Genomic DNA, 143,768 nt, shown 5'->3' on the forward strand with positions numbered 1-143,768 from the left:
GCACATGAAAGCCCTGTTGGAAACCTCTCTTTGTCTTTACTTCCTCCAACTCCCAGGTATGTCCTCCCTCCACCTCCCCTCACCACCCCTGCCACAGCTCTCTCTGCCCACATGTCCTGTCCCTCGGCTTTCATAAAACCACCATTTTGCACCAAAGACACCTCAAGAATTCTTTCTCAGCCGTGGCTCTGGACCCTAGCCTGCCACACCGTATCAGAATGACCCCTTGTTTACGATGCGATACTGGGAAGGGGGCGCACTGCCCGAGGAATAATTCCCCGCTCCTCCCTGGGAAACAGTAGGGCCGCAAACAGGAGTATTTTGCAAAAGATGGGATGAAGCTACAAGGATCGGGAGAAGTCCAGCTACGTCTGCATGTGTCCAGCCTGAGCTGGGATCTTAGGTCCGTGTCCAGGCTGTAACTGTGGAAGTAAGAAAGAGCAACCACAGGCGTGGCAGACATAGATGTGACAGACCTACCCGCGGACTGGAATCCAGGGGGACAGAGAAGATGAACGGGCTCAGTTGGGGAATGACCCTTGGCCTTTCCAAAGAAGGAAAAAGACCAGAAATTAGCCAAGAAAGGAATCGCGAGAGCACATTTCTGGAGGGTGAGTTGGCCAGAGGGTTTCAGGAAGGGGAGGGAGGTGGGTGAGGTGGTATTTCCGTGTCACACGTGCACCCCAAACGCCTGGCTTCGCAGGGTCCAGGCCGCACATGGGTGCACGGCCCTGTCACCCTCATAGTGAGGTTCCCTCGGGGTCCAGGCCCCCTGGCCGGGCCCTTTCCAGCTTCTGGCCTGCAGATGGTTCTGTTGTTTTCCACCTGCCGGGAGGCACACGGAGTCATCAGCACACATGCAGGCTCCTCTGAGGGGGGGCTCCTGAAGGCAATAGCTCAGATTTGTTCTGACCTCCATGGCTCCGCCTGAGGTGCTTCTTATTCTTTTCTTTTCTTTTTCGTTTTAGATTTTATTTATTTATTTGAGAGGAAGCACGAGGAGGAGGAGGGTCAGAGGGGGGAGAAGCAGACTTCCCAGTGAGTGGGGAGCCCACGCAGGGCTGCATGGGGCTGTGGATCATGACCTGAGCCCAAGGCGACGCTGCACCCAACGAGCCCCCCAGGTGCCCCTCTCCTGGGCTTCTTCCGAGATGTGGACACTGAGGCAGAGCAGTCTGGTGTGCAGACAAGGGCCCTGGGACGGAGGAACTATCTGGTCATCTCGCGTGGGTCTGTACTGGGTGCTCCCGTAGATCCCCGGGAAGCTCCGGTCCGCGTGACTGCATCGTTGTCCGCATTCACCTGTTGCACCTCAAGTGAGAAGTCGATTGTCCATCCTCGAGGCTGTGTAGACCTGTGTCAGCGGGACCCGCGCACACACAAGAAGTTGGAGAGCCTCCGGAGTTTAAGGAACTTTCTTTTTTTTTTAAATATTTTATTTATTTGTTCATGAGACAGAGACAGACAGAGGGAGGCAGAGACACAGACAGAGAGAGAAGCAGGCTCTCTGCAGGGAGCCCGACGTGGAACTCGATCCCAGGACCCCGGGGTCACGCCTTGGGCGGGAGGTGGTGGCTGAACTGCTGAGCCCCCCAGGCATCCCTGGAACATTCTTTTAATTCTTATTATACTAAAAGGTTTTATTCATTCCTTGAATGGATATTAGATTTTATCCAAAAATGTTTCTTCATCAATTAAAACAATGAACATAATTAATATCCTTTATTTTGATAACATGGTAAATTATATGGATGGACTTCGAATGTGTCAATCTTGCATTTCTGGACTAAATCCAGCTCGAGTTTTACTTAAGATTTCTGCACCTGTGCTCCTGAGTGAGATTTCAAGATCTAGTGTCTACTAGACTGGCCCAAAAAATGAGTTGGGAAGTAATTATCCTTTTCGGTCCCTTGGGAGGTTTGGGGCAAGTTTGGCATAACTTCCACTTTGAAAGTCTGACAAAATCTACTAGTGAACCTTAAGGGACCCAGAGACTTTTGTTTGTTTGTTTATAATGTGGACTATATTAATTAAAATGCAATTTATTGAGAATTACATATCTGTTTTCCCTGTGTCAGCTTTCATATGTGCTCTATAGAAATTTTCCTACTTTATGTAAGTTCTCAAATTTATGTTCATGAAGTCGCTCACAACATTCTCTCATCTTCTATGTGGGTGTGACCTGAGAAACGCCCCAATTTTCATTCCCATCATTGTTCATTTTTTTCGATTTTTAATTTTTTAAAAATATTTTTACTTACTTATTCATGAGAGACACAGTGAGAGAGGCAGAGGGAGAAGCAGGCTCCATGCAGGGAGCCCGATGCGGGATTTGATCCGGGGACTCCAGGATTACGCCCTGGGCCAAAGGCAGGCACTAAACCATTGAGCCACCCAGGGATCCCCTCTCTTCCCAAATTCTTTTTTTTTTTCCTTCCCAAATTCTTGAGATGAATGCTTATGCTATTAATCTTCAGCCTGTGAACCTTTTAAATATGCATTTTGTAGGCCATATATTTCCATTTGAACACTGGAAAGCTGCATCCCATGAACTTGTTGACCCACAGTATTTCCATTTTCTCCAATTCAAATAATTTCTCTCGTATTCATAAGGTGTTTTTATTTGACTCATGATGTATTTAGAAGTGTGTTTCTTGACTTTTAAACATCTAAGTATTTTCCAGTTCCCATTTAGTTACTTATTTCTATCTCAACACAGAATATTGAGCGGCATCTAGTGCTATCTGTCCCAGTCACTACCTTAGATATATGCAAGTTAATTAGTCCAAATTCAAGTTTAGGAATTAGAGCCTAGACTTCATCATATTATCTATACCTAGCAAGGGTGGGTAAATGGTTAGCATCGGTTTGCAAGATTTTCTGCCTTCCTTAGATTGGATAATCTGTTCTCAAGGGCAAAAGTAGAAGAAGCTCCAGTCACTGTGCCACCAGAATGGCCCCAGGGAAGAGAAGGGAGTCGCGGAAACAGGTAACCGCAATGGTGCGTGTTTGTAAAATACCTCATCTGTTCTCTCATTTTCTTTGTAACATCCCTGTCAGCAATATGTTCGATGTACATCAAACCCTAATACATGTCATGAGACATGTCATGTCTGTCAGTCATGAGAAGGCACAGATTTGGTTAACAATAGATGAACTTTGAGCAACGGATTCAGAAAATCCCCGAGGCTCCTGTGTTTGAATATTCCTTAAGATCACTTGCTACTTTTGTGTGAAATAACCTCCACAGTGCTTCCAGCTTTTCCAGGTGATGTAAGGATTTGATGCTCTGTTTATCTGGCTTCCTTCTGCATACATCATATGTCTGCAGAAATTATTCCAAAACACCTGTCATGGTGAAAACCTTCAATACCATGACTTTTTTTTTTTTCTTTTTTTAACATTGGCTTTGGAATTCCTTCATTGTAAAGACAACGGGGGTTATTTCCAGCCCTCATCCACGGATTTTTCCAGTTCTGGGATGTACAGGAGGTTGTACTGTTGTGTTTGTTTGTTGGATCAATGTTCCAAGATATTTAATATATTCAGAAGTGAGCATCTGTCACTTCTGACAATCATGAAGAGTGTTTTTAAATACGTTCAGTAATGAGGGGCTTCTAGGTGGCTCCGTCAGTTAAGCATCTGACTCTTGTTTTCAGCTCATGTCCTGATCTCAGGGTCATGAGGTTGAGCCTCAAATGGAGCTCTGCGCTCAGTGGGGAGTCTGCTTCAGATTCTCTCTCTGTCCGTCCCCAATTTGTGCTCATACTCTCTCTCTCTAATAAATAAATAAAATCTTTAAAAAAAACCCTTCAGTAATCAATATGGCATGGGACTTACCAAATACAGGTATCAATCCAGATATGCACAAATAGACACTTGACGATTTCTACATTGTGTATCACCAATTAGAAAAGGTTTATCTCGTGGGAGGCACAGCCCAATACCTCACATCTTGACCTAGAAAAATTCCTCAGCCATCTTATCTTTAGATATTTTTTAAGTGCCTCTCAGTATTGTGGTCATAAGAGTTGTTTTCCCCTTCCACAGTGTTGCTTTTCCCCTTCCATGATGCAGGATGCCCAGAGCCTGACTACTGGCAGCCTAGTGTCTTCAGGAGCAGCCAGTAGAAGTACGAGTAGTTCAACAACTTTTTTAACAAACTGAGTAAATTTTTGTGATGGTTGAGTTCCCAGGCTCAATCTCTGGATTCTTCTGTGCCAACTTTGGAAAATGCAAATGGCACAGACTTCTCCTGGCATCACAGGAGCAATGCCTACTGACATCAGGAGACAGTCAGTCATGCAGCAATAATCCAAAATTATTTATTCAAGAAACTTCTCTTTCCAAGCACCTTCCTAAAGGAATTCTTCATGTCCTTATTCCTGAGGCTGAAAATGAGGGGGCTGAGGAAAGGAGTAATGACTGTATAAGGGACAGACATGAGGGTATCATCTCCCCCCGAAGTTTCTGGCTTCATATAGACAATAGCGGCAAACCCAAAGTGGATAATGACCACTGTGAGATGCGAGGCGCAGGTAGAGAAGGCCTTCTGCTTGCCCTTGGCTGATGGGATCCTGAATACAGTGGAGAGAATGAACACGTAAGTGATGATGATAAGCAGGAAGGTGCCCATCAAGCCTGACACTGAGATCATTGTCACAATGGATTCAGTGAGGTCGCTGTCTATACAGGCCAGCCTCACCACTGTCCGCATGTGGCAGAAGAAGTGTTTGACGAGGTTGGGGCTGCAGAAGGAGCCCCTGAATATCAGTGCAGTCTCTATCAGAGAGATGAGAAAGCCTCCCCCCCAAGCAGAGGCCACAAGCTGTCCACACACCCCATTGGTCATAAGCAGTGGATATCTGAGAGGGTTGCAGATGGCCAGAAAGCGATCATATCCCATCAAGGTGAGGATGATACAATTTGTGCCACCGAGTCCCAAGAAGAAACACATCTGCAAGCCACACCCCATGACTGAGATGCTCTTGTTTTCAGTCAGCAGATCGGCCAGCATCTTGGGGATGATGGTCAGTGTGTAGCAGGTCTCGGAGAAAGAGAGGGCACCAAGGAAGAGGTACATAGGGGTGTGGAGAGATCTGTCCACCCAAGTTAGACCCATGATAGCCAGGTTACCTGTGAGGGTGAGAAGGTAGAGGCAAAGGAAGGCCACGAAGAGGAAAGCCTGCACACGGGGGTACACGGAAAAGCCAACAAGAATGAATTCCTTCAGGACTGTCTGGTTGACCTTCATTGTTTGCATGTCTGAAATCTGGAAGAAACAACAAATAATTATTCCATTCTCTGTTATTCTTTGAAAATTACGGTGTGAATAAGACAGATGACCAGAGTTATAATTACTGACTGATTTTTCATTTGGTTTAGCAAAACACCAGCCATATGTAGGTTATGTGCTTTCCTAACTTTTAAATTCTCTTGTTACCCCCTTATTGAGCAACCGCTGATCACTGATCACTTATTGGATGACAGAAGATGCTTTCTGGCTTATTTTTTAAGAAGACTTTATTAGCTGGTAATATAATGGGGGAAAAAGGATTCTGATTAATATCCAGATAAAGAAAATTCAGGTGCATTAGCTGAGCTAGATTTGGTCAAACTCTGAATACTAGAAAAAAAAACCAACAAAACTACCAAGTAGTTCATACACAGAGTCAGGGTCTGACAAAGCAACTTCCACGTAAAATATTGTCTGTAAATATCTAATGAGTGAAGATTGATAATTGGTTTGTTAGTCATTTAGGGACCAAATTTGGACAATGGCCTATGATTGAAAGGAGCCCAAAGTCACTATCTCTTCTTGGAGAAGACTGTTAGATCCTGAAATATTAAAATAAAGTAAAGAATATGCTCCCTTCCCTCTATTATCAAGAGAGTGAAAATAGGCTACTCCAGGACACTTCAGATTAATAGTGATTAATTAGAGTAAGTCGATGGTATTGAAAAGCAGACTTTTTATGCAAACACAGTGCAGGTTGCAGGTGAAAATTTGCCCGTTTTGTCAATGCCAAGCCAGCATCTGAAAAAGATAAAATAACTAGAGATTCTGTGAATTCTTTGATAATTCTGCTTCTGATTTAATCTCAGCCTCCTCTAACTTCTACAACATGCTGCCTTTCCTTATATTTAACACATTCTCTCGGCTTTGTGCTATAGTGAGCTATGGTTATTCCTCTCCAACACATCAACATATTTAATAACTAGCATTGACGGGATCTACATTTTGGCAAATTCCTTCTAAAGATTATTGGTTTTATTCTTGACAATGAAGATGTGAAGTGCATAGGACAGCCGTGGGATGCGTACGGCAGCTGTGATTGTTTTTACTGATTTTAGAAATAAGATAACTGTGTCTATGAAGTGGCATATTTGTAGCTGGAATCCAAGTGTTTTGACTTTAATTGTATATTCTTCCCATTTATCAATGTTTCTTGCCTCAAGGAAAGAGGCCGCCGGTCATAGATTTCTGCATTTCTCACAGTGCTAATACAAAGTGTATTAAGAAAGTAATGATTCCCTATACATGCTGCATGGATAGGTTGGTTATCAAAAAAGAGTGCTGAATCTATAAAGTTTCTTCTTTACTTTGTTATTCGGCGTTGCAGAGTGTGCTGAGCATGAAGAGAAATAGACTTTCCACTCTTAATTGGATTTGGTTCAGGCTGAGATTCAGGCTTCTGTCCGCCCAGTTGAGCTGCTCGCTGACAGTCAAGAGGCACTAGGAAAATCATCTAAATTATAATTATATAATTTTATATGTACATAAATGTAAATAAAATAAATATCGTTATATAATTATAAACCTTTTTTTATGAACGGCTGCCGAAATCACCCACGGCCATATGGGCTCTCCTTAGAGATCTCCTTGATTCTTTTGTCCTCTTCTTAGACCTGGCGAGACTCGTTCTTTCTTGGCCACACGCGAAGCATGTGACTCCCCTTCCCCACCACACCTTCTCCCTTCCCGTTCTCACTCTGTCTCACTGTTTGCACACCTGCTCTGTCTGAGTGATTATCTCTCCAAAAGAAGACTTTGAGAGGCTTTTGTCGTCCTGCCTCCGGCTGTGTTAGGAGCGGCGGCGTCTGAACCATCCTGGGGCTCCCTTAGGAGGCATTTTAAGCGAGCCTCCTTCACGTCTAAATTTGGTACCCACACCCACACTGGCAGCTCGTCCTTACGCTTCCCCTGCAAACAGGCTTTGGAAGCACTCCGACCGTTTCAGACGACTTTCTCCCCTCCCAGAAATACTAGGTCCCAGATGCCCTCCTGCTTATTCCGGAGCCACCGTGAACAGTTCTTGCCTCAGGAAAGGACCTCACATGCTGAAGTTTTCTAGTTCTCTTGACTCTTCACAATAACTCTGTGGGAAGAGCAATTCGATGGGGTGCAGAACTAAAAGATGAACCAAATACCCCAAAGCGAGGTGAAGGGGAGAGTAGACTGGCAACACAAGTTGTTTTTAGTACCTGGTGTACTGCGTACAGAACTCAAGCTCGCTCTTTCTTTCTCTTTATCTATCATCTATCTATCTATCATCTATCTAGCTATCTATCTTCTATCTATTTATGTATTTATAGAATGGAAGACAGGGGTAAAGTCAGAAGGAGAGAAAAAGCCCTAAGCAGGCATCGTGCTGAGTCTAGAGCCCAAGGCTGCGGGGGGGGGGGGGGGGGGGAGATGCTTGATCTCCTGACCCTGACCTCAGGAGCTGAACCTGAAACTGATGTAGGAATGAGCCAGGGGCAGATGGGGCTAGGCAGGGAAAGAGAAGGGAAAGGCCCAGAGTCAGGCTCCCATAAATCTGTGGGCTACCCTAAATTCCAAGGACACCAAATGGCTCCAACTCAGGCTCCTACCCAGCCCATGGAAACAGAGATAAGACAGGAAAAACATGTGTATTTTTTGGGAAATTTGAGGTGTGCTGGGGCTCCTAGTGTTCAGGAGTATCTCCCTGTGGTGGTTTACCAGGCAGATCCCAGAGACTCACCAGATTCCTCGCAAAACGGGACCGCGATGCGATTGCAAATCCCATGAGAACAGCACTAGGAAATCTCACAGGATGAGGAGAAAGGGTGAGGTTATACAAGGAGTTGAATACCAAAATGGACCTAGGGAAGTTAATGGGGGGGGGGGTGGTAAGGTTAAAAGAGAGTATGAGGAGAGGTTTTGAGGAGAGAGGATTATAGAGAGGGAAGTGAAAAGTGGAAAATGGTGATGGTTAATAATGAAAGGTGATGAAGGGGGTTAAGAGTGATAAAATGAGTTGGGGTGGTTGAGGGTAGAGGAGGGATGAAGGGGTGTAAGAGAGAGGTTATTAGATTGGATAAGGGATAATGGTTTGATTAATAGAAGATAGGTAGATTGTATAGAGGTTAGGAAGAAAAAGGATTGGTATAAAGAAGTTAAAGAGGGAGAAGAAGATGAAGGGAATAGGAAGGGGAGGAGAGATAAATGCGGAGAAGGTGAAGGGAAGGAAATATTAGAAATGGTTAATATGGGGGGTTATTTTATAGAGTTGAATATGTAGAGTTTATGTTTAGGAAGGAAAGAGAAAGGAAAATCGGTTAAAATATAAGAGATGAGGACATGAGAAGGGGGACGGGCAACCCCATCTCTGGGCCTGCCCCTGACTTGCAGCTGGTGGCCCTGTGGTGTTGCAGACGCGGGAAGGACGAGACGGCCAAGGGGTCCCAGCCCGGGGAGCCTCCCGGAGGCAGCACAGCCTCCCGCCGAGGCCCCCGTGACCCGCTTGCTTCCTTGGGCTTCTAAGGGGAGGATCACAGTGTAACTATTAACCTCACTAAACCCTATGAGGGGAGCCAGCTTCATGGGGAAACCCAAGGGGACAAGCAGGATTAGGGGCAGCTGGGCAAGAGTGGCCGCTCCCCTGGGGATGGTGAACCCGGGTCACCTTGGTTTACAGGACAGAGCTGAGTGGCAGGGACACCTTCACAGTCACCTCTGTGTAGCAGGTATGGGGTAAGTGAGTCCGACCCGGGTCGCAAGCCGGGAGACAGACCAGCCTTGGCAGAGACGCCTTGGATGTCATTCTGCAAAATTGGGGAAACCTGGCCGGCTGACACTTGAGGGAAAACATCTGAAGGTTTTCTGTTCCCGGGCGTGGCCTCAGAGTCACCTGGAGGCTGCAGAGGCCTGGCCTCCAGAAGGCCCTACTCCCCTAGTTGGATCTGGACTGAAAGGGAGGTCCGATGGTCCAGGGCCCCTGTGCCCAAGCCTTCTTCACCTCGGGACAGCAGGCTGACTCTGCAGGTCTTGTGAGCCCCTCCCTCGGGGCTCCGCAAACCATCACAAGGAGCAGGTGGCCAATGACCTGCCCCCGAAGCTCCTTCCCAGGAAACACCACCTGTTAAACCCTCTTGCCCGCCTCATTCAGGGTTGCCTCACACAGAGAATCTCCCCCGTGAGAAAAAGGTGCACCTGCTGTACCCGTAGCTGAAATGCCCAGTGAACATGGCCCAAGCGAGGTACACGTGCCACTGTCTCTCCAAGACTTCCAACACATCAACAGTGACCTGGGCAGGATGCAGGGAACCCGGACCAACATATCGGAGTCTTTCAAAGTATAACCTAAATGTTTGAATCAGGTTGGAGGGATGTAACATTGATTCTTGATCAGACTTTGCTGCAGAAAGGCAAGCTGCCTTGCAGGCCGCCGAGAGCTCTGGGGACGAGCACGTGATGGCCTTGGAGGAACGACTACAGGTTGGGGAAGGGGCGTTCCCCACTGGTAACAGGCGGTCCTCCGGGTGCCCCCAGATGGGACTATGCTTGTTCCTTGGGGGTCTGGAAACAGAAACATTTCCAGGCATGTGTTCTGGAAGGATTGAGGAGAACCAGGGCCAAGGCCTTCAACTATTCTAAGGTGGCCCAGGTAATTCAGGGTCCCCTAGAGCCCCCTTCTACCTTAGAGAGACTTCAATACTGCAGACCTGTCTGACCCCACATACTCCAGAGGAGGAAATAATATTAAAGGATAAGCTTGTAACTCAATTGGCTCCTGATATTTGGAGGAAATTACAAAAGATGGCAATAGGTCCCGACAACTCCCTGGATACCTCCTCCCCCGCCCCCCCCCGAAGACGGCTTTTTCAGTAGAGATCAACAGGAGGGCCAGAGAGATGGGAAGGAGAGATCAAATGAAAGACATTTTTCTGGTGGCAGCCGTCAAAAGGCCAAGACTTGGAGCCAACCCAAAAAACTCCTGATGCCTGTTGTAAATGTGGGCAGATTGGCCACTTCGAGGGAGAATGCCCCAAAGGCCAGCACGGCGCTGTCCTCCATGCAAAGGAGACCACGGGGAGAGTGTCTGTCTTCACAGACGTAGGTCCAGGGCCAGCCCCCTTCTCAAGGGATCCAGCAGGATCCATGGGGCCCGGGGATCTATCTCTCTGCCCCCATCGCACAGAAGATCATCACTACACAGGAGCCTCGGGTTATACTGGAGATAGAGGGAAACAAAATCAATTTCCTGGGTATGGGGCCACTTGCTCTGTCCTCCCTTCCTATCCCGGTCGCCTCACTACTCCTAAGGTCACTGTCGGGGCATCTCGGGAGAAGCCCTGACCAAATACTTTTCAGAGCCCCTCTGCTGTGTCTGGGGAGAGACAAGGTCCACACATTCCCTTCTAATCATGCCTGAGAGTCCTGAGAGTCCAACTGCTTTGTTAGGAAGGGACATCTTAGCTCAAACGATGACCACGGCATTAGTGGCCCCAGGACAACCTTCCTGTCTCCCTCTAACAGAGAGGAGGGGCCACCCTCAGGTACGGCCTCTGAAAGAAAAATAGGACACGCTTAGACCACCTCCCCAGTGGTGATCCGCCTAAAGGATCCCTCCTCCTTTCCCCACCAAAAGCAATATCTTCTAAAATCTGGGACTAAAAAAAGATTAGAAAGTATCATAAATAATTTAAAGGCACAGGGACTTCTAAAGCCCTGCGACAGTCCCTGCAACTCCCCTATTTTGGGAATACAAAACCCAACGGTGAATGGAGGTTAGCTCAAGACCTCCGCCTGATGAAGGGAGCAGCCACCCCACTCCAGCCTGGGGTCCCCAACCCTTATACCCTGTGGGCACAGATACCCAGTGACACTCAGTGGTTTTCAGTCCTAGAGCTTAAGGATGCCTGTTTCTGTATCCCTGTACACCCTGACTCGTAGTATCTCTTTGCTTTCAAAGCTCCAACAGGACAAAATACAGTTAACTTGGACTGGTTTGCCCCAGGGATTTCGGGACGGTCCACATTTATCTGGTCAGGCCTTAGCAAAAGATCTTTTTGGAGTTTAATTATCCTCCCATTAAGGTTTTGCAATATATGGACATTCTTATTGGTGGTCCCACCAACCCAACCTCTCAAGAGGAAACAAGTGCTTTACTTAACGTTTTGGCCTCTCTTTTTTGTTGTTGTTGTGGTTTATTTTTTTATTTTATTTTTTTATAAATTTATTTCTTATTGGTGTTCAATTTACCAACATATAGACTAACACCCAGTGCTCATCCCATCAAGTGCCCCCCTCAGTGCCCGTCACCCAGTCACCCCCACTCCCCGCCCACCTCCCTTTCCACCACCCCTAGTTCGTTTCCCAGAGTTAGGAGTCTCTCATGTTCTGTCTCCCTTTCTGATATTTCCCACTCATTTCTTCTCCTTTCCTCTTTATTCCCTTTCACTATTTTTTATATTCCCCAAATGAATGAGACCATATAATGTTTGTCCTTCTCCGATTGACTTACTTCACTCAGCATCATGCCCTCCAGTTCCATCCATGTCGAAGCAAATGGTGGGTATTTGTCATTTCTAATGGCTGAGGAATATTCCATTGTATACATAGACCACAGCTTCTTTATCCATTCATCTGAAGGATAGAAGGTGTCAAGGAAAAAGGCCCAACTGTGCCAACCTCTGTAAAATACTTACGCCTGATATTATCAGAAGGCACTAGGGCACTAGGAGAAAAAAGGACTAAGCCTATCTCGTCTTGTCTCTCCCTTTACCTCCACACCCTGAAACAGCTAGGTGGGTTTTTGGGAATTGCAGGGTACTGTAGGTTATGGATACCTCGGTTTGGAAAAATAGCTCGCCCGTTATATCACTTAATAAAAGAGTCTCAGTCTAGTGGAACCTCTATCCTACGACGGGAGCCAGAGGCCCAACAGGCCTTTTGTAAACTTAAATGAGTGTTATTAAAAGCTCCAGCTCTACATCTTCCAGTGGGAAAAGATTTTAACTTGTAACTCACAGAAAGAAAAGGAATAGCTCTTGGAGTTGTGACCCAGACTAGGGGATCACAGCAACCGAGAGGATGCCTAAGCACGGGATTAGACGTCGTGGCAAGGAGGCGGCTGGCATGTTTACGGGCTACAGCAGCTGCTGCACATCTAATACCCGAAGCCACTAAGATAACCTTGGGGGCAGATGTAACTGTTTATGCCCCTCACAATATAACAGAACTATTGGAATCGAAAGGAGGCTTCTGGCTAACTGATAGTCGCCTCTTAAAATTGGATTGGATTCTGTATACTGATGGCAGCTCCTTTGCAAAAGAGGGACCAAGGAAGGCCGGATATGCTGTAGTTATTTCTTCTGCAGTGATTGAAAGCAAGCCCCTTTCTCCAGGCACTAGTGCTCAACTAGCTGAATGAATAGCCTCAACCCGAGCATTCGAACTAAGCAAAAGTAAGCGGGTTAATATCTATACAGACTCTAAATATGCCTTCTTGGTCTTACAGGTCCAGGCTGCAATATGGAAAGGACGACATTTCCTGATAGCACATGGGTCCCCTAGAGATTATCACAAGGAGACAGATGACCTTTTAAAGTCTGTCTTGCTGCCCCTAGAGGTAGCAGTTGTACATTTTAAGGGACATGAGAAAGGGGCCAATCAAGCAACTATGGGTGATGATTTTGCTGATATCACAGCTAAAGCTGCTGCAAAGCAACCCTTTCAAAAGGAGCCGCTACTGGACGGTCCCTTATCTGGGACAGTTCTCTTACTCCGTTTAGACCTACTTATTCTCCTGAAGAAATGGAAGGGGGAGTCTCCCATGGGCACAGTCTCCAGCCCTCAGGATGGTTACAGACCAATCTGGGGCAACTACTATCACCTGGCTCGCAAAGTTGGAAGGTCATTAAATTGTTACATCAAGGTTTTCATTTGGGTAGGGACAAAACGTATCTGTTGGTCAAGAAAATGCTGGGAAAAAAATTATCAAAAACAGTTCAACAAGTAACATCTGCCTGTGAAATTTGTCTCAAAAACAACCCCCTTGGCAGATGACTTGCACCTCTAGGGAACCAAAGGACTGGAGGCTAGCCTGGAAAGGATTGGCGGTTAGACTTTATCCATATGCCAGAGTCAAAAGTTTTCTGGTATTTGTCGGTAGGAATCAATACTTTTACCAACTGAGTAGAGGCCTACCCATACAAGACTGAAAAGGCTCAGGAAATAATAAGGGTTTGCTTCATGAGCTAATATCTAGATTTGGCTTGCCCCAAAGTCTGCAGAGTCCAGATAATGGTCCCTCCATTAAGGCCACTATCACCCAGGGGATGTTATCCAAGGGAATAGATTACCACTTACATTGTGCTTGGAGGCCTCAGTCCTCAGGAAAGGTGGAAAAAATAAATGATATCCTTAAAAAAAAAAAAACCTAAGGAAATAATCTCAAGAGACCCAGCTCTCCTGGACTTTGGCCCTTCCCATAGCATTAATTAGAATAAGAAACACTCCAAAAGTTCAAGGACTTAGTCCGTTTGAGCTGCTATGTGGACGAGCTTTCCTAACCAATGATTTTCTATTTGACCCGGAGACAGATGGCCAGATTAAACATATAACATCTTTAGCTCAACTCCAACAACAACTCCAACAACTATCCAATAAGCAGCCACGGGAAAAAGGACCTCCTATATATCAACTGGGGGATCTGGTGTTGGTTAAAACTTTACACACTAATTCCCTGTCAACGAATGAAAGATGGGAAGGACCATATCCTGTCATTCTCTCTATTCCAACTGCTGTTAAAGATTCAGGTCTTTTTTTTTTAAGTATTTTATTTATTTATTCATGAGAGACACAGAAAGAGAGGCAGAGATGCAGGTAGAGGGAAGAGAAGCAGGCTCCAGGCAAGGAGACCCATGTGGGACTCGATCCCGGGACTCTGGGATCAGGCCCTGAGCTGAACGCAGACACTCAATCACTGAGCCACCCAGGCGTCCCAAGATTCAGGTCTTAAATCCTGGATTCATCAGTCCCATATTAACAAGTGGACATCAGACCTCAATAGTCCTACAAGTGACCCTCCAGCCTATTCCTGTGAGCCCATAGAAGCCCTCCATTTACTACTCAAAAAACAAGGCAAGTAAACCTAAGAGCCATGATTTTGGAGTTACTTTTACTATGGAATAATATACATTTTAACATCCTGGGCTGTCAATATAACTGTGGGGGGAAACTTAACTCTCCAAAGCTGGTCCAACTGTTCTTTGCCTGTTAGCCCCATAGTGTGGAAAGAAGAAAATACTGTTATTTATGAACAGAAAATGGCCAACACTTCCTGTTTCACCAACTTAACAGATCAGTCCCACAAAGAAAATAAAAATTATACCGTACATCTGGCTGCCAAGACATTAATGGGTGCAGGAAAATACACCTGTGTAAAAATGCAAAAAAAAAAAAAAAAAGACCTCCCAATATTGACTATAAAAGTTCTTTTCCCAATAAGGTCACTATAAACCCCAACCCCAGGACACTGTTGGCTGCATCCAATTTTTGGATACATATGGCTCTCGGTGTCATGAATCAACCTTGTTATTGTATTGCCAACAGTTACTCCCCACAAAGTTGGCTTTTCAATAGCCTAGTAGGTGTGGGGGCCTCCCAGGCTGAAATATTATGACTCAGCAAGCGTCTTACTACTCAGCTTCAAGCTTCTTCTCTGCAATTCATGCCTTCAATATGTCTAAAACATATAGTTCAAGCCAATTGCATATGCATAGCCTGCAGTAAGCCTACTAATCAATGCAACTTTACCCTACACCTCCCATCCTCAACTAGTGACTTAAACCTACCAAGAGGATGGGCCTTATTTTGTGTTGATATGGCCTATTACGTCATTCCTAAATGATTCTTGGGATTATATACTGTAGGCATACTAGGACTATTACTTTTCCTACCTCCAGCATCCCTTTACCAATGAGGACTGCCTCATCTACCTCCCAATTGCAATGATAATGTGGTTCTCATATCGGATGGGGAAGTAGCAGCCTTAGCCCTCTCATTAGTAGGCCTCCCAGCACTAGGAAAAGTCATACATCATGAGATAAAGCAAACTGTTTGCTCAGCAGAACCTTAAATGACACGTCCCAAGCACTGGATGCTCTAAATTAAGAACTGAGTGAAATTAGGGCAGGATTTCTAGAAAGTTGGACAACCATTGATTACTTACTATGTTAACAGCACTTAGGTTGTAAAGAGTTTCCAAACATGTGCTGTTTTAATATAACTGACAGTTCTTACAAGGCCTTGCGATTAATAAATGACATCTGAGCTCAACTGGACAAAATCAGAGTCTCTCCAGGATCGTTTGATTGGCTCGGAAACTGGGGTCAAAATTTCAGAGTTGCCATCTTACTCATAGAAATAATTGCTGGATTTTGTCTTTTTCTCTGTTTTTCGGTGCCTGTGTTGCCTCATGCCTTCCAACATCTCTTGGGATCCATACCATGAACCTCTTAACCGACCCCTGAGAATACTCTGACTGCCGTCCCCTCACACTGTCCCTTCTCAGCCTGAGGCAGCCAGAGCAGTCATCATCCATTCCCTAATGGCAGTGAGGGTTACTCTTCCAGGGGGAAGAATGATGCAGGTGGGGCTAGGCAGGGAAAGAGAAGGGAAAGGCCCAGAGTCAGGCTCCCATAGATCCCAAGGACACCAAATGGCTCCAACTCAGGCTCCTACCCATCCCAAGGAAACAGAGATAAGACAGGAAAAACAGAGAAAAAAAGGAAATTAGGTTCTCTGGCTCCCCAGTGTTCAGGAGTATCTCCCTTTGGTGGTTACCAGGCGATCCTGGAGACTCACCAGACCCCAGAACGGCTGAATGCCAATCCCTTGAGACAGCACAAGGAAATCTCCAGGCCGTGGGCTCCCTGGTTAGGTTCTCAATGAAAGGGCAGCCCGAAAGCCCTCGGTGGCAGTCCTGTCGGGACCCCTCTCACTTTACTTAATACACTTCTATCACTTTACTCACTCTCCTGTGCCCGCGAGATTCAGTCTTCGACCCCATGAGCAGGAACCAAGCTCTCCTGTATCAAAACCAAGAGTCAGAGGCTTAGCCGACTGTGCCACCCAGGTGCCCCTCAGGCTCCTTCTAACATACCATTTGCAGGACAGCCTGGTTTCACATAATATGCCATGTCCTCTCCTAAACAGCCCAGAGGGCTGGTGTTCAAATCCATCACTAAATTCAGAAGCATTTGAAAAATGCAAAGGATCAGCAATACATATTCCAAGAGAGGCCGTCCCTTATATAATTCTTACCAAATTGATGTGTTGAACACCTACTTGGTGAACCATCAACAGTAGAGGAATTTCAGACCCTCCTCCTTCTTCTGACCTATTCTGAAAGTAGACGTGTGTAGGCGGGTGGGGGTGTTATGCCCCACCCTACCCTCACTCATCTCTGAAGTGATCCCTAAATCAACTTGTATTAAATTTAATTTGGGAAATGGAATCACTGATAAAAGAAATAAACACCCTTTCCAAACTCAGAGAGAAATGATCATTTGAAGAAAATGCAGGGACAATTAATTGTGAGGAAAACAGAGTCAGATCATCTTCAAGAGTTTCCTACCTTGTGTATTGTATCAGGGCCCCGGAGCCCAGTCACGGTTAGGGTTATATCCTCCCACGATGGTCTTCCCACTGTTGGAAGCGTGCTTTGCTCTTCACTCAGAAGAGACAGAGATTCCCTGAGTAAAAGTCATTGGTCTTCATCACTCCTAGTTTAGTGACCCTGGAAAGTCCGTGCACCTTCTGGGTCTAAGTTTCTCCAGCTGGGGAGTGAGGAGAGGGCCCTGAGTTTGTGCAGGCTTCAGCTCCCTGTGGCCCCAGAGCTCCCGAGGTGAGCTGTGAGGCTGGGCCACACGCGATACGGTCTGTTTCTACCATGCACAAAATCACAGAGACTACACACCTTTTCTCCTACCAGCTTAGAGATATTGTCTGATTGTCATGAGGCCCTGAGGTTCCTCAGCTCGAGAGCTTTGGCTCTGGCTAGGAGACCCCCAGGGATTCCTCTCTCCTTTCATCAGAGGGAGCAAGAGAACTTTCTCACTCAACTTAGTAATTTCTCTCATTAGTTACAGGGCCTTGTGTAACGCGTGGCAAGTACAACTCTGCTGGGGACTCTCTGGGGATTGAAGAGTTGCAGAGTTCCTATTCTGTGTGCTAATTCACAAGTTCTGTCTTGGCAGAGAGGGGAATGAGGCACATCCCTAATGCTCCCTCCCCCATTCTCACCCTCCTGGGTATTTGGGGTGTTGGAAGACCTCACCCTGAGGAGGAACCGTCTCTTCTTGCTGGTGGAGGAAAGAAGACGGAGCCAACGATAAGTGAATAGCACTGCTGTGTGCTCAGGGCGGAAACTGCCCAGGCAAGAGGGGACAAGCTGGAGCAGAGCAGTCACAGGAGTAGGACTGCTGGGAAAGATGGAAAATGAGAAGGCTGGGCCTCCAGTTCCTGGTAGAATGTGATACGTCATTGTAGTCCAGCGCTTGCAACCGTGAAATGACATAAAATTGATTACATAAATATATTTCAAAAGAATCATACGCATGTATATGTAGGTGTGTATGCATATATATGATAATGAGATTTTTAAAAATTTTTATTTATTTATTTCAGAGAGAGAGAGAGCACAAGTTGGGAGGAATGACCAAGGGAGAGGGAGGAGCAGACTCTCTGCTGAGCACGGATGTGGGTTGAATGAGAAAGTTCTCTCTCTCTCTCTCTCTTTTTTAAAAAGATTTTATGTATTTCTTCATGAGAGACACACACAGAGAGAGGGAGAGACCCAGGCAGAGGGAGAAGCAGGCTCCATGCAGGGAGCCCGAGGTGGGACTCAATTCCGGGACCCCGGGGTCACGCCCAGGGCTGAAGGCAGAAGCCTAACCGCTGAGCCCCCCAGGCATCCCAAGAAAGTTCTTTTGTCTCTCTGTTGAAAGGACAGAGGAATCCCTGAGGGTCTCCTAACCGGAGCCAAATGTTTTAAAACACTTGAAGAATATGTGCAAATGGGGAATAAGCACTTGAAAAGGTGGTCAACTTACCAGTCAACAGTAAATGTAAGTTAAAAACACAGTTTGATTCCATTATACAACTATTAGAATGTCTTTGAGAAAAGAAAATTGGCCATACTAGTGTCGGTGAAGTTTGGAAGAAGTGTCACTCGTACACTATTGTCGGGAATGTAAAAACTACAAAATAGTTTTAAATTTTGGAAAGTAGTTCACCAATTTCTTACAAATTCCTATCTCTTCAAGTTGCAGGCAAAACAGTCTATAGTCACATTTCTCAGGACTCCCATCTCAATAAGGCTAACAAGTCTCGAATGAACTCAACAATCCTAAAATGACTCTGAAAGATGAAATGGAAGAGATGGATTGACCCAGGACCTTAGTCCTTGAAGAACACCACCACCGTGGGCTCCTAGCATTTCTTTTTATGCCCCGTGTATTCTGGGTCGGGGTGCGGAGAGCCCTGTGACCTGTAATCCGAAAATGTCCACCGGCAAAGGCAGAAACAAAGCAAAAATAAGTAAATAAATAAAAGCTAAGGCTGTTCTCTCAGGCAAAGAATCAAGAAAGGGGAAGCTCAACAGGGACTTAGTGGGAGACCTATAGCCAGTGGCGGTGGCAACCCTAATCTGCCTGCACCTGCCAGCCAGGCCTCATCCCACAGCAGCATCGCCCGCAGAGCCTACGGGGTAACCTACTCACACCTCACACCAAGAAAAATCATATCCTGAGCCACAGGACAAACCACAAGAAACATTTTTTAAGTTCTTAGTTTAATTCCACTTTGCTAACATACAGTATTATATTAGCTCCAGTTGCACAATATAGTGATTCTCCTCTTCCACACGTCAGCCGATGCTCATCCCAGGTGCACACACGCCTTAATGGCCATCACCTATTTAACTGCAAGAAATTTAAAGGCCTGGAAATCATACAGAGGACGTGTGGTTCTCTAACCATAATGGAGTCAAGTTAGGAATCAAGAACAGAAAGACAATAGGAAAATCTATAAACACATGGATATTAAGCAATATCAAGCAATCCATGGTCATAAGCAATTGAGGTCTCAAAGGAAATAAAAATAATTCATAAAACTGAACCAAAATGAGATTGCGACATATCAAGATGTGTGGGATGCAGCTAAAGCATCTATTAGAGAAGAGCAGAGGTCTCTAATAATGATTTAAATTCCTATCTCAAGAAACTAGAAAAAAAAAATAACAACATTGATCTCCAAGGTGATTTATAGGCTTAATGCAATCCTTTCAAAATCCCAGAAAGGTGTTTATTTTTATTTGTCATTTATTTACTTTTTTTTTTTTTTTGGTAGAGAATGACAAACACGTTCTAATTCATGTGAAGAGGAACAGGTCCTGGAATACCCACCACACTCATGAAAAAAGAATAATCAAGTGGAAAGCACCTCGCCCACGGAGCTACATAATCAGGACGGCGTGATGCTGACGGGCTCTCTAAGCCTGACTCAACTTTGTGGTTTCTGAGAGCCTCCCAGCCTGAACCTCCCTCGCCCTGGCCTCCGCCTCCCAGCCAGGCCCTGTCCTGCCTCCCCCTGCGGTCACTCCCTTGGGGTCAGTGCCCTGGCCCGAGAGCTGCCCCGTAATTCTTCAGGCGGGGAGATAAATATATGCACACACACGTAACACCCTCCTGCATATAAGACTCCGTATTGCATATATTGATATTTTAACTGTATTTGATGGAATTTAGATGCAGCGGTAATTTGCTTGGAGCTTCCGCTTAAAAATATATCTTGCGTTTTTCTCTATGAACTTCTCTGATATATGTGTACATGCATATTTATTTATTTATCAGTTTTCGATCACCTTACCATACTTCCTGGCAAACAAAACATTTTTTTAATGTTTTTATCATATTTTATATCCAGGAGAAAACCGGATTAAATGTGAAAATTCAAATTTTAATGTAGAATTATCCCTGAACGAAAGTAGTGCTTTAAAAATTACCTTATACATCAATGAATATTTCTTTTGTGCTGAAATAAGACAGCTCAGGATCAATTTTATTCCCAAAAGAAATTTTTTTAAGAAAAGTGGTGCTACTCAATTTCTTAAATTTTTAAAAAATATTTATTTATTTTTAAAAAAATAAAAAATAAAAATAAAAATAAAAAATAAAAATAATAAATAAATAAATAAATAAATAAATAAATATATAAATAAATAAAATTCTTTTTAAGTTCTTTAATAGCTGAACGGTCTATCATAAAAGTTATTTTTAATAATTAGTTGGAGAATAATTTTATTCCACCTCATTACATGGGGCTTAAAAAGAAATCTTTTTTCTACTTTCTCAGAAACAACAATGTGCAATCTAAATTCCAACGATGTGGAATCTTTCAACGATGTGGAATCTAATTGACCTGAAAAACTATTCATTGACTATCATTAACATTCAATTTTTCAGTTTCTGAAAAGTTTATCGTAATAGGGTTTCCAGTCATCACAAAACGATTGTCAGCTATGATTATCTCTTACTTACAAACATGTTGCCTTTCTATATTCAGAAGTTTGAGGAAAATAAAAATATTCTGGATTTCAGCCACTTTGCTCAGCAGATTTTATTAAAATCCCCTCGGCCTGGAGCATGCCTTAGCCGCCTACCTATTCACCTAACTTGGAAAAGGCTGGAGTTACAGACTTCGTTCCCTGGGTGCAGGAAACTGTGATAAAATCCAGCCGAAAGCAACTGGGCACGGAGAGCCCTGCCTCATTCCTCGCACTCGGTGCAGCCGAGAACCCCGCGAATTATGGGAAAACCCACAGGAGAGGCCCTGGGAGCGCTGTGAGGGCCAGAGCGGCCAGGACTGGGGCCTGCAGCGCGGGCCAGGGCCTGGCCCGGTTCCTGGGGGCCCTGAGCTGCCCAGCCTGCCAGCTTCTGAGGTCACGAACCTGCACACCCCAACCAGACGCGCCCCTCCCTCCTAGACAAAGACACAAACAAGCAGCACATGCCCCAGCTGTTGATTTTATTGGGCTTTTCTGTGGTTTTTCTAGTCCTCTTTCCTGCTTCCATCTTTGCTATTTCCCGCTTTCTGTCCTCGGGGTTGGCGTGTTCTTTTTCTAGAGAAGTCAGGTGTGCAGGTGGGTCATTTGTTTGGGACCTTCCTTCTCCGGGGAGGTTACTTAGCAGTATCGACTTTCCTCTTACAGGTGCTTGTGACGCATCTCCTCGTTTCAGTGTGTCTACGTGGCAAGGTGATGTATATAGTTTTTGATTTCTCTTTTGGGTTCTTCCCTGACCCATTCGTTATGCAGGAGTGTGTTTTTCAGTTTGTATTTCCAAAACTAGTCAAGTCTGAGTACAAGACCTAGAACATTTCCACCATTTCGGGAAGTTCCTTCCTACTCCTATCCAATCAGAGCCACGGGGGCCAGGAGTGAAACCATTATAAGACTTTCTTGGTCTTTAAATTCATAAATGGGGGGATGCCCGGGTGCTCAGCGGTTGAGTGTCTGCCTTCGGCCCCGGGGCGTGATCCTGGGGTCCCAGGATCGAGTCCCATGTTGGGCTCCCTGCATGGAGCCTGCTTCTCCCTCTGCCTGTGTCTCTGCCTCTCTCTGTCTGTCATGAATAAATAAATAAGATCTTTAAAAAAAAATAAATTCATAAATGGAAACAAATTGTGTGAACCATGTTGCTTGTGGCTTCTTTTACTCAATCTAATGCTTCTGAGACTTTCTACGGTGTTGTATGTTTATTCTCTTTTATTTCCGGGAATTGTTTCATTGTATAAATATTCCACAACTCGTTTATGTATTCATATGCTCCTGGTCATTTGGGCTGTTTCTGCATTTTCCATAGTTACAAATTATGTAACTGAAACATATTTATACAAGTCTTCGTGTGTCCATATGCTTACTAGCTCTCTGTTCAGCTTTGTAGAAGTTGGTTTTTCTTGTAAACTTATTCTGCAATTTTACTCTGTCACCTGCTCTTTGATAAGCAAAAGTTTAATTTTTGTGATTTAATCGATCAATTTTTTATGCCTATGCATTTTTGTCTCCTGCCTACCCCAAGGTAAAGAAGATATTCTCTTGTGTATTCTTTTAGTTGTTCTGTCCTTTTAGACATTTAGGTCTGTACCTCATCTGGGATAATTTCTGTGCATGAAATGAAGTGAGGATTAAGGTTTTATTCATTTATTTTTTTTTCGTTTTGTTTTTCTTATATTGAAATGCAATCATTTCAGTACCATTGGTTGGAAAAACTTTCCTTTCCCCATCGATTTGCACAGGCAACCCTATGGAAATTGAAGGAACTATACATAGATGTGACTATTTCGGGCTGTTATATTTTTTTATTTATCTATATACCTATCTTTTTGTCAGTGGCAGTGTTTTACGTATTGTTACTTTACAGTAATTTTGAGTTGAGATGTTTAATTCACCCAAATCTCTCATGATTGTTTAGATCTTTTTGTTTCCAGATAGATAATACTTAGAATTAGTTTGCCAGTTTCTATTCAAGTCCTGTTTGAGTTTTCAACTGAGGTACATTTAATCTATAGATAACTTTGGGAAATCAAAATTACAAAACTGAATCTTTTTATCCATGACATTTTATATATCTTCATTTATTTAAATTTTCTTTAATTGTATGTAATTAATGTTTGTGGTTTTAAGTATAGAGTACTTCCTCATTTTGTCTTGAATTTAATTCTTAGTGTTGATTTTAAGTATTTTTTTAAAATTATTTATTTATTCATGAGAAACACACAGAGAGAGGCAGAGACACAGGGAGAGGGAAAAGCAGGCTCCCTGCAGGGAGCCTGACGTGGGACTCGATCCCAGGACCCCAGAATCATAACCTGAGCTGAAGGCAGACGATCAACCACTGAGCCACCCAGGTGTCCCAGCATCTATGTTTTGATGTTATTAAAATTGACATCTAAAAATATTATTTCTTGGACACCTGGCTGGCTCAGTCAGTGAAGCATCTGCCCTCAGCTCAGATCCCAGGGTCCTGGGATGGAGCCCCACTTCAGTGGAGACTCTCTGCTCAGTGGGGAGTCTGCTTCTACCTTTTGTTCCCCCTCAACTCCTTCCCCCACTCATGCTCTCTCTCAAATAAATAAATAAAATCTTAAAAAAATAGAAATGTAATTTCTTATTTTTATTTCCTTTATTCTTATAAAGGAAAACAATTGATTTGAGAAATCGTTTTGTTTTGTTTTGTTTTAAACAGCTGTCAGAGGGCTTCTGGGGGGCTCAGTGGTTGAATGGCTGCCTTCGGCTCAGGGCGTGACCCCAGGGTCCTAGGATCGAGTCCCATGTTGGGCTCCCTGCAAGGAGCCTGCTTCTCCCTCTGCCTGTGTCTCTGCCTCTCTCTGTGTCTCTCTCATGAATAAATAAATAAAATATTAAAATAAATAAATAGATACAGAGCATTCAGGGTCCTCATCTAGGGAAGAGTTCAATGTTTCACAAAGAGGTAAGATAGTGGCTTTAGTTTTAAATAGAAGCAGAGTTTTTTTTTTAAATCAACAATGGATATTGATTTTTACAAATAATTTTTGTATAAATATTGAGATGAGTAGCTTATCTTTTTCCATTTATTTGACTAATCTGGTAAATTACATTAACATTTTCAAATAGTAAATCAGTCCTGCATTCTTGAAATGAATCCTTTTTGTCATGAAATATTCTTTTTACATATTGCTGGAATACAGATTTTTCATGAAATAGGCTCAACAGCATTTTGGAGATGGTAGAAGAAAAGACCAATGAATTGGAAAATAAATCAATAGAAATACATTGATCTGAAGAAGAAAAAAATAAAATTAAAATGAATCATTTCTGTGAGATTTTCAAGATGATAACAAGTAGTCCGGCCTTTGGAATATCGGAAGGAAATGAAAAAATAAAGAGAAAGAAAATATTTGAAGAAATAATAGTTGGAAACTTTCCAGATTTGGTGGAAGGCAATAATGTACAAAGTCAAGATGTTCAACAAATCACAAGTAAGAAACACACAAAAGCACGTGGAAACACTTCATTCCCAAACCAATGAAAGCCAAAGGTAAATAGAACACGTTGAAACCACAAGAGGAATCCGACCTGTTACGTGGAGTAAAATGATGATGTCGTTAAGGGCCGCCTGGGCATCAGAAACTGGGGAGGCCAGAGACACTGCACATGGCATAAAGGAAGATGGAAACAAGCACCATGTCGAGTAAGAATTTTTTATCTAGCAGAACTATATTTCACAAATAAAGGCGAAAAGGAAGAAATTTTCAGATGGAGAAACATGAAGATAGATGCTAGCAAGCACTTAGTTTAAGAAATACTGAGGCAAGGCTGCCAGAAAACGGACCTACAGCGACTTGGACACACAGGAGACAAAGAGGAACGCCGAACACGTTGAATGTGAGGTTACATATAGAAGATCATATACACGCATGTAAGTGTTCTCTAAATTTCTCTAAAAAGGCATATACCTGGAGGTCCCTGGGTGGCTCAGCGGTTGGGAGCCTGTCTTGGGCCCAGGGTGTGACCCCAGGGTCCCGGGATCGAGTCCCACGTCGGGCTCCCTGCATGGAGCCTGCTTCTCCCTCTGCCTGTGTCTCTGCCTCTCTCCCTCTCTGTGTGTCTCTCACGAATAAATAAATAAAATATTTTTTTAAAAAGCATATACCTGTTTAAAAATTGTAACAACGTGTTAGCAGATTTAAATGAATGCAATCGTGTCATTGGAACTTCCTGATATTTTAACTGGAAATAATACAATGTTAAGTTTAACTGGAGTGGGTTAAATTAAAAATGTCTGCTATGGTCTCTAGATCAACAGATAAAACAATAGCATGAGGAAAATTACCAGAAAGGCAATGGTTGTACTAATGTGATAGTAATTTCTGTCTCTGCTCATCTTCTGACTGATGCACATCACTAAGCTCGGTGGTTAAGAGACGTGTCCCTGGACACTCCCCATACTGTGCTGCCACCTGGCTGTGTCATCTTCAGCAAGGGATTTAATTTTTCTGTGCCTTAGTCTTCTTATCTGAAAAGGGAGGGCAAATCATAAAACTCTTTAAACATCCTGAGCATTCGATTCGTCTAATGAGGTTAACAAAATGTCTAGCATTGAACGCGCATTGACAATTATCATTATCGTCTCTACTGAATCAGCAGACGGATGAAAATGTGTATTGGAGGAGTGTGGTCACACGGCTGGTGTAGCAGGGGGGGAAAATGCACGTTGGGTGAAGAGTTAGATGACATGATTAACTCTGGACTTTCTGAACATTTTCAAGTTTCAAGACAAATCTGAGTGATGGATTGAAAACCCGGATACAGCTACTGCAATATGGTGGAAAAAGGATAAAGGTAACGTTGCTTTTAAAAAGATGTGTCTGGGGCACCTGGGTGGCTCCGTCGGTTGAGCGTCTGACCCTTGATTACAGCTCAGGTCGTGGTCTCAGGGTGGTGAGATGGAGCTTGGGCTCCGCACTCAGCAAGGAGTCTACTCGAGAGTTTCCCTCTGTCCTTCCCCCCTGGGCTCACTCGCTCTCTCTCCAAAATAAATAAATAAATCTTTTTAAAAATTTGATAAAATGAAAAGATGTGTCTGAGAGAAGTGGACAGATGAGGATGTGGGAGTAAGGTAAGCCGGGGGAACGAGGGGGGTCTCAGTATAGGACCATGAGTGTGTGCGTGCTCCTTTGGACCTGGACACACCCTGGGAACGCTCCTCTCCCGCTCTTGAGACAAGAGCAGGGGCAGGTGAATTCCTGTGTTCTTACTATGCATCTTACAGGGAGATTTTAAGAGCATGGATCCAAGTTCTGAGATCCCGGATGGGTCACTGAAACTCTGGCGGGCTCGGTTTCTTCATATATATATTTGGTTTCTTCTTCTATAAAATGCAACTGTCAACCCTTTTCACCAGGTCATTTTAAGTGTTAAAAGAGACTTAACATATGAGAATGATAAATGTTATAGTTGGCACATAACGGAATTACTGTTTGAATCACTATCCTAGCGTCTCTTTGCTCACATTTCCTCTTCTGCTTTCCCCAAAAAATATTCTTGGCTAATGACAAGCACGGTTGAGGGTGCTTCCTGAAATAGCACCCGAGGGGACTGGTGACCCTCAGAGGGAGAAGCTGTTTTGACAGAAGCGGAGATGACTCACCTCCTGGGGCCTTGGGAATGTCTTGGTATCACTTGGGAACGTCACCTGTTGCTCAGAGGAGGGGCGTCTGAGACGGGTCTCAGGTGTCCTGCAGGCAGGGAGGTGGGGAGGCATCTTGCTGCGAAGCAGGGCCCTCCTCACCCTGAGCGGAGAGCCCTCTCTTGCCCAGGCACGACCCTGAGGGGCCCACCTCTTCCCTGAGCTCCAATGCTTCTTCCCTCGGCGCTCGGCCTGGCCTCACATGGGAGAGACTTGGGGGTGGGGGCAGCACAGAAGAGGCCTTGTCACGGAGCTCCGTGCTCACGGGGGCACACATCTCCCCGTGTCCGAGAAGAGTTGGCATCGTTTGGGGGAAGGAATGTTAGATTAGGACCCAGACTTTTTTTTCTCTAGTCTTGGCTGTGTCACCCGACCTACAAAATGATCCCCAACAAGGACTGCACGCCACGTTCGCACGGGCAGCGACTACGTGCCCATATCTGTATATCTGTATTCTTATGTGTGTGTAGGATGTTGGTATAAATGAAGTGTGGTGCACGTCTACTTACTTCTGTGCTGTCTCAAAAGACAGGCATTTACAACGTGCCTGAAATATTTGTGAGTACGGTCATTCATGGCCAATCTGCACGGCATAGAGTAGTTGAAAATGTGAAATGGGCATGCCTGTGTATGAGCGCTTTGTGTGTGGTAGGCAGGTATGTATGTAGAGTCGTGTGTGTCTTTGTACCTGTGCATGTACCTATATGCGTGTGAGAACGGATCCATATGTGTGTGGGTAATGCTATAAATTTCTGAGGTTTGGTTGTGGTCAAAATCAGAGCTTTCTTATTGAGTTACAACAGGCACAAGGATATGAGAATCCACCTCACCCGGCTTCCTAAAGAAGCGAGGCATCTGCTGGCGAGGTGGAAGGGAGCAGCACGTCTCCTGGGGTGCCACTCAGGATGGGACAGGCCAATACAACCATCTGGAGGGGATTCGTCTTCCTGGGCTTCTCCAGCTTTGGGGAGCTGCAGCTCCTGCTCTTTGCACTATTCCTCTCCCTGTATCTTGTCACCCTGACCAGCAATGTCTTCATTATTGTAGTCATCCGGCTGGACAGCCACCTGCACAGCCCCATGTACTTCTTCCTTTCCTTCCTGTCTTTCTCTGAGACCTGTTATACACTGGGCATCATCCCTCGGATGCTCTCCAGCCTGGTCATGGGGAGCCAGGTCATCTCCTATGAGGGCTGTGCTGCCCAGATGTTCTTCTCTGCTTCGTGGGCCTGTACCAACTGCTTCCTTCTGGCTGTCATGGGCTTTGACAGATACGTGGCCATCTGTGCCCCACTGCACTATACCAGCCACATGAATCCTACCTTCTGTGCCCAGCTGGTTGGCACCTCCTTCTTGACTGGATATCTCCTTGGGCTGGGAATGACACTGGTCATTTTCCACCTCCCATTCTGTGGCTCCCACGAGATCCAGCACTTTTTCTGTGACACGCCTCCAGTGCTGAGCCTGGCCTGCGGGGACACGGGCCCAAGTGAGCTGGGCATCCTCATCCTTAGCCTGCTGGTCCTCCTGGTATCTTTCTGCTCCATTACCATCTCCTATGCCTACATTCTGACAGCAATCCTGCGGATCCCCTCCACCAAGGGGCGGAAGAAGGCCTTCTCCACCTGCGCCTCGCACCTCACCGTGGTCATTGTGCACTATGGCTGTGCCTCCTTCATGTACTTGAGGCCCAAAGCCAGTTACTCTCTGGAGCGAGATCAGCTTATTGCTGTCACCTACACCGTGGTGACTCCCCTCCTCAACCCCATTGTTTACAGTCTAAGGAATCGGGCTGTGCAGACAGCTCTGAGAAGTGCCTTCCGAGGCAGATTGCTGGGTAGAGGATGAAGGCTCCCCCAGAGGGATAGGCTCTTTTGTGTAGGGTGGACTGAGACCAGGAACCCAGGTCAGCAGGCCTGATACTCAGGGTCTCAGATCAAAGCTGTCCCACCCCCAACCCCGTGGGAGGGCCCCGTCCTGCTGCCTGCACTTTGGAATACAGAGCGGGGCTTCCCATTCTGTCCACCATACTTAACTCACCCTGGGCTCAAGAATCTGAATTTCCACTTTCAGCCTCAGAGATGCCACCACCACAGAAGCTCCAATACAGTAAGTATTTTCCAGCTCTGCTGAACAAGATGGAAGCAGTTTGGCATGTTCAAGTTCAAAGTAGGGCTGGCTGGAGCCCTATCAGGGATACCCTAGAGATGTCTAAAATTCCTGCAATTAGACTATCCTACCTATAATGCTCTTCTAAGGTCTGAAACTAAGTGAGAATCCATTTGACGGATGAGTTTGCATGCTCCGTTAAATGAAAAGGCAGGTTGTTTTGTCTCCCTCATGGGGTGTCTTTCATCTTTTTTTATATATATTTTTCAATATTGTTGTCCTCTCTATCTCTGACTCATCGTCACTTTGTGCTCTTCGTTGTAATTGGATCTCCCAGTTTATGGATTGTATCTCAGGGAAGACACATGTTTCCCATTTTCCCTGATTATTGTCACTGCTCTATGACGGCCTCATGATCTTGGGTGTTGAGGACCACCTCACTTGGCTCACTGTCTAGCATGGAGAGCGTCCCGTGGAATCCGTGGCAGACACGCTCTCCTGTGTATCGCACTTTCCACCTGCAATATGTCATGCACAGGACAGACGTCCTTAGAGACAAGTAAAAGTGTAATGAATTTACACAGCTGCCAGGTAGGAGTTTGAATATAGGCCCTGTAACTTACAGTGTGATGCTGGGTGAGTTAGCAGTCTGTCTCAGCCTCTATCTCCTCATCTGTAAAGTGGTTATCCCTGTAGTTTTGCACCGCTTACTAAGCAGGACCATAGGTACAAAGAATTTAGCACAATACCTGGATCATAATGATCTTCCAATACATGTCAGCTGATTTTATTGATAACATGCTAAGCAAAGTGATATTGGCTTTTAGTTTAAGGAGAGGTTAATCTCAGTGGAGACTCCGAGGCTTTGTGTCTAAGGTACTTGAATTTGTTCCTAACAGATGGGTAAGTTTTGAATGAAGTAAATGGGGAGAAAGTATATTCTGAAAGGGGGAACAGAGTAACTGAAGCCTCAATGGCAAGGCAACCTAAGCCTGTTTCAGAGTGTGGTGAGTTGTCCAGAGGTACTGAAAATGTGTCCCAAACGATGCCAAGTGAGGTTGGGGGAAGACTTCTTTGCAGACAGCAGCTTCAATACCTTGGTTCAGACTTGATCCCTTTGGCAGTGGGAGAGTAAACCTCTGAGCAGAGAGCAGAGTGGCATCAGGGACCTGATTTTGGAGGGTTGATCCAGCAGCAGAGAGGAGGACAGATCTCAGCAGAGAGAAAACAGAGGCAATGGGATCAGTAAGGAATCCATTACCATCGTCCTAAAAAGAAATATCTGCAGCCCAGAACATACGTAGTGGGACTGGGAACAGAAGAGATTTTTGAAAATGCAGGATTCACATAATTCAGCAATGAGTGAGCAGCAGGGCATGATTTAAGAGAGAGAACTTATAGAGTAACTTACAGAGAATCCATATTTTTCCATGCTCTCAGGGAAGAAGCACAGCCTCTAGTTAGAGCTTCATGGAAACTAAATTTGGGAGGAAGGAAGCCAGATCCCAGAGGAAAGAACAGGTTGGAGAGAGGTAGGAAAGTTGGTCAGATGGCCACAAGGGGCTGGGTCTCAGAGAAAGGATCCTTTTCACCATTCAGGCTGGGTGTAATCTCCCCTTTGCACTGAGGCTGTCTGAGCAGATTCATTTCCAGAATCCATTCAGTCCATCTAGCATAACATTCCTTAAATGCACACTGAGACCTGGTGGGTAACGACGTTCCAAGAATTGCTAAGCAATTCTCAAAGGTCCTTCTGACTTCCAAATGTAATAACAGTCTTATGTTTGGAAGGATGTAAAAATCACACGGTGGGGGTGGGTTTCAGAGCAGGTGTTCCTGGGAGCCAACCCTACAGACCAAGCCACAAGTGATCTGGGGTGGGTACAGGCAGAAAGAGTTTACAAAATCTTTCTAGGTGATTCAAATTCCCTCCTTTGGTGGGAAGTGACCATGTGCTTGCAAGGACCAAACTATCCTTTCAGGGGTGCGTGTGCACACACACACACACACAGCAGAGGTCCCTCCAATGTGAACATGACCACATATGGTCGAACTCCTGGCCCTCTGACAGCCTATTAAGATTGGAGACTCTGGAGTTTGATTTCCTGAGGTCAAAGTCTTGCCACATTTTAGGCATGCGACCTAGAGTGAGCTTCTTGCCTTTCTGCGCCTCCATTTCTCAGTCGTAGAATGAAACGAGAGCGGCACCTGTTTTAAAGGGCTCTTTAGGTGAAGATTAATATAGAATCTCCAGAGCAGGGCACACAACATAGCCATTGAGGATTGTTCAAAGGTTCTAGACAGCAACGCTTGCAGCTGCCCTATTTGTTGCCCCATTGATGTAGTTTTAACCAAAATTCATTTAAACGGCTTCTGGGACAGCATTTGTCCTTCCCTTTGTGGGAACGATGGGGCTGAGACCAGGTGGTAATATCCATGGCCTGGTGGCGGCGACCTCGCAGGATACCAACGTTGCCACACAAGGCGGAGATAGTGACCGCAGGATTCTTGCCGGCAAATGACACCATGGACTTTTTCCAAGTCCAGACAGATTGTCAGCATTGGCCTGAACACTCTTTGGAGACAGCACCCCCTCTCCTTGTTTCTTCTTAATTCTTCATTTTTAAAAAAAAAATTAAAAAATTTTTATTTATTTATGATAGTCACACACACACACACACAGAGAGAGGCAGAGACATAGGCAGAGGGAGAAGCAGGCTCCATGTACTGGGAGCCCGACGTGGGATTCGATCCAGGGTCTCCAGGATCGCGCCCTGGGCCAAAGGCAGGCGCTAAACCACTGGGCCACCCAGGAATCCCTTCATTTTTAAAATGATTCTGACTCTTAGTCTAAAATGAGGCAGAAGTCAATCAAAACAAATATTCTTTTTATCATTAAAATGTAAGAAAAAATATGGGGACATGGAAGACAAAAGGAAGCCCTGCTCCGCCAGAACCTTGGCATTCTGAGAGTAATGACATCCTCTCTAATGGAGAAGGATGGAGAAGGGACAGATTGAGAAGAACACAGGTCTTCTTCTTCTTCTTCTTCTACAAACGAACTAAAATATTGGGGTTCTCCAGAACGTTAAATACCTTCATTTTCAAATGTAAGGATTTGTCTGCATTCCAAAACTCAAGAGAAACTCTTTGTAACTCGTCTTGGACTTTATCCTTCCTGCCATGGCTCTCGTTTGCAGTGTAATTAGCTGCCCGTGTTTAGAGGACAGTACGGTTCTCAGAAATACAGTAACATTTGATTTCATGTTGCCCTATTAAAAAGAAATACTCAAACAAATGAACTTTTTTTTAAAAGGAAATATTTTATTTCAAAATCAAAACAAAACAAAGTAATATAGATGCGTAGAACCTGACAAATAAAAAATTGAGACTTTGGTCCCTGAGTAGGGGGTTCATACAAAATAAGCCTGTGATGCTTCCTCTCCCCTAGCTCAGTGAATGCCTTATTATCCCCCAAACCTGAGACGTTTCCAAATGCTCTAACACACACACACACACACACACACACACACACAACTATCTCCCCCTCCCCATACTTGCCTGTTTTCTTCCTCCCCCAGTACTTCCCACCACACCAAGAGTTTCTATGATTCGGGAAAAACTGCTTATCAGTTGCCAAAGAACGAATTGGTGAAACCCACATAGTCATAGCCAGCGAGGTGGCTTCGGCCTCGTGGGTCCTCGTACTGCTGCATATGGGAGGCACAGAACTGCACTTGTTCTGGGGTTAGGGCCTGAAACAAAAAGGAAAGAGATAAAAATATAGGGATTAAAAATAGCTGGCTCCTTGGGGCTGGCAATAGGCCCCATACCCAGGACCCAGGGGGCAGAAAGACAGAGAAACAGCAGCCAGCCCTGTTCCTACTGCGGACCTTCTCAGGAATCTGTAATGTCTAATGAGTAAGACCAGCTCATCTTTTCAACTGAGCCCTTACCTTTGGAGTCTCATCTCATTTTGACTACACACTTTATCCCATTTCCTAAATTTGGGTTATTAAAGAGATAGCCTTAAAAACTGAGTTTTGGGTTTGGAATTGACCCTTATAATCATGAGAGAATGACTGTAATTTTCATGCTGGGACAACATAAACTGAAGTGGTGAGCAAAGCAAGTGGTAACTTGTGCAGGACAATGTCTGAGCCAAAAACAACAACAAAAAAAAAAGTGGGTGGAAGAGGGTAGTTGTTAATGGTAGACTGTCAGGCCCAAGAGAAGCATGCTTGGATTGCCATGGGAGCAGAGTGACAGTGGACGCAACCGGAATCTGACCTGCTTCATGTCCTCTTTGGTAATATAGGCCTTGCCCTCTGCCAGGGCTTGGAAAGCATTCTCTATTTCATCGCTGGACTTGATGTTCTCTGACTCCTTGTCGATCAGGAACGAGGTGTAGTCCTCCAGTGAGACATAGCCCTTCCTGTGGGAGAAATGGGCTCCCCTCCTTGAGACTGTGGGCTGTGACCTCTCTTTTGGCCCCAATGCCTCTCACCCTTGCGGCTAAGTAAATGCTGCCTCCCAAGCCCCAGCCTCCACACCCACGAGAGCCCTCCGGCTGGACTCTCCAGTCTGGGAGTCTCGATCAGCACCCCTTCCCAGGCACTTCAAGCTTTTCAAATTGAGTTGAAGACCTCTATTTCTGGTCTTCTCATCCTTGGCATTAGAAAGAATCAGTCCCCAACAGTGAAGGGATCCCTCCAAGACTGTACTCCACCCGACAAGCAAACAACCTCACCCCCACCGGTCGTCCTCCAAATCATCCAGGACCTTAGAACCTTATACACATGGCAGGATTCTTCTATCGAGGTCCTTTTTCAGAATGAGCAGAGATTCAAAGATCAAACAGAAATCAGGAATTGGGCAGATTACTAGAGCCTGTGCCAGAGTTGGAACAGTGCCATGAGCTTCTGAGCTAATCCCATGAGGGCCCAATTCACATCTGCTGGTCTATCTTCCTGTTCTCAAGATGAGTTAGTTACCTGTTTCATGGATCATTTCAATCTCTGCTCATTTCTCTAGACCCCATTCCCTACTGTGGTCTCATGTTTGGTCTTCTTCCTACCTTCCTGGATCAACAGCATCTAGGAACTTCTCAAACTTGGGCTCAGGTTCATCCTCCTCCACCATAGGCAAGTAATAATTGAGCCCCCTCAGGCAGGATCGGAAGTCTTTGTGGCTCAAGCGGCCTGTCAGATTCTCATCAAAATGTCTGAAGAACAAAAATATTTTGTCAAGTTCAATAGAGAACCAGGTTAGAACAGAGAAGAACAGTTCTTTTTGGATCAGCTGAGACTTTAACATGTCCACAGGTCATCAGAAAACTGAGTGAGGAACTTGCCTGTGTTTCTGAAAGATTTTTAACCCAGTGAATAGAGCAAAGGCAATAAAATGTTGAGCATTTTGCCAATAAATTGCCAATATATTGCCAATAAAATGAGAGCATGTATTTTCTGAAGTCCAGGCATCTCACAGACATAGTAAAAGTCATGACTTGAAGTTAATTAACACATCTAGATCTTCATTCAAGATCCTACCACACCAACAGTGAGGGGGAAAAAATCAGTTATTTGGAGATTCATTCCAAATGGGTTGGAAAACAAGGAGCTGATCAACTATGAGGTTAAACTCACTTATAGGTTGTGCTAAACTCCTTCAGAGCCTCTTCACTCACACCTATGGTGTCTCTGAAAAGAAAAACATGAATTAGCTCATGAAATCAAACAGAAAAATAGCAGAAGACACACAATGTGGAATGTAGAGGGATGTTAGTGGTTATTATGCTACTCAGGTCATCCAGTTCAGGGGTTGGCAAACGATAGCCCATGGGCCAAATGTTGTCTGCCATTGCTTTTGTACAGTTTAATGAGCTACCTCAAACGAGGAAGTGTTTCATTAAACATAAAAATTGCATGAAATTCAAGTTCCAGTGTCCATAAATAGAATTTTATTGAAACATAGACATGTTCATGAATTTGTGGGCTGTCAACAGCCTGTTCTCTCTATGACAGTGGAGTGAATAGTTACAACAGAGACCACATGACTCAGCACACCTGACACATTAATGATCACTCTTTTTATAGGAAAAGTTTGCCAATCCCTGATCTAGACAATAATGCTGCCATTATTACCGAGACCTAAAGCTATTTTGATTTAATTAATATATTTAGAAAAAAAACCAAACAAACAAGCGAGTTCTGCTCTTCTGGCTCTACACCTTGAATATTTCTTGCAGTCTAGACATTTGAGATGGACTTTTACAAAAGGGATTGCTCCTCAGAGAGATCATATAAGATGGTGAAGGGACTCTGAATACTGGGTGAGGAGTAGCTTCAAGGGGATGGCAGCACGATCTCCTGTTTCAAAATAGACTCCCATATAAAAAGAAATATTCTGTGGGACAGGAGAGAGAAAGAGAGTTTTGATTCTGGAGGTGATGATATCTCTGAAGCAGCTCTTTCATCTAATACCCCAAACTCTAGCCCCTGGGGCTAAGTTCTGACACCTGCTACTACCCACACCCTGCCCAGCCCTGGTCATGGGTCCACAGTACTTGGCTTGGATCTGCTGTTCCAGGTTGTGCTGCATCCGCATCCCCAGCTGGTGGAGTTGGTCCCACTGCTGGGCCAGCCCAATAGTGCTGTACTTGATGTCCAGGACCAGAGCCTCTTCCAAGCTGTCTCCCAGATCCTCAATTTTGGTCAGCTGGCGCTTCATGCCCTGGATCTCCTTCTGCTTCCGCTAGAAGAGACAAGAAGGAGAGGAGCAGTCACGCAGGGTACCAGCTCCAAACCAAGGGATGATAGAGGAGATTAGGAGCTGAGGAGGTTGGGTCTCTCCTAATTGCTCCTTTTAAATTATTCTCGGGACTCGTCCTGTCCTCTGGGTAAAAGGAACTGTTCAGGAAATCCGCTTCTGTATTCCTCGTTTATGTGATGGTGGGAAGGTTAGGTGATGTGACCCCTGCCATTCTGGTCATCTGTAATATATAAACCTAAGAGCTTGTAATATATATATATATATATATATATATATATATATATATATATATCTGTAGATAGATATAGATATACATGATCTTATTTATTTATTCATGAGAGACACAGAGACAGGGACAGAGACACAGGCAGAGGGAGAAGCAGACTCCCTGCGGGGAGCCCAATGTAGGACTCATTCCAGGACCCCGGGGTCACGCCCTGAGCCGAAGGCAGATGCTCAGCCACTGAGCCCCCAGGTGCCCCAAGAGCTAGTAGTTATATGCTGTGGGAAGAGGGGAGGAGCATTCCCAGCATGCCTGTGTGGCCCGCTCCCAGGGATCTGCACCATAGGTTATCTGCTCTGGGGATTGTGGCTGAACTGCTGCCAACTCCCCTGCAGCCACGCAGACGGACTTCCCCAGGATGCACCTGTTGTCCAGGCACATCCGCTGCCCATCGCCTGCATGCAGGTCATGCTTTCTCAACAGGGAAGTAATTGTCCCGAGTAGGGGAGGAGTGAATGGGTTCCGAGGAGGGGGATGGGTGGAAATACTAAATACCTTACATGGTACAATAGCTTGCGGCCCTCCAGAGATCGGTCCTACCTGACAACATCTTACTCTTTATTACTGAAGTTCTTTCATTAGGGAGGAATTGGATTTAATTAATTAAATGTTCTCGAGGTGGGACAATAGAAAATAAGGTTAAGAAACACTGTTCCAGCCCATTGCTACGCTCAGCTCTTGAGAGACCATCTGGATTTAATTATATTATCATGTCAAATGATGATAGCTTTTGCGTCTGTTTTCTTAGTGTCTTGCAGCGACTCTGTGATGCAGGGAATTAATGAACTCCATTGTAGAGACATGGAAATTAATGTGACTGAGCTACACTGATGTCCATGCTAGTGAAGCAGCAGCTAATGGCTAGAATGCGAATTGCTGGCAGGGTTGGGACTAGACTCTTACGTTCTTGACCTCAAGGCCAAGGAGTTTGCCTAAAAGTACTCTTAGGGTTGCCTTTACGTGGTCTTCCTCGCACTCTTCGTAATTCTGACACCATCCTCAGCTAAGCAAACATCACTTACTTTATTTGCTTCCAACTGGGATTCCAGAGTTCCTGTTTCTTTGAGCAAAGACCTAGTTAAGAATGAGAGGGAAATGTTTTTCATAGCATCAGAGGTCAGTATTCCACCCAGACTCACCAATTCTGACACCCTACATTTCTCTACTTGTACGTCTATTATACGGCCTCTCTGAAATGAATTTTCACACCGGATTTTCACGAGACCGAACCCTTCTGCCAATTGGTAGGTTGCTAGACAGATGAGAAGAGAAGGAAGGTCGGCCCTGGTCCTTCTGTGTCTGGGAGAAGGCTTCTACACCTTCCTCCGGGTTCTTCCTCTCAAACATACCCGCCATCTAATGAGGACATGACTCCCTCTAGTGGGCTGAAGGCAGGCTGATACGGCCTGCGCTCCTCTTTCCACCCCGCACCATCCATTTGGGCACCATCTCAACCTGATGGTGAGGGAGATGATGATGAAAGATGCCTCGGTGCTAAACCCTCCTTATTATTCGTCTTCGAGAACAATATAACAAAACAAACATAACGTAAAATACTGACCCGTCCAGAAAATAAGCCCTGGACATGGGAGTCCGGAACAGGAATCAGAAAAGAGAAAAAAAAAAAGAGAGAGAGAGAAAGCACAAGTTAACACAAATTCCTTCAATGATCTTCTTTCCTCAGATTTATGAAATATTCTAAATCTGACAGGAACGAGTTTTGCCCCTGCTCCCAGCATCCCTCCCTCCCTGAGAAGCTCTGTCTTAGGATGAGGAGCTCAGGAGTCACGTGACGTACTCAGTGCTGGGCATGCTGCCAGAGGATGGGGGACAAAACCCGGGGCAGAGGAGGATGAACTGTGCTTCCTCTGCTTTCTGCCGGATGACTTTTATTTATTTATTTATTTTTAATTTTTTTTATTTGTTTATGATAGTCACAGAGAGAGAGAGAGAGACAGAGAGACAGAGAGAGAGGCAGAGACACAGGCAGAGGGAGAAGCAGGCTCCATACACCGGGAGCCCGACATGGGATTCGATCCCGGGTCTCAAGGATCGCGCCCCGGGCCAAAGGCAGGCGCCAAACCACTGCGCCACCCAGGGATCCCTGGCAGATGACTTTTAGCTGTGACACAGGATTTCCTCTTGCTCATCACCTGGTTTCTCCTTGTTGAGTTTGTAGAAACAGTATATGTATCACAGATGGTCTAAACCACCGCTTTCACTCTCAAAACTCCGCATTCCTGACCCACCTACTGGATGGGGCCTACCGGCTTTGACAGTTGTTCTAATGTATTACAACTCTCAACATCTCTTCTTTTCCAGGTCATTTGCCCCAGAAGATGCAACAAATGCTATTTTCACGTATAAGACATTCCGCCTTTGATAAGAGCAACCAGCACGTAGTATCTCACTGACTCTCACCACAGTTGTATGTCAGGCAGCACCAGAGCTTCATAGCAGGTGCTCTCGGCAGGCTCTGCCTTTGGTCATGCCAATGAAATCCTTTGTGACCTTGAGCAACTCCGGTGGTCCACTGAACTTCCTTCCGCACTCGGAGGCAGAGCTAATCAGACCCGCTCTGTACACTTTTCAAGGTCGCTCTGGGGGTTAAGGGAGGTAGTGGGTGTGGAAGCACTTTGTAGAGTGTAGACATAAGGGACTGTATCATTTTAGACTTTAAGTACAGTCAAAATGAAAAAAAATGAGAGTGTCTAGGAGAGAGTATGGAAGTGTACACAATGGGCAGTGGCATTGTGTTCTTGTTTCTTGATTTTGCAAGGACTGATTTAGAAAGACATCAATTCCCAATGAAATGGACAGATAGGATTTGGTGATTTTGGAACAGCATAACTGCTGCAGGACCCCCTCCCGCTCCCCTCAGATATGGATTTCATCCCTGTGGCGACGCAGGGATGATGGCTTTAGAGGCAGCGCTGCGCACCTGGTCTCCAAGATCCACTGAAGGAAGGCGCTGGCATTCTGCTCAAACTCCTGGCACATCTCAAAGTTCTTGACCTGTCTCTCCTCCTCCTTTTGTAGCTCCTGCTCCCGCTCCTAAAGCCCCACATCACAGACAGTGGCGTGAACATTGAAGACCTGTCTTTGCAGTAAAATAGCTGGTTCCTAGGCTCAGCTGAACACCTGCCCTCCCCTCAAACTAAGTGTCTTCCGGAAGCATGTGCTCCGAGCTCGTGTTTCCTCCTGGCCTCCAAAGGGGAAGGAAGCTCCCTCACGCCCCGCCCCATGAGTACTTGCAGGTGTCTCTAAGACCAAGCCCAGTGGCAAATACGCTAATACTAAAGGCAAATCATCCCTCCTCTCATTTTTTTTTCTGGGTGAAAACTTCATTTAAGTGAACATAAAAGTGGCCATAAAGGGAAAAGTAGTAACAAGAGTTGCCATTTAAAATTGGCGATATTTTGGTAAAACTTTTCTTTGTTTTTTAATGTTTTCCATAGTTTCTATGATGAATATCTTTATAGACAGATGAAAATGATACACAAGCATATAAAAAAGGCACTTTGGAGTTATGTATAAAATAAGGAGTGCCTGGGGTGGGGGGCAATCTATAGGCTGTGAACATACATATGAACCTCATGAACTTTCACATCCCATGTTTGGAAACACCTCCTGGAGCCTGTGTTTGCTTCCCCGGTTCACTGCTCACACCCAGAGGCAGGAGAGTGTCTGAACCCTGGGGCGTAGGGCTACACCCACTGTGAACGTATTTTCAAAATTTCCTTAGACGGTTGCCGTTCAGGACTGCTGTCCCGGCGTCATTATTAATTGTGTCGTTTCTTTCTCAAAAGTCCCCCCCTCCCCCAACTTCTATAATAAATTAGGCAGTCACGCTCACCAGAGTGAAAGTAAGTCTCTGCCATGTGCTTTTACCTTGATGACCTCAGATAGGTGCTTCCAGAACTTCTCTAGCACCTCCATTGTTAACCAGGTGTAAGGGCTGGAAGGCACATTTAAGGCCTTAATCTGCTGGTCTAACTCCAGCAAATGGTTGAAGTCAGACTGTGCTTCAGCCAAGGAGGCCAGGAAGGCCTCGTGGTCCTTCTGCAGCTGCCGGACCTCATTCAGGGAGACACAGTGCACAGGCTCTGACAGGTCCTCCTTGGCGTTCTCACACCAGTGGTTGAAAACGGAAGCCTTGTGTGCAAATTCCATGAACAGCTCCTCAGCCTGCAGAGAAAAAAGTCACCTCCGTCTTTCCTGATAAAGCCCCTCCACAAAAGAGAAAACAGGATAAAACAACAACAAATACAAAATATGACAATAACAAAAAGAAAACCCCTAAACCCCCCCAAAAACCATACTCAAATACTTTCAGGGTCAGCTCTCCCAGACAGCAGAACTGAAACCAAACCACCGAACACATGCACTCAGTGGGCAGGCAGGTGCATGTGAGGCGCCAGCCTGGGCCCTGGCCCCGGTGCGAAATGAGTCAAGTCCTCCGTTATCTACAAATAAGGAGGCTGAAGGAGTCCCAGAGTTGTTTTAGGACCAAGAATCCAAAACAAGCAAGAGCCGTTTTCGGTGATAAGCCTGCACGATTTCTTATCTCAAAGTCTCTGCCCTGATTTTTCCTGACACGCGGCAAACATGCAACAGCAGGCGTTCAATGAATGAAGGCGTGAATCACTGACTACACGGATCATTGACGGGTTGGGCCAGTCTCTCTCATTCTCTGTTTGCTGCTTCTTTCCCTCCTCTGCTCTCCTGCAGACCAGGCCCCTCCGGTGTCTCTTTGTCTCTGAGCTCTTTTCCTGCCTTCCTCCTAAGACATGTTCAGGCCTCAACCTAGTTCCCAACCTCTAATCTGTACCCTTAGCCCTACGTTACCATCTGGAGTTATCCAGATGCTCCAAATGACTGAATTGTCTGGATTTCTGAACAAGAGAAATGGTACAGATTGTTCCAAAGAGTAAGTGAGCAAGAGTAGTTGTAGATTTAAAATGTATCATAGATTTAGGGTCAGTAGCTTGTGTTTCCCAAGAGATTTATCTGAGGCAAATGTGAAAATGAGTTTTCATCCCCAAATTTGGAGGTTAAAGAGGAGAAAACTGGCCCAAATGGAAGAGGGATTACAAAGGTATTACACCATTACATCTTACCTTGTACTCACGTCAGCAATCTCTGCTAAAATAGACTAATACAGAGAAAGCTGAACTGGCCCCTACACGGGAAAGACACAAAAGCCTGTAAAGTACTTTACATTGTTGGATCATCTGAGTATTTTACACAGATTTTACAATCAGGAACTCAAATAACAAACCTCGGACAGGGGGTGGGGGTGACTGGGCACTGAGGGGGGGCACTTGATGGGATGAGCACTGGGTGGTATGCTATATGTTGGCAAATTGAACTCCAATAAAAATAAATCAAATAACAAACTCTTGTTAGTTTGAAAATTAGGACTAATGGAATCAGAATGCCAGGTGTCTTTCTATGTTGAATGCATATATACATATATGTGTAAAGTTGCCCATAAATCGATTTAATTTTTCACTTAAGACTTATTTGTGTAAGTACCAAGCCCATCAGTAGAGTAATTAGCTAAGGGTCCAGACTGACTAATTTTTATCTGTGTGTTTGTTTCCTAGTTCCCCTAACTGCCTACCTTTACTTGCTGCCCAGTACCACATTTCTTACAGTCTAGGAATGCTCAGTAATTTCACTGAGCATCCTGACTTCCTTCTATTAGTGATATTTTTTATGATCAATATCCAATACCTTAGCAGCCACGAATAAAAAGAACATTTTCATCACTTAAGCCTATATAGAGCTTAGTGGTTTGCATTGCATTTTCAGATCCATTATCTCTCTTAGTCGTCATAACGCAGAAGCCAGTGGTAATGTGATCCTATTTCATTAATGGAGGAATCAAGGTTCAGAGATATGAAGTGACAGGTACAAGGTCTCCCAGCTAGGAAAGGTGAACACAAGATGAGAATTCAAATTCTATTTGTCAAGTGCTCCTTTTATTTGGGTTAGAGAAAAGTGTAAGGAAAGCCTTGCCTCCTGCCTGCCAGCTTAGTTTTTCCATATGCTAGGACCATTTTTGTCCTTCTATGATGTGTCTGACTTTCATCTCAAGTCAGCTGGGTAACTGACAAATTCCCTAAAAAAAAACCCTTCTTATCAGTCTAAAAACACCCTGATTACTTCTTGTTCAATAAGAATCCCTTCCTGATCTTTTTCATGCACTCACTCAAATGTCTACAGACGATCCAAACAGTAGTTCCAGTACTATTTCTGGATTCCATGACTAATATACAGATAATTGAAGCCTGATCATGACTTTTTCAAAATTGTATTTTTTATTTTATTTTTTTTACCTTCTGTAGGGGCAGCTGCTTCTCTAGCAAGTTCTGTCTGTGGGCTGCAGAGGCCTCCAGCAGCAGTTCCCAGCGCCTCAGCAGAGCATCATGGCGCTCCTCAATGGCTTTGGTCTGGCTGTGCTGAGCAGCCACCAGTTGGTCCTTTAGGTCAGTTATCTTTGACAGTCTGTCTTGCTGGAAGCTCTGCAGACTGGCATCCAGTGTGTCCTGGGAAAGACCCAAAGAGAGGCTGTGAACAGAGAAACAACGTAGATTCCCAGGGGCCATTAACACCTGGGTTCCACCAGATTTTTATTATGAACAAGGTAAGGTCTAGGAAAGAATCAGAGTGAGGACCAAGCAAAAGGAAACATAACTTAGAGATTTAAGTGAACATTTGTGGTTGGAGTTATGGCTAAGTTCTGGTAGATGCATGTTTTGGAATCAGAGCATAGGTTAGGTATAAAATTAATACTAAGGGAATATTGGAGCACAATATGATCTCCTTTTTTTGAGTCAAAACTAAATGCTTCCTACAGCTCACATCCTAAGACTCCTGTACATACCCTGTTAGATTTTGTTTTCTGATTAGAAGCAGTACACTACTAGAGATCTTGAAAGTACACACACTGACAACAGACCTCTTACAGGGGTCAGTTGCACAGTCATTTGCGTGTGTGTGGTGTCGATATCAAAATCACAAATTCTGGGTACTACACTTCCAGCTTTAACAGGGTGGCTTGTATTTAACCAGTTCTTCCTATGAGAACAACTTTAATTGCTGGATAAAAGTACAAAACATCAGCTGTTTGAAAGAGATCAGAATGCAACTCGGGAAACTATACCTCAAGGAATCAAAACTCTAGAGAGATGAAGTAGTAGTAAATTCAGAGTAATATTTTCTGGATATTACTTCCCTGGGATGTGTGGACCACACAGGCCAAGCAACTGAGGGAAAGGCAGCTGCTCAGAGCTCTTGATAATCTCATGAAACTAAAGAGACAGTTTCTGGGGAACCAGGTAGCCAGGACTTGAGCAGCTATGGAATAAGCACTGCAGAAAAGCTGGTTCAACCTTCTGCCTGTTTTCCTTCATGGCATCTACAGCTCCCTAAACTGTAAAAGACGGGAGTCCCAGAAGCCAAGCAGAAAAACAGTAACAAAGAGTCAAATATGCTAAGCAGCCTCCTCAATAGTCTTACACCGCTGAGTTGAGGACACAAAGAGGACTAGCCTCAGTGAAAGGGATTCAATTGGACCCATAAAAGGCCCTAGTAGTAAGAGCTAATTGAAAAAGGCAAGTCAAAAAAAAAATTATGTCTTGAATTATTTCAGTCCCTGGCCAAACAGTAGGGGTTGGATGAGGGATGGAAGTGTTAAATTATAACTCAATCAAAATTCATGAGTTACGCTACTTTAAATGTAAATGAACTCACTATTCCAGTAAAATGATCAAATTTGATAACTAAACAACAGTCAACTCTGTGAGATTTTAGGAGACACATCTAAAATATAAAGACACTCCACACGTCCATGTTCATTGCAACATCATTCACATTAGTCTAGATATGGAAACAACCTGAGTGTCTATCAACAAATGACCAGATGACAAAAATGTGATGTGCGTGTGTATGTGTGTGTGTAAAATGGAACATTATTCAACCATGAGATGGGAGGAAATCCTGCCATTTATGACAATTTGCATGAAATTTGAGAGCCTACATTAAATGAAGTAAGTCAGACAGAGAAGGACAAATGCTATTTGATATCACTCGCAAGTGGAATCTAGAAGAGCCAAACTTAGAGAAACAGAGGAGATGGGTGGTTGCCAAGGGCTGGAGAGTGGGGGAAATGAGGAGATATTGGTCAAAGGATAGAAACTTCCGACTAAAAGAATGGCTAGTTCTGAGAATCTAATATACGGCTAATAGAACAGTAAGTATTATATACTTGAAACTTGTTAAGAAAATAGATTTGAAATGTTCTCACCACAAAAAAGAAGTAGTAATTACGTGATGGAATGGAGGTGTCAGCTAGTGCTACAATGGTAATCATTTTGCAGCATATAAGTGTATCAAATCAGCAACAAAGAAATAAAATATAAAGACATAAATGTAAAAAAAGAAAAAAAAACAACCAAAGGATGGAAATAGATATACACTTCAAACACAAAACAAAACAAAAAGCCTAGTTCTCTAGTACATGAAAAAGAAAACTTTAAACCAAGGATTATTATTAGAAAAAAAAATTCATGATTAAAAGTATCAATTCATCAAGGTGATTTATAATTGTAAATGTCAACACAACTTTAAACCTAGCTTCAAAATATATAAAAATAACAAAGTATTTAAATAACATGATTAACAACCAGTATCTGGCAGGCAATATAAACCACTGTAAAATACACATCCTTTTCAACTGTACATAGACTATTTACCAAAATGGACCATTTGGTGGATGTAAATCAAGCTTCTAGAATAATATAGAATGTGTTTTTAAAACAAAGTGGAATTAAACTAGCTATAAATGCCAAAAAAGATAATAAGAAAATTCCCAAACATTTAGAAATTTAGCAAAATACACTATGGAATAACCAGTGGGTTAAACCAGAAATTAGAAATAACAGAAACATTTTAACTGAGTGATAATAGCAGAAGTCACATATGAAATTATGAGGTGCAGGTAAAGCTCTGCTTAGAGGGAAATTTATATCCTTACATGAAGATGCTAGAGAAGCAGAATGGCCAAATATTTGGTGATCTAAATAACCACCTCATGAAATGTTTTAAAAAGATAAGTTAACCCCAGAGAGAGTAAAATAAAATGATAAAGATATAAAAAGATATTAATGGAATATAATATAAAGATATAATAAAGAAAAATTTTTTAAAAATGAAAGTGATACATCAGAGCCTACAGATAATAACCACAGAATCGGGGAATGGCATAATCCTAATGTTCAGCTTCATGAATGTGGGCCAGGAGCTGCCCTGTTCTCACCTGCTTTGCCAGGAGGGTGAGGGAGGTGGCGAGGTCTGTACTATTGCCGTTGGTCTTCAGGCTTGCTTCCTTCTCAGCTAGAGAGCAAAGGGGATTGATTAGAGGGGAAGGTAGTTGCTCTTGAGTTGGCCTTGCTGAGGAGAAAAGAAATATTTACTCTAAGTCCTATGAGAGTGTCCTGACTCTGGGAATGGATCATTTATTGGAATATGGGAGCAGCGGGGATGGATGGATGGTTTCTCTGGACTTTGTAGCATAGCAGTGACGGGAACAGAGCTAGGGCCAAGGGAACCTCTGTGTGTTTTGAAAACCAAAGGGAAAGTGCAGATTAGACATAAATTGCGAGTGATCAAACACACTGTATTTTAGAATGTTTTGCCATGGTTCTGTCCTTCTGAATACTAAACATGAAATCACCAGTTCCTCAAAAATGTGTTTTCTGGAATTCTGGTCCTCAGTCACCCATCAGCAAGCTTTCTGGGGCAGGTGTGCACATGAGAGTGTAATTGTGTCCAGAAAAGGTAGGAGTGGGTGAGGACGGAGTATCTCTCTTCCCATGGGAAGTGAGGAAAGCCCAGAGCCTTTCTATCCATGGAATTTACCAGCATTTCTGACACCCAAGGACCCTGGCCCTCACACGTCATACCTATCCAGGCCTCCACCACGTCAGCCTTCCAGTTAAACTGCTGAAAGGCGTAATCATCTTCCAGTTGCAACTTCCAAGCATCTATTGCCCTGGACAGAGAAGGGATCTTTTCTTTCAGAGACTCTATCTTGGCAGAAATCTTCTCCTTCTGCTGACTTTTCTCCTGCGACACCAAGGTGGAGGGGAGAGGAGGGACAGATACGTGGGTGGATGTCTAGGGCTAGAAGCTGGAATTCTTTAACATGATAAAAAGGTGCCATGTCTCTCATTCCAAATACATAACTACTGTCCTCTGGGTCTAGTGCACTTACCATATTTTTCCTCCATGCCCAGGATGGTTATTTCCACTCTAGCATTTGGGACAAGCATCTACTTGTCTTTGTCCACATTATTGTGGCCTTTTTAGTTGGAGTCCCCTCTGTCCAAGGTTCTTTGTATAGCACTTAGACCAGTGAGGGTTTGTAAAAACAAGCACTTAAATAAAAAAATGATTCTCAAGTCACAAAGAAGTTTCAGTCTGGTCCTCTCCCTACAGGCATATGAAGAAACTTCTTCACATTTTTGCAACACTCTACAACCAAAGCATGTCATAAGACCTTTATAAATGCCATGTCCTGCATACAATGAGTAGGAGGGTCAAGAAAGGATTGAAGGACATCTGAGAGGTATCCCTACAAGAACTTGAAAAAAATAATTTACAAAAAGCAGCGACTGAATAGGTAATTACTTGCTCAGAGCAAAAACAAGGCAGCTTAGGCAGAAATTATTAAAATTCAGTGTGATTTAGCACTGCTTATGATTCTGTATTTGGACCAATCCCTTTTGGAAAATGAGCTTGGCCTGGAATCCCCGAGTTGCTCACCTCATTCAAGATGTCTTCTCCTTGAGCACATATACCTTGCACTCGGGTCTCATGGACAGCAAAGTCATTTTCCAACGCTTCATGCTTCTTTAGCAAGCTCTGTATGAATGAGTCAGTGAGAATCAACACATCCAAGCCTGGACAATCTATCCCATCCACATTCTGACTCCCATTGACACTACTACCCACAGGGATGATTCAGCTACGCTGCTGGAGTAGAGGCGTGTCCACCTCCTGCATAATGCCACTCAATGCTTCTCCCAAGGCTCTTTACTCACCAAAAAGGGCAATCTTACCAGAAAAGAAGGAGGCAAAGGAATATAGTGATAGTCTTTCTAACTTATTCTGTGAACTTACGCGTTTTTGGACTTTGGAACGAGAGTGTTTGGTCAAGGTAATATAAGGATTCCTCTATTTTGAAATTTATATAATTCCATCAAATGTTATGCCCAATGGAAAGATAATTACACTCAGAATTGAGCTAGGGGCACCTGGGTGGCTCAGTCGGTTAAGTGTCTGCCTCCCAGAGTTCTGGGACCGAAACCTGAGTCCTGTTCCTGCTCAGCAGGGAGTCTGCTTCTCCCTCTGTCCCTGCCCTCCTGCTCATGCTCTTTCTCTCTCTCTTGCTTTTTCTCAAATAAATAAAATCTTAAAAACAAAACAAACAAACCAAAAGAACTGACCCAAAGGCAGCTGAAGAGAACATTGAGCTGTCTTGAATCTCGCTCTCAACTTTTTCTGTGTCTACCTGCTACTGGAAGGATGGAGAATGGAGTCAAGACGAAGTCCGGGAGTTTTGTGTCTCCTCCTTTTCTGTATTCTCCTGAGTGTTGTCCAGACCAGCCAGCTCTGCCCGTCACCCCCCATCCTCAAGAAAGCCTGGGCTTTCTCTGCTGCCTTTGCCTCACCTTGTCACAAAGGCACCCCATCCACTTTTCCTTCTACATCACATACTAACCAGGCCAAAGGAAGAAAGAGGTTTTGTGTGACTACCAGACTTTTAACCACCACATTTTGAAAATAAAAGAATTTCTGATACATGGTTTCCATACATGGTTTCTTGGGCATTAAAATAAGATGGTTGTTTCTTTAAATACAAGGTGAGCTACATGATCTTGTATGACTGTGTCATATTTCATCATTTTTTAAAGATTTTGTCACAGGCAGAGGGAGAAGCAGGCTCCATGCAGGGAGTCGATCCCATGACCTGAGCCAAAGGCAGAAGCTCAACCACTGAGCCACCCAGGTGCCCTGTTATATTTTATCCTGATGCAGAAACTGTACATGGAGACTGGAACATGATCCACTATATAAAATAGAGTGACTCAGCCGTGTTTTCACATACTCATAATGCATGAAATAAAGTCTTTTCAACACTGTCACCTTCTGTTTCCAATCTCTTTTCTATGCTTCTCTTTGGACACCTCAGAAGCTCAGGTACCACACATCAAACACAAGTTTCCTTTAAGTAAAATCCAGATGTCTCTCTTTAAAATACATTCTTAACTAGCCTCCTTAATGTTGTGTTAAAAGTTGATAAGGCCAAAAGCTTAAAACGTGGTTTAAATATATCTATAATGCATCTCATAACTGCAAGAAGTTGATCAGAAACATCTTCTCTTCTTCTTACATGTTAAACGAAAGGAGACAATGAGATCATGGGAAGGAAATTGAAATTCAGCAATAGGTAAACAACTCTCTTTTCTTATATTAGCCAATCTTTATGGGCCCAGGAAACCAAAAACTCAGAAGGTCAATTTTTTCTTCATGAAAGATGACATAGAAGAGCTATGCGGATAAATATCTTGAGGTAATAGTGAGGAGTATTAGCAATAAAACTCATTAAATCTTTTCCTGGAATTTTTATGTTAGTGCAAAAACTCATTAAGACGACCCTTTGAATGTGATGGCTTAAATACACCTATTGAAAGATCAAGATTAGCAGAATGGGCTTAAAAATCTGACCCAACTGTATGTTGTCTACAAAAATCACACATCAGATGTAGTGGTGTGGGCAGGTATGAAAGTGGCACATTCACACCTGTAAAAAGATGAGCCATGCCCTGGCTCTCATCTCAGACAACAGTGAGCTCTAAACAGATTGCGGACTTAAAATTAAAATGTAACTCTCTAAACTTTTGGAAGAAGATATAAGAGAAGATCTTCATGATCTAGGGCTAGGCAAAAAGTTTTAAAATTTGACGCAAAGCACAGAAGGTCAATAGTTAAAGCAAACAAACATTCCAATCAGAAAATGGGCAAAAGAGGCAAAGAGACATTTCAATGGAGAAAAGAAATAGCAGCAAAAAATCACATAAGAAAATTAGCCATCAGGGAAATACAGATTGAAACCACAATGAGATATCCTGCACTCCTATCAGATGGCCTAAAATAAAGACGATGACAGCACTAGATCCTGGCAAGGAAGGGGAGAAAGTTGGGATCACTCAAACCCAGCTGGTGTAGAATGGTACAACCACTCTAGAAACAGCTTTGTGCTTTTACATTTTTATGTATTTATTAATTTATTTTAGAAAACAAAATATGCAGTTATCCTATGTCCCAGCAATTGGACTCCTGGACATTTATTTCTGAGAAATGAAGACTCAGGTTTACATGGAAGCTTCTGCATGAATACTGAATGCAACTTTACTCATAACAGCTTGAATGTGGAGATAAATCCAGATAGCCTTCAACATCCAAGTGATTAAATGGGTGGTACATCCATACCATGAAATACTACCCAGCATGAGTGAACTATTGCTGCACATAATCTGAATGAATCGCCGGACAACTACACTGAATGAGAAGCTGATCCCCAAAAGTGACATACTCTATGAGTTCATTTATACAATATGCTTGAAATGTCAAAAATTATTGACAAAGGATTGGTGGTTGCCCAGGAATAAGGAAGGGGGTGGAGATAGGAGGGAAGAGGGTGACAGTGATGTCCTGCATCCTGACCGCATAGGGGCCAGTGTCCTGGCAGGTATCACCTCTGAACGAACCTGGGTAAATGGTACCTGGGGCCTCCCTATAATTCTATATTCTATAGAATTCTATATTCTATAATCTATAGATTATAGATCTATTCTATATTCTATAATCCTCCTTAAGAATTCTATATTCTTACAACCACATGTGTATCCACAATTCTCAAGACAAAAGATTTCATTTATAAAAGAGAAGCCTTTGGGAGTGTTTGATATGAAAACTTAAACCACTTAAATGTGTGGCATGTGTGCTCATGTCCCAAATGACTTTTCAAAGGAAAGGGGTTGGCGGTGCGAATTTTATGCTATGCAGGTTTTAAGCTTTCTCTTGCCAGTGTGAGGCTTTCCTTATGTCATCACATAAGAGCAAATTAAACTCCACAGAGAATTCTTGGTAAATCCCTAAGTTTTAAGGCTATTAGGTACAGATCTCAAGGTCCCAAGAACATTATTTTCTTAAGATCACTCAAAAGCGGGAACCCTGGGTGGCGCAGTGGTTTAGCGCCTGCCTTTGGCCCAGGGCGCGATCCTGGAGATCCGGGATCGAATCCCACGTCGGGCTCCCAGTGTATGGAGCCTGCTTCTCCCTCTGCCTGTGTCTCTGCCTCTCTCTCTCTCTGTGTGTGTGACTATCATAAATAAATAAAAAATTAAAAAAAAAAGATCACTCAAAAGCTCTAGAACTCCATATTAACTCAAGGCCACACAGATTCATTTCTTTATTGGGAAATTCTATACCATATTTACAAATATGTCTCTAAATTGTGAAAGTAGTCTACCTGCCAGGTAGCCCTTCTAAAATTATATTTTCTAAAAAAATAAAAATAAAAAAAATAAAATTATATTTTCTAGAAACTGCAACCAATGCCCAGGCATAAGAATCTTTCCAAGTCAGTGTAACATTAGTATCTGAGGGAATTTTTAGAAAACCTCACCCTATGAGGGAAGGTCTGTCACTATGATGACAAAATCCCAGACAGATCCCAAATCATGGGATTGAACTTTGAGTCCTGCCTTCACACCTGATATATTCCAGGATTGTATCTTTGGGTCTTGATTTTTCATATTTAAAACTGACAAAAGTGTCCATATTTGCATCATCTTTTTCTCCCACCAGAGGAAAGATTCTTTTCATAGAGGAAAATGTCGACTACTTAAGAAAAGATTCAAAGCAAAGGGAAGATATTAGTCATTCGACTTGTCGCTCACCTGAGTAGTGGCCAGTGTGTCTCCAGAAGCCCCTCCAGCGACCATAGCTTCCTTTTCACTGATCCAAGCCTCCTCCTCTTCGGCATTCTGCATGAATTCCAGGTACTCTAAGGATTCCTCTAGCTGACGCCCTCTGTAACAGGGTGGTGAGCCCAGGGAGGATGAGAAGAAACCAGTACTCAGGGGAGCACAGAGAGCAGCACAGCCACCGCTGCACTGGGCCACAGAATGATCGAATCTGAGGTCCTGTGAACCAGCGGAGGCCCTGGCCCCAGACAGTCAGTTTTGTGGCATCATCTGCTCTCTGGGAATCTTTGCTGGGGGAGGGGAGCCTTGTCCAAACATGGGGGCCTAAACATCAGAGCTGGAGAAGAGCATCAGTGAAGTAGTATCTCTTTCTACTCTAAGCACCACCACTCCTCTTATCCAATGAAGGCACCACGTGATGCTAGAAGTTTCCTTGTTTTCCCCAGGAAGACATACCTATCATAGGCAGAAATTATTCTGTTTGGATATATGGCTATAAGGTTCTCATTGGCTGTATGGTATCAGGAAGAAAATATACCTCTTTGTTCTTTTACTTCTAGGAGCTGCACACAGCACTAAGCCTGGGGCGGGTGTGGGGGGGTGTCATACACAGTAAAAGAGACCCAAGGGGCAGGCCCTGGTGTGAAGGATTGGCATATGAGGCCAACAATGATAAATGACAATTGCAAGTAAGCATGGGAGCAGACGTGTGTTCAGGCCGCAGAGGAGACAACCTCCTCGCGTCCTCCTGGGGTAAGTAGGGCAAGCTGCATGGAAGATTGCCGTCTGAGCAGGGACTCTGATGATAAAGAGAGATGGGGAGAGGAGGGGAGCAGCCAATGCTAAGCCCAACACCAACAACCCAGGAAGACAGCGGGGCCTCTTATCGCCAACTCACCGCATGGCAGCCAACTCTTTGAGCTTCTCCCAGTGTTGGAAAAACTGAGCCAGCCGCTCCTGGATCTCCTCTTGCCCCACAGCAGCCTTGTCTTGCAGCCTCTGTGCCTCATCCAGCACATTCTGAAGAACACACACCCCCATGGCACATTGCCCCACAGACTCTCCTCTTTGACTCATAGCTCCCTGGCCAGGTATCCAGCCCTTCCCACACTCCACGTCATTTATAAACTTCATGGTACTTGGGGGTGTCTTGAAAATCATGGGAGAATGAAGATTCCTGCAATGAGGCCCACTACGCTAAAGGTCGCCTCATGCAACTTCAGTGCTTGCACTAGGCTGCACTCCACGATCATGGATTATTCATGGTGACACTGCTGCCGAGCCTGACCCAGAGAGGTCTTCTGCACAGATCCCTGTGCAGAGTCCTTCTACTCATGGGCAACATGAGAGGAGGGAAGAATGCCTGTGAGCTCTGTGCCTAGCTCCCGGGACCCTGCGTGCCACCTCCGCGTTGTGTACCATCACCCAACTTCCCATAGTACGGGGACTGCTGTTAGAATACAACTCCTCCTACCTGGATGGTGGGTTCGTGGGCCACCAGCTCCCCCTCGAGGCGCTTGTGCTTCTTCAGCAAGTTCTGAACCCCCTGAAGGTCCCTCCCATAGTCCTGAGAGCTCACTTTTAACAATTTTCCCCTGGGACCAAGGAAGGAAATGGAAAACATAGTTTAGACACGGGAGACTATCCTAAAGCAAGAGTGTTCTAAGAGTGGGTGTGTGGCTGGGGGTGGGGAGGTAGTAAATTCTGGAACACTTGGGTGTCAGTAACCACAAAGATAATTAGTACCCAAAGCTTTCTGCAAAACTTCTGACAATATAAATGAAAATAACATATGGGTTCCCACTATATCATGGCTGTCCCAGCCTTCCCGTTCGTTCCCTTGCCTGTCTATCTGTTCATCTTTTCTTCTTTGCTCAAAACGACACACTAATGTTTCTCTTTCAAAAAAAATGTAAAAACTGTATGCTCACAAATGAATGACCCTATGTTCGTATATGACCTTCATGGCCTTTATTACTTTTGCCTATTAATATCAATAACGAATTTGGGTAGAATGGGTATAGATAGCTGATACTGCAGGTATCATGGCAGTTGGATTAGTTCCAAGTATAAAATATTTGAACAGCACCACAAAGGACAGTAAAAGACTACAGACAGGAATATATTATCTCATTGTTTCTAGAAGTTCCTACAGTGTCTTACATGCTGCCCTATGTATGTATCAGGCTTCCCCCTAATTCATTGGTTACCAGCAAGAATCATCAGATTTGTAGAAGAGGAATGCAATGAGGCAGGTTAAATGGGAATTTGATTTACTAAGATTTTCCCAATAGTACTTTTTACAACAAAAGCAGAATTAGTAATGAAATCATGGCAGGTACTGGGTAATATTGTCTTGTGTCCAGTTCGGTGATACCTACTATACACAGGATACACAAGGCATAATGTGGACGCAACTAGAGGGTATTAAGCAAAGCAAAACATGTCAGATAGAAAAAGGCAAATACCATATGATTTCATTCATGTGTAGAATTTAAGAAACAAAACAGGTCAACATAATGGAAGAGGAAGAAAAAGATAGAAAAAGCAGGAAGCAAACCATAAGAGAACAAACTGAGGGTTTATGGAGGGAGGTGGATGTGGGGTGGGCTAGGTGGGTGATGAGGGTTAAAGAGGGCACCTGTTGTGACGAGCACTCGGTATTATCCCGAAACCAATATTACGCTGTATGTCAACTAACTAGAATCTAAATAAAAAAAAAATGACAAAGATCTCATCAGTTGAGTCAGTTGTGAAGGCCCAGCTGTCTCATTCAGATAATACACATTCTATGAACCATCTAGAACAAGTGCATGTGGCTTAATTTTGTTCCCCGAGTGTATGTGAATTGTTCCCCACTTCTCCAAGCCTGTCTCCTTGTGCCTGCATACAATGAAGTAATCTGATTAAAAAATAAATAAAACCAATGTTAACTTGAGGCTAAGGCAAACATGGTTAAGAAGTAATACCAGCTGTAAGAAGCAATTAGATATTTCACTTCAGCACCAAATAGGAAGGAACACGTTTGGCAGATGGTCTCTGCTCTTCGGTTACTTAAGCAGCCTGCGTTGGCGGTACATACTCTATCCACGACTCCTCATCATCTAAGTCCTGGAAGAACTGGAACAAGTCATAGGCCTCCTTCAGTTTCTCGTGGTGTGCCGCTGCCAAGTTCTGGACGTTCAGGAAACGCTCGTTGACATTATCCCTTTCCTCCACAATCTGGTCAACATTGAAAGTCCCGCTGGAGAGCAGGTCAGTGGCCAACTCATTCAGGTGGTTGAGTGCATCCTAAAAAGCCCAGGTGTATTCAGTGAACAGAATGGTACAGGTATGAGGTAGACCCTGGGGGCAGCCTGGGTGGCTCAGTGGTTTAGCGCCGCCTTCAGCCCAGGGCGTGATCCTGGAGACCCAGGATCGAGTCCCACGTCGGGCCCCCTGCTTTGGGCCTGCTTCTTCCTCTGCCTGTGTCTCTGCCTCTCTCTGTGTGTGTCTCTCATGAATAAATAAATAAAATCTTAAAAAAAAGTAGACTTTGGACTTTAACCACTAGTGCAGGTTCAAAGACTGGGTTTAATAGGTTATTTTTGAAGATAGTCAATTTGATAGATATGCTCTTTTAACTCGGCTCTGATAAGGGCCAGATCAGAGGGCAGTATGAGGGATGTGACTATGATGCTCAACCTGTCCGTTCGCCTTCTGGTATTCCCTCCCGTCCCCAACTGGGAAATGAGTGTGAATAAGTGTGTGTCTCCAACCAGGACTGTCTTCCTCATTGTACTGAATTTGATGCAGATTAGGGGTTAGAAGCTTTCAACAAAAGCTTCTCTATCCTACCATCCCGAGGCTGGCCACATCCAGACACACCCAGCCCCTTCTGTCTGTTTTCACGCTCACGCTGCCCTTCTAGTGATGTCGGGGGGAATGTCATCAAGTCCTAAAGCTCTGAACTTAGAAAGACTTTGACTTCTTGTCCTTTCTGCACATATCTCTGCCACCAAATAAAACTGGTAATATAAAATTCTCCAGGATGAAATTAATACCTGCCAACGTGTTTATCATTGCTCCCAAGATGCATTTCTGCTTGATATTGGAATGCAACTGAAATTCTCCACAGAATTTCCAGAGTGTATACATAATTCAACTTCACTGCACATGACATCCCCCTCTGATAGTTTTGCTCTCTATAATTATGTAAAATAAACTTCCATTTTCTTTCAAAGGCCAGATCAAATATGAGCTTTGGTAGGTAGTGAATTTATGTGCATCCATCATTAAAAGGTAGACAAGATAGCTTTAGGATCCTCTTCCTTTGAATCTGCAGCTTCATGATAATTGCTTAGCAGTGACCATTGCAGCAGCTCAGCAGCCTATGGATTTGACCTGGTTATAATGACCACTGGCTGAGAACACAGCTGGTTTGGCAAGACAGTGTTCTCAAATGGCCTCCTAAGATGAGAGAAGAGGGTCAGAAGCATTTCCATTCTGCCCAGAGCAATGAGATTCTAACACTACTTACATTTCGGGCCAGCATTTCTGTTTCCAAAAGCTGATGTTTCTTGAGCAAGTTTCCTGCTGAAGCCAAGTCCCTGGCCTGATCTTTCATGGCCAGCAGTGTCTCTGCCTGGGAATAAAGGAATATGCAGTGAAGATGCCAGATGCAAACTGTTTTTAAGGAGAACATTAGCAACCATGTCCCCCAACATTTCCCAATAAAGTTAAGGAAATTGTTCATGCATAAAGTCATTTAACGGGCAAGTATTTATTAAGTTCCCATGTCCCCACCATTCTGGGTGCGATTACCTCTGAGAGCCAGAACTTGAAGTCCTGGATGCTTGTGTTGAACCTCTGTTGGCGACTTGCCTCGTCGAGCTTCTGTCCTTTGTCAATTGTTTTCTCAAGCAAGTGGTTCCAGTGTCCCTCCAGCTCTTCCAGTTGAGTCTAACCCAAAGAAACTCGGGGATCACTATGGTCTTTAGGATCCTGAGTCCTATGACAACTTGAAAAGACACTGTAGGGGGCTGGGAGTTCATAACTAGCCAAAATCCACCAGCACTTGAATGCTGTACATTTTAAACCAGTTATGCTTAATCTGGGAAAACATCAGGAGGTGCTGGAAGAAAGTTTGAGGAAAGGGCCCTGGCTGCTTACAGAGACTCGTGCCTAAATGCCCAAACTCTTGGCAGCAGGGATAGAAAATGTCGAACAAGCAAGACGACACTTAGGATTTAGGTCTAAAGCTTTCTCAGAATCCTAGGTACTGAGTTTGACGTAAGTGATAAGGTCTGAGCATCGTGGTTTCCCACCTTCTTTGTGGATGGTCAGAGGGAAGAGGGAAACGCTGAAGGAGGAAGAGGCTTCTCCGAAGGTGCATTTAGCCCAAACCACCCTGAGCAGAATCCCTACCTTCATGGTTTCTTCATTGCCCTCACATGCATCCCGCTCAATCAGAGAGTTCCCCAAATCGAGGACTTCCTTCACCTCCTCAGCTCGGCCTTGGACCTCATTTTCAAAGGTCTGGTGCTTCAGGTATTTTCTCTGAAGGGAAAGCAGAGGCCAAATTATTCTGTAATCTAAGGAAGCAAGTTAGATAAACTGTGTTTCTAAGAGTCTATGTTCTGTTATAACTAATGGTGCCTTCTGAAAGACCCGCCCCTTCACGTTAGAGTTGGAAGTTCCTGAGGGCAGGGCAGTGGTCTCAACAGTGAGGAAGCGTTCTGTGTAGGGAGCTGACCCTTCACCCCACAATCTGGGTTTGTCAGAGTTTTCCAAAATTCCTATTTTGAACTTGCCTGAATGTTGGTGGGATCTTTGTAGGATTCATCGCAGGCTATGGGCAGCATCTCACTGATCCATTCCTCCAGGTCCTCAAGGTCATGGTAGAACTTTTTGAGGTCAGTATAGTTGCCGAGTTTTGTTCGCTCAGCAACCAGCAGTTCTTTAAGAGCATTCCATCTGGGGGAGGAGGCTGGATCACTCTCTGCCCTTGACCCTCCCACCAAGCTTTGATGCCATATCTGCAATCTTCCCATTTGCCAACCTGTCCTTTCTCCTCTCATTATTTATAAATTTTTATACTATATATAACATAGCTATATATTATTTAGTTGTATATTATAATATTACATTTTATATACATGCATATATTACATATAATAGTGCATATTATATTGATAGATCTAGTTGTTGCATAGTCTCATTATTTTCAAATATAAAATATAGTGGCTAAGTTGGTAATTTTTAAGTTATTTTCCATGCCTTTCATTCTGTTGAGCCTGGATCAGAAATGTTCGCAAGTCACAAGATAGTTTTAGGCATTTAGAAATGAAAAGAACTCAGAGTGTGACCCCCATCCTCCATGCTAGCAAAGAGATTGCTCTGCTATGTCTTCCTTAGCTCACAAAACACTTGCTCAGGCCTGACCTGTCCAGCACCCGTTGGAAACGAGCAGCAATCTCTTCCTTGGCATAGTGGTCATCAGCTACGAGCTGCTCTGTCTCATGTTCTAGCTCAGTGATCTTATTTTCCTAGATAGAGGAAAAGAAAAAAATCCAGATCCCTGGGGATTAGGCTTTCAGTGCAATTCCAGACTCCCTCTGAGAAAAGAACAGAGATACCCTTTGTGGCTTCACAAGGGGGAACAAAACCAGGGCCAAGAGGTAAATGCCATGAAAGTGGCTTTTAACTCAACAGGAAGAGAAATATTAATAATGACACTAAGATGGTTCTGAACTCCTGGGGTACTGAGCTCCTGGTAGGGACTCCTGTTGTACTGACTCCTATGGTACTGAGCTCCCTAAAGAACAGACTCCTCCCATGACCGTGACAGAGGGTGACTCCTGCACTGGGTGGGATTTTGGAATAACCAGCATATAAAGTCACTTCCAACTCTAAAAGGTTGTTAGATTGTAAAAAGCTGGGCTGCAGTAAGGCGGTCTGATGCCATTAGTGAACTTGGGTAAGACTAAGCCACGGTGTCAAGCTGCCCTGTCTTCTCAGAGCTCTCTGTAAAAAGCAAATTAAGATACTTGTGAATCATAAAACTACATACATGTATAGAATTTCTGTTATTGTTATTAATATTCATTATTGGAATTCTTATATTAGTTATTACCTGCGCAGTGATTGCCTTGTCCAAGTCATCCCGTTTCTTCAACAAGGCCTCCAGACTGTCTAAGGAACTCTCTCCCTCTGACCTCAGGGAGTTCTCACGTGCCAGCATCCAGCCCTCAGCCTGATCACATTTCCCGTGGAACAACTATGAGGAACGAAGGAAGAGGTTATATCCAGTCCAAGGGACAGAGGAAATGACTGATCCCTCTCCTATGGCACTGACATAAGGGGTCCCGTAAGGGTTGCTTATGTTCTTCAAAGAAACATTCATACCATGAATCTTACCTATACTGGACCTTTTACTCTTCCCTAAAGACACATTTTATGTTTTTATATAAGCTATATTCCATTCCCAGGGTGCATTTCCCGTATGTTGCACAAGGCAGATGCTGGCTGGTTATTTCTTTAGGACTCTCATAAACACTACCTTCAGGATGTTCATCCTTTCCCTCCCTGGCACTAATCACTCCCTCTTCTTTAGCCTCAAAACTTTCATATATTTTGTTTTATTAATAATCCCTCTGTATTAGAATGGCCTGTCTACGTGTATAATGTCACTACCTAAGAAAAAGGGTGTTATTTTACTAATCTTTGTATTTCCAGGGCTCTGCACATGGCAGGTTCTCAAAAAGAACCAATCAGCCAAACTCTCAATCAATAAATACATTATAATCACCTCATCTCATGCCAATAGTTGATCCCCACTTTGTTTGGCTCTCCTCGCAGGGATAAGAGCAAAGAACATCACAATAATGAGAGCACAATGGCAGATAGCCAAGTGCCCACAGGAGGGCAAGCGCAGTGAAAGGAGCACCTGTAGTGACTGCAAATTTGCACAGAAGGAACAGACTAAGGCCAATCCTTCTCAGTGGGGGTGAATTTTGCTTTACCTGCAACTCCAGACACTGATCCAGCATCCTCTTGCGTTGTTCCCAAGCTTTCTCCAAGTCACCTTTCTTTACCCTGATCTCTTCAAGTTTTTTTTCAATTTCAGGGCTGGCACGGTGCTCACTCCTTATAAGTTCTGCACCAAAGTCTTCTAAGGCCTGGAAGGTGGAACCCTCTGCCTCCATGTCAGCACGACGCTCCTATGTTGGAAAAAGGGAGAGATTGGTAGTACCAGTGGCATCTCAACAATGTCATAAAATGAGGGAAGTTTGGGAGGTCATGTGACTAGTGGCTGTGGATTTTGTAGCCATACCTGGTGTCGCTCCAGCAGGATCTCTGTGCCAATTAAATCATCAGCCAGCTCCTGTGATGATACAATGCCACTAATGCTACTGATCCAGTTGTCCAGGTCTCTAGAGAAATAGACGTATTGGGATTGACAAGAAAGTCTTGTAGCTCGAGACAGGGCTGTCCGTCCTTGGCTTTTCCTCTCTAGAAAATACATCTAGATTAACACCTTGCATCTGGCTTTATATGCTTCTCAGATCTTAGGTTTGTTGTTCACACTGGTTTTTGTTTGTTTGTTTATTTTAAAGATTTTTATTTACTTATTTGATGAAAAGAAAACACAAGCAGGGAAAGCGTGAGAGGGAGAAGCAGGCTCCCCACTGAGCAGGGAGCCCAAGGCAGGGCTCCATCCCAGGACGCCAGGATCATGACCTGAGCTGAAGGCAAATGCTCAACCACTGAGCCCCCCAGGCATCCTGCCCCTGGAGATTGCCCAGCCCACGCCATGGGGCCGCCCTGGGAGCTCTACCTGGCTTTCGTGAGGAACGTGTAGAACTTGCGGGCCTCGTCCAGGCTGTCCCTCCGATCCTGCGTGCCCCTGAGCAGGCCGTGCCACGACTCCATCAGGTCTGTGGCCTGGCTCTGCAGGTGGCCCGCGGCATCCGGGTGAGACTCGCAGAGCCGCTCAGCTGTGTCCACCAGCAGGGTCACCTGCAGAGGCGCGAGGGCTCTGAGGAGGGGCCGCTCCTGCAGAGGCTGCCCCCAACCCCCCGACGCTGCCCCCGCAGATGGAGGCAGGCTGCAGGCGCCCCGTCCCCACCAGGCCGCACCAGTCCCTCTGGTCGGCGGCACCAGCCCGGGTGCTCCGCCCTGACGCCTTGCCACCTTCTTCTCAAGATGGGGGGGCCGGCAGGGTGCTCAAGTGGCTGCTGACCAGGGGCAACCCAGAGGTGAACCCCGGGGCCCCGACTTTCAACACGAGGGGCTTTTCACTGTAGACATCTGCTGTGCCTTTTCCGCCCCGCGCGGTCATGCCAAGCTTGGGACTTGGCCCAGAGCACAGCTGGCGGCTTGCAGAGGCCCTTGGAGGTGGAGCAGGAGTAAGGGCGGTCAGGTTCCCGGGAAGGAGACCCCTGCGCCGGCCCGGGCTGTCCCTGCTGTGGCCCCCCCACGACGGTCCACACGCTGGGAAGCCACTAGAGGGGCACCTGGGCAGCCCGGGTCATTTCCTACAGCTTCCTTCCGTGGTCGTGGTCTCGGGTTCCCTCTGGTGTACTTGTCTGAGGGACCAGTGCAAGGGCAAGTGAGGGGAATGGGAGGAAGGGGCCTGGCGGGCACAGGAGCCCGTGGGAGGCCTAGGGCAGGCAGAGCGGCCTAGGGCTCAGGCCTGCACAGGGCCGCACAGCCCGGCGCGCACGTCTCACCTTTTCCCCCAGGGGCAGGAGGTCTCTCTCGAAGGCCTCGTGCTGCCGCTGCAGGGCCTGCACGCTGAACAGGTCGGAGCCGGGATCGGCAGCATCGAGGGCCTGCAGCTTCTTCTCCATCTGCTCCTTCATGTCGTCCGCCTCCCTGGCTCACGAGAGTAAGGGACCTGGAGTGACGGTGCGCTCCGCAGCTGGCCCAGCTGGCCCCGGGGACCGGGCCTCGGGGGAGCATTTGCTCAAGGCTCGGCCACGCCGCCCGCTGGATCCTCCGGCCCAGGGCCTGTGCGTGGCTGCTTCTCTGCCCCCAATACTCACAGCCACATGCATACCGGCGAAGCGGTTCGGTTATGGCTTGGCTGTTTGCTTGCCCATGTGTGTGCGGACACGGATGTGGAATCACACACAGACTTGGGACCAGACATAAAAAATGGCCAAAGGATCGGTGAGGGCCAACGTGGCCCGTGGCTCACCGCTCCCTACCGCAGCTCACAAAGCTGATTGTTGTCTTTGCTCCAAGCCTCGCTACCTTTCGTGAAAACTGCTGATCATGCACCGGGGTCCCCGAGCACCTAGGCTCGGGGATTAGAGCAGGTCGCCTGTGAGGACGCCGTGGGCCGAGGAAGGAACCTGCTCCAGCATCCCCTGCCCTGCTCCGATCTCCGCCTCGGCCTTGTCCCGCCAATGGCCCTGCCCCCCCTGCAGCAGGCCGACTCGGGGCTTCGACGCTTTCTAGGGCGGCACTGCCGCTCAGGGTTATCTGCTCACCTTTGAAACACCTGGACAGCATGGGCGCTGCCCAGCAGCTGGCGCTGCTCCTCCGCAAGCCTCTGCAAGGAGTCCCAGCGGGTATTCAACTCCTAAAAGACGCAGATACAACAGACGTTAGCTGAGGAGCTAACTCTGCTTGCTCGGGGCTGCCCAAGAGAGACCCCGTGAGGCCTGAGTCATGCTGTGTTGTCACGTCATCTCCTTCGGAAGCTGCACAGGTTTCCTCCATCCCCGGAGCACCTGCGCTTGGTCCTCATCCGTGCCGTTGAGAAGGAGGTGAGCGTCCATCCCAGCCTGATGTTTCAGCGTGGGCCCCCCCCTAGGGAGCCACTGGTGCTCGCTGCTACAGAGACCACAGCCCAGCCTCCAGGAGACGAGCGGGCGTGCTACCCTGGGACTCAGCCGCTATCATACCCCACATCCTGAACCCACCACACCAAACAGCCACTTAGAGCTCTACTTTCTGTTGGAGTAGCTGAGTTGTTCCTATGCACACCCCTTCCCCCTCCGACCACACATCAGCCACCAGGAAAGAGGCAGAGAACTCATCTTCCCTGGCTTAGGACAACCCAGGGAGCTAGACTGGGCATCCCACTCATGTTCACTCGATGTTTTATAGGTCTCAATCTTTTTTTTTTAAGATTTTATTTATTTTTTTTAAGATTTTATTTATTTTTAAGATTTTATTTGTCCCCATAGCCACCAGTCTGCCCAGGACCCTCTAGTAATACCGCCTCTCTTCCCACAGGCGGTTTGAGGGGCTCAGGTGAAGAGTCAGGGACAGATGACAGCATGGAAGTGGTATAGGATTGGGGGCCTTTGTCCTAAGAACAATGGGAAAATGAGGGGATGGGGATATCATGATCAGATCTGCATCTTGAAAACACAGACCCTGGCCACCAGAGGAGAAATTGGAGGAGTGTTAAGTCAGCCCTGGCCCTGGCACATGCCCCTCGTTGCTCATGGGTTTGAGCTCCTAGGTCTGCGGCCCTCATACCAACACTCTTTCTGGGTGAATTGCTGGGGATCTTTTTTTTTTTTTTAAGATTTTATTTATTTATTCATGAGAGACACAGACAGAGAGAGAGAGGCAGAGACACAGGCAGAGGGAGAAGCAGGCTCCATGCAGGGAGCCCAACGTGGGACTCGATCCCGTCCCGGGGTCATGCCCTGGGATGAAGGCGGCACCAAACCACTGAGCCCCCCGGGCTGCCCCAATCTTAATCAGGTCTAGGATGTCCCACCTCCCGTCTGTACTGACTTATGTTTTTCTCCTTTCATCAGATTTTATCAGTGCCTGTCTCTTGCAGTCTGCTCTCCTGACTAACCCCTTTCCACCCTCACAGCTTCTTACCTACATTTTCTTTGCATTCGTGTATCTGAGCATGAACTTTCTGTGTCTGCAAGTGAAGATGGGGGAAGAAGGAGGCATGTGTTTCAGTTTATAGATTTGAGGTCAATTTAAATATATACATGGCTGGACTGTTAGAACTATCACCTTTGACCTTTCCTGAAGCCAGCTTTATACCTTTGGCCTGTCCTAGCTGACCTGTGAAATATGAAGTTGAGTGTATTTAAGTGAGGTGTGGACCCTCCGCCCTTCCTGGAGCTCAGCCTGGCAGCGAGGGTCCCAGAAGGAGCTTTACTTACCTGTCGTATTTGAGCTCCTTCCGGTGTTAGAAGCTTTTCAAATAGAAGATCATCTGCCACCTTGTTGATATCCCTCAGCCGAGGCTCATTGGCCTTCAAATCCTGGGTGGGAAAATTTGTCCAAACTGATATAAATCCTCTCCTCAGGGGTTTTCATACCTGCCTGTTCATCTCTGCCCCGATTTGGCTAAATATCAATATCACTAATGTCGCTTGAGATGCACAAGAAGCTGCCCTGCTCCCCCGCCACAGAGAAAAGTCCCTTTACACCCCCTGACCCCCAGGGACTAGCAAGAACTTGGCAAGAGAGCCGCCATTTTTCTGGAGTGTGGAGCATGTCCAATGTTGGAGAGTCCTTACAAATCTCTCCTGCGTTAAATGATGCCATCAGTTTCTAGCAGCAATGTCCACAATAGCCACACTGTGGAAGGAGCCTCGGTGTCCATCGAAAGATGATGGATAGAGAAGCTGTGGTCTATGGATACAATGGAATATTCCTCAGCCATTAGAAACGACAAATACCCACCATTTGCTTCGACGTGGATGGAACTGGAGGGTATTATGCTGAGTGAAGTAAGTCAATCGGAGAAGGACAGTCATTATATGCTCTCATTCATTTGGGGAATATAAAAAATAGTGAAAGGGAATAAAGGGGAAAGGAGAAAAAAATGAGTGGGAAATATCAGAAAGGGAGACAGAACATGAAGACTCCTAACTCTGGGAAACGAACTAGGGGTGGTGGAAGGGGAGGAGGGCGGGGGGTGGGGGTGAATGGGTGACGGGCACTGAGGGGGGCACTTGATGGGATGAGCACTGGGTGTTATTCTATATGTTGGTAAATTGAACACCAATAAAAAATAAATTTATATTAAAAAAAATGATGCCGTCAGAGGGCTCTCTACCTGAACCGTGTCCTGTGCATTCCTGCCAACACAAACTCCTCTGCCTTCTAGAGAATTTCATGGACTATGTTGCAATCTGCTTGTGTTAAGGGGTGTTGTAAGAAATAGCTCTGGGTAGCTCATCACGATGCCTATGGGGATGATATTGTCCGTTACATGGTACAAAGACCTCTGTATGAGCTTCTTCATGGGAGTGTCGTTCTTGGAGTTCTTTTATAATTTTGTCCTTGCTTCCCTTTCTTTCACTTTCCTCCTTCCTTAAATATTCCATATGTGTATATATGATCCCTATCTATTTATTTATCTATCATTATCTATCCATCCATCCATCATCTATTATCCATTTATCTATCTGTCTATTGTCTATTATCCGTCTATCCATGTATCATCTTTCTATCTACCATCTATCTACTTATCTATGCATCATCTATGTGTCGCCTTGAATTCTATGTGGAAGGCATCACAAGAAAAAGAAAGCAAGGAAGAGCTTTATATTCACTGCTAGATAACACATGGAATGAATCTGTGAGAACAAAAAATGGAAGGTTTTAGGCAGGCAGAAACTTAGGAACTTTCCAGCTGTAAAATCGGGCTGTTCTTTCCACCTTCCCACTTCAGCTTCTGCCTCATAATTAGAGCTTCTGAAGAGTTCTGCAGCTCCCACCTCAACCTGGGATCCCAGAATTCAGTACCACGTGGGGCAAGTGCTGAAGAACTCAGGGAGATCAGCACTCCCGGGGGATCAGGAATTGCAGGCTGCAGAGCCAGGGCCACTAGTCTCCTCTGTATTTTCCTTCCACCTCTGAGACCCAGAGGGAGATTTGAGACGTGGAACTCTCAACAGCTCTGGGAAGGATATTTAGCAAATGCAACTAATGCGTCTGAGGAGCATTGGTTGAGGAGCCACTTAGGAGGAGATGTGGAATAAAAGGAAGCAGTGGTCACTGTCAGAAAGCCACCTGGAAAGGAAGGTGGCTTGCTCTCACCGTTTGGAACTCGTCAAACTTTTTCTGCAGCTCCCAGACATCATCGAGTTCTACCCCAGTGTTCTCCGCCTTCTTCTCTTGGATCCACTCCAGCATGTCGCCTGCCTCGTAGGCCAGCAGAAACTCATTGTAGCGTTGCAGTAAATGACGCCTGCGCTCTTCTGCTCTGTCAAGGAGGGAGCGGTACCTGTGCGCAGGAACAGAGAGTGGGAACAGTCTCCTGAAACATGGGGGAAGCACAGAAGAGTGGGAGCAGGGAGGGTGCAGGGAACAAGAAGGAGAGAGAGGGGAAATCAAAAGAAGACCAGAGGGGAGGAGGAAATAAATCTGGGGAGGAAAGAAGCATTGAGAGCGGAGAGACAAATACACTGGATTCCACTAAAAATAATACAAAATTCCAATGTTCCAATAGCGTGACTGGCATCACCCCTTCCCTGTGCTAGGTGTGAGATTTTCACACGCCTGCAGACAGCTGGATGAGAAGCAGCCTCGTACAGTAAGCAAAGTTCACACGGACGTCAGACGGCCTTCCATAACCCTCAGAGGTCCTGCCAAGTGCCCGACCTCAGGCAATTGACTTAAGGTTCTCAAACAAAATCCGAAATATTTCAAGCACCTGAAGTTTACTTTTAGCTCCTAAAATCTGTGACATTACGACGGCATCGCTAATCTTAACAGCTGCAGAGTCATGAGAAGTGTCTCTGCCAGTAGTGCCTCTACAACTTACTGGTTCTCAATGTCTTCCTGGCGCTGGGCGATGGTGCTTAGTTCTTCTTGCTGCCGCTGGGGGGGCATGGAAAACTCATCTTGAGCCAGTTTCTTGACATAAACAGCAGGCACAAAGCCTTGGTGGTCGCCAGCTTCCACTTTCCACCAGTCCTGAAGGGAGAGAGAGCCCCATTCCTTCCTCAGTTCTTGGAAAACCACAGATAAGAGGGGCTCCAACTCTCAGAACTAAGTCCATAAGCCCGGGAGCAGACTGAAGGCACAAGAAACAAACCATTGCTGCTGATGCCCGGCATGGGTATCTCCTCTTCACGCCTCTCCCAGAGCACCTAAAACTTGTGCATGGATGGCCCTGGAACTCACTTATGTGGATGTTTGGTGTTAAAGTATCACCCTGGGGTTTGGGTGGTTTGGGGTGAGCAGTTTGGGGTGTCACTGAACTAATACTCTGGAGTCAATGTCCTCAGAGCACAACAGGATGACAGGGAAAAATCTGAGCAAAGACAAAGCGGGACTGGCACACAGCTTATTTCATCATGGAACACCCATCCTCCTCAAAAATTCACTCACTCTCGGGGCAACAACATCCCAAACTCTCTTCTTTTCTTCCCAATAATTTTTGGAAATTATTAGGATGTGAAAAGTCCTTTGAGCTTTTATGAAAAGAGTCATATTTTGTCCCTTTTCTCACAGGCTCTTTCACAGATCTGTTCCTCACACATTTTTTTTAATTTTTATTTATTTATGATAGTCACAGAGAGAGAGAGAGAGAGAGAGGCAGAGACACAGGCAGAGGGAGAAGCAGGCTCCATGCACCGGGAGCCCGACGTGGGATTCGATCCCGGGTCTCCAGGATCGCGCCCTGGGCCAAAGGCAGGCGCCAAACTGCTGCGCCACCCAGGGATCCCTATTCCTCACACATTAAAGAAAACCAGTTGACATGAGACTTCTCTTTCTTCAGGTTGCTTCTCATCCAGCCCATTGTGGTTCTAGCACTAGGACCACTGGGACGGGAAAGGGACAAACAGGTGACAAGAAAGGGGTAGTTTAGTATTAGGGAACTGCCATTCATCACTTCTATGTCTTTGGGCTACCTACTTACGCTCTTTGAGTCTTCATTTTATTAAGTGTAATTGGTCTTATAACCCCAAAGGATATATATAGGATCTTACTTAATATCTTGAGGTATCTTGAGGAAAGATACTACTTAATGAATTATAGCTATTTAAGAGAGGCAGCAACAGAAAAATGTTGTTTGGCTAAAATATGGCTACCTGCAGGGCAGGGAGAGCTGACTACTGAAGAGCTGTCTTGCCGATGGGAAGCAGGTTAGAAGGGAAAGTCACCTTGTTGATGGAACTGAGCAGAGTTAAGACATCATCTTTCTTCATGGTGACTTCTCGGTTGCTGCGGGCCTGGAAGTCATATAAAGCCACCACCCTCTGTTCTCGAGCCACTCCTTCCACTGGCGCAGGCTGCTGTTGCTGAACAAAAGAGGGAGAAGATCACGTCCGTCACCTGCTGGCAACACATCGTCTACAGCCTCTACACTGTCCCTGGAGCTGGAGCCTCCCACGCAGCTACCAGCAAGAGAGAGATTGCGACATGTTTGTGGAGACGCGGCTCCACCCTGATGCTTGAAGGACGCGCAAGCCAGGAAGTACGAACACAGAATGAGCAAGTGAGCATGTAGTTTGTCAGAAACAAATTAAGCACTCTAGGCCTCCGGTTCGTAAAGCAGGTAATAAATGATTACACTCCCAACCCCTTCATCATCTTTAAATTATTGCCTCAAGAAAATGTGGACTCCTTTTTTTTTTTTTTTTTTTTGAGAGGTGGGTGACCTACAGCACAGGAAAGGCCACAGAATTATAAAAACAGACACCTGGCCTGAGATCAAAGATCTTGGATCTCTCTCTAGCAAACAGCCTGCTCTCCGAAGTATAGCCTTCTCTGACTGACACTTTCTGCAAATTTACCTCTGAGAGGATGAACAAGAATACCACACCTCTTTGTAAGCGACGGCCCACCCTGGCATCAGATTAGAGCAGAAGATGTGTGCCTCCCCTTACAGACTCAGCTGACTTACATCCCTTGAGTATCGTGTTTCCTCAGCACACACAATGCACACATCCATCTGTTCTTGCTTAGGCTTCACCATGCAGGTAGAGGGAGACACAGCACGCAGGCTCTAAACACACATGGTGACCTGGAATGCGGTGCCTATGTCTATTGTCTACTCCTAGTGTGTGAGCGCAGAGCCTCTCCTTAGAAAGATGGTATCAGGTGTCTCTCTTTTTCCTTCTGCTACCCCAGGAGGTACCCCCGTCACTCAGTGGGTCCCAGCTTTGCCACTCTCCAGGACAAGCTCTCACCACGGGCTGGGGCATCCTCACACTTGCCAGCATTTACATGACCCATTCCGAAATACACCTGATTATTCTGTGCTTTGGTGGCTTTGCTTTCATTGTTTAATGAGTAGAAAAGCCCTTCTTCTCTTCATCTGCACAGTAAACCAACTTAAAAAAAATCCAGAAAATCAAAATTAAAAAAAAAATCAGGGGCCCCTGAACCCCTGGCTCAGTTGGTTAAGCATCTGCCTTCAGCACGGGTCATGATCTCATGGTCCTGGGGTCAAGCTCCACATCAGGGTCTCTGCTCGGTGGAGAGTCTGCTCCTTCCTCTCTCTCTTCTCCTGCTCATGCTCTCTCTCTCTCTTTCTCTCTCTCTCTCTCTCAAACTAATAAATAAAAAAGAAAAAAATAACTCAGATAAAGTGGTTCACCTCAGCTATAAAGATCTTCCTACTTTCCAACATTCTTATTTTGAGAGAGGAGAACACTCCTTCCTCTGAGACTCTTTCTCATGTCCATATATCTGTCATATGCACTTACTTGCTGAACTTTCTGATCTCCTAATAGACTGCAATTTTCCTGGGGTCAGAATTATTTTTTACTCAAGCTTGCGTATGGTCGACATTTAATAAGTGTATAAAACAACCAAGAAGAAAGACAAGAAATCAGGAAGGACTATAAGAAGGAAAGGTGTATATAAAGGAGGCAGGAGAGAAACAGGGATGGGAATATAAAAGGTAGGAAGATGGAAAGCAAGAGTACATCTATGAGCACGTGATCGCATTCACCCACCGAGAACCCCTTGTGGACTGAATCTCTGTAAATGCTACAAAGAGGCTACAATTCCTGCTTATAAGGAACAGAGAAATTAGTCCTTTTCATTGTTTCCTGGGCTATTAGAAGTAAAAGACGGTAATAAAGAGAATCCCATTTAGTCTGGGGGGAGTGTGGTGCCTGGCGTGTCTATGCCTTCTCACCTGGCAGGCCACTGCCTGGTCCCGCAGGGCTTGCATGCTGTTGCCAAATGCACTCAGGTCCACCAGGAAGGCCTCATGCTTCTTTAGGAGAGCCTAGATTTGTTGATGAGAGATGATTAGAAGTGAAGACCGGAGGAGCACTAAGCATTCCTGGGGGTCATTCAGCTATTAATTTGGGTTGCCTCAATTGTCCTAATTCCTAATAAGAGACACTTTCCATCTATAATAAAGAGGTTATTTTTTATCTCTAAATTTGCAGATATCAGAAAAATAGGAGTTAAAAAAATCAACAATTTCAATATATTCAATACATTTGCTTTAAAGTAAAGTCAAAATGGCACAAATGTTAGACACACATCATAGCTAGGACAGGGTGCTGCTGCTGATGTTATTTTGTGGGATTAAACACTAGCATAGCTTTGGATGCCCACTGCAATTATTTCTAGTGCTGAAGGTTTGTTAAAAACTATACTGATTTACTACAAGACAATGAGTAAAATGAGAAGTTGACACAGAGGGTAACTATGACCTTTGAGATTCTTCTTGCTCCAGCATGTCTGTCTGATTTTAAGTCCATAAAATAATTAGTGTATTTATCTTAGAACCATGGTTGGTTTATGAAATTCCATGATTATACCGGGAAATTTAGGATTGGGCCAAGGTAAGCATGGATCCCTAGTCACACTTTTTCAGGTTTAGACAATCTTTAAGGAATCTATGAATCTCTGTGGGATCAGGAAAATGTAGTGTACCTTTCAGGATTTGTGTCAATTCTGAGGTTATCCCAACTGGTGAAGGCCAAAAGTTACACCTCCAGAAACCCCAAAATAATCTCACAGAACCTGTAGCTGTCTCATAATCTAATTTGGTACTATTTGGTGAGTACTAGACAATGTCCACCCCCATGCCCACCTTACCCTAGCTGCTTCTTCATCAGCCCCATAGTTAGTGTTGTCTACAATAGGTTCCTTCTCTTGAATCCATGCTTCTGCTTCATGCAGGTCAGCCAGGTATTGCTGGAACTGGACATTGGCTTCAAGATCATTCTGCCGTCTAGCAGCCCGAGCCTGCAGAGACTCCATATTGTCATTCAAACTCTTGATCCTAGAGGCCACTTCATCTGCAGCAAAGTGCCCTATGGAGTAGTTATAGAAAGGGTAAGGATTAGCCTCATTAACATCACTATACTTTAATCCTTTTGGTGACCTGGGAGAGAGAAAGGGAAGCATGAGGTTCTGGCTACCAGCAGTCAGTGTGGCAATTTACCTAAATTCCTGGAAGTTAGAATGACCTGAGACTGAGCATGAGTAGGTGCTCCTGGAGGATGGGTGTGCATGGGTGGTGATGAAGGGGGTGGTATAGTCTGTGATACACAGACCTGAAAACAGAGAACCTACGTGTGGGTCCTGCTCCAAAAACATGTATTCTCTAGAGCAAATAGGAAATCCAGCAGATTGTCCCAAAGGGATTTATTCCCCCAGGACCTGTTCTCCCACCTTAACTAGAGAACAGGACAGACCGCAAGATCCGATGATATTCAGACCACAGGCAGAAAATTGTGACTCCTCAGAGAAGGGAAAGAAATGAGGTGTGCCCTCAGGCGCAGGGCGGTCTCTGGGCTGTAGTGCTGGGGGGGGGGGTCAATGCCAGGTAGACCTGGCTGTCATGCTGAGCTGAGCAGCAGAGGGAGCCGGGGCGGGCAGCACAGCGAAGAAGGAGCCTGCCTCACACAGATGGAGCCTCAGAGGCTGCAGGGAGTGCCCTGGCCTGTCAGACTGATTGATGACTCCTAACACACATGTGTCACTAGACTCCTCAAAGTGAGGACAGGGGGACTGAAAAGCAAGAGGCCCAAATCCCCGAGGCTCACATAGGGCTGTGGGTAGTTAACATCAGCTCCCACCAAAGCGGACTGAATTATGCTCTGGTGGTGGACTCATCACGAAATCAGTTCCAGGTTAGAGTGTTCCCTGGAGGCTCCAAGAGGCTCAGTGATTGCCAAATCCAAAAAACAAAGGAAACCGCACCAAGTTATACTGTAATCAAATTTCTGAAAACCAATGATAAAAAGCTTAAAAGAATAACAAAGGAAAGAGACACATTACACACGGGAGCAGAGATTGGGAGAGCAGTCTTTGCATCAGAAACCCCCGAGTGTCAGAAAACAATGCAGTAGCATCTTTAAAGCCTGGAAAGAGAGAAACTGTCAACAAGAATTTATGAAGTCTTTTAGACCAACAAAAGCTTAGAGGATTTACGGCTAGCAGACAGGCACTACAAGAGCTATTGGGGAAAGCTCTTCATGTAGAAGAAAAGTTATAAGGTAAAAAATCAATGGCTTCAATGGAATAAAGAACACAAATATGTGAATAACTATAAAACGCTTTTTTTCCTCCATTCTTAATCTCAAAGCTAATTGATTGGTAGAGCAAAATTAGAAACAGTGCATGGTGGGGTTTATAACATGTAAAATTAAGATGTGTGACCTCAATATACAAAGGAGAAAATAAGAGAAATGGAAACATACTGCCTAAGGATCTCAGTCTGCACATGAAATAGTATGACATTATATAAAGTTAGAATGTGATGCTTTAAAGATGTATATTTTAAATCCTAGGTCAGTGGCTCTTAAATTTTTGCTCCCAGAATCCTTTTATAATTTTTTTTTTATTTCAAGTTTTTATTTAAATTTCAGTTAGGTAACATATATGATAAAATTGGTTTCTGGTGTAGAATTTGATAGTTCAACATAAAATTTCAAGACAAAAGAACATACAGCTATATATTCTATTAACCATTATACCAAAGGCATCATCAAACATTGTGCAGAAAATTTCATGGTGCACTTACAAAAGAATGAATATGAAAAAGGTAAATAAGGTCTTAGCATCATTATGAAGCCCACAAAACCACAATTGGAGAATCCCTACTCTACAATAAACATACATACACACATCTCCCACACACACATGCCTCACAGAACTATAGCTAATAAACAAATATGGAGATAAAATGGAATCATAAAAAACACATAATTAATCCAAAGAAAGTGGAAACTGATAGACAAAGAAAAAAATAGCAAAATGCTGGATTTAAGCTTAACCATATTGATAATTGTTTTAAATGCAAATGGTCTAAACAATCCTATTAAAGGGGAGAGATTACCAAATTGCATAACATAAAAGCAAAGCTTAGCTCTATCCTTTCTATAAGAAATCTGCTTTAAACATAAAGAAACAGAGTACAAGCCAAACTATGCAGAAACATAATGTGCAAACATGAATTGAAGGCAGCTGATGTGGCTGTAATAAAGTTGCACCAAGTAGTCTTCAGGATGTAACCAGGGATAAAGAGAGCTGTATATCATAATATTAAAGATTTAAATTAATCAAGAAGACATGAGCCTAAATATATATGCACACAATAACATAGTTTCAAAATACATAAAACAAACATTGATAGAACTGAAAGAAACAGGTGAAATCCACAATTACAACTGGAGATTTCAAGAAAAAATAAAATAAAATGAGTCATTATAGTAAAATAGCAACCATAAATAAACATTTTTAGGTTTGAATCACTCAGTTGAGATCTTAATTTTTGCTCAACAATATGAATTTTAAGCTATACTTTTGATAGCTGGATGCTGTCTGGCAACTATTTCTTTATTGGCCACAGTCTATTCTTTTTTAAAAAAAAACATTTTTTTTATTTTTATTTATTTATGATAGACACAGATAGAGAAAGAGAGACAGGCAGAGGCAGAAGCAGGCTCCATGCACCGGGAGCCCGATGTGGGACTCGATCCCGGGTCTCCAGGATCGTGCCCTGGGCCAAAGGCAGGCGCCAAACGGCTGCGCCACCCAGGGATCCTGGCCACAGTCTATTCTTGAATCAAGGGAGGAAGGATCCCAGTGCAATCTGCCTTGCTTACAGCACACCTGGAACATCATATTTAAGCAGTTTCTGAAGGTGGGAAACCAGGAGGAGGAGAGATACTGAGACTACATAAAGGAAAGAATTTAAAGAAATGGTGCTTTTAACTATCAAGACTATAAGATATTGGCAACCCAAGGCAAGTCTTCACAGACCTGGAAGTTTCATGCGGGGGGTGGGGGGGGAAGGACTTGATTTGTTTTGGGGCTTTATAATTTAAATTTAAATTCTGTAACTTCGAGACCCCTGGGTGGCTCAGTGATTGAGTGTCTGCCCTCGGCTCAGGGCATGATCCCGGGGTTCTGGGATCAAGTCCAACATTGGGCTTTCCCGCAGGGAGCCTGCTTCTCCCTGTGCCTGTGTCTCTGCCTCTGTCTCTGTGTCTCTCATGAATAAATAAATAAAATCCCCAAAAATAATAATAAATTCTGTAACTTCTACCGAAGAGCAAATTATTATCATAAAATATTTTATTTAATAATTTTGGCTTAACTGAAAAACACAAATGACTGGTTTGTGAGGCAGGGAGGTTCCTGTTATTGGAATATATAAGCAATACTGTAACATCATTGTATCGGTCAGAGGTGCCCAACTGGGGGTTTCTGCATTGGGAAGGTGAATTGGATATCTTTAAATTCCCATGAAGCCCTAAAATTGAACAAACTTCTTCCCTGATGTTTAGCATAGCGATGACTGACCAACTCAACCTGAACCATACCTACCTTCCTCTACCATTTTATTTCCCCTCTGCGTTATCATCTGGATGCGTGGCTCATGGCTGGCAATGTTATCCTGGATGACTTGGTGTCTGTTCAGAAGCTTCTTGGAGACAATCAGGTCCTTGCCTACAGAAAAAGATAATTTCAAGGGCTGTTGTTCTATTGTATGGAATAAGAAGAGGGTGTTCTACTTCTTTACAACTCATGGAGCTACACGTTTTTCCCTTTGAGGCTGTAATCACTGAGTGGGCTTCCTGAAATTTATACCACTTTGTTCGAATAACTCTGCCCAGCATTATTCTTTCCCTTGCCTCTTTGTACTAGGAAAATTCAACTCACTATTTTACAAAAGATAATAAGTCACTGTATAGATAGAAAGGCAAGTAAGTCTTCAGGTAAAATTCCAATGCCATGCAATCCATCTTCTTTCAGAATTTTACATCATGGTGTAAAAAGCAGGATCTTTTACTTGCTGATTCCTATGGGTAGCAGAAAGTTATTAAATCCGCTAGGCTAGGTTTTTTTCGCTGTGAAAATGGCATGCTATGTGTTTTGAAGTTTTCTTTGTGAAGATTAGAAATAACTTATAAATCATGCCTCCCTTGCTGCTCACACTAACAAGCACTGGCTAAATGCTGTGCATTGCTAATTTCCTCCACCCTCAAAGCCCCCCAGTTCCAGATGTCACCTTCATCCTCTCTATCTCCCATCCCTTCAAAATTCCCTTCCCTATGCTTCTGACTAAATGACTTTCCGGGAACTCTCCATCCCCATCCACCCTTCAAAGAGGTCTTTTCTCTTCTAGAAGTTTTCCCAGACAGCCTGCCACCATCATCAGCTCCTCATAGATGTCTCCAGGACACGTGCACTGAGCTTGCATTCCACTGTGTCCTGGCACTGGCAGTGATGAACTGACGGCTCCCAAAGGAAAGGAAAGTATGGACTTTCTCTGCCGTCCCTCCCTTTTTCTCCTTGTAGTAGCTGAGATTTTTGTAAATGGGAGGTGCTGACACTACAGACACAGTCACTTGGTACCTCCAGGACCAGCCATGACTGCTCAGCCAAGAGCCTTGGCAGGAGCATAAGTTAGAGCAAGGAGCAAAAAGCTGGCCACTCCAGCTTTCCCCGAGGTCTTCCATTCATGGCACTGTTCATGCCTTATTTTGGGGGGTAAAGTTTTCAGTATGAATCTAAAAAAAAATCTTCTATGGAAGACAGGAAAATTGTTCCTGAGTGTGAGAGGGAAGAGCAGGAGTAAACGCTCCAGGCCCCCACTAGCATGTCCCAGATTGTCCCAGATCTCTCCAACAGCCTGCAGCCCCTGGTCTTCTGTGGCTCAGCCCGCTCATACTCAGGGACTAACCAAGGTAGGTGGAAGCCACTGAGGGTTCAGTCTCTTGGATCCAGGCTTCCTCATCCTCTGTGTCCCTGCAGATCTGATGCAGGTGGAGAAAATCAATGAGCTTCTTTTTCCGGATGCCCATTGGCTCCTTCAGAGCTTCAAACCGGAACACCAAGGACTCTTGCCTTGCTTTTATGTCTCCAGCATCAGGATGGTCTCTTTCTTCAAAATATGCTGCCAGGTCTCTGAGGATGTCGATCTGATCCTGAGGGAGAGGCAGAGTACGGGTCAGGAGGTGCTGTCAGTCTAGTAGGAAGGGGGGGGTGGCTTCCGCATGCCACAGGTACTGTGTGACAACTTCTAATCACAACCGTGAGACAGTGGCAGGGGATGCCAAAGTCAGGACTAAGAGCTATTTATGGGAAAGTGATTCTTAAACCTCATTTCAGAAAGAATATATAGAGAGGGTGCCAAGGAAGTTAGGGAAACCACAGAGCCTTGGAGTGTTAACCATGGCCCCAAGAGAAACAGAAGGAGCCTTTCTGTCTCCTTCCCCACCCCACCCCCGCCCTTCTCCCTTACACAGGAGCTGCAGGTATAGCTAATACCGAAACTCCCCAGGCTGAAAAGTCTGTGGCATCCTGGGAACAATGCCCCAGAGATGAAATGTGGAGCTTCAAAAAGGAATCTTACTGTTTTGTTACCTTATTTCAACTTCCATCAAGCCATCCTTGGAGCAATCTAAGACTGAGTTTGTTTTGTGTTTTCTGTGTCCTGTATATTATTTGTCTTTCCCATTTAACAGAGGAGCAGACATCCTAAAAGTGTATTTTAACAAGACAGACCAGTAGGACTTTCTAGGGAACAGCTCTGTTCCCTAAAACAGAGGGATCAAGCTAGGACCCCTCCAATAAGAAAGTTAGTCGACTAGACATGAGTTCTCCAGAAAATCCCCCAGGGTCCACACTCTAACAACTCACTGGATAAATTCAAATGACAGTCTGGTGGGATGTCAGAGGAATAACCCTGACACTAGGAGCCTACCCATCCACATCCTAGTCCTCACCCTGATGCCAATTTTTTTCTGTGACCTTGTGGAAATCACTTCAATGCTAGGTCCTTCAATGTTCTGAACTAAAAACACAGTAGGATTAAAGATTATTTTCAAGCTTTGAATCATGGAGTGCCAGAACAGGAAGAGGTAATGCTGACCATTGTACAGAGGAGCATATGGAGATGTGAGAAGGTGAAAAGATGCACCAAAGATCGCATAACCAGTGAGCAATGAGCTGGACTACGAGGCCCAAGTTTCTGCAGTGGGGGTGTGATGCCATAAAGAGGAGAGCCCACGAAGTCCCACCAGCCTCGGTGGATTTAGAAAGGGGCAGTTGACCAACTACAATGCTGGAATTTTACCTCTGGCTTCTTGCTCTTTCTCTTTTGAGAGTGACTTACTACCTGTGTGCTCAGTGCATGCATAAGTTATAGCAACAGTTCTGGCCTGTTCTGGCCAAGATCCGGCAACGGACCTGATGACCGCCCACAGCGGACTCCAGGAAGCCGTGTTTCCTGAGTAGGTTTTGCACATCTGCCAGGCTTTTTCCGTAGTCCTCGGCGGTGGCCTGCTGCTCTGCCTCCCCCAGCCAGTGCTCCAGGTCTTCTGCAGTATTCTTGAATTGCAGCTCCTGGTTGGCTTCATACAGCTGGGTCCCTGGAATGAGGCATTATGTCTGAGACAGGGACCATGACTCTTCCCCCATCACATAGTCATGTACCTTCCATCAAGCTTAAGGAGAAATATAATACTTTGATAATCTATTTAGAAAAAAACCATATCCATCTCTCATGTGATTATGCAAAAAAAATCACCTTAAATTTGTAGAATTTGGTTGGTAATTGTTTTAAAATTTAGTAGCATTCGTTCTCAAAACAAAGATAAACAATCAGTTTATTCCGCAGTAAGGAGGTACAATCTTATTGTATCAGGTCCTAACCATCTTGAATATTTTTGTATGTCATGTGTTACTCTTTATTGAGACCTCCTTTTCACGGGATCCCTGGGTGGCGCAGCGGTTTGGCGCCTGCCTTTGGCCCAGGGCGCGATCCTGGAGACCCGGGATCGAATCCCACATAAGGCTCCCGGTGCATGGAGCCTGCTTCTCCCTCTGCCTGTGTCTCTGCCTCTCTCTCTCTCTCTCTCTGTGACTATCATAAATAAAAAAATAAAAAAAAGAGACGTCCTTTTCAAAGGATTCTAACCCAAACTCCGTATTTCCCAAGAGAAGTATAAAATTGGAGGACACCTGGGTGGCTCTCCAGTTGAGCACCTGCCTTCGGCCCAGGGCGTGATCCTGAGGCCCCGGGATGGAGTCCTGCATTGGGTTCCCTGCAGGGAGCCTGCTTCTCCCTCTGCCTCTCTCTCTCTCTCTCTCTCTCTCTCTCTCTCTCTCATGAATAAATAAATAAAATCTTTGTGGAAAAAAAGAAGTATAAAATTGGGATTGCTTCTGTTTGAAAGTTTGAACTGTCTTTTTATAAATGTCTTTCTCAGAACATGGCCAGCCCTTCATGATGCCTGTCCTTCATCATGAGCCATGCCTCACAATTTTCTCTTCCAGAAAATGTCTTGATTATCCACAGCATTCTCAGCTAAATTCTTTATTCTTTGACCTTACAACAATTATTTGCATTATTTCTGTGAAGCAATTACTAATTTCTCCTGATGGTGAGGAATAGTAGTAACATCTTATTGCTACTATCAGGTTGGATTTTTTTTCCCAAACCAAAAATTACATTAGGAAAGATATCTAAAAGAACCAACATGGTATATCTCTTCTATAACCAGGGCAGAGTCATGTCCATGATGGAGTCTGTGTCTAACAAGCAAAATATCGACAGGAAAACCTCATTATTTGTTAGTCACAACTGCATGAATTTTTGAAAGAGGTGAGGTTAAATGTAAGAAATTATTCAAGCAGATGTGTGGGATACTTTTTTAAAAGACCTTACAACAGAGCCTGAACACTTTCAGTTGGTGAAAAATGCAAGTCATCAAGCCCCATTTATAAGAGTAAAATATTGTAGGAACATCACATGTGGTACTGGCAACCTTTTAATGTCAACTTTAATAACCTGGGTCATAATATCTTATCTACAGAACCCAAGATGTAGAACCTAATTTAAGGACACTAGTTTCAGATGTGTAGCCAATACTGGATTCATGGCTCACGAATATTTATTCGGGAGAAAGAAAAAAATTGGCAGGAGCAAAGTGAAGAAAACAGAAGTAATTTCACTTGAGGGTACATGCATGGAGAAAACATAAAATTGTACGTATGTAATGTGTTAAATTTAGGTTGGGTTATAAAAACTTCTTGGTCGACACAAGAAGAAATGAGTGGCATCCCTTCTCATGGCAGTCACCAGACAAATTCAAAGCAATAGAGATTAAGATGGTAGGTTCCAGGATTTAGGAGGTAATTTTTTACCAAAACCTCTGCTTCTCACCTTTCTGCTCGGTAATTTCCAGCAACTCCTTCCAGAGGCCGACAACCTCACTTACACGAACCTTCACCTTGTCTGAGGCATAGTGATCAGCCTCGATCATCTCCTGGCCAGTTTTCTCTAGCGTATCAAGCAGGCGTTGATTTTCTTCCAGTTCTATTTTAAATTCTTTTTGCTTTTGAATCTGGCTCTTCAAGTTCTGTATATCCTAAATTCAAAAATAAAGGAAACTATTATCTGAAGAATCAGGAGCAGAAATTTTGAGGATAGGGGTTACCTTTCACTATAAATACAACTACATGAAGGAGAGGAAAGAAGGGAATTGTCATAGTCCAAGTACTGAGCCAGATTATGTGAGCAAATTCATGTGGCCAATCCCTCCTTCTAGCCACATGGCACACATGGCTAATCATGCATGCCTTTCTACAGAGCCTAGATATCTCCTGAAGACCATTTTAGATACAGCACCCCATGCAAATTTTAACCATCAATCAGACATTATCACCAATAACTAAACTAAGGACAGAACCCAAATGTCCATTGACTGATAGATACATATGTATATGGGTTCTGTCCATAGTTTAGTTATTGTTGATTGTATATATATATACATATTTGCAATGACATGGATGGACCTAGAGTATATCATACTAAGAGAAATAAGTCAGCCAGAGAAAGACATATACCATAAGACCTCACCCAAATGTGGAATTTAAGAAACAAAACAGATGAACAAGAGCAGTCATGAAAGATGACAATTTTTTCCCATTTCCATCCCCATGCATGAGCCATCCATCCATTCACCTCATTTGGAGAAGAACTGTTTACTCTGTATACCCTGGAACCACACCTCCTCCAGAGAACACAAGCATATTATTTCCAAGTTTCAAAAAGTGAAAGGTACAGATAAGATGTTCATAGTTCTATAAAGATATAGAAATAAAAGGATTGAGGTATGCATTTGAAATGGAATTATGTTTAGAAAAGTAAATATTGGGAATAGGTATTGGCCTAGAAATAAGGAGACTAATTCTAGCCTTGATTGTAAATGTGAAAGTTTATAAGTACATATATTTGTGTCTAATAGTTTATATTGCATGACACTTATGAGTAAAAACTATATCTTTTACACAACCCCAAGGTAGAGAAATCTATAGCTCAGAAATAAGTCAAGAATTTCCACATAAACTGAGACAGAACAGGGAGGGAATTCAAGTCCAGGATCACCTTCTCCAGAATTCATGCTTCTAATGCTTATGTTAAAATGCTTCCTAAATAACTGGACAACTTTGGGCAAGTCACTTTCCAATTCAAATCCTTTGTTTCCTCATCAATAAAAATAAGGAGTTGTTCCACTCTAACTACAAAACTGTGCAACTCTGCAGTATGCCCAACCTTGAGGTTACCTTTGGGCTCTTGGTGGCTTTTAGTAAATTTGAGTGTACATGAGGATCAAACACAATGTTTTTGTACTATAAGGGTGCAGAAGGGAGCAACAGAGGTGGCCAAGGGACAAAAAGCAGTGAAATAAGGAGCAATCCCTCCCTACCCCCATTCTGTTACAGAACATTAGAAGTTGTGCTGGAGCAAGCAAAGAAGTGAGAGCAGGAAGACACAGGAAATCCAGAAACCAGGGTCTTGGTTGGCTTTTAATGAAATATCTTGCCTTGAGGGGCTTATGGCCCTTCTCTGTAAAGGAGGCTCATCTGCTGAACTCTGGCGTCCTTTCAGCTCTAAAACTCCAGTCCCACGAAGCTAAGTCCTGATGAGTATGCCCAGGGTCTGAAAACCTTGCTTACCTTATAATCTTCATCATCTGCCAACTTTTTCTTCTTGGTGATCCAATTCTTTAGGTAATCTGAGTCCTCATACAGTTTCTGCAGAAGCCTCGAATCCTCTAGGAGTTTGCGCCGGGTGGCAGCCTTCATACGCAGGGCATCCCGTCGGGCCAAGAGCTGAAAAACCCATGATAACACCCACGGTCAGCAAAGCTAAATATGGACACATGAGATTCACTGCCCAGCTTGGTCCCCGGGGCCCCAACACTCCTCGGGCCCCAGGGCACAGACAGGCAGACACATCTGGGGCTTCTGACATACTTTATCTCGAAGAGCAGCAATGTTCTCCAAGTCATAATGGCCACCATCAATCAGCTTCTTTGCATTATTGTCTAAGATCTGAAAAACAAAAACAATAAAAACCAAAGTGGCTTTTCCTCAGTGGCCCCCGAGTAAGTAGTCACCGTTTGGCTAGTAGCTGTTTAAAGAGGAAATGTGGTAATATGGGAAGAGAACAACTTTCAGGATCAGAAATCTAGGTCCTAGTTCTGATTTCTATTACAAATTCTCTCTTAAAATGTGTATTTGATCAATTAATTAACCTCTTTTATGTCACAATATTTTTAATATCTAGATTATAGTAAATGAATTTTGATGTCACTTGAAGGTGATATTTGATCTATTCTTAATTTTTTAAGATTGTATTTATTTATTTGTTGATAGATAGATGATTGATAGATGATAGGCAGATAGATAGATGATAGATAGATAGATAGATAGATAGATAGATAGATGATAGAATATGTATGAGTAGGGAAAGGGGCAGAGGAGGAGGGAGAGGGAAAGAATCTGAAGCAGACTCCACACTAAGCGTGGAGCCCAACTTGGGGCTTGAACTCATGACCAGGAAATCATGACCTGAGCCAAAACTGAGAGTCAAAGACTTAACCAACTGAGACACCCATGTACTCTTATTCTTGAATTTTCAAGAGGAAGCATTTTGGATATGGTTATTTCCAGTGGCCAGCCCCTTTCTCTCTTTCTCCCTTTCCCTTCCTCCTCCTTCTTTCTCTTGACCTATCTGTCATACATATTTATATGTACATCTCTGGCCTCATAGGAATAAGGGTCAGAAATTTTTTCCATATTCATTCATGAGCTCCTCAAATTGTTAGAATTTACGATGGATTAAGTGATTGGGGATAGGAAAATAATCTAAAATTAATGATAGCATTTTATAAGCAATAACTTATCTTGTACCAATGAAATCTTTTACCAATGAAAATAAACAGAGCAAACATATGAATGGATAAGGGACCATATTAATCACCATAATGACTATAGATTAACATAACTTGGAATTTTATTGTCATGGTGTGGCTGCTGCCAGTGGTGGTAGTATATGTGCATGTGCGTGAATTAAAAGCCAACATCAGCCAAGGGTACAGCCAAAGACATACAGTACATTGGACCAATAAAATCCTCCCATGCTTGTCTGAGCCCTGCTTCTACATTGACCAGTTTCCAGGACATTGTAACGAAGGGTTCACAGGAAAACTGTGGTCTCAGTAGATGAGAGATGCAAAGCTGAAGATATGTAGGAAAAGAATAGATGTCGCTTAGACATCTAGATTTTACTAAAGAAAACTAAATGAAGACATTACTGGAGAGGAAAAAAACCTAAAAAATGTAAACAATACATTTCAAATTTCCAAGTAATAATTCCGTATCAGATATGGATCCAATAATATCTATTTACACTAGAAAAAAAACAAAACAATCATGCACTTTGTCAGAAAATGTAAATGGCTAAAAAAATTTTTAAAAACTTTCTAAGTATGCTTTGTAGAGTAAGAAATGTGATCACAAAAATGGGTATAATTCCTTTTCTGGGTGTTTCCTCTTTTAAGAACCCTCATGTTACGTGTGACCCTCATATTGTATGAGGTGGCCATAGAGCCAGCACCAGGGCCCACTGCTTACTATGATCTTCTCCTCCTGGGCGGTGAAGGCCTCCTCAAAGTCATCATGCTTCTGAAGAAGGGCTTCCACGCTGCCTAGGGAGTTCCCCAAGTCCTCGTTCTCCAAGAAGGCCTATAGAAGGTAGAGAGATACATCTCAGCTCTTCGTCATTGGTGAGAAACATTGCTTTTGGAACATCTGTGAGACAAAGACTTAGGATGGTGAGGAGATGGTGGAAGAGCAAGGTGGGATTAGCACGTGGTGGGATGGTGGGTAGGGACCAACCTTGAGCAGCAGGAACTTCAGACTCCTCCCCAGTCCTCCCACACAACTTCACCATCTTTGTCTCTGGTTCTTTCCATGTAGAATTGTCCTCACTAATCCAAGCACCATTCCAATCTCCCAATGCTGCCTCAAGAGGACCACTCACCTCCTCCAGGAAATTTCTGGTTAACTTGGCCTGACTTGTCACAACTTTCTATTCCTGACCCCTTAGCATTTTGATATTCATTCAGCCCTATGTTCAGTTGAAGTTAACGCCTCTCTGCTGTGTATTTAGGTATTGTTTTAGGCATCTGTTCATGAGGGAATTGTAATAGCCTCTTGTCCTTGTAGGTCACCCTCCACTTCCTAGGACAATCTCCAGCCTACAGAAGTGGTTGTGATGGTGCTGATGGTAGTAATAATGATAAATGAGGGGTGGGAGAAATGGCTTCTGGACACTTGCTGAGCCCCTCCTTTTACCTCTTGTCTGCTCATCCAGCTGTCCACTTGCTCACTGTCACGATAGAAGAGGTGCAAGAGCATGCACTGCACATACTGATGCTGTCGCTGGTTCCACAGTCCCAGCAGGGCAGCCCAGTCACTGGCAAGTGTTGTCATCTTTGGAAAGGAAGAGAAAATGTGAGTCTCTAATAAATGCAAGGGCTTTAGAAGGATGCACAAAAGGCTCTTCTCCAATGACTTCAATGTGTGAGTAACTATAGCAGGGCAAAATGAGATAAATGCATTGCAGAGGTATAACAACATACTTAATATGTATAAATGAGGAAGAAAAGATGAATTCTAATTGAAAGAAGCAGGGAGTAGAAGTGTGGGAAGTATTGTACCAAACAGAGGTTTAAAGGATGAGGTTTAAAGGAGATCAGGATTGCAGGACATACCAGGAGTGCACCATTACTCCAAGGACTTGTTAGATTAGAGGGCTCCAGAGAAAAGTGCAGTGTCTAAAAAAGGTGGATACTTGATGAAGTTGAACTTTATAGAGCACTTAAATGATTAGACTGAGAGGTTCACATTCTCTTCTGAAAGTAAATAAGAACTACCAAGGAAAGAGAAGGCCACATTCTCAAACCCATAAGAGCCTTTGTTCCTGCCCACACATCTGCCTGAGAAATTCCAATTTATTAGCACCACTGTTGTGTTAACTCCATCAAAAAGGCAGCACAGATTCTCAGAATCCCAGGATAACCGGTATGTTTGCAAGGATGTAGGTTTCCTCTGGCAGAAAATTGTTAAAAATTAAAATCCATGCTTGAGTTTTTCCATAGAGTTCTGGGTGAATTCAAAATATGGCCATCTCAACCTCATCCATCTGCCAGCACTAGAGGCTGTGTTTGAAATCTAATGAAATGCGGGATCCCTGGGTGGCGGAGCGGTTTGGCGCCTGCCTTTGGCCCAGGGCGCGATCCTGGAGACCCGGGATCGAGTCCCACGTCGGGCTCCCAGTGCATGGAGCCTGCTTCTCCCTCTGCCTGTGTCTCTGCCTCTCTCTCTCTCTCTGTGACTATCATAAATAAATAAAAAAAAATTAAAAAAAAAAGAAATCTAATGAAATGCAAAGAGCCTACAAATCCTATTTTAATGATCATCCCAAGGATTTCCTGTGACCCTGTGACTGAAACAAAATCTCTCAGGGGTCAGGGGTCGAGGCGAGTCCTTGTGATTCGGGAGATTAAGAGGATGGCAAACCTGATTGTTCAATCAGTGGGATTCTGACTATTTAAAGCTTTCCTGCTATTTAATGTAGATCTGAGAAACACAGATACAAGAAAATCAGTGTGATTTGAGGTTTCATAGAGGAGAGAGGAAAGCAAGGCATGTGCCAGGCATCTTAGGGAATCCAAAGATGAATAGGTGCAGTCCTCAAAGAATTCGCAGTTCAGAGGTGAACATAGAAAAGCGATAAAGCAGAGCATGTATGGCAAGGCAAGGTGGTATGGAGATTTCAAATTAGGAGAAGGCAAATTGATGAAATAAGGTAAGTTCAGGAAATAGGGGATCAGAGGTGAGGAAGCACACATCACATCCTGAGAATTGCAGATAACTCAGCTAAGGCAATATGTGAAAGAAGCAGTGTGAAATTTGGGTCAATATTAAGATGTTGATATGACTTCTCTTGCTATTCAGAGATGATCATATTCTGATGGGATTAAGTGGGGCTAAATATGTATCAACATTTCACACACTGTTAAACTGGATTACCTTTTCCTGAACTTCATCAGCAGCATCATGACTGGCGTCCAGCAGTTCCTGACCAGTCTCATTAGCATATTGAAATCGGTCATCGTAAGAGTCAATCTCGTGCTATGGCCACAAGGCAAAAATGTCTTAAAATGCAGCAAAAAACTCTCTGGCACTCTTGGCCCCTCCTTCTTCCTCCCACAGGGCGGAGGGCGGTGGAAGTGGGGGCTCTTGCCTACCTTGTGCTGCTGGTGCCTGTCCAGCAGGGCTTCCCCACCAGCCACATCTATGGGCAGCTCATCAGCATTGATCAGGTCTGTCTTCTCCTTCATCCAGCCTGAGAGCTCCTCATAGTCAGATAAGAACCTCTGGTACCTGCAGGGAAGGGAAGAAGGGAAGGGTATCCCAGGAGAAACCAGGTATAAGTGGACTTTGAGCCAAGACTCCGGGTTGGGTTGAGCTGAGACGTGCAATGTACTCCTCACCCTAATTCTACCCCTTCCATTCCCCTGATGTGCTTCAGGTCCTTTAGTAAAGCAGATTGTCCTTCCCTTGGGGCTGCTGACTCCTGGGATGACTATGCCATCCTGTGGTGAGGTATGTGGGCATTGCTTTGCCAACATCACAAGGTCTCATCTACCCCACAGGCACTTGAAGTGCAGCAAAGTACTCCCAAGGAGGCCACTAAATAAGACATGGCATATAAATAACAGGAAACACCTGGTAGGAAAAGAGATCTTTCAGGTTAGGAATTCAGGTTTGGAGCCTCTGTGCACCCTAGCTCACCCATAACCCTATTAATAAAACTGAAACCACTAAAACCATTACCTATTCAAATAATTAAATGCTTGCCAGTTAATTCGGAATTGTAAAAGGAAGATAAATGCTGTTTTCTGGGGTTTTAGTGACTACCTATAGATATTAACTATTGAAACGATTACCCAGCTTTTTGGCAAGCTAACCCACATTCCGGAAATAATTCTAGATTTATTTTTAAACACTTCAGCTTGGAAATTTATTTCTGTTCCTAAGCTAGGGCCAGGATTTTGATATCTCTTCAGCTGCTTTTCCAGGTGCTTGGACCACGGGCCACTTCATTTAGCATCTGACAACTACGCAGGTAGAGGAAGACCGAAGGGGTTCAGTGAGGGAAGGTGTCATGTGGGTGTCATGTCAGCCGTCAGAGGACTCCTCTTAACAAGTAAACCTTTCTCTTCTACCACCAAGTAGACTCCCTCATTATTTGATTCTTTTCATTCTTAATTTCTGCTTTTGATGTTATATCTGTAGAGATAGAGCAACAGGGAGGAGGGATTTCTCACCCGTAGGAAGCCTGCAGCTTCACATATCTGGTGGTAGCCAAGGCTCGAATGTGCTCCCAGTTGGAGATCAGATCCTCTTTCATCTGTTGAATCCCGGGTGCCTCTGGAGGATGGGAAAGCATGAGCTTGTCCGCTTTGGCGCATAACTCCTTCACCTTTGGGATGAAACAGAAACCTAGTGGGAAATCCAAGCACTCTGATTCATCCTGACAAAGTTTTGTGGGCGAGATCTCACAAAACAGTCATACGAATACTAATAATTTAATATACTTACATTGGTAATTTTTATTAATATGCTAATGTCCTATGTCAGCAATAATGATCTACTGACCACTTTTGTCTCTTGTTGAGTGCTTATTGCTCAGCACTTCACACGCATGTCCTTGTCCTTTTAAAATAATACTCAGAGGGGGAAACTGAGTGAGGAAAAATTAGAGAGGAAGACAAACCATGAGAGAGACTCCTGACTCTGGGAAGCAAAAGGTTGCAGAAGAGGAGGTGGGTGGAAGGATAGGGTAATTGGGTGACAGGCATTAAGGAGAGCATGTGATGTGATGGGCACTGGGTGTTATACCGTATGTTGGCAAATTATTTAGATTTTAAAATGTTAAAAAATAATAAAGTAAATAAAATAAAATATTCAGAGGTAGAAACTCTTCTTATGCCCCTTTTATATGAAAACTGAGAGGTAGGGTATTTTATTTACACAAGGTCGTTTAGCTCCCAAGTGTCAGAAGCAAGGTTTAGACCTCAGACTGTCCTTCACCACCCTCTCTACTATTTCCATAAATACTATTGTGGAAATCAGAGAGACACTTCTGCCCAGGAGAATTTCTGCCAAGAATTTCAGCGATGCCAGACCATTCTGAGAACAATGCCTAAGGAGGAGAGCCACTGGGGCAAAAATGTGGGTTTGGGTGACTTTCCATATGTTACCATTAGTGCTTTCATTATATTTAACTATAATCAGGTGTTGTCTGGAATTTGAAATTTCATTATCATTATGCAACAAGTTATGAAATTTTATTATTCACTATTAGGGGGAAAAGACTAAATGCAAAAATGGAGCAAGAATGAAAGAAATCAAATAATGGGATAGTTTTCAGAAACTGGCTCCAGGGACAAAGCTATAGTCAGGGAGCAGCAGGTAGAGACCTCCAGTGGGCTGATTCCACTGTATGCACTCCAGAGGAGTTAGCTGAGGTTATAGGTGATGTTGTAAGGGAAGAGCGAGGATGGGAGGGTGTCAGGAGTCGGAGCTTGCTCCAAGCTCAAGCATGCCTATGTCTAGTCATCTAGGGATAAGGACTGGAGTCTTCCAGCTTTCAGAAGAGAACCCAAGGGTGATCAGATAAGGTGCCCTAGGTGTCTCTGAGTCTATTTAGAAGGAGGAGGAAGAAAAAGAGGAGAAGGAGAAATTTCTTCCCTTATCACTGAGTCAAGGACAAAAAGAAACAGGATTCAGCTGGTTTGACAAAAGGAAAGATTCTCTGACTGCAGGTTCTGGGTAAGATTAGAAAACCATTCTTGGAGGTATCTTTTTTGTTTTTAAGTCATGAAGCACATTACAAAAACACAAGAGTATATGAAACACGTACGTATATGTAAATAAAAATAAAGGACATCCAATATCCATGTACAAGTTATGAACTACAACAAGGAAGTATATTCAGGGCCAAGGAATTTCTTCTTCATCAAACTAGTGAATTTACTGTGTCCTCTGGAGGCAGAGTGGCCACCATATGCCTCTTCCAGCCCAAGAGGCCACCTATGCTTCCAACAGTGGCTTACCTTGTCCTCCATGACTGCAAGATTCCTCTCAAGGCTCTTGTGATTATGAAGTAGGTCCTCAGAGCCAATGAGGTCTTTGCCATAGTCCTCAGAGGTGACTTGAGGCTCCTTCTCCTTGATCCACTGGATGGCTTCAGTCACATCCCTGCCAGACAACATGAGCCCCAACAAAGAAAATGGCAGGTGCACAGCAAAGACCACCCTGGTTCACTCAGCTAGCAATTACCTTGAACTCCTACTCATTAGCAAAAAGTAATGTAAAGGATTCTTGCTTTGAATGATTTGAGTTGAGTTACAGAGGCCTGGGGAATATCTGGTCATTGGAAGTAGATATACTTCCCACATCTGGGTCAGCTCTTACTGTCTTTTTTCTTCCCAACTCAACCTTCCACCCTCATCCAGTTCCTAATATACTTCCCTTGTCTCTGCAGCGTTTCCATCACTAATTCTCCGTGCCAGTTTTACTGCTTTGGGCTCTGGTCATCACACACTTGGCTACAGGGTGGGTCACAGTTGCCTCAACTGCACTCTCCATTGCTGCCTTAAGTGCAAGCACATGACTTACTTTGGTTTGAGATATTGGCCACTGATTGCTAACAGTAGTCAGAGGCTAGCACAAGTACAAACACGGTGCTGTTGCAGAGTTTCCCATGATGTGTTGGCCAAATTCACACCTTTTGAATCGCTGGAGATCTGCAGCACTGGACAGTGTTTCCTTTCGCTGCAGAGCCAAGTCATGGAGACGCTCCCAGGCAACATTCACCTCATCCTGCTTCTGCTTGATCAAGGGCAGCTCAGGGTGGTTCTCCTGTGGGAAGAACCAGTACTGGCATTAGACAAAGGTGAGAATATTCCAAAAATCATTGAATACTTCTCATTTCACACGGGTTCCTACTTTGCCAGGAATGGAGAATGACCTTGCAGCCAGGCCCTGATCTTTGCCTTAGCCCTGCGCCCTAGCTTTAACCCAACCCAATATTACCAAAATCTAGAGGCCAAACCACCAGATACTGTCTGTATCTTTTTCTCATAGCACTGAGACAGCCTATTAACATGGATTGCCCAGCCCCTGTGTTATTTTCAGAATTCCACCCTGATGCTTGCTAAGTCCCTTGAGAATCAGGAAGAAAAAGTTCCCTCTGTGAAATATGACTTTATTTTCCACAACTCGGCTACTGTGGTTCTTAACTCCTTTGGGGTCCTGACACCTTTGAGAATCTAAGAAGAGTTGTTTCCCTCTTCCCAGAATTATACACACATGCACACAGATTCAATTTCTCAGAAAATTCCATGCATCATTGCACACCATCTGAAGCACTGAGATTTGTGAATACTAGATTAAATTAATGGCATCAGCTTATTTTGACACTTGTGATTTTGAGCAGTTCCTATACTCCTTCTGTCCTTATCTCTTGGAATGTCCATTCCCATTCTGAAGCCTCTTCACACAGAATTTTCTACATTCTCCTTCCTGAATGTATAGCCCTTTCTATTTATAGCTGTGTGGGTCTCACTCTTCGAGAGCAGAGGACACGTTCTTTTTTGGATTAATCCTTCCTAGAGTTGCTTAGATAAAATGGCCATATTACTTTGCCATGAAGACCTCCTTGCAAGAGGGGAGGTCCGTTTCCTCAGGCTTTGGATCTGGGTTGGCCTATGATTGGCTTAGTATAGAATGTGGCAGAAATGATATGAGCTCCTGCCCTTCAGCCACAGAGGCCCTTCGGCTTCTGTTCTTACCTTTGGAACACCGACACATAAAAAAATATGCTCTGATGGGAAGTGAGAACCAAGGCCCCAGACATGGAAGCAAGGTGTTTTTAGACCCTCCACCCCAACTGAGCCACCAGATAATTGCAGCCACTCAAGAAAACCAGGTGTGGTCAGGAGAATTGCCTAGGTGAGCAGCTGAATCACTGAATCTGGAAGAAAGAAAATGTTTGTTTTTCTAAGTTTTGTGGTGGTGTGTTAGATAGTCCTGAATAACCAAGGAACTTCCACAATGAGACAAAGGAGGTAGAGAGAGAAAGTTTAGAGATGGCTGGAAACGTGGCCTGGGAAAAAATTGAGACACAGGCTACTTCCCCCAACCCATGCATCCTGAAGTCTGGGTTCTGTTCATACAGAAGGATTGTTCCCATCCTGGAGCTTCAGTGATGGTGAAACCAAATGGGAAACACAACGACCAATGGTTAGAGTTTCTAATTCCCTTGTATCATGTAAAAACCAGGCTGGCTCCCCAGTTTTCCTGCATATTCCACGGTTGTTTTTCTCACTCTGAATAGTTTGCTCAGACATTGAAAACTTATTTAAAAGTTTTCTTAAATGAATGAAAGTAAAACTGTCTCCCTTCTTTTTTCCCCCACTCACAATAAATCATGCATAATGACATCATATACATTATGATGGCCAATCATTATTTTATATTCTTTGCTACTTTATGCTGGTTCTTCTTCATGAGGAAAGGGTGCAGCTTAAACACAAGTGGTAGGTGTTCTGCACAAGAGTTACATCGTTGTGGGTCTAGTTCTTCTGCACACATGCATGTGCACACACATGTGTGCCCACATACACTGTCTTTCCCTCTCACACCTCTATGTCCATGGACCGGCAAGAGGTGGACCCAGATAGGAGATGACACTGCCCTGGGCATATTTTTTTAAACTTATTTATTTATTTATTTATTTATTTATTTATTTATTTATTTATTCATGAGAGACACACAGAGAGAGAGTCAGAGACACAGGCAGAGGGAGAAGCAGGCTCGCTGCAGGGAGCCTGATGCGGAACTCGATCCCGGGACCCTGGGGTCACGCCCTGAGCTGAAGGCAGGTGCTCAACCACTGAGCCACCCAAGTATCCCTCCCCTGGGCATGTGACCACAGGGACATGAATCTCTGTTTTCTCACAATGTCTCATGTCCTTCATGTCCCACCTACTGATGGCCGGGAGGTTCTGGATGCCAGAACCTTTGCCTTGCACTGACCCTTTGCTCCTCACCTCGGCACACTCGTTGGCATACTGGTTTATTCCATCCACTTTCTCCTGCCGAGCTGCCAGCTCCACTTGGAACTCCTCAAACTTCTTATGTAGAACCTCTGTACGTTCCCAGTCCTCACCCAGCTCCACTGATGTGACTATAGCCTCCTGTGGACAATAAAAGTCTGTTGAGTCTCCAGCAAACAGTTTCTGTAATTCCAATGCCCAAAACCATTGCCTACACACCCAGGAGAGCTCAGAAGGGGAGGCTGGTAGAGCTTGGGGCAGCCCTTTAGGAAAGGTCCTAAAGCAGGAACATATTTCCTGAGGGAGAACATTGTAGACCAAAGCTCCTGGAAGTGCCCTTTTTTTGTTCTAGAACATGAAAAATAAATTCATCCTGGTTCTACCCAATTCAGCACATGGAGTATCTACAAACACGTTGCGGTAAACACTTACTTGGGTGTATCTTCTGTTCTAACTATGGGATTATTCCTTAAGTGTTTAGCAAAATAGAAACCTCCATACTTACAGGTACTGAGAGGCAACCCTTAGGAAAAGAGCTGGCAACGCTCAGCTTGGACTGAGAGTAAGGGCAAATATTTAGGAGAAGGAGCTCTAAGGGTCATGGCAGGCAGGCAGGGACAGGCCTAGAGCACTTTTTCCCATGCACAATATCAATAATCTCTAGGATACCCCCAAATCTTTGCCAAAATTCCTTCCTTCAGGGAACAAAGGCCAGGAACAGATACCCTGAATGCTTTACGAATAGCCTGTATTAGAATGCTGGGGTGCCTGGGATGGGGATGGGAAGTCCTGTTCGTGGCCTGTGTGGCCCCGTACCTTGTCTCCGATCCACTCCAAGATGTCAGCACACTGCTGCAGGTACTGCTGGAGCTTCAGGGCCCGCAGCAGCAGGGCACCCCTCTCCTGAGTCAGCTCTACCAGCAGGTTCCATATTCTGTGCAGCTCTTCCAGATGGGTCTTTGGGAGAAGATGCAAAACTGCTCAGACTCCGTATCCGCTGTGGAGCAGGTACAGATGCAGAGACGCGTGCAGAGAGGGGCCTGGATAAAAACCTCATTCACTCATGCATTAATTGCTTAACAAATGTTTAAAGGAGGAAATCAGTAAGTGCTCAGGAGTAGCTATTAAACCAAGCCGCATATGATCTGCCATAAGAGAAGAAGATGCTTAGAGCTTTTAAAGGATGAAATGATTACAAACAGTAAGACAGGGTGGAATAAGGATTCACGTAATGGTGCTCGGTGTGAATTGAAGCTTGAGGAACAGATAGGATTTTAATAGGTAGATGACGGGCAGAGGGTGATCTAAGTACTGGGAAGAAATTCAGCATGAACTGTCTGCCAGAAAGAATAAGAGCTGCAATGTTGCCAGTTTATAAGGGAAATTAGTGGCACCAAAGCAATAAGAGAATTTTGAGGCTATATAATTGCAGGCTTTGATGCCAGGTGAGTCATGTATTACATGACTTGTAAAATTGAAGGTACTATCTACGTCATGTCCTCAAGAATCTTGTATTTTTCAACCACTCCACTGTTAGACCACATTTCTCTCTGAATCCTACAGTTCTGTGGTCTGATAGAGCACAGGGAGTCTGACAGTTGTGAAGATGTCTCAAACATTTCTCAACTATTTTAATTGATTAGGGGATTGGTGGCACACAAAGCTGTGAATAATACAAGAATAATTTCTATTTTATATCAATAAATAACTTGTTGAGATTTTTTCTTGTTACGTTCTCTTCAGTTAGGTTCTCTTCTGCTTAAAGTCTGTGTACTCAGACTATATTTTTCTTGACAGTAAAATGGACTAGAATTTGTACGCTAAATGTGGAAAGACTTTTTAAATATGTTACATAAATTTGGCTTGGCGGTTTCAAAAATACTTAAGCAGTAAAAACAAACAAACGGAAAAAAAATCTACTAGCACAGAATAGATCCTGAATTGACTCTATCAACAGAAACCATTATATGGTCTCATTCATTTGGGGAATATAAAAAATAGTGAAAGAGAATAAAGGGGAAAGGAGAAAAAATGAGTGGGAAATATTAGAAAGGGAGACAGAACATGGAAGACTCCTAACTCTGGGAAACGAACTGGGGGGGGTGGAAGGGGAGGTGGGCGGGGGGTGGGGGTGACTGGGTGACGGGCACTGAGGGGTGCACTTGATGGGATGAGCACTGGGTGTTATTCTATATGTTGGCAAATTGAACACTAATAAAAATAAATTTATATATTAAAAAAAACTCGGTTGGAAGAGTGTGGAAATTAAGTCAGAGGAGAGTTGATACATCAGTAATGAATTCCAAATTGGTGACAGTCCTCAGTCCTCAGTATTTAGGGGAGATTTTCTGAAGACAAGGAATTTTAGGAGTTTTTTGAAATGAATGGAAGAGTGGGTTTTGATACCTATAATATTTGTCATAGCATATGGGCGGTGAAGAGAAGGAGGCATCACAGGCAAGGGAGGGATATATCAAAGAAGATTCACTTGGCAGAGCATCCCTTGTTTGAAAAGTCTAAAGGACGAGGACTCTGAAAGCAGAAGAAATCATTAGAAATGACATTTGGGAAAGCCAATTGTCTGGGACACACATAACTGGGTTGAAGTGGACTGGATTTTGCAGTGGCCAAGGAGGAATGTGATGCTCTCCCAGGATAGCTTTTGTATCGTAGCTCTTCCCCGCTGCCTCAGGGGACATGGGGACGTCTGTCATCTTTCCTGTCCCACCCCGGTGGAAGATAAGAGGCAAGAACCCCAGTTTCAAGCCACCTACATTATACCTGGCATTGTCAATGAAAACTCTGATAACGTGATCAACCCCTGGAAATGTGTCTTACAGAGCCCTACTGTACACTTACTGTGGTTTCCTCGTAGGCAAAATGCCCCTCAACAAAGCGAGTTTCCTTGAGTTCTCTCAGTTCAGGAATGACCCTTGATTTTGCCTGCACTTCTGCTTCAAAGGATTGGTGCTTCCGGTACTTGCCCTGAAGTTTAGAAATCAGAAGTTATGGCTAACGAAGCCTAGTGTCCCTGGGCCACAAAGGGGTTCTTCTGTTCCTTTTCCTACTTTTGGGCAGAACTACTTGTTTCACAACCTAGATACAGTGATAACCCATGACCAGAGCTGGAGGAGTCATATCCTAATAGAAATGGTCACTTCAGGCCAACCCAGGCTCAAAGTCATGGGTCACAGAGAAATATTTTGCCCTGTCCCCATTGCCTTTGGGGAGTTTCCAGTAAATATCCTGTTACTTTTAAGTCTCAGTTGCCATTGGTGGGAATGAAAAGATGTCCCACATTTGTTTCCCTTCAGAAAAGAGGAAGCAAGTGCTATGAAAAACTGAAGACAATGAGGAAGTTGAGAATTACAATAATGGCTTTTTTTTTAATTGAGAGGTTTCTGCTTATCAGATAATACTCTTATTGTCCTGTATTTATTGATCCTTTAATAGATATCACTTTGTTATTAATGCAGGTGCTGTCTCTCCTACATCAATGACCCCTTTTAGGCAGGTAACCCTTTCTTCTGGTCATGACTCTGTCATATGCTGCAATACAAGGAGGAGAGGAGCTTCCACCCAAGCTCTCCTCCTGACACCTGTCATGTGGACTGAGCTAGGGCATGGAGAGCCCCTTGGAGAAACCCAGGAAAAGTTCCACCAACTCCTATTGCAAGCAGAGTGAAAGCACTGACATTTCTTCACCTCAAAACATGGAAATTGCCTGATGCATCATAAATTCTTCAACATCTCACTCATTATTATGGCCACAGCTTGACTTCAGATTAAGACTACAAGCAAAGAGAGAGTTTCTTCTGTAAAGAAGACACTGAGGCTTTAAGAAGTTAAAGACACGGGCCATTTAGAGGCAGAATTATGGTCCGTGACAGGTAATCTGAACTTTCTGTGACATTACTCCCTTACAGATAACTAAATATGCACTTACATTACAAGACTGTTTCCCTCCCTGGAGATTACTTAGAGTCTTGCCTGAAGTCATAGGAACGGAGTACCTGTATGTTACTTGGGTCTTCATAGCTTTTATCATCTGCGATCTTGAGTTTCTCCAGGATCCACTTCTCTAGGTCATCTGCATCCCGTCTGAAAACCTGGTAGTAATAGGATTCTTCAAGCTTCTGACCCCTCTCAGCAACCAGCTCCTTGAATCTCTGGTAGCGAGTCAACACCTCCTGACGCCTCTTCTGGATCTCCTCCGCTGTTTCCAGCACTTTTGGTCCGCCACTCTCCATAGCCTGAAAGTTAAAAATTTTCTATCTCTTTCTGGTTCTCAAATCTCTGGGATGTCCCTTTTATATGTCCCGAGACATTTACTCATGTTGAACTTATATTTGGATGTCTTGAAGCCTGTAAAATCCTATTGTTACAAGGGCTCTAGTGTATTTACATAATTTCAACCATACACAGCTAATCTTTAGGCTAATAATTCTTTATCATTCAGAACATTTTTCTAACTTTTCACATAAATGTGTGCCGACATTTATTAAGTTCTATAAATAGAATTAATTTGGATGAATGATGGAAGACAAGTATAAATTAACGAAATCACACATTTCAGAGGCATAAAAGAGAGATCAACTTTTGTTTTCTTTTCAAAGGCTAAAAAACTATTGACATGTAGTGATCATTCTGAATTTACTTTAATGAATAATTAAACAAGGCTTGCAATAAACTTAATAAATGACATGCACAAACATTTGGAAATGTTTGTTTTTATACATAAAATATATCTCATACATTGTGTACCCCTTTTATTGGCTTTATTCGCAAATCCTACAAATAAAAAGTTCAGATATCCTTCATCCAGTTATCACAAAATTTCAAATTATTAGCTTCTCAAATTATAATTGTCTTTTGCAATATAAAACATTATACCATTAAACAATATAACTAGGATCTGACCTATTTGGGGCAATGTCCTACAAAATTTCCATAGGGTTTACCTTCATTCATCCAGATATGGGCAGTTTCCCCTAGCTTATCTCAGCCAGATCACTGAACATCAAATTCGAATTTTAATCTTCTTCCTCCTAAAATATAATTGCTCCTTTGTGTATGGTCTTTACTATTTTGGCTACAGAATTGAATCATTCTATGGAGACCAAAATCTTCCTTGCACATTATTTTGCTCCAAGTTACCTGCTTGTTCTCTATGGGTCATTGCTAGATTTTGGGTACAGATAAATGCTAGATTTTGCATTTAGATTTTGATGCTAAATGCAAAGATTGCTAGATTTTGATACTGTATAGTCACAAGCTCAAGGTCATTGTTTAAAGTGATATATTCACCAAAAGATCATTAAAATTAAACTTCTCTACTTCTTAAAAGCCAAGAAACCATTCTTATAGATTCTGTCAATACAGGACAGGAAGTTCAAAAAGAGACAGCTTTCCTAATTATGTTAATGAAAAATTGTACTACAAAGAATTTTGTACTCACGGTTTCCTTTGGAAGGTGTTTCACTTTTCGTAAAGGTCAAGAACGTGGCAAGGTAAAATGTACCCGAAAGAGAGAGGAAGATGATAAAGAGGGAGAAAGAAAGAGAGACAATTCTCATGAAATTGTCTAGCCTTCTTCAGATAAAGATGAAAGAAACGTTATATATGTGGAAGAGTCAAAAAAAAAAAAAGAGAAAGAAAGAAAGAAAGAAAAAAAACCTTGAGCCCTGCACCTTGCCAGCTACAGTCCACATTATCTTCAGGAGACAGGTTCATCTGAGGGAGCCACTAACTTGCACAGACGCTGGGTGACTCAGCGGTTCAGAGACTGTGGCTCCATAAGTTCCTCAATAAGACTTCATAAAACATAAAAGTTAGGTTTTTAAATGAAAAATTAGAATTAGAAAGAAAAAAACCCCACAGTTATAGACATAAAATAAAGAGGCTGTGTTAAAATTCTGTTGTGTTTCTTTGATCAGTCTCAGATTCCATGTCTGAGCATGGTCATTTAGGATGGAACTCTGGATCATCCAACCTTTGGACCCTGCAGAACTAGAGGAACTCGGGGCATGCCTAGGTTCTTGTTCCAACCCATCTCTAGGAAATACAACTCAACAACTTCATCCAACCCAGCCACAGATTTTTAACAGCCTTTAAATCAACAAGATATCCTAATTCTCTCTGTAGAGCCTTTGCCAGAATTGGAAGAAAATTTTATTTCTGGCTTCACAGATTGGGCTTTTAAAAACCTGATTTATCTATACCCTTAATCATTTAAATGGAAGGAATCAAGGAAGTAAGATATATGTTTGTTTATTTGTATTTCATGAAGCAAAAATTAGGATACCTTATTTGACAAACTAATGAAATCGCAAGATATTTGAAAACGGGATAGAGTTCTAAAAATGTGGGGAAAAAAGTCATTCTATTTTAGGAATTATTTTTAATGGAGAGAAGAGGAAGCAGAAATTCTTCAAGGCATACTTCTTTTTAGCAACTACATAAATGAAACAAATAAACAAAAAGAAAATAGTAGGATGGCTTCAAACCCTCCCACAAAAGGAGACTAGCTGAGCTAGGTGTGCTACCCACGCATCATTCCAGGGTAATTCCAATTTAAATATCCTAGCTTCATATTCTACTAGAGTAGAGAGAGGTTCTACACTTCTGATTCCCCTCTTCCCTCTCCTTCAACTGACACAGCTTAAATACTCTTCTTGAAAGTCTAGTATTACTTGACCTTCCATATAGTTTCATTATATTCGAATATACTAGAGCATTACAGGCTGGAACACAAGTCTAAGAGAATGAATTATATCACATGCACCAAGGAACCTCTGATGGAGTTGGGGTGAGGAGAAGACATTTTAAAATCTTTATCTAAAAGATAAGAACCACCATCAATTATCTTAATGTACATAAAATTTATATATTGAAATGATTGATTCGCATTAATTTCTAATCTTTAGAAGATTCTGTGAAGCAAATATTACCATCCCTATTTTTATATGAGAGCAGAGGTAGTGTCTGAGAGGCATCGCATTCCCCGGCTTTTGGTTTTGTATATATGCAAACAATGAGCCATGTCCCTGTGAGTATGACCATCATGCCACCCTGATTTTCATCTATTCTAGTTAAACTTTTCTTATCCATCAATATCTCTGGTGGACCCATTCCAGAATTTTCTCACCAACGGTGCCAACCCTGTGATAACCTTGTGACCGAAGAAATAACAAGGCCAATCAGGAGGATTGGTCACCATGAAATATAAAATAAAGGTGGGTAGGAACAAAAGTTTTTAGAGCAGGTAGTGATGTGGAAGTGTGCAAGGGTCTGGGAAGAGGTTTTATGCATCATAACTCAGCGTTCTCTGAGTTTTTAGCCATAGTGGGCAGCTGGGAGAGACTCATGGTACAAGCTTCTCTGATAGCACTCTGGCTGCTACTCTGATAGCAGCTGCCCACTAGCCTCAGTCCCACTCCATCTTCTCAGTCCCTGTAGGGTGGCCAAGTCTAGTTGCTGCAGTCCCTGAGCCCTACCACTGTTGAGGCGAGGATCAGGGTACCCTTGGGATTGATGGAGAGACATAATAAGAAAATCTTAAGTCCCAATGGCTTAACTCTTAGACTCCTGACCTTCTGGCCATTTTCACAGTTTTCCAAGAATACTCATTGGTTCTGATGACATAGACTCTGATTCAAATACAGTGAGGTTTAGAGCCCTGTAGTATCTTTATTTTTTTTTATTTTAATTTTTTAAAATTGCAAGTTGCTCCGCTCTAAATGAGTGAGTGCTGAGCAGCTGCAGAGGAAGCTGGAGTGCATCCCAGACAGCTTCATTAGAGAGGAGTCTTACCTTCAGTTTTTTATGGGCGGGAGTAATTTGCAGGGTCCTTGTATGGGTTGTGGTTATCAGCTCTAGGCAGATCTGTGCTTCACATACCAGTTTAATCAGCTCTGTCCAGCTTGTCTGGGGCCTCCCCTCAGTTATCAGATCTTTTCTTGGGCATGGAAACTCCAAGAGATGCTTTACACCCCAAATTCTGGAGTATTCCCAACTTGCATCACTACCATTCATATCATGTTTACTGGATAAACAAGGATTTTCTGGAGTCCAACTTTCTCAGCTCATTTACCAACAAGAAAAATAATGTTAATTCTAATGTAAAATATTTTTTCCCCACGGGATAAAGGTCATTATTATTTTATTATTTTAACATTTTTAATTTTTGTTTCTCCAGAATTATTCTCATTTTTAAATATCTCTAATTTTTGCCTCTTAAATGGGTTAGAATATTAGATAATATAATTCAAAACCATAAACTGATCTTTTTGCAGTTAACTGTATCCACATTAATTCTTATCACTCCAGGTCCTCTAAAGTTATTTATTTGTGTCGTAACTATTCAGAATATATATTTTTCAAGTTTGCGATTCTATCATCAAAGAAATAGAACTCTTGTGCTCCCTACTATAATCATCTGTGGGTCTCTCTTATTTTTTTAAAATTTTTTTTTACTTAGTGTCACTGCACTGAATAGAAAAAACAAGACCCAAGACATTTGCTTTATACAATGGACCATGTGATCGAGGAGAGAGGAAAACTGGGGATAATGGTAAGTACAATGGATTTGAGACTGAACCATCTAATTTGAACGCTTGATTCCTCCATTTAATAACTAGATGAGCATTGGAAATTTGCTTTAATTTTGTTAAGTATATAATGGGGGTGGTAATGACTAACCTACCTCTTTCAGAGAATTGTTATGTGACTCACTTTATATCTTAGTTATAAGTCATACATTTTATACTGAATCATTAATATTGAGAATCAGAATGTAAAGGGCAGGGATCTGCTATGAGATAATTCCTCATAAAGCTAAGCTTGAACCTTTTAAAGAATGATTTGCAATGCATCATTTAAAAATCTCACATGAAATTGCTTGATGTTCCCATCCACTAATAATTTTCTTTGAGTACAGCAATAAACCCAAGTCCTTATAAACCTTATAAAAATAGCAGGTTTGGTGCCATGGCCCCACTCAGGGAAAAAAGAGCTCAACTAAAACATATTATTTCTCATTAAAATAAAAGAAAGTAGGAGCCAAATGCCAGGACTGAACATACTATCTCCTTCACAGCCTTAATTAAACTATGAAGTTTAGTTCTTATATTTAAGGGACTGGAGTCCCATGATATCAATGAAAGTTCTATTTAACATCTAAATATATGCCAGTCATAGAAATTTTAGTGGATTATCTGTGGCATGGCTTCATTTCACTATTAAAAATTGCTGCATGTGCAACTGCAAATAGACCAGATAACTTGCCTTTGCCCATTATCTCCCCTCCCCTGTCATTCTCTGGTGAATGTAGCAATAGCCTGAGTATTTTCTATAGCTTAATTTTTTTTTATCAATTGTAATTTGTCAAGAAACATAGACTGCCTCTATTCTAAAACTTTACTCTTTGAATGAACCATTATCAAGCATTTCTATGGATAAGAGTTTCTAACAGGCATTGGGAACATAGAGGTGAACAAAGCAAGATGCCTATTCTTGAGGGGTTTACAAAACAGAGGGCCCACTTTTCACATTCCATATGTAATGAGAATATGCTAATGGCTCCTGTGCTTACAGTTGGCTTCATTCAAAATGCATAGGGGCAGCCCCGGTGGCTCAGTGGTTTAGCACAGCCTTCACCCTGGGCCGGATCCTGGAGACCCCGGATCAAGTCCCATGTTGGGCTCCCTGCATGGAGCCTGCTTCTCCCTCTGCCTGTGTCTCTGCCTCTCTCTCCCTCTCTGTCTGTCATAAATAAATAAAATCTTTTAAAAATGCATAAATGTGTATATGTATATATATATAGATATGCATTTACCACTTTCCTCTGCATATATATATATATATATATATATATATATATATATATATATATACTGCAAGCAAAGTGATGTCAGTAACATTTGATTTTCTCATGAAAACAGTGATTTTAAAAAACTGGAAGAATAGTTTGTTATTGCAAATATAGGTGACTTGAACCGGGACATTTGTAAATCAATCACTGAAAGATAAGTCTACATCGAAGGTTCCATTATATCATCTTTTCCCTTTTTCTGAAACAAATTAAAAGCCCCCCAAAGAGGCAGGCCACTCCAGGATGGTAGGTGGCAGGTTTAATAAGCAAAGGGAACTTACATACAAGGTTTGTCTTGGGCAACCATGGGATGGGCTTATCCTCTCACTCGCTAGAGTCTTAAAAGTTTATTTAGAGGCATTAACGGGATTCAGTCATGTATACTGGCCAGATGCTCTCAGCAGCACATCACTATGTCAAGGCTGGGTTCTTGGAACAAGGAGCCTCTTAGGAGGAAAAGGCAAGTAGAACCCATGTTCCAAGGACCAGGGAGGGGGTGTGGACCTCCCATTACCCAGATCCAGCTCATGGGTCAACCAACATCACATCATCTTGATGACCTTCCCCAATTCTATGTACTTCTTTTCACTCATCAGTTTAGACAACATCTTTGATTTTATTGTAGCTATTTTTCCAAGAATGAAAAAGCACTGGTCTAAAGGTATATGAGGTAAAAAGACAGAAATTTAGTCTCAAGAGAATGAAAGTCATTAGGTTTTCAGCAACAATTAATAATACAAAACTACTGGGAATTATTATCCTGTTTTTTTTAATTCTCCACCACCTTAATCATATCCTCCTGAATATAAACAGGTATTTATAATCTTGTACTAAGTTAAATGGCTGAACTCCATCATGCATACAATGAGAACATATGTGAAGTCAGCTCCATATTTTAATAAAAGTATTTCATTCTATCCTACCATGAATGGGAGACCCTCACTAATCTTATGCAAGCTGATTTTTTAAAATGTGGACCAAATAGAATGGTTGCTTCCCAGATCAGGAAAAGTAAAAGAAATATTTCAGCTTCTTTCATTTCTTAAACTCTGGTCCCAAATTGTGAGCCTCTGTGCATCAGAGAATGTGCCTTGTACCAGTATCATTCCAACACTTACCACTTTCCTCTGCATGTAGTGACACATTTTAAAAGTTTCTTGGAAAAATAGATGAACTATTTCAACAGCACTAACAAGAACCTCAGGGATGGTCTATGCTGTGTAGCTGCTGAGAAGCGAGTCCTCTTCTGTTTTCTCAAGAATATCAACATGATATTCTGAATATAGCATGGCGGTGAAAAGCAAGGCTTTTGAAATAAAATAGAATGTGGTTCAAATCACAGCACAACGTCTTACTAAAGATATGTCTTTAGACAAACTATTTAACCCTTAAAAGTCACAGTTTTCTCACTTATATAATAAGAATGATAATAATACCTATTGCTATCAAGGATTGTTATCAAGTAATATATATATACTGGAGACATTTATTACAATGTCTTATTATATAGTGCATGCCCAATAAGTAGAAAATTGTATTTTTGCTATTATCAATAAATATAATTGCCACTGTGAACATAAAAATGTTTTATTATTAGAAGGAAAACTATGATTAATAAATGCAGCAAAGTTGTTGATAAAAGAAATATATCTAAAATTAAGAAGAATGAATTAGCTGCTCTTGTGCTCACCAAGTCAGAAGCCACACATTTCCTTAATCCTGTGAATTTACGAAGGGCATTATTATGAAATAATGCATGAATGTCAACACACCCTGAGCTTTCTTTTTCTGTTTCCTATGCTTTTGTTTTTCCCTCAGCTTGGAATTTTCTTTGTTTAACACACACACACACACACACACACACACACACACACACACACACACAGAGGTTACCTACTAAAATTTCATTGACAATCTAGAGTAGAGTGGGTTTAATCATAGGCTTTTAAGCAAAGTAATAAAGTGATCAGATCTAGGTTTTGCGAAATAGTTCAGCCTCAGTTGGGAGAGCAACTTGAAGCAAGAGATAGTTTTAGCCATATCAAGTTTTAGGGACACTGATAATATCTAGGCAAGGATTAAATAATACAAAAAGTGGAGAGAACAGACAAGAAAACTATGTAACCCTTTCCCCTGCTGGAGACTTATACATATTAGTTCTCTAAGAATATTGTACTTGGGAAAGTACAGTTAACCCTCAAAAGAGATCGAAAAGAGTAGAATCATTCAATACTGTTGACCAGCTGACTGGAACATTCAGAACGCAGCATGGCCATATTGGTTTACTCATCCAAGGAGGATTTATTGATGTTGTTGCTTAATTCACACAATATGCTTAATTACATTGAGAACAAAGAGGAGGTTTTTTTTTTTGATTAGGAAATGTGGTTTATGTATACAATGGAATATTACTCAGCCATTAGAAACGACAAATACCCACCATTTGCTTCAACGTGGATGGAACTGGAGGGTATTATGCTGAGTGAAGTAAGTCAATCGGAGAAGGACAAACAGTGTATGTTCTCATTCATTTGGGGAATATGAATAATAGTGAAAGGGAATATAAGGGAAGGGAGAAGAAATGTGTGGGAAATATCAGAAAGGGAGACAGAACATAAAGATTTCTAATTCTGGGAAATGAACTAGGGGTGGTGGAGGGGGAGGAGGGCGGGGGGTGGGGGTGAATGGGTGACGGGCACTGAGGGGGACACTTGACGGGATGAGCACTGGGTGTTATTCTGTATGTTGGTAAATTGAACACCAATAAAAATTAATTTATTAAAAAAATTAGGAAAAAATACTGATTCATTAATGAAGTTATATTGCTTTACTTTTTTTTAAGGCCAAGTTTTAAATTTTGTTTTTTGCATTGCAGTATTATTCAATGATCTTCTTGGCCTAAGATTCTTTGCCATAGTCTTTAACCACCTCACAATTGTAGCCAACTACTTTGTTAGGTTTCCTCCCCTGTCAATTTTACAGAAGTTCAGCTATTCTCCTAGTTTCTTATGGTCACCAAATTAATGAGGTTGATTGGGTCTTGAGCCCAGTGGCCTCCACTCTTTTCACACATTACTGATGGTTGCAAGCACACAAAGATGGCCTTGGCCCATTACCGACCCAGACATGGAATTCCAGTTGCATAGCACTGCTAAGGTGCAAACAGAGTAGGTGAGTCATAAGAGAACCTGCTGAAATACATCTATACAGCTATTTATCAACAATGAACATTCAATTTAGGAATAGTGTTATTTTTAACTATATCCATTGGTAGTACCAAGGAGAGAACAGAATCTTAAAGATGAATTTTCAATTACTATATCTTACAAATACTTTGACTACATTAAAATTAAATGTTGACCCAGATCATTTCCACAGAATGAATTTATATTGACCACACTGAATGGCAGAAAGCTGAATTAACAAAGTCAGATCCAACAATATGTCAAGTTGGATAAAGAGTAAAAGAAACTATTGAATTCAGCTATTAGCGAATTTTGTTTCTTGGTGACCTCTGGAAGACCAGTTTGAGTAAAAGGATGATGGGAAAAGGCAGATTACAGGGAGTTGACAATGAAAAGTCACCAACACCTGTGTAGACTTCCAATAATTAGATCTTACTTGAGGTCCTTGGTCTTATAAAAAAAGGTTTTAGCTTGACCCCAGTGTTTTTTTATCGCTTCCTTTATCTCTTTATTCCTCAGGCTATAGATGATGGGGTTGAAGAAGGGAGACAAAACTGCAAAGGCCAGAGCAATGACTGTATCCCAGAATAAGGAGTAGGTGGCAGAGAAGCGTAGGTACATGAGGGCCACATTGCCAAAAAAAAGCAAAAAAACAGTGAGGTGGGAGATGCACGTGGAAAATGCCTTGCGTCGGCCTTCAGCTGACCTAATATGTAGAATTACAGCCACAATACCAACATAGGACATGAAAATGAGCATTGTAGCTGTAATAATCTCCACCGCATGGACAATATCCACTACCTGAATCATGACGATGGCTTGTGTGTCTGTGCAGGCCAAGCGTAGCACGGGGAGGAAGTCACAGAAGATGTGCTCAAGATGATTAGAGCCACAAAATGGCAGTGTGGAGATCCAGGCAATCTCAGGGAGAGGCGTGATAAAGCCACAAACACAGCAACTGAAAGTCAGTTGGGCACACAGCCTGGGGGTCATGGTAGTGGGATAATGAAGAGGGCTGCAGATGGCCAGGTAGCGGTCAAAGGCCATTGCTGTCAACAGACAAACCTCACTGATGCCAGTGGAATGGAAGAAGTACATCTGCAGGAGACAACCATTTAGGGAAATGCTCTTCCTCTCACTCAGCAGGCTGGCAAGCATCTTTGGGATGGTTGCTGTCGTGTACCAGATTTCCAGGAAAGAAAGGGCGCTGATGAAGAAGTACATGGGCATGTGGAGGTGAGCATTCAGCTGGACCACTGTGATGATGACCAGGTTGCCGAAGACAATGAAAGTGTAAATGAAGAGCAGGGGAACAAAACAGGAGACAGAGCTTCCCCAGGAACAAGGGAAGGCGGAGAAGATGAACTCCTGAGTGGTGCTTTGATTGGGGCTCTCCATTTTCTAGTTGAAAACAAGGACTTCCAACTCCCAGTGCACTCAACCTTGTAGGAGATGCTTACTAGTGGTCCAGAGGGAATGTGCTTACCAAATGCCAGCTCAGCTCTATGAGGATCCCTGCACTGGGGATGCAGAGGAAGACAAAGGACAAAGGAAGCAGCCCGTACTCTGTAGATGTTTACAACTAAAGTTATGGTGTGGGAAAATATCCAGTCAGAAAGTAGAGTCAGTATTTTAGACAAATGAGTCTCTAATTTTAGGATCCTTCAGAACCATATGGAGGGCTTGTTAAAGCTCAGATTGCTGGTCCCTACCCTGAGAGTTTCTAATTCAGTAGATCCTGGAAAAGGCCAAATAATTCACATGTCTAACACATTTCTGGATGATTCTAATCCTACTGGTTAGGGGGACCTCATTTAAAAATCATTATGTTTAGACAAAGAAAGAACTAGACAAGGCAGTGAAGGAACAACAAGGTGATTTTTTCCCCCTGTATTCAAGTCACACTGATTCCCTGACAACTTCCCCACAATGGTTTCAGGATTCTTTCTTCAAGCTCCCAGGTCCTCATCTGATTCTTTACATATGATTTAGTTGAGTATTTTGATGGCAAAGACAAGCCATCACTGGTGAATTTCACCCCCTTCCTTCCCCTTCTTCTCTAACACATCCCCTTTCTCTATCTCCATATATACGTATAAATCATAATATGTATATGTGACAATTGTTCAGACAATATTCAGGGGAGACAAATGATAGCAATTTTTACATGTTATTTTTCTTTTCTTTTCTTTTCTTTTTTTTTTAAAGGTAGGCCATACTACCTTCTTCATTTCCTTCCCTTCTCCCTTTTCTAGGAAATGGATCTCAAATGTGTTTTATACCAGAAGGCTTTGGTCAAATGCCATAACTAATGGAAAGTAACTATGTGAAGCCAAAAATGCAGAGAGGTGCTCTAGTGGGATTGCAGGGGGTGCTGGGGTGGAGAGAGAAGCTGCAGGCTCTGTGGAACACGATGTAAACAACACATTGCAGGATATGGTCTTATTAATTTATTCCCTTTTCAGAATCATTTGTTTTATTTTCTTCACTGATTCTCTCTTCTTTTTTTATTTTTTACTTTCATTTATTTTTTGATTCTCTCTTCTGCTATCAGATGTGCACAAATCTTATCTTGAGGGGGAAGTACTGTCTCTACACAGACAGTTCCTCTCCTTTGTACCAACATCATTTCCCCCTAATAAGTGGATATATATTTACTGTCTTCATTCCCTCCTGAATCCCTTTAAATCAATGATCTTCTCTCAATGCTCCATTCTTAAAGTGTCTCCTTTCTTAAAGTGTATTAGTGGCTTTCTGATTAAAAACTCAATGGCCTCCATCTCTCCTCATTGTCACTGACCTCCAAAGGTCAATCAGGTGATTGACCTGATTCTTGAAAATCTTTTATTTTATGCCTTTTGACACCATACTATCCTGATTTGTCTCAGTGGCTATTTTGTCTTCCACACACCCCCCAATTTCTATCTTTGTTCTTTTATTTCTAACTCCATTTTTTTTTAACACAGAGATCTTATTTACTCAAAACTGTTGATCAACTTCTATTGGCTTCCTACTCTCATTAACTGATGTGACTCTGGGATTCCTTATTTTGGATCTCTCTCTGAACCCTCACATTTTCTTCAGAACCTTCCCACTTAGAGGCCTCACCTTGACATGCAGACTCCACCTGTTACAGGCTGAACTATGTCCTCCCAAAGTTCACATGTTGAAGTTCTAACCCCTGGTACCTCAGAATGTGACTCTATTTGGAGAAAGAGTCTTTAAGGATATAATTAAATCAAATGAGGACAGTAGCATAGGCCCCAATCTGATATGACCAGGGATCGTCTAAGAAGAGAAACTGTAGACTCAGTTTCAGTGGGAGGACCGTAGAAAGACTCAGGGAGAAGGCGGTCTCATACAAAACATAGAAAAAGGCCTCAGAAGAAAGCAACTCTGCCCAAACATAGATCTCAGACTTCCAGCTTCCAGAATTGTAAGAAAATAAATTCCTATTGCTTGAGCCACTCAGTCTGTGATGCTTTGTTACTAAAACCCCAACAGGCTAGTGCACCATCCTCACCTGAGTGTGCCCCCATTGTCCCTTGCTGAATTTCTTATTTTTATTTATCTAGATACCAGCATCACTCATTTTATATCCACTGTGTCCTCATTTCTCAAACCCAATTAATCATCAATCTCTGCTTAACTTTTTTCTTGTTCCATCATCAATATTTTTTATTTCCATTGCCGTCACCCAAATTTGATGCCTACTCATAATGCTTAAACCTTTGTAACAGGTTTCCAGGGGTCTTACATCTCATACAAGCTTCCATCCCCTCAAAGTTTGTCTGGGTAGAACATCAGTTTGCTCATGTGACCTCCTTCCATCCTCCAATTGAGTTTCACATTCTCACCATTCTCTTCTTCCAAGATGGCTCAGCTTTAAAAAGGTATCAAGTCCTCTAGGAAGACACTTTCCTAATCACTGAAATAAGAGATCATAAACTGCCTTTGCTATATATATATATATATATATATATATATATATATATGACAATATATAAATATATATATTATAGACACACACATATATGTCTATCAATGATCATATCTATCATATATCTATCTATGCCTTTTAAAATATTTTTCCTTAGGTGCTTTGATTTTTCATATGCATATCTCATATCTATCTTTTCCATAAGTTTTGATGTCCCCAGTGGTCATCACCGCCACATCTTCTAACTGTGGCCCTCAGGGCAGGATTGTACAGATTGAACCAAGCTACTAGTTCAAGAAGGTGCCTCTGAGCAGACCCAGACCTAATTCTCTAATCTCCTGAAAAGATATGGTCAAGCCAAAAAAGGGATAAGGAAAATCTAAACCTGAAAGGAAAACCATTAGACTTTCCCCCACTGAACTCTCCTCTATCTAAAACTAGTAATTGTAAATCCAGTGCAAATGTTAATGCTGTTTGTGCTGAACAGCTGACTGTAAATCTCACTTGATTCCAGAAACATTGACTCTTGAAACATTTCAGAAACCAATCACAATGCTCATTTGTGGTTTTAAAGCAATCACTTGAGCCTTGACCCCATTTCCTGGAGAATTTTAATATTTAAAATTTTGTCCTTGATACTAACTTGCTCTATAATATTTTTCATGCTAATTCCTCCTTGCTCAAAATCTTCTCAACAGTTATTCACAGTGTCTGCATGCACACTAGGGTTATCTATTCTTATGCAGTGGATTATTCTTTCTCTAGATATCTTCAATTCCCCCAGATTAGCTAATTCACTGACCTCGCTGCTGTTGGCTTCCAAAGTCAGACAAACATAGATGAAGACTCTATCTTTCCCTGCCCTGATGTGGCCATCAACCTCCCTTGCTCTCCTGCTATGTCCCTACCCTGAGTCTTCCATCTAAACTGTACTTCCTTCACCAGTCAGTGATACATATAGACCTGATGCTCCCTAGCGTTTCTCCCTACCCTCCCATTTGTGTGTATATGTGTATCTTTTCCTGATCATAACTAGAATGAGAAGATAGACTCTCTTGAGGATTTTACATAAACTAATTAAGATAAGAAAACAATTGTTCCTATGATGGCTCCAATTAGGAAAAACAATTCAGCCTGGCAGTTAGGAGAATCCCAGTTCTGGGGACAAATGAGAGAGTCTGGGAGCCTGATGCATTGGAATAAATGTATTTTTAAAAACTTCCTTTTTCTGTAGTAATTCTGGTTAGATTGGCTGTTAATTGAATCAAAATGGTGAAAATCCAGAACTCAGATTTGAAAGAAGTTGATACAACAGAAAGCAGGGCATTTGTGGAACAGTGAAAAGTGAGATCTGAACTCCTGATTACTTACATCCAGGCCAAACTTAGGAAACAGCAGCCCTGCTTTTAAGCCATAAGATACTCCATTCTCTCTTTGAACTTCTCCTTCCTCGTGTCATGGGATAAGCTCTTCTTTAAAAAGTTCTAGTTTTGAGATGCCTGGGAGGCTCAGTGGTTGAGCGTCTCCCTTGCATGATCCTGGGATCCGGGATCAAGTCTCACGTTGGGCTCCTTTGCAGGGATCCTGCTTCTCCCTCTGCCTGTGCCTCTGCCTCTGCCTCTGTGTGTGTGTGTGTGTGTGTGAGTGTGTGTCATGAATAAATAAATAAAAGAAAAAAAGTTCTAGTTTTGTTATTGAAAACAACTATTGGAAACCCAAATCTGAATTTTAGGAAATTATATTTTCTTTTGGAATATTTCACGTGGGAATTAGCAGCTAAAAATATATTTTCCTAAAAATTCCATGTTCACATTGACAAATTCAACTTGATACTAACACGGTACTTCAAAAGATGACTGCTTACTGATTCTTACTTTATAATTAAACTACAATTTATACTTGTATCAGGAATGTTCTTTGCTTATCTGATCCCAAATTGACAAGTCATTCTCTTGGACTTTTCCTTATGGTTGCAAAATAGATCTCTAAATATCAAGCATCATTTGCATGCTCAGGGCAGAAAATTTTGTGACTGAGAGTCTATCAACAAAAGCTCTCCCAGAAATCCTAGCAAATTATTGCCAACATCTTGATGGTGAGAACCCCTTAACAGAGGTCAGCAAAGAATAATAGGTTTAGCAATGAGTCTTGCATTAAACAACTGAGTCAACAGTATCTGCTATATCCTTTCACACCTTAAAATATTACTCTGAAAATTAAATTGCAATTTAAAATCCTACACAATTTTAAGCATTGTATTTATTCATAAGACTCTATGAAAGACATTGGTTATTACACAGAAACACTTTTACACTTGAAAACCAACAATGAGATTTAATTCTGTTTCATCAGTTCCAAACTCAGGTAATGATTACCTTCAAATAGTATATGGAGTCATGTCTAAGAAACTTATATAGTTGCAGTCATTTGAGATTTATTGAAAAAACCTCACTATTTTCATAAATTATATGAAATTATAATATGAAAGTATGTCTCATTTTTTAATATTTTGAAACATTGCAACAACACTGAAATATGTAGTTACTTATTTAATGGTTGAGATTTTATAAAACACAGGGATCAATAGAAAAATTGTTGACACATAATATTTAAGAGTTAAAAAGAGCTGCTCTGGTTATTAAATATTAATAAATTATTAAACAAAATATTCCAGTGATTCTCAAATAAATGTATGTCTGCATTTTGTTTTGTTTTGTCTGCTTAGACTGACAAAGAATACAATGAGTGATATACATTGCATGGAGTAATGTGTTGAAATATAAACCCTCAATATTGCTGGCTGTATAAATTTTTACAATATTTAGAATGGTGATTTGGAATTATCTATTTCATTTTAAACCATGAATACCATCAAATATTGCAGCTATATTTCAGGAATTAATCTTACAATAATATTGCAATGTGCAAACTTGTATGTAGTTTGTCACTGTGGCCTTTTGTATGATTAAGAGTGATTGAAATAAACTCAAATTTGCAGCAAATAGACATTAAATAAGTAACAGACGGGACAACTATAATACAAAACATGCTGCAGTTATTTTATGTGGAAATAATAGATCTCTGTGCTAGGACTTGGAGAGACATAAATGTGTTATTAACTCAGAAACTATAACACTAATGGCTGTGATCTGCTTTTGTAAAAGAAAAGGGATTATATCTAAATTTATATTGAAATTTATTTTTAATTTCCTTTGTTTTCATTCTTCCTCTATTTTTTCCTATACAGCTATTTTGTTTTGTTTAGCTTTAAGATATCTTTTGTATGTATGTTTTCTTGAAAGACATACATTTGTATTTTATGTACATGTACTTTTTGTTTATATCAATTGTATTGAATTGATTTCATTGCATTGCTGTTTTCTTTAGTCAGCATTATTTTCTTAGTTATTTATGTTTCTTTGTGTTCATTAAGTTTATAGTACCTAACACCTATATGACCCTCTGAAGTATTCACCCATCATATTTTAAGTATTTCTTTTCCCATACTAGGTCACAGATTGCTACCAACTTCCCAACACCCAAACAACATCTTCACATATATTAATTTCTTTGGGACATATTCCTAGGGACAGGATTACTAGGACAAAATACACTTGAATTTAAGTTCTACCAGATTTTTCTGCAAAATGTCTACACCAGTTTACATTCACAGCTGGGTATGTGTGTTTTTTGTCTCTGCATCCCCTTCAACTCTGACCCTTAACAAAGAATTTAAGCATCACTTCATGTACTCAGGAGCCTTTTGCATTTATCATCTTTTAAATTACTTGTCTAGATCAGTTGCTGATTTTCTTTAAGTTCTTTTTCTATTTTCTTGTTTTTTAAAGAAGTCTTTTTCTTTAAGTATAAGGATTTTTCTCACTGAAAACAAACTAAATAATTATGCAATAAGGAATGATATTATGGCTTCAGACAAAGACACACCAGATTACCTAACATAGCAGTTTCTGGTTAGAAAACATCGTAGAGAGTTCATATGAATTTTGTATTATGTTTGTACTGACACAAAACATTTTGCTTATGTACATACAGCAAGTAATAAGAATAAAAAAAAGGAGAATTTCTACAATGCCTCAATATGTTGTGCATATTTCTTATTTTCACATGGCTTGAAGAGCTTTTTTATTGAACTTTTATTCTACTTTAAAATATTTTTAATGTTCTAACTTTATTTTCAAGCACTGACCAAGTGCTAGGTGACTATAAGCCACAAAAATGATGAAGACAATGGTATAGAAAAGAGAATGTAACTTCCAAAGAATGGCTCTCCATATCTCTTCACCTCCCCTTCAGCACCTAAATAATGTTTCTAAATAATCAAAAATTTCCTTAATGTGTAAAATTTCTTTTTTTGCACACACAGACACATTCACACACACATACAATCAGGTAGCATGGTTAATAACCACACATTTGATGCAAGTAATCTTTCTGAAAATGATAGAATTAAAAAAAATTAAGAATACAATTCTAAAATACTTACAACCTAAAAGAAGGTCTTAAGATTCAAATAATAAGCACCAGTTACTAAATTTCTGCCATCCCAGGCTGGTGCAATGACAAAATGCCCACAGGCAGACATTAAAACAATAATCATTTAGTCTCATACTCATAAGTCTGTTCATCTGCTGCAATAAGATGAGTTAGGTTGGACTCCTGGCTCTTGGTTCTGGACTCTAGACACCAGGCTTCGGGCAGGTTGGGTTCAGGTCTGCTCCACATGTCTCTCATTCTCTGAACCAGGGACTCTCAGTGACATGGCCTCATGTGTCCAATGCTGCAAGGGAAGCAGCTACTGAGGACAAATCCAACTATAAAGGCACAGATTTGATCTTAAGAATGTCCATTGGCATCCCAATCATCAGATAAAGAAAAAGGCTGATCCAGTGTTGTGGGGCAGGGAAGTATACGGTACCCACCATGAATCCACTCATTGCAAATTTGTGGAGTTATAATTCTGTTACAGGGGTGTGAAGAACCAGGACCAACTCAATTTACCACGGAAATTTATCACTCTCCTATGGTACAATTTCAACTTGTCAGTGATAGAATTGACAGCTCCAAGAATAAGATTTCTTATTTAATCTATATCTACTATTAGAGTTGTATTGAAAGTGCCACATTAATGCATTACCAGTGCAAACTTTATAAAAACAGTATCTTTACCAACAGCTATAAATATATCTGCACATTTTACTTTAACAAGTCAGCTTCTTGAAATTTATCTTGAAAAAGAAGTTCTTGAAAATGAAAAGAACTTTATGTGAAAAAATGACAGTTGCCATATTTATAAGAATGGTGACAGTCAGGAAGCAATATAGAGGGTCAAAATAAAGAAATAACTTGTACATCCAATCAGTAAAATATTTTGTCATATTTAAACTGATTGATATAAGTACTTTGTAGTAACATGGATAAATTTCAGCATATAATTTTGAGTTCTAAAATATTTATTACCAAGTCACATAGGTATTATATTAAAACCACTACATAAATTATATATTTTAGCTCTGATATGGTAGGGAAGATAGACGATTTCTTAGAGAGATGAATTAAATCATCAATAAATTTCATTGACTATAAATGTAGATAAATGCATTTATTATAGTAAGTCTTAACACTCTTGCACTGATCCTACATAAGATGGTAAGTTCCCACAGGTAGGAATCTGATCTTCTCAACTGCTCTTTATTGTAGTTAACATAATACCAAATGCAGTCCGTGATGCTCCCATTCGTGACAGCATCACATGCAGAGCACACACGTACACAGATCTCAGAATACCAGCAAGCCTGACAAGAAAGGAAACAAAGGTAGGGGATCAAGTCTACAATCTGGGTGCCGGGAACTCTCGCTTATGCGTAATGTTCAGTAACTGCCTAAAAGAACTTGGACAAGTCATCTTAATATCATGGGGAGTGAGCTACATGGGCTCCATCAGGTCACTGGGAGCTTTGTAAAGAGATGGCATTAAAAGGTAATACCTGTATGATTAATATTGATAAAATTAATCATTTTAAAGTAAAAGAGTTAATTAAAATCAATTAAAATCAAACAAAATGGGGTGTCTTGAGTGGCTTAGTCATTTAAGCATCCTACTCTTGGTTGTAGCTGGGGTCATGATCTCGGGGTTGTGAGATTGAGCCCTGCATGGAGCAGGGAGCCTGCTTCTCTCCCCCTCTCTCTCCCCTGCTCTCTCTCTAAAAATATAAATAAACAAATACATAAAATCGTAAGCATCAAATAAGATGGGAGATACAAGAAAGAAAACAGTCCACTGATCCTAAAAAGTAAGGAGTGGAATTGGTATGTTTGTCATCTTTGTGAGTTCTCAGAGAACTTCATCAGTTTACCTACCAGCCGTGGAGAAGAAATTTGGACTAATTGTGTAATTATTTTAAGTTCTACTGTCTGTGGGGCTGATATTTCATGAAAGCTCCATTTGTGTAGAGGACGCGTGCCTAAGTCACCGACCAGGTACATTAAACACCTTTTGAGGGCAAAGGAGTTTCTTAATAGCATCTTTCATATCCTTATTTCTCAGGCTGTATATAATGGGATTGAAAAAGGGGGCAAGGACAGAGAAGGTCAGAGCAATGGCAGCATCCCAGAATGGTGTATACGTGGCAGAGAATCTAAGATACATGAGGGCCACGCTGCCGAAAAATAGCAGGAAGACAGCAATGTGGGTGGCACAGGTGGAGAAGGCCTTTTTACGGCCCTCTGCAGAAGGGATGCCCAGGATCACGGTGACAATTCTGATGTAGGAAAGAGAAATGATCAGACCTGTTATCAGAATGGCCAGAGCATGAATCACGTCTTGCACCAGGATCACAGAGGCATCAGTACAAGCTAAACGTAATAACGGTGTGAAGTCACAGAAGATCTGATGGATTTGGTTGGGGCCACAGAAGGGCAGAGTAGAAATCCATACAATCTCAGGTAGAAGGATGAGGAGACCAAAGATACAAGAGCCTGCAGAGAGCTGAGCACACAGCCGAGGGGTCATGATGGTCAGGTAGCGGAGTGGGTTGCAGATGGCCACGTACCTGTCAATGGCCATGACAGTCAGCAGGGCTCCTTCAGTGTTCCCAAGGGAATGGAAGAAGTACATCTGCAGGAGGCAGCCGGTCATGGAGATGGTCCTCTTCTCACTGACCAGGTTGGAGAGCATCTTGGGGATGGTGGCTGTGGTGTACCAGACCTCCAGGAAGGAGAAGGTGCTGATGAAGTTGTACATGGGGTTGTGGAGGCGGGCGTCCATCCTGACCGCAAAGAAGATCAATAGATTCCCAACGACAACAAAGGCGTAGATGAAGAGTAAGGGGAAGAAGTACAGGAGGCCACCATCCTGGAGCTGGGGGAAGCCAGTGAAGACAAATTCCGTCACTGCTGACAGGTTTGCACCCTCCATGTGCCCAGCAGAGCTCCCTGTGAATGCAGGAGAGGTTATGCCCAACTAACAGAGAAGGGAATCAATACAGTATAACCCTAAATATTATTTCGGTGCCTGGTGCTTTGTGTTCCAACATTTCCCAGGTTCAAAATAACCAGTGACTTGCCTGTATCTGTGATCTTTTTATTTAGGACACAGCATAGCATAAAGATTACCGAATAGCAGGGGTTCCAATCAAACATATGAGCCTGAATTCTCATCCTGCCACATATTATTTGGATGATAATGGGCCAGTTACACAATGTCTCCGAGGCTCAGCATCTCCTTCGTTAGCTGAAAACATATTAGTGCAACCAGAGTTGTATTAAATGAATTAATGTCTCAAAGTCCCTGGCATTGATGCTTAATATCTGTTATCATTTCCTTCCTAGATCAGCTTCCTTAATATTTGCACCATTTTGTTCAGATCTTGTTCACTCCTCAACCATTTGCTGTGTGAATCCCCTCTTTACTGGCGCTTACAGAAGCCATTCTGTCCTGTGTGTCAGGGACATGATAATTATAAAGCAATGGAGAGTTTCAGTTATTATATTATGTCCATACTTTTGTGCCAGAAACTACTGATTACTGCTCTTTGAAGATTTTCTCCCTTGGCTCTCATGAAACCCCACTCCGGCTGTGCCCTGTTCCTAGACAGTAGCCTCCTCTCAGCTGTGTGTTATATCATTGTTTCCTAATTTTCTGTGTTATGGACCAATCTTCTCTGCTCATTCAGTACATGGCTATATACTGCAAGGTCCTGCTATGGCCCCTAAGATCATGTTCCTCTACACTCCGTTGACGAACACATAGTTGTCAAACCTCTGTCTCCAGCACAGGTGTGTTTCCCAGACTTCAGACCCACATATCCAGCGCCCCCCCCCCCCGCCCCACCTGCCACTCTCTCCCACACTATGGTGGTTTTCAGGGTTTGCTGCCACCTCCCTGGGATCGTTGGCTTTGTGAATGGCAACCCTCTTCTTGGAAGACCTTCAGACTCACTTTTCTTCACTGGGAAACTCTTGGGATTCCTTCAGGTTTCGGCTCAGCCACTGCCTCCTATCAGAAGCCTCACGATTGTTGCTGTGCTCTCATCTCCTTCCCGACATTGATACACGTGTTCACACACATGCACACACACACACATCTGGGTTCTGCTCATGTGTCCTTCACGGGGCCCCTGCCATAAACCTTACCATGTTTCATTGCAATTCTTGTATCTGTTTCAATTCACCGTATTGTGAGCTTCTATCAGGGCAGGATCAGCTTTTTGTCTTTCATGCCCCCTAAAATGTATTAAGTACTTGAGAGTAGCTTCTTTTATAATGAATAGGTTTGGATCAGACTTGAAACCATCATTAAAGCCAGAAAAATCCAGAAGCAAGCCAGGTGGGTAGGAAAGCATAAACATTCGTATCTTAGAGCATCACACAGTCTAAATAACTGGTTATAATTTCTGATTGAAAATATGCAGAGCCCATTGCTCCAATGATGGAACTTTCTCAGAAGCCCTAGTGCAGGGCCCAAATTCAAGCCTTCTCAAATCTTCACTGAGTCTTTAGGGTGTGTTTCATACCAAATATGGGAGGAATTGGATGCTTTCTCCCCCAGACCTCAGTGACGCTAGGCTTACTTCTGACAGATACAGGAGGGCTCTTCCTTCTCCCTAGGTCTCTGCATTTCCAAATGTCCTTTCACCCTCTCTTAGGACTTGTTATAGCCATCCTACAGAGACACTAGAGGGGAAATGAGCTCCACTGAGGATGTATCCCCTGGTAAATAAGTAGAAAGCAATCTTTTCTCTCATGGGGTCAATTATCAGAGCACCTCTGCACTATCTTCTCATTAGATCTACAGGTCAAAGGGGATTCAGTGCTTCATGGAAGATTCACAGATCCTGGTGACCATTGCTACCACCTTTTTCTTGTCATCATTATGATTTAACTGGTCAGTCTCCATCTTGGTATGGAATTGGGAGGGTTCCATACGAAGAACAGTTTGGGCAGACCTCATCCTTATAAAAACACAGATCACATAGGGTAGTGTTGAGGGTGATTTATTGGCATGGTAAGTATTGTGAATAAGTGAGTGAAGAAAAAGTAGAACAATTTTTGTGAAACCATGTCATTTGGGAAAATGAGCCAGTTCTAAAGAAGACGATGAAAGAATGCCCACTTTTTCCTTCCAACAATGTACATGGGGCTCTCCTTCAAATTATTCCTATTGATTTTGATGAACTCTTTAAATTTCCTATTTTTCTCCACAAAACATATGAAAGATTGGTGCATAGTTCTTGTATACCATTTCGTTTACTGGGTGTTGCAAACGTTATAAAATAAAACAACATATAGATTAACTTTTTTTCTATTCATCATTCTTATAGAAAATATCTTAGAGGGACACCTGGGTGGCTCAGTGGTTGACCGTCTGCCTTTGGCTCAGGGTGTGATGCTGGAGTCCCAGGATTGAGTCCCACCTCGGGCTCCCTGCATGGAGCCTGCTTCTCCCTCTGCTTGTGTCTCTGCCTCTTTCTCCGTGTCTCTCATAAATAAATAGATAAAATCTTAAAAAAAAAGAAAGAAAATATCTTAGAAGTTTCTTGATACAGTAGCATAACATTGGGGTTGCGTCCTTCATATGAATGTGGTTAGTGAGCATGACTCAAGGGTGTGCGGTTTTAGGAAAAAGACCTCTCTCCTCATCCCTATCTAGTCATGGAATTTGGAGACTTAGAATACTATATAAGAACAAATTTATATTAACTACCATTGTGTAAGTCACATTTATTTTTAACCATTGAAAATAATCAGGGAAAAAAAATAATCAGGGAAGATCTTTTTCCTTCGTGTTTCTCTCCCAAGTGTAGTACTACTACAGGATTTCATTGCTAAGTAATATTTTATATGCTCCTTTGAATATGCAAATTCATTTAATTTATCTATTTTCCCCCCATGGAAACTAATCTGTTTTTAGTATCAGTAACATTTGGTAAGTTTACTTTTCATATATAATCTGTGGTTCATCTGCTCACTGTTTCTAGAAATAAAATTATTTCTATGAGGAGATGCATAAATTGACAAGAAAGGAGAGTGACTTAATTTGCTTTAAGAAAAAGAAATACTTAATTGGTCTGTATTTGCCCTCATCCAGGTGTTAGGAAGCCTAGAGATTGAAAGGGCTGAATGACAAAATGCCCTCTTTTTAACCTAGCAGACCTGCCATCACTGAATCCTAGAGTTGCCCTAGTGTAATTCAAGTGAGCATCTCATTGGCAGATGGGCACCAGTGGCAGCATTACAGAAGGACATATTTGCAGTCTCTTTATTCCCTAATTCCAATAAGTTTGTTGCTTTTAGAACACTCTTCCTCCCCACTCTTGTTTTAAATGCACCACAGGAAAAGTGTAAATCATTGAGCTATATAAACACTAAGTGACACTTGGAGAAATCAATACCCTTTAATTTTTTAATTTTTTTAATTTTTTATTCTTTTATCAATACCCTTTTAGATTAACAGAATCATTTCTAAATCTTTTGGTTTGTTTTCCTTCAGTATGGGAAGTTATATAATACTCAATCGACAACAGCGAGTGTCCGTATGTGGGCGCATAGCTTGAATACGTTACGCATCCTCCACGGTCTTTCTGTAGATTCTCCGGCTCCCGTGGTACATTGGTCTCCCCAACCCTGCTGCAGACTTAGGAATGCTGACCTAATGATGTGAATGCTGGTTGCCATGGAGCAGGAATATAAATTTTCTGGAGAGGCTACCATGAAACCATGAAGCGCAAGCCTTAGTCTATGTAGAGGTCTTGCTGGATAATTTTTTGTTTCCTTATCAACCTTTGTTTGTTTTCTTTACTTTTGATGACTATGACTCATGTTCAAAGTCACTGCGTACAGCTTAGGGTGCCGTGTAGGAATGAATTTTCTCTGTTGCTTGTGGAATCCTAAACTCAGACTTTTGAAGCAAAGTACTTAGCTTTACTTAACATCCCATCCACCAAAAGACAGGGATGAATAGGTAAACCCATCATTAGATGAACAGAAACATTCTAGGGATCTGTTAAGGAACCTGTATTTACAGGACCCAAAATGCATTTAACAAAATCCAGGTTTTGGTTGGAAATCCAGGTTAAATCCAACAGTTTTATCAAAAAGATTACTTCAAAATATTTCCTAAATAGGCCCTTCCCTTGCCTGTAATGAACTCCCTTAAATTTTGCTTCGTGTGTATTATGACTTTAAGAGAGTATTTACATTTTGTCTATTGAAATCACCTTTCCTTCTTTCTCACAACTTACATAGCTGTTGGGTTTGTGGTTTTTTTTTGTTTGTTTGTTTTTTATGGGTTTTTGGTTTGTTTTTTTGTTTCTTTTTGTTGTTGTTGTTGTTTTTTCCAGAAGAATGAGTGTGATGTATGCTGGGAGGATGGTTTTGTGTTCTGTGTGTCTTTTGGGTTTAGAGAAATTAATACGAACTTGGTTTTGGTTGTTTTGTTGGACTATTGAGGAAGACAATTTAAACATGTAGGATAAAATTCCTATTTTCTTTTTTTTTTTAATTCCTATTTTCATACCAAAATTTGTACTTGTGTTTTATAAAGATAATTATAATGGGCGTGCATAAATGATGATGGAAACTTAAGGCAATAGTATTGGATATAGCAAAAAGAGGAAAATTTTTAGAACTTTTGGTTAAGAAGTCAAATGAATTGTTTGTTATTTAAAACTGCCATTTGATGGATGAAAGACTTTTCTGCTAAAGGAAATAAAGATGCTTAGCCCTGGGAGGCAAGCAATGATGAAGATCCCTATCTGTGTGTATCTGTGTGCACTGAAGTGTTTTGGTGTAAATAATGTCCCGCAAAGGACTTTTCTTATGAACAAGTCTGGCAATAATTTAGTCTTACTAAATGTAGATGCCTATTATTCTAATGAAGAGCTAATTACACAACTAAAAATATAGTTTTCTTCCTTAACTATTATTTTCCCTTTTTTAAACAAGGCATCTGCTTCCCAACAAACCTAATCAGATCACTCATGATCTGCAATGAAATAGAAAACTTTCCTGAGGTGTAATACCTGAAGCACGCAGCCGGCTTCTGAAGTTTGTCTTTAGTTACAACTTTTCACAAGAAAGCAAGCAAGGCTTTCAACCCCATAATAAAACTCTTGACCATATAAACATCAGGTGTTATGGCTACGACAGATGCGTTTTCATAGCTATAAGGGAAAGTAATCAGGAGAACAGACGGAAAGTTCAGTGTGACAAAGAACTAGATATAGTTTCATTTTTTAATCTGTTAGAGAAACATTAAAACAGTGGAAGTGGAGCTGCTGCTCAGAATGAACTTCCAGACATGCTCGATGCTTTCTGAAGATAGAAGAGTTTTCTAATTGCATTCTTCATGTCCTTGTTTCTCAGACTATAAATGATGGGGTTGAAGAATGGAGCAAGGACAGTAAACATCAGTGCAATGGCTGTGTCCAAAGCTGGGGGGTAGGTGGCATTGAAACGCAAGTACATGAGGGACACACTGCCAAAGAAAATCAGGAAGACAGTGAGATGGCCCCCACAGGTAGAAAAGCCTTCTGCCGACCCTCAGCAGAGGGGATCCTCAGGATCACAGAGACGATTCTGATGTAGGATAGGGCAATGATTAGGATGGTGATGATGATGGCCACAGCGTGGATCACATCTTCAACCAGAATCACGGACGTGTCTGTACAGGCCAGCCTCAGCACTGGCACCAAGTCACAGAAGATCTGATGGATTTGGTTGGGCCCACAGAAGGGCAGTGTGGAAATCGTTACAATCTCAGGAAGTAGGATGAGGAAGCCAAAGATGCAGGAGCCTGCAGACAGCTGAGCACACAGCCGAAGGGTCATGATCATCTGGTAGCGGAGAGGGTTGCAGATGGCCACGTACCTGTGGCCATAGTGATCAGCAAGATCCCCTCTGAATTCCCAAGGGAATGGAAGAAGTACATCTGCAGGAGGCAGCCGGTCATGGAGATGGTCCTCTTCTCACTGACCAGGTTGGAGAGCATCTTGGGGATGGTGGCTGTGGTGTACCAGACCTCCAGGAAGGAGAAGGTGCTGATGAAGTTGTACATGGGGTTGTGGAGGCGGGCGTCCATCCTGACCGCAAAGAAGATCAATAGATTCCCAACGACAACAAAGGCGTAGATGAAGAGTAAGGGGAAGAAGTACAGGAGGCCACCATCCTGGAGCTGGGGGAAGCCAGTGAAGACAAATTCCGTCACTGCTGACAGGTTTGCACCCTCCATGTGCCCAGCAGAGCTCCCTGTGAATGCAGGAGAAGGCACATACCAGCTCACGGGGAGGAGGAGAAGAAAGGATGATGTACAGCTAAATAACTCCAATGCATAACAGGATAGAACTGGAAGTTTTTATTTTTTCCTGATGCCACATGCTTGTGCATATTGATTAATATTTGACATGTTTTCTAACTCCTTCAGAGGCACAATCACAGAAACAGGTGTCTCCAAGTGTTTTTGATAGTCCAGCTGTGTTCAGCTTCACCTGTAATACAACTATGGGAATTTTGTAAGTTATGCCCAATTACTATATTATGATCTAATAATTCAAAATATATGCGTATATAATAATGAATTTTAGAAGTAAGGGACAAGAATAAAAATAAACACAATAGAAATTGTATTATTTTTTCTTTCTACCCCAATGAACATTCTTGGATATTCTTCCTTGGAGCTTTCTATTCTAAGGGATTGGGATGTAGACCAGTAGTCTACACTGAAACCCCAATCGAGTCTCTTACTATCTACCCGTCTTTTGGCAAATTACCTAATCTTTTAGGCTCAAGTACTCATTTGCAGAATGAGATTACAATAGTACCTATCTAATAGGGAATCTATAGGATTAAGTAAATATATTCACAGGACTTAATCACTGCTTAACAGGCAGCTTCTTGGACAGGTGGTAAATTCCAACTCCCCACACCTTTCGTTCTCCTACAGCACGGCTGCGCGCTCACTCCCCCACTTCTGCACTGAAGCTCTTCCAACCAAGCTCAGCGTCACCCTGCCTGCCCACGTTAATGGAGACTCTGTTGTCCTCTGGCTCTGGACACAGTGCATCCCTTTACCTGAGGCTTTCCTCCTCCACTTCTATGATTCCATCCCTAAGAGTAAGGGGCATGAATAAAAATAAACAGAAGTTACATTACATATTCCCAATGGCTCTCAGAAGTGGTTTTGGTTTTGTCTTTTTCTTTTGGTTCACTTATTTTCATTCATTCTATCATCCTTACTCTTCTCTTCTCTCTCCCACTAACTGTTCTCCAAGTGCTCACTTCCTGCATCCACTCTGTTCTCAATAATTCTATTTGCTCCTGTGGTGATCTCATCCACTGAGAAGATCTCAATTACTACTACTTGCAGATGTTTTTCTCTAGCCAACTGTCTTTCATGAGCTCTAAGCCCACACATCTGACTCCGAACTTGCTCCGGCTTCTCCTCCTAGCATCCCCAGTACTGTTCCCCAGAGTGCCCTCATGCATACTGCTTTGCAGGATCACCATAGGTCCTGTGTGTATCATGTCCTCGGACTGTAGGATAGCCATTCCTCCTCTGCTTACAAAAAATAATGCTTAATACTGGTCATGTTTCTGCATGCTCCCCACCCCTTATAAACCCCCTGACTTAGCTTTTCTATGCCTTTAATTCCTCTCTTGGAAGATGGAGAAAATATTAATACTGGCACATAATGTTCAAAGAACGGGAGACCCTGTATAATAGCAATAACAGCATTCTAGAGTGTGGTGGGGTATCAAGTCACTTACTGCACAAGCAATGCCCAAAGCACTAGCTATACTTCCTACCTAATGCTCTAAAGAGGTAAGATTATTCCCACTTTACAGATGAAAAGACATGAGCACAGACAGATGAAACACTTGGCCCAGGGAATACCAGCTGAAGTCAGAACGTAAATCCATGCTCTGTAACCTCTAGTGATGCGTTTCAACCCAGACACTTGGCTGCCTCTACTGATTTGTGGGACATCCTTTCAATACCTTAAATAGTGTCAGGAATATAGTAAACACTCAAGAATGTTGGGCACTATGACCCTGGGGTTTCTGTCATGTATGTATCATGTTTGATAATGATTACCGATTACTTGTTTTGTCTTCTTTAAACAGGGTTCCTCCTTCAGGGCGGTAAACTAAAAGAGGGTTGGCATGCAAAAGATGGTTGGTGTGAAGTAAATTAACCTGGGGCCAAGCTACTGGGTGCAGTGATCATTTAGCCCACAAGACAGCCATGGACAGGGAACAAAGAAAATTAAGGACTGTTTGGAAAGGGAAGTATGACAATCCACTTTGAGTAAAAGAGTCCTAATCAAGTCTGGAAAAAATGACCTCTCAAAAGAGTATAAAAGAGTATCCGGCTTCACATACATGTGTACCCAGCACAGTCTCCCCCATATGTGCCTTTGCACCTTAGCAACATTTGAAGCTTTTGAATCTTCAGGTTATGATGTTCTTATTCTTACACATGGTGAGTGAATTCTTTCTCGAGACTTGGCCTTCTGCACTCACCTCTACCAAAGACCACAGGGACTCCTCTGTCTGTCTGGGTCTCTGCATCCTTGATATCCCTCCAGCCCTCCACAGGGGGACTTACAGCTACTTTCACAGATATCCTAGGGAATAGCAAGGAGGGAAGTGGGCGCCATAGGGGATTCCTGCCTTGCACCACAGTGGAAAGGATCACTTTCCCTCATGGGGTTAATTAGCAGAAAGATCCTCACCGTACTCTTCTCTCATTAGATTTTAGGATCAACGTATTTTTTTTCCTATTTGTACTTATCACTCCGAACATTGCAAACTACTTTCTCCAGCAAAGTGCTTATTGCCCCAAGTATGTGTGTCTACCAGGACGCCACACAAAGAGCACGTTTGTGGCAGTGTTGCTCTTCTTACATGGACACACGTGCGGAAAGTCTCAAAAGAAATGTACTGACACCAGAAAAACTTGAGAAAATATTTAACAGAAAATAAGATTTTCATAACAGTCATGTCATTGGGATTTTGTGCCAATACTGAAGTGTGAGGACAATGTCATTTTTTCTCATGCCACAAATGTATGTATCTATCTTACCCTAAAAAATTCACATTGGTCCTACTCACCTCTCCATTGAAAAAGTCTCACAGGATTTTTTCTGTACTCCATGTGCTCAATACACTGCTCTGTTGAAAACTCAAAGTATTTTTCTTCCTTCTCCTCCTATCCTTCTTCTTTTTCTCCTTCTCCGCTGTGTCTTCCTTCTTCTTCTTCTTCTTCTCTTCCTCCTCATCTCTTCGTCTTCCCCCTCTTCCTCTTTCTTCTTCTTCTTCTTCTTCTTCTTCTTCTTCTTCTTCTTCTTCTTCTTCTTCCTTCTTCTTCTTTCTTCTTCTTCTTCTTCTTCTTCTTCTTCTTCTTCTTCTTCTTCCTTCTTCTTCTTCTTTCTTCTTCTTCTTTCTTCTTCTTCTTCTTCTTCTTCTTCTTCTTCTTCTTCTTCTTCCTCCTCTTCTTCTCTTTTTCTTCATCTAGTTGTTTTTATCATGTAATCTTCTTGAAAATATGTATCAGACTTTGGATGGGAAGACATGCTTTCTTTCTCTCTTGAGTTTTGTCTAATATGTCTTCCTGTGACTTGGGGGCCTATTTTCCTTGTCTAACTTCTTATAATATTTTTTCTTGAAATTAAAAAATAGTAAGCCATGGGAATAAAAGACATAGCATAGGGAACATAGTCAATGGTGCTGTAATAGTGTTGCATGGTGACAGATGGTGGCAACATTTGTGGGGAGCACAGCATGATATACAAAGAAGTTGAACCACTATATTGTACGCCTGAAACTACTATAATATTGTGTATCAATTATACTCAAGCTAAAGAAGAATATCACATGAGGGGATCTGAAAAAAATTTTAATTGGCAAAATTGCATTTCCAATGATTTAACACAGTGTGGAAAAGTCTATTTCATTTTTAACGACTTTATTGAGATATAATTTGTATACAAAGAACATATTTAACGTGTACAGTGTGATGAGTATGAACATATACAAACACCATATACAATCACCATAGTGATGGTAATAGGTGTATCCAACGCCTCCCAGGGTTGCTTCATGTTTAAGGTAACAAATATGAACTTTAACCTCTTCAATAGATCTTACCACTATATTTTGCAATCTGTAGTTGTTACTAATGCCTTTGGAATAATAATAAGGATAATATAATTAATAATAATAATAATAATAATACTTATATAGTAACAATAAAATTAATGTTTACAAGATCTATTTTAATGATTTAAACATTATATTTCCTTTCTATTATCTATCCATCTATGCTAGTCAAAACAAAAAGTCCATGATATGTGAAATGTGTATAAATAAACATGTACATGGGGAGATGGGAATAAATAGAAACTATCAGTGTAACATTGAATTAGTTATATGTTAATTTTATGATTTAGTATGTCAGAGTAACATCTAAAGTGAGAGGTGCCTAAGAACTAGTATCAACTTGCAGATGCATTAAACACTTTCTGAAGGCAGAGAAGCTTCTTTTTTTAAAAGAAAAAAAAGATTATATCTACTTATTTGAGAGAGAGAGAGAACCCAAATGGGAGTAGAGGAGGGGCAAAAGGAGATGAAGAAACAGGCTTCTTGCCCAGCAGGGAGGCTCAATCCCAGGACCCTGAGATCATGACCTGAGCCAAAGTCAGACACTTAACCAACTAAGCCACCCAGGTGATCCAGGAAAGAGAAGCTTCTTAATAGCAATCTTCATATCCTTGTTTCTCAAGCTATAGATGATAGGGTTGAAAAAGGGAGCAAGAACGGCAAACATCACTGCAATGACTGTGTCCAAAGTTGGTGGGAAAGGGGCAGAGAAACGCAGGTACATGAGGGAGACACTGCCATAGAACATCAGAAAGACACCAAGATGAGATGCACAGGTAGAAAAGGCCTTCTGGCGGCCTTCAACAGAAGGGATCCTCAGGATCACAGTGATGATTCCGATATAAGAGAGAGCAATGATCAGTACAGCGATGATGATGGCCACAGCATGGATCACATCCTCAATCAGAATCATGGACGTGTCTGTACAGGCCAAGCGTAGCACAGGTTCAAAGTCACAGAATATCTGATGGATTTGGTTGGGCCCACAGAAAGGCAGTGTGGAAATCCATGCAATCTCTGGGAGTAACACAAGAAAGCCAAAGATGCAAGAGCCCGCAGAGAGTTGAGCACACAGCCGGGGGGTCATAATGGTTGGGTAGCGGAGAGGGTTGCAGATAGCAACGTACCTGTCAATGGCCATGGTGGTTAACAAAATCCCCTCTGAATTTCCAAGCGAATGGAAGAAGTACATCTGCAGGAGGCAGCCAGTCATGGAGATGGTCCTCTTCTCACTGACCAGGTTGGAGAGCATCTTGGGGATGGTGGCTGTGGTGTACCAGACCTCCAGGAAGGAGAAGGTGCTGATGAAATTGTACATGGGATTGTGGAGGTGGGCATCCATCCTGACTGCAAAAAATACAGTGAGATTCCCAACAATGATAAATGTGTAGATGATGAACAAAGGAATGAAGAGGAGAAGGCTACCATCTTCAAACTTGGGGAAGCCAGAGAAGAGAAACTCTGTCACCATAGAAGTTTGGTTAGCTCCTACCATGGTCTCAATGGCCTTATTTTTATGGGTAGAAAGACACAGCTCACTCCCTAGATGAAATATAAAGAGTTAGATCTCTTGGCTCATGAAAGAGTCAAAGAAAGAAATGCTTTAGGTAGATGATTTAACTCCATCACTGTTGGGTTAATTAAGCAGATATCCATTTAGTGTCCATTATGGGCCAAGCACAACTATAGGTTTATTGAATTCAGTAATGAAGAAAGTACTCTGTTTTCATGGAGCTTATATTCCAACAAAGAAGACAAATAGTAGTAAACAAGCTATTAATAATGTCACGTTTAAAAACTATACCAACTAAAATAAAGTAGGATATTAAGGATACTAATAATCATTGATTTTTATAAGAATTCTCCAAGTCATTTTGAATCCATACCAGATAAATTCTCTAATGTTTCCTGACTATGGATTAGACAATTACAATTTTTAGTTTCCTTTCTACATAGTTACTGTAAAGTTGTATTCTGCATTTTCTGGAAAATCCCCAGTTTTTAGTATTATGTTCCTTTTCCAGACCAGAGAAGAGTATGGTTAGAGAAGAAGGTAAGGTTTGTAGGCAAATCTATCAAGCCAAAGCTATGGTAGGAAACTATTCCCAGGATCAGAAAAGATAGAACTAGTGGAAACTGGTCAGCACAGAGGGAAGGGACATGTGAGAAACTGCACTTTAGTGGGTTCTGGAAGAACAAAGAAAGTCCGGTGGGTGAACTGGGAGTTCTCTCTTTAGAACCTAGTTCTTGAAATCTTTCAATCAGGCTTCTAAATGTCAGTGCATTAGAGATATTGGAAAGAAGCCAAGAATCTTAATGAAATAGCTAAGTGTCTCCACACAGATCATTTATACCTTGATGAAGACCATCAAGGAATGAGAAAGTGAAGGCCAAAATGTGAGAGTCCAACACAATTTGGGTCCCTTGAAAGTGACATGAAGCATGAAGAGGTCTCTAAAGGTAGTCCATGGAAACTCATCAGGTGCATCAGGATCTAGTCCCCTGACAGCTCAGAAACCTGATCTAACAGAGAAGAATCAGTTAAAGAGAAATGTTGAGAACACCAAGGAATCTGAAAGATAAGTTCTCTTTGGAAATAATGTAGAGCCATGTAAAAATGAGCTCCTCATATGATTAAATTAGATCACTTGATTATGCTTTATGCCAATATTCCCTGGAAAACACAGTCAAATATTTCCCCTGAGCTTATTCTATTAGAAAATTACTTATAAGCAGAATTGATGTAAAGTCTATAACTTTATTGAAGAATGGCATTTGAAATTCCAAGTTAACATGAGACATTTAAAATATAAATGGAGACAAAGAAAAATATTTGACTCATTCTGAGATTTTTCAGAGATCTCATTACAAAACTGAATATATATCTTGAGAAAGTCCTTTTAAGAACTGCTTTATATAGACTAAATTTTGTAAACAGCAGTTCATCAGCTTCTAGCAAAACAAGTGCCCAAAAAGTATTAAGAAATATTGATTATTACATGTATACATGTAAACCCTTCAGGTTTTCATAGAATAAGATTATTGTAAATGTCATTATACAGATATCAATTGTCATTAATTTTTCTGCTGGCTATAGGACATTTGTTTCATGAATATGCATATAAATGAATGTATACACTATACGTTATATATAATACAGAGATTCATTCAATGCAATCTCAATTAATATCCAGGTAGGGGTTTTTTAATAGATATTAAGAAGCTAGTTCTAAAATAAATATATTAAAAGATAATGGACTAGGCAAAGCATCTTGAAAAAAGAGAACAGATTTGGAGGATAGAACTGCTGATATACATTCCCAGATTCACTGTAACGCTAAAAAAAGTCAAGACACATTGATCAATAGAGCCAAGTAGAGTACAAAAATAGACACTCGTATATACGGCCAAGCAATTCAACAGAGAGAAAACAGTATTTTTGGCAAATGACACCAGGAAAACTGGAAACAAATGTGTTTTTAAAAAATCTTGTATCATACATGAGAATTCACACAAAATGGATCATAGACCTAAATGTAAAACCAAAACGATAAAAGATCTCCCAGGAAATAGAAAACATCTTCATGACCTTCAGTTCAACAAAAATGTATATGCTATGGCATCAAAAGCACAGTATGTAAAAGAAAAAACTGCTAAATTGAACTTCACCGATTTTGATTGCTCTGCAAATTTCACTGTTAAGAGAATGAAAAGAGAAGCGATTCTGGGAGAAAATGTTTGTGATTGCGTATCCAGTAAAAGATACCTCCAGAATACACGCAAACTCAAAAACCATGATAAGGTACATCAGCATAATGCATCTATGAGAACAATCACATTTTTTTTTTTTTACAAAACAGCTGGCGATGCCAAGTGCTCGTGAGAATATGCAGCAACTTGATGTTTCCTATAGTGCTGGCGGGCATATTTACCCAAAAGAAGTGAAAGTGTATATCACTAAATTCTACACCTGAAATCAATTTTACCATATACATTCCTAAGTAGAATTTAAATAAAAACTTGGGGGAAAAAATGAAAGTTTATGATCACACCAAAACCTGTAAACAAATATTTATAGTGGTGGCTTTATTTATAAAACTGTAAACAGCCCAAATGGCCACCAGCTGGTAAATGGATCCATGAACTTGGTACATCCATGTAACGAACTATCACTCAATAGTGAAAGTGAACAGTATACACAGAAGGCGGGTTAATCTCAAATGCATTGTGTTAAGAGAAAGAAGCCAAAGGCTACATGGTGTAAGATTCCATTTATAGGACAGTTGTGGACGGAATGTTTTTACTTCCTGCTGCTCACATCCCCACGTTGAAACCTTACCTCCCAATATGATGGCTCTAGGAGATGGGGCTTTGGGGAGCTGAGCTGATAAGAATTAGATGAGCTCATGGGTGGCATTAGTACCCTTCTAAGAGTCTGGAGAGAACTTGCTCCTCTCTGTCATCTGCCACATGGGGATACAGAGAGAAGCAGTCATCTACAAACCACACACCAAGTCTTCCTGACCTGGACCTCAGGCTCCCAGGCTGCAAAAGTGCCAGATATAAATGTATGTTGTTTAAGCCACTCTGTCCATCATAATTCTCTTCTAGCAGACTGAGTGAACGAAGATAGAAACCCATACCAAGAAGTAAGGGTACTACTCTAATGAATACCTAAAAATGTGGAAGCAGCCTTGGAACTGGGCAATAGGCAGAGGCTGGAAGAGTTTAAGAGAAAGCATTTTGTGTCTAAGAAATGCTCAGTCCCAGGTGGATGGAATGTTGTAGTGACTCACATCTGTAGGACGATCATCAATAGTAATTTTGGCTCATCACTCTACGCTCGCCAAACCCAACACCAAGGAGATCAGGAGAGCGGAGCTGGCCTGAGGAAGCCCTTTGGAAAAGACTTGCCCTTCTTGGTCTTCTGGACCCTGTAAAGCTTAGAACAGGTGAGTGGAGGTGCTTGGAGAAACCCAGGAAAGGATGAGGACCAGGAATGTTAGGCTGGGCCAAGACCCAAGGGGCTGGAATCAGCTTGTGGTTGAGAAAGGGAAGACATTTAAGTTTATGCAAAAGTTTTTGAATAAAGGACTTAAGAGTCCAAGGCATAGGAATAAAATAATAAGGGAACAGACTATCTCTCCTATCTACCCTCCACCTCTAAAATATATACACACTAAGGAGTCTGGCTGAAAACCTCTATGATTTTCAGACTGATTGCAGGAGATTTCAATGGCTTTCCCTGGCAGGTCCCCCAGAAAAGTTGCCCCCTACCCCCCAGCACCTGGTTGCAGCTCATGTCCTGCAGCCTCTAAAAGAGTTGCAGCAAGGACTAGGGCTCTTCTGGCCTCTCCTGCCCTTTGCATGTCTCCAGTCACCCCAGCAAATGCACGCCTACATTGTTAGTTGCAGCCTTGGGCCAAAGTCCTCTTCTGAGGCTACTTTAGGGGATGAGGGAGAGAAACCCTGGTGTCATTTCTCCCTGCTCTAACTTTGTCCACTCTGTATCCTCCTCTCTATCTCAGGGTCCATGAAACTGCTGGAGACTTTGGTTCAGGGGTCCTTTGACAGTGAAATGACCCTCACGTCTGCACTGTTGCATCTGACCCTTGATCAGGGCTATTTCTCAGGGGATATGATGTGGGGGAGGGACAGGGGCTTTCTCTGCTTTCAGCCTTTTGCTCAGACTATCATAGTAAGTGATTCTCACAGTACGTGTTCGAAAGCTTCGTGGTTACATTTATTTTGGCTCAGGGTTGTTTTAATCCGCTACTCTGACATGTGGTAATTCAATTCTCTCTTAACTCAGCTGAACCCCTGACACACACAAGGAGATTCAGGGAAGGGGCAGAGCAGGTTCGTACTATCTCCATTTGCAAATCAGTGTAAAGATGTCTGCATCTTTTGGGGTATTTCAAACCCCAAAGCAGTCGGAGTTACTGTCTTACTGTGATTCTGGCATCTCTACTTATTTCCCCTAAGTGAGTGCTGTTAATCTTTTTAATAGAATCTGGGTGCTTATGTTTTAGCAAAATTGGTGTTATACTTTACAGAAATTAATGTGCCAATTCGAAGTTTATCCATTGGAGACTGGAAGGAGAGAAATGAGCTGACCCAGTCCCACCAGGAGAAAGGACGGTGAATATAAAAATTAGCCCCGGCAAGGGGTATAGACTGTGTTTAATTGGACCAATTGGATTCCAATTCCTTGGAATAAGATTTTCAGGAATCAGCTCCTTAGACGTATAGATGTATCTGACCCCTTTATTCATGATCTTATTTGGTTTATATTCACATGACTGGGAGCAGAGATCGGTATGTAAAGTGGTGTCCTCGTGGATCAGAATTAATTTAGAAAAATCCTGAGGCTGTGAAATCAGAGGACCAATATCATTGCTAGGGTACAAGTCTTATTATTCCATTATCACAGCACAGACAAAACAGAGCATCATCACTCATTTTTAATCCTACAAGTGTATCTCCTCTTCCAAGACTAATTCTACGCAGCCATTCATGGAATCTAGAACATGTCCCTAAATACTGTGATTTAAGTCAATAGAAGGAGCACAATGTCCTTTTCTTCTACCCAGTAGGCAATTCACGTTCACCTTAACTCAGGGCAAGCCTGCACCTTGGACACACACTCTTCTCCTCTTACCTCCAGCAGAGACGAAGGGGATCCTTTCCTGGGTTTACGTGGCTGAAGTCCCTCCAATTCATCCGGTGGACCACTGAGTGTTTCTAAAGCCTTCTTGGGTAGATTTCTCTACTGGAGATTTCCCTGATGACCAGAGAAAAACATCAGTTCCATTTCCCCACAGATTAATTAGTGGGACCTCTTCTTCTGATCTTCCCTCGTTAGTTCTCCTTAGTGAGAACAACTCCAAAAGTCCTTTAAAAGTATGAGTCTCCTTTGGCATTTGCTCAGAATAAATAGATTATGTGAATACATATTTTTTCCTGTTTTATTGAAAAAAAAGTTGACATTCATCACTGTATAAGTTTAAGACATACAGCGTGATGGTTTGATTTGCATCTATTATGAAATGATTACAATAGGTTCAGTTAGGACCCACCTTCCCATGTAGATATAATGCAAAGAAGGAAAAAGGAAAAAATGTTCTCCTTGTGACAAGAAGTCTTAGTATTTTCTCTTTCCTATATACAACAGTGTCAGCTCTGATCGTCATGTTCTGCGTTACATCCCAAGGACTTATTTAGATTATAATTGGAAGTTTATACCATTTGACCACCTTCCTTCAGGTTCCCCTCTTCTCTCCAACACTTCTACCAGAGCCAGATCTCTTTCTATGAGTTTTTTTTTTAAGATTCCACATATAAGTGAAATTATATAGTATTTGTCTTTCTCTGATGTATTTCACTTAGCATAATGCCCTCAAGGTCCATCCATGTTGTGACAAATGGTAGATTTCCTCTTTTCATGATTGAGTAATATTCTACTAGATATATAGATCTATAGCTAGAATATATGTAGATCTATAATGGAAGATTACATATATATCTAGCAGAATATTTTTTGTGATATATATATATATGAATGAATAGGGAATGAATAGGGAATATATATGAATGAATAGGGAAAATGTGATATATATATCACATTGATGGACACTTAGGTTGTTTCCATGTGTTGATGCTTGTAAATAATGTTACTGTGAACATGGGAGCTGTGACTGTGAGAATGCAGATATCTTTTTGAGTTGGCACTTTCATTTTCTTTTTAATTTTTTGAGGAGACTCCCTACTGTTTTGCACAGTGGCTGCACCAATTTACATTCCCACCAACAGGGCACAAGGGTTCTCTTTTCTCCACATCCTCGCTAACACTTATTATCCCTTGTCTTTTTGATAATGAACATTCTAACAGGTGTGACGTGATATCTCATTGTGATTTTAATTTGCATTCTCATAATGGCTAGTGATATTGAGTACCTTTTTATGTACCTGGTGGCCTTCCACTTATCTTCCTTGGAGAAATATCTATTTAGGTACTTTACTCATTTAATTGCATTTTTGCTCTTCAGTTGGATGAGTTCTTTATATATCTTGGATATTAACATCTTATCAGATATATAGTTTGCAATTTTCTTCCCATTCCATAGGTTGTCTTTTCATTTTGTTGATGGTTTCTTTTGATGGTTTTGCCCCCCTCTCCCCCAACACAGGTTCTCTTTCCCTACTAGAGGAACCCAAGGCTCAAGGAAAGCCTCCCCACATGCTGGCCTAGGGGAAGGGTAATGGGTCAACTTATAGCCACTTCTTTTCTCCTTCTACTGCAGTCTGTCATGGTCTCTATGGTGGAGGGGTGCTTCAGTATCATCCTTGAGTTCTGGGGTTCTCTCAGTGGTGACTTATTTTTGAATAGTTGTTATTTGTTCCTATGTGGAGGAGCAAAGTCAAGCACAGCCTATGTCATCGTCTTGGTGATGTCGCTCCAGAATACACATTTTAATGAAGAATTGCTTTCAACTGGATTAAGGATTTTTTTCTTCTCTACTCTCTGAAAGGATGGTGGCATTTTTCAAGGTGTGTTGAGTTTCCCTGGCACATGGTTTCCATTGCAATAACATTGTTGACTACCTAAGAGGCAGTGCTATGAGAGGTTTGTTTTCCTTGCTGAAGATACTCCTTTACCACCATTTCCAAATATAGACCATTACCCTACTCTTTGAGTCCATATATGTGATTAGTTCCACTGGTTCCATTGAAGATTTCAGCACAATGTGAGGATATCAATAATCTCTATGTTGCAAAGGAATATAAAACTCTCCCCTGTATCCATGCCCCTCACAAAGTGATTTGGCAACTCTTACCATCAAGAGGTGGAGTCTCTTTCCCTCCTCTGAGTCCCTCTTATGATGTGATTTAGCCACCTAATGCAGTGGAACACATCGTGTGCCAGTTCTGAAGCTAGCGCTCAAAAAGCCCTACATACTTAACCAGTCTCCGTAGCCCCCATTCTCAGAGTAAAAGAGGAAAATATAAATCCTTACGGTGGCCTTCAAGGCCCTATAGGATCCATCTCCTGCACTTCTCTGCACTCACTGCAGTGGTCTACCTCCACTTCCACTCCACTTCAACCACAGTGGCCTCCTTGAGTCCTTGAACAGGCCAGGGTTTGCACACCTGGAGGCTCTCTCACAAGCTTCTCCTGCTGCCTGGATTATTCTCCCTCCACATATCCATACAACTAACTCCTAGTCCAAATCCTTGTCTAAATGTGACCTTCTACTAAATGACGTCCAACACGACCACACTACCTAAATTATGATCTCCTTATGCACACCAGACCCTCTTATCTTGCAACATTTTCTTTTATTTCCCACAGAATACAGTTTCATACAACTTATCAGGTTTTTTTTGGTTTATTACTAATATATATTTTAAAATATCTCCTCTCACTACAGTGTTAGTTACATAAAGGCAGGAAATTTTTCTCAATTGTATCCCAAGCACCTGAAACAGCATTTGGCATAGCAGTCTTGGAAAATATTTGTCTCAGAAATGGGTCACATAATAATTTCTGTAATGGGTTAGCATCTTTTAAACTCAGCAAGATTTTAGAGCTAACTGTAGAAATAGGTATTAGAATAAAAACCTACTATTCATATTTTGCACTAATTTATATATATATATTATTTTATGTATTTGTGTTAAGACAGTTTGACCTATTAGAATACCAAACCTAACTTGTAATTTTAATTTTAAATTTGTAAGAGAGCAAGTAATTTATACTTTAAAAAAATCAACATTATTGAGGTAAAATTTATAGTAATAAAATTCAAAATATTAGGCTTGCTATTTAAAATTGAAATCTTACCCCATTTATATACTGCATCTTCTTTATCCATTCATCTTTCAATGGACACCAAGGCTCCTATATATATACAATGGGATATTCCTCAGCCATTAGAAACGACAAATACCCACCATTTGCTTCAACGTGGATGGAACTGGACGGTATTATGCTGAGTGAATAAATCAATCAGAGAAGGACAGTCATCATATGGTCTCATTCATTCGGGGAATATAAGAAATAGTGAAAGGGAATAGAGGGGAAAGGAGAGAAAATGAGTGGGAAATATCAGAAATGGTGACAAAAACACGAGAGACTCCTAACTCTGGGAAACGAACAAGGGGAGGGGAAGGGAAGGTGGGCGGGGGGACGAGGTGACTGGGTGACGGGCACTGAGGGGGGCACTTGATGGGATGAGCACTGGGTGTTATACTTTATGTTGGCAAGTCGAACTCCAATAAAAAAAAAACAAAAAAGAAAAGAACTCAAAGAAAGAAAGAAAGAAGAAAGAAAGAAAGAAAGAAAGAAAGAAAGAAAGAAAGAAAGAAAGAAAGAAATCTTACCATGTTTATCACAGATGGAAACATTTCAAAGAATTTAGGACTAGCCATATTTATAATTTTTTTCATATTATAAAGGTTGTTTTTGAAACCTGTGGAGGCGTTGTTAATTAAGTCAGAAAATTGTGGAGCTCAAAAAAATACTGTATACCATATTTAAATGTCGTTTAAAAGGATTTATTTGCCAAGTTTATAAATCAGAGCAAATATTTTTTTAAGATTTTATTTATTTATTTATTCATAGACACACACAGAGAGAGGCAGAGACACAGGTAGAGGGAGAAGCAGGCTCCATGCAGGAAGCCCCATATGGGACTCGATCCTGAGTCTCCAGGATCACACCCCAGGCTGCAGGCGGCGCCAAACCACTGTGCCACCAGGGCTGCCCTCAGAGCAAATATTTATCAAACATCTCTAATAGCAAATGATTAAATCTATTAGATTTATAAATAGAATACTAAGGTTTCTAAGCAGGAACTCTAATATCAACTAGATTCCTTAATGTTTACCTTAAGTAAATTTAGTTTGATTTTATAACCAAACTTCTGTATAACTTTCTTAGCACAGAATTTTTTTTCTTGAGTTTCTAAAAGCTCACAAAAATATGAGAGGGGATTTGCATTTCCAGGAGTAAGGGGATAAAAGATGCCCCTGGGGCCCCCAGGACCCAGCCAGCTCTCCTTCCACGTCAGCTCTCCCAAATGGGTCCAAGAATTCATCCAGCGGCAAGGTTGGAGCTGACCGAGACTTGTTTCTCGTGCCCTATCCTACTGACTTCTGTTCTTGACACCTTTCCCGTCTTTCCCCACCTTCTGGTTCGCTTCTTCTCTTTATGAAACCACTGACAATTGCCCTGTGTCCTTGATTTGCTTCCCACAGGAGCTGAGCCAACACTTCTTTTTCCCAGAGACATTTCACCCAGCCCCTAAAACTACTGGTGCAGTTTGGGAGGAAGGCAGAGACCTTTATCCCGGTGGATAGCATGTGTGTGAGCTTTTTGAGTAGGTTCCAAGGCAGAGAAGGAGGCAGGGAGAAACAATCCAGGGCAGAAAAGCAGTAAGAACAAAGACACCAAGGTGAGGTGGATATGACATTTTATTAAAACCTAACACAACATGGAGTATTTTAATATAGTGACGTCAATTTAAAAAATGAACACATATACACCCTTACATAATTCATATATTTCCTGTTTTGGTCTCAAGCCTAAAAAGCTCATCTATTTAATCTTCAAAGTTCCAAGAATGTCTGCTCTGGAATTTTTAAGGCAATGGGAAACATAACCACAAAGGAGCTGATGAGAACAGGATGACATGGATGTTGTGAAGCCAGTGGCTCTATGTGCTGCATTGTCACTGTCATGTGTCAGACCACAACCCAGGGAAGGTGAAGGCCTCTGGGATGAATGTTAGGAACTAGGGTTTCTCATGCAGGCCAAATCCATCTCACTGCTGCACATCTTGTTAATTCTTAATTTTTTAATTTTTATTAGATTTTATTTATTTATTCATGAGACACGCAGAGAGAGGCAGAGACACAGGCAGAGGGAGAAGCAGGCTCCATGCAAGGAGGCCAACATGGGACTCGATCCCGGGTCTCCAGGATCACACCCTGGGCCCAAGGTGGTGCTAAACTGCTGAGCCACCCACGGATCCCCTCTTGTTAATTTTTTAAACTGAAAAAAAAGAAAAACACCCTGATGTAAGACTATTGTGAATATAGAATAAAAGAGCAGGAAAGGAGAGTTTTCAAATGTGTAAGAAATAAATATGATTATTATTCAGCCTCATATTCTCCTTTGATTTGAAGAAGATAATACCACGCTATGTAGAGCTCCAAAGTGGAAAAATATCCCATTATAATCTGTAAATGATGTAACGATGGGTGAATCACAGAAGACCTCCTCTCTTGGATCAAATAATAGTTCCTAGTTTAGAAAGCTGGAAAAAAAATGCCCAAACAGCAACATGAAAAGTGTACGTGGTAATTTTAGAAACTGATTAGTTAGCATTTTAAATGGAAGGAGATATTTGAACAGATGCCTGTGAACTCTCATTGGCTACCAGAGACATTGAACATTGATCGGAAACAGAGAACTTTCCTGATGGCATCTTTCATGTCTTTGTTCCTCAGGCTATAAATTATCGGGTTGAAAAGCGGGGCAAGGACAGCAAACATCAGTGCAATGGCCTTGTCCAGTAGAGGTGGGAACGTGACAGAGAAGCGCAGGTACATGAGGGCCACGCTGCCAAAAAACAGCAAGAAAATAGTAATGTGGGCCGCACAAGTGGAGAACGCCTTCTGACGGCTCGCCCCTGAGGGAATCCTCAGGATCACTGTGATGATTCTTAAATACGAAAGGCTGATGACAGTCATAGAAGTCAGGATGGAAATGGCATGGATCACGTCTTCAACCAGAATCATGGACGTGTCTGTACAGGCCAAGCGCAGCACGGGTTCAAAGTCACAGAAGAGTTGATGGATTTGGTTGGGGCCACAAAAGGGAAGAGTAGAAATCCACACAATCTCTGGCAGCAGCATAAGGAAGCCAAAGATGCAAGACCCGGTGGAAAGCTGAACACATAGCCGAGAGGTCATAATGATTGCATAGCGGAGGGGGTTGCAGATGGCAATGTACCTGTCGATGGCCATCACCGTGAGGACTAGGGCTTCTGTGACCCCAAGCGAGTGGAAGAAATACATCTGCAGGAGGCAGCCAATGAAAGAGATGGTCTTCTTCTCACTGATGAGGTTGGAGAGCATCTTGGGGATGGTGGCTGTGGTGTACCAGACCTCCAGGAAGGAGAAGGCACTGATGAGATTGTACATGGGGTTGTGGAGGCGGGCGTCCAGCCAGACAGCAGAGAAGATGGTGAAGTTTCCCACAATAATGAACACATAAATAAAGAGCAGAGGAGTGAAGAGTAAGAGGCTGCCATTCCCAAACGGAGGGAAATCGGAGAAATAGAACTCGGCCACCCCTGTCTGATTCTCCGGATCCATGTTTTCAGCAAGGCCACTTGTCAGCAGATGGAATCAAATACGGACAGTCAGAGCCCCACCTGCATTTAAATGATGGGGCCTTTCTTTTCAAGCAGCTCAACAGCCTGGAAATGAGGTTCATAAGTAAAATGTGTATGTGAGTTGCTTTGCAAACGATAAAGTGATCCTGTCTGATTTGCAAATACTTATCAGTAACCCTGAGCTCTTACAATATCAACTATTCTGTTAGCTAAGCAGACAATCTTGCTATTTGGACATTTAAGTTGGTACAAACTCCCCTAAATGACATTTTGGTGATTTTTTACTGAGACTCTTGAGACTGTTTAGAGCCTGACTTTCACCATAGAGCATAAGGAGAATATTTTGAATGTTAAAATATGATGTACAAAGATGCATTGGAATATCCATTATAATAGTAAGTTGGAAGCAACTTAGGTAGGTAGGCATTTTTATTGTTTGAGGTGAAATGTCAGAGACACAAAATGAATTGTGACAGAATGATCCCCTCTATGGGTAAGAGTAAGACCATTCACGGTGAGTGTCTGAAACACTGAAGTGCTGGTGCAGGCTTCCCTTGACCAGCCTCATCATTAACCAAGGAGTAAAAAGATAAAGCCAAATATGATGCTAAATTTAACTTACTTTAAAATATAAGAGCTCAGAGCCATGCGATGTGTCTGTATGTGCAAACTAATCTTACCTGAATCCAAAGATGATTAGTTAATAGTTGGAATATATTAATCTAGAAATCAAGCTCTAGGAGGGTTTGGTGACATTTGAAAGAGTGATCGACAGTCTACGCCCAACAGCAGGTTGGCTAGAGCTTCAACTATCCATATCTGTACCCACACCATACGGCTCTTTAATTAGCACAGAACAGGTCTTCAAAACCAACATTTGGACCAGATGATTCTTCGCTGGAAGTGAAACGTGGGATACTTTCCTGTGCATTGTAGGATGTTTAGCAGCAATGCTGGCCTCTACCCACTAGGTGTCAATGGCACAGACCTCTCTCCTAGTCACGATCACCAAAATGTCTCTAAAATCACCAAATGTGGGATCCCTGGGTGGCGCAGCGGTTTGGCGCCTGCCTTTGGCCCAGGGCACGATCCTGGAGACCCGGGATCGAATCCCACATCGGGCTCCCGGTGCATGGAGCCTGCTTCTCCCTCTGCCTGTGTCTCTGCCTCTCTCTCTCTCTCTGTGACTATCATAAATAAATAAAAATTTAAAAAATTTTAAAAAAAAATCACCAAATGTCCCAGCAGAGGGGGAGAGGGAGTAAAATTGCTCCAGTTGAGAACTAGTGGCATACAGAACACGAGAATCTGTGGGAGGTGAGGGAAGAGTAAAAAACCAGGTGATGAAGATGTGTGGATTGGCTAGAAGTACACGTAAACCCTCCCGGGAAGTGATAAAATAAGACAGTGACCCAAGCCACCCCTAAACCCGAGAGGGCACAGTAGGTCCATGAGGCATTCATTCCTGCGCTCACCCTAACAGAGGATCCACCAGCTGATCTCCATCACTCGGTTGGCTTTTCTTCCAGGGAGAATTTTGTTACATTTTGTCTTTGACTGAAACTTTTATTCCTTCCTCTAATTGGAGAGTATAAAGTACAGAGATTTGGGTGAAAGAGATCAAGATGTACAAACTTGCAGTTATAAGATAAGTCATGGGAAAGAAAAGTACAGCATAGAGGATAAAATCAACGATATAATCACGGTGAATGGTGACCGGCGGCAGCCACCGTTCTCATGGTGCACATGTGTAGGGTTCACAATTGCCAAGTCTTTATGTTATTCACCCCAAACTCATATAACATTATATGTCAATTATACCTCAGTAATAAAGAAGAAGAAAAAATAAAGTTGGGACTTGCATGAGCTTCTAAGAACAGCTTTGACTATGCTTCGGCGCCAGCTGACTCATAAACGTCCGCACGTGAGGCAGATTTCCGAGACTTGCCGTCACTGCATGAAAACACCTGGTGGTGAAGGTGTTGGTGATGGGGCCTCCACGTGCACGTGACGAGACGGCAGTGCGACAGCGATCGGACTCCAGTATATACCAGAGCATCACACCAACATGCACACTTTCAACTTACACAATGTTAACTGCCAATTAAATCTCAATTTTTTAAGATTGAAATACGTAAAAACATAAATGGAGAAAGCTACTGATATCTACCCAAAAGAGACGACTGTGAACTGGCAACAGATATGAAAAAAAATAGATAAAATTATTTTGAGATCAGAATACCAGAGGATTTAAACAGACAAAAAGTCAGCTTGGTATATGACAACCAAATAGTTTCTTAAAAATTTTTTGTTCTTGCTTTTTATAGATGCAGCAGATTATGAAATCTGTGTTGAAACAGGAGAAATATGAGAGATAAGATTTCCCTTTGTTTTTCTGTAAGAAAACTTCTACCTAAAAAAAAGAGAGATTCACAAGAAAAAATAATGTGTGCTTTGATGGTTTCTTGCCTTAATTACTCCTACCTAGATTCGTGTTTTCCACCTTGATTTGTCTCAGTTTTCCCTCCACCCAGCTCCTGGAATAATCTTTCTTAAATGCAAAGCTGTCAATACCGTGTCTGAAAATAGACCTGGAGGTGGATCACACAGGCTTCCAAATAAAGCCTGAACTTCTTAGCATGATAAATAATATGGATGTATATGAGATTTTTAACTCATTTTGACATCCCAGTATCTCTTAGTTCTATTATCCCCTATTTGAATTCCTCATATGACAGACGTTAACGCTGTTATTCTCAATTCTTCTTTCAGGGGTAGCCAGGAGATAAATAGGGAAGTCAGCACTGTGCTCAGTGGCCAGTACATTTTGAAATTAGGAAATTGAAACTCAGAGGAGGGAAAAATTGGCAGGTCATCAGAAACTTGAGTCTTTAGAAAGGAAAGAATATATATAGTGCACTATATATACATATATATATATGCAATTTGAAGTAGATTCTTGGGCCTCAAACCATATCTAACTGGACTCCTGTGTTTTCTGGAAGGATGGGTAGCTCAGAATCTCAACTACTTAGCTCCACCAGTTGCCACAGCATTAAGAGCATTTTCTGACTTGACTAAATAAAATGCAAGCATCCTACATCAGAATTTAACCCAGAAATCAGAGGGGGTCAAAAGAGTCATAGAGCTTGTGGCACAGACAAAATTAAATAGATGCTTGTTATCGCTGTCCAGTAATCTTGAGACCCAAATTCACCAACCCTTTCATCCCTGAGCTAAGAATCTTTTCCCCCTACCTCATGTGTCTGCAAAACCTCAATGAAGTTTCCACAGGTCTTCACTGAAAACCAACAGAAAAAAAAAAAATCTGGTCGTGTGACAGTCTTTCTTAATATATAGCAAAATGCCACCCGTGCACCCACCAAAGCACAGAGTCCACCCCTCATCCCATAGCCACCTCTTTCAGAACTTAGGGAGACACTTCCGTTTGCCAAATGTCTTCGTCTCCATTGTTCTGTGGCCCAACAAACAGGACTGTTATAACTGCAGCCACAACTCTAGGTGTCTCAGGAAGCCTCCAGGGGGAGAAAGGCTTTCTTCAGAAAAGCTCTCCCCAGTCACAGGGACAGCAACTCCACGTCCCATTTGGTTAATTAGGGGAACACTTGTCGCCATGCTCCCCTTTCGTGAGGTTGGCACACCTTTGGGAAGCTGGGTCTGTGAGTCAGGCTAGACATCAAATGGAAAGAGACGCTTGGTTTTCTTTTTTGTTAAAGGGGTGAGAGAATTGTTTACATATAAAAGTATCTGCTGAGACAGAGGAAGAATGAGGAACAAGAAGGGCCAAGCTAACAAAATGTGGTTCAAGGCAGAAGGGTTTCTCCACTTTGCTATGAAGCAGTGGTTCAGTGGCACACAGCAGCTCTGAAGTGCATCGCTGAGGAGTCCGCCAGCAGCTGCCCAGCATGGCTCAGCAGAATTTCTCACGGGGACCCAAGGGGTCACAGAACCACTAGCAGTAGGGGCAGGAAGGAGAGGCTCCCATCCATGATGTGTCACATGCTTCGGGCGTCCCAATGGCAGGTGTCCCCGAGGGGCTGGAATGGAAGGGGTTTGAGGACAGCCTTTCCTCAACAGGAAAGATGTATTGATGAGCACATATAAGCTAGCCCTTAGAAAGACCTGGGGTTCAAGAAGCTCCCCCTATAATGAGTGGGGAATACACTATGGCAGTCTCTCATGGAGCTGAAGATGTGAGTGCTCCACAACACAAAATGTTCATGCCCCATGAGTGATTAGTTTGTATCACATTAATGTAAGACAAAAGTGATTTTGTTTTAAAACTGCTGCACCCCAATGTTTCTAGCAGCAATGTCCACAATAGCCAAACTGTGGAAGGAGCCTCAGTGTCCATCGAAAGATGATGGATAAAGAAGCTGTGGTCTATGGATACAATGGAATATTCCTCAGCCATTAGAAACGACAAATACCCACCATTTGCTTCGACGTGGATGGAACTGGAGGGTATTATGCTGAGTGAAGTAAGTCAATCGGAGAAGGACAAACAGTGTATGTTCTCATTCATTTGGGGAATATGAGTAATAGTGAAAGGGAATATAAGGGAAGGGAGAAGAAATGTGTGGGAAATATCAGAAAGGGAGACAGAACATAAAGACTCCTAACTCTGGGAAATGAACTAGGGGTGGTGGAGGGGGAGGAGGGCGGGGGGTGGGGGTGAATGGGTGACGGGCACTGAGGGGGGCACTTGACGGGATGATCACTGGGTGTTATTCTATATGTTGGCAAATTGAACACCAATAAAAAATAAATTTATATATAAAAAAATAAAGCTGCAGCTAGATGATCTGCCTTGAATGATTCTCAAAAATATGTTGAGCGAATGAGCAACTTATACGATAATACCTAAAATATAATTCAATTTATATAAATAGGCAAAACTCTGCAGAGTAAGGGACACGACATCCCGGTTAATGGTGATACGCAATATGGAGGGCGAAGGGTTGGACCAGGGAGGAGCAGTTAGTGGACTCGCAAGTTATTGATC

At 42.6% G+C, this 143,768-nt stretch overlaps 8 protein-coding genes across 8 annotated transcripts; 1 reads left to right on the forward strand and 7 right to left on the reverse strand.

Moving 5' to 3' along the window:
* Nucleotides 1-4,321: 4,321 nt before the first annotated feature.
* Nucleotides 4,322-11,831, reverse strand: LOC129515133 (olfactory receptor 10X1). The gene is made up of 2 exons (XM_055333861.1): nucleotides 11,772-11,831; nucleotides 4,322-5,272 (listed from the first exon to the last, which is right to left on the reverse strand). Exons 1-2 carry the CDS (start codon nucleotides 11,799-11,801, stop codon nucleotides 4,322-4,324), a joined length of 981 nt encoding a protein of 326 aa, XP_055189836.1. The 5' UTR covers nucleotides 11,802-11,831.
* Nucleotides 11,832-27,449: 15,618 nt separating this feature from the next.
* LOC129515178 (olfactory receptor 10Z1) lies at nucleotides 27,450-28,391 on the forward strand. The gene has a single exon (XM_055333896.1). It carries the CDS (start codon nucleotides 27,450-27,452, stop codon nucleotides 28,389-28,391), a length of 942 nt encoding a protein of 313 aa, XP_055189871.1.
* A 3,844-nt stretch (nucleotides 28,392-32,235) lies between these two features.
* Nucleotides 32,236-94,917, reverse strand: SPTA1 (spectrin alpha, erythrocytic 1). Its single transcript, XM_055334029.1, has 51 exons — nucleotides 94,681-94,917; nucleotides 93,527-93,652; nucleotides 91,484-91,624; nucleotides 90,662-90,808; nucleotides 88,336-88,469; nucleotides 87,662-87,806; nucleotides 85,871-86,025; nucleotides 84,788-84,923; nucleotides 84,570-84,671; nucleotides 82,830-82,967; nucleotides 82,107-82,217; nucleotides 80,445-80,522; nucleotides 80,145-80,300; nucleotides 78,349-78,553; nucleotides 76,371-76,552; nucleotides 74,863-75,106; nucleotides 73,503-73,625; nucleotides 69,762-69,979; nucleotides 68,845-68,937; nucleotides 66,860-66,997; nucleotides 65,515-65,666; nucleotides 64,788-64,974; nucleotides 62,900-63,001; nucleotides 61,247-61,338; nucleotides 60,482-60,626; nucleotides 59,587-59,768; nucleotides 59,083-59,182; nucleotides 58,772-58,969; nucleotides 57,883-58,026; nucleotides 57,192-57,295; nucleotides 56,561-56,723; nucleotides 56,175-56,306; nucleotides 55,572-55,709; nucleotides 55,288-55,392; nucleotides 53,851-54,059; nucleotides 52,243-52,363; nucleotides 51,667-51,788; nucleotides 50,742-50,874; nucleotides 46,536-46,638; nucleotides 45,678-45,845; nucleotides 45,032-45,108; nucleotides 42,051-42,260; nucleotides 39,598-39,894; nucleotides 38,648-38,760; nucleotides 37,268-37,285; nucleotides 36,729-36,780; nucleotides 35,218-35,405; nucleotides 34,298-34,351; nucleotides 33,730-33,876; nucleotides 32,943-33,087; nucleotides 32,236-32,407 (listed from the first exon to the last, which is right to left on the reverse strand). The coding sequence occupies exons 1-51, from the start codon at nucleotides 94,915-94,917 to the stop codon at nucleotides 32,282-32,284; spliced, it is 7,236 nt and encodes a 2,411-aa protein (XP_055190004.1). The 3' UTR covers nucleotides 32,236-32,281.
* A 9,238-nt stretch (nucleotides 94,918-104,155) lies between these two features.
* LOC129515363 (olfactory receptor 6K2-like) lies at nucleotides 104,156-105,121 on the reverse strand. The gene has a single exon (XM_055334242.1). It carries the CDS (start codon nucleotides 105,119-105,121, stop codon nucleotides 104,156-104,158), a length of 966 nt encoding a protein of 321 aa, XP_055190217.1.
* A 9,029-nt stretch (nucleotides 105,122-114,150) lies between these two features.
* LOC129515364 (olfactory receptor 6K3-like) lies at nucleotides 114,151-115,137 on the reverse strand. The gene has a single exon (XM_055334243.1). The coding sequence runs from the start codon at nucleotides 115,096-115,098 to the stop codon at nucleotides 114,151-114,153; it is 948 nt and encodes a 315-aa protein (XP_055190218.1). The 5' UTR covers nucleotides 115,099-115,137.
* Nucleotides 115,138-120,461: 5,324 nt separating this feature from the next.
* Nucleotides 120,462-121,455, reverse strand: LOC129515134 (olfactory receptor 6K3-like). The gene is given in 3 exon segments (XM_055333862.1): nucleotides 120,462-120,709; nucleotides 120,712-121,053; nucleotides 121,056-121,455. Coding segments are annotated over 3 exon segments (945 nt in total). The 5' UTR covers nucleotides 121,411-121,455.
* A 1,814-nt stretch (nucleotides 121,456-123,269) lies between these two features.
* Nucleotides 123,270-126,834, reverse strand: LOC129515136 (olfactory receptor 6K3-like). The gene is made up of 4 exons (XM_055333863.1): nucleotides 125,925-126,834; nucleotides 124,881-124,962; nucleotides 123,702-123,805; nucleotides 123,270-123,325 (listed from the first exon to the last, which is right to left on the reverse strand). Exons 1-4 carry the CDS (start codon nucleotides 126,832-126,834, stop codon nucleotides 123,270-123,272), a joined length of 1,152 nt encoding a protein of 383 aa, XP_055189838.1.
* A 10,937-nt stretch (nucleotides 126,835-137,771) lies between these two features.
* Nucleotides 137,772-138,722, reverse strand: LOC129515137 (olfactory receptor 6K3-like). The gene has a single exon (XM_055333864.1). The coding sequence runs from the start codon at nucleotides 138,720-138,722 to the stop codon at nucleotides 137,772-137,774; it is 951 nt and encodes a 316-aa protein (XP_055189839.1).
* Between the last annotated feature and the right edge of the window lie 5,046 nt (nucleotides 138,723-143,768).

The sequence above is a fragment of the Nyctereutes procyonoides genome, unplaced genomic scaffold, assembly GCF_905146905.1.
Source record: "Nyctereutes procyonoides isolate TBG_1078 unplaced genomic scaffold, NYPRO_anot_genome, whole genome shotgun sequence".
Taxonomy (NCBI): domain Eukaryota; kingdom Metazoa; phylum Chordata; class Mammalia; order Carnivora; family Canidae; genus Nyctereutes; species Nyctereutes procyonoides.

Bases quoted from the DNA above. Each gene is read 5' to 3' on its own strand.
- LOC129515137 (XM_055333864.1), bottom strand. From the start codon at position 138,722: ATGGATCCGGAGAATCAGACAGGGGTGGCCGAGTTCTATTTCTCCGAT.
- LOC129515364 (XM_055334243.1), bottom strand. From the start codon at position 115,098: ATGGAGGGTGCAAACCTGTCAGCAGTGACGGAATTTGTCTTCACTGGC.
- SPTA1 (XM_055334029.1), bottom strand. From the start codon at position 94,917: ATGGAGAGTGGCGGACCAAAAGTGCTGGAAACAGCGGAGGAGATCCAG. The intron at 59,769-60,481 runs GTGAGACGTGCG...GCGCCTCTGCAG, and splicing joins TCCTGCCCCTGGGGGAAAAG to GTGACCCTGCTGGTGGACAC. The intron at 32,408-32,942 runs GTCAGATTCCGG...TTTTTGTTTCAG, and splicing joins CCAAAGAGGACATGAAGCAG to GCCCTAACCCCAGAACAAGT.
- LOC129515133 (XM_055333861.1), bottom strand. From the start codon at position 11,801: ATGGAACTGGAGGGCATGATGCTGAGTGAA. The intron at 5,273-11,771 runs GTAAGTCAATCG...TGTTTCTTCCAG, and splicing joins AGGGCATGATGCTGAGTGAA to ATTTCAGACATGCAAACAAT.
- LOC129515363 (XM_055334242.1), bottom strand. From the start codon at position 105,121: ATGGAGAGCCCCAATCAAAGCACCACTCAGGAGTTCATCTTCTCCGCC.
- LOC129515178 (XM_055333896.1), top strand. From the start codon at position 27,450: ATGGGACAGGCCAATACAACCATCTGGAGGGGATTCGTCTTCCTGGGC.
- LOC129515136 (XM_055333863.1), bottom strand. From the start codon at position 126,834: ATGGTAGGAGCTAACCAAACTTCTATGGTGACAGAGTTTCTCTTCTCT. The intron at 124,963-125,924 runs TTCTCTTTCCTG...CTTTGTATATCA, and splicing joins GAAGATTGCTATTAAGAAGC to TGCTGTGCTCCCCACAAATG. The intron at 123,806-124,880 runs GTCTTTTATTCC...GCTATTCCCTAG, and splicing joins GACTATGTTCCCTATGCTAT to GATATCTGTGAAAGTAGCTG.